The 141,858-nt window shown below is 38.3% G+C and overlaps 11 protein-coding genes, 2 long non-coding RNA genes and 3 pseudogenes across 35 annotated transcripts; 9 read left to right on the top strand and 7 right to left on the bottom strand.

Moving 5' to 3' along the window:
• The first annotated feature begins 6,864 nt into the window (after positions 1–6,864).
• On the top strand, positions 6,865–13,326 carry LOC103703043 (putative trehalose-phosphate phosphatase C). The gene is made up of 10 exons (XM_088722439.2): positions 6,865–6,971; positions 7,964–8,190; positions 8,926–9,066; positions 10,214–10,285; positions 10,416–10,541; positions 10,679–10,735; positions 10,835–10,936; positions 11,725–11,802; positions 12,472–12,612; positions 12,760–13,326. The coding sequence occupies exons 2-10, from the start codon at positions 7,999–8,001 to the stop codon at positions 12,916–12,918; spliced, it is 1,068 nt and encodes a 355-aa protein (XP_088578565.1). The 5' UTR covers positions 6,865–6,971; positions 7,964–7,998; the 3' UTR covers positions 12,919–13,326.
• A 19,149-nt stretch (positions 13,327–32,475) lies between these two features.
• Positions 32,476–36,920, top strand: LOC103702957 (abscisic acid receptor PYL8). Its single transcript, XM_008785615.6, has 3 exons — positions 32,476–32,965; positions 33,511–33,726; positions 34,987–36,920. The coding sequence occupies exons 1-3, from the start codon at positions 32,750–32,752 to the stop codon at positions 35,200–35,202; spliced, it is 648 nt and encodes a 215-aa protein (XP_008783837.1). The 5' UTR covers positions 32,476–32,749; the 3' UTR covers positions 35,203–36,920.
• Positions 36,921–38,714: 1,794 nt separating this feature from the next.
• LOC103702956 (uncharacterized) lies at positions 38,715–42,523 on the top strand. The gene is made up of 2 exons (XM_008785614.6): positions 38,715–39,070; positions 41,833–42,523. The coding sequence occupies exons 1-2, from the start codon at positions 38,888–38,890 to the stop codon at positions 42,088–42,090; spliced, it is 441 nt and encodes a 146-aa protein (XP_008783836.2). The 5' UTR covers positions 38,715–38,887; the 3' UTR covers positions 42,091–42,523.
• A 3,672-nt stretch (positions 42,524–46,195) lies between these two features.
• Positions 46,196–47,769, bottom strand: LOC149753549 (uncharacterized). Its single transcript, XM_089930901.1, has one exon. It carries the CDS (start codon positions 47,547–47,549, stop codon positions 46,635–46,637), a length of 915 nt encoding a protein of 304 aa, XP_089787027.1. The 5' UTR covers positions 47,550–47,769; the 3' UTR covers positions 46,196–46,634.
• A 2,037-nt stretch (positions 47,770–49,806) lies between these two features.
• Positions 49,807–50,683, top strand: LOC103703042 (uncharacterized; annotated as a pseudogene).
• On the top strand, positions 50,639–52,073 carry LOC149753548 (uncharacterized; annotated as a pseudogene).
• Positions 52,074–69,877: 17,804 nt separating this feature from the next.
• LOC103702955 (subtilisin-like protease SBT2.5) lies at positions 69,878–70,979 on the bottom strand. Of its 3 annotated transcripts, none has more exons than XM_039129685.3 (3): positions 70,684–70,979; positions 70,435–70,582; positions 69,878–70,334 (listed from the first exon to the last, which is right to left on the bottom strand). In XM_039129685.3, the coding sequence occupies exons 1-3, from the start codon at positions 70,758–70,760 to the stop codon at positions 70,272–70,274; spliced, it is 288 nt and encodes a 95-aa protein (XP_038985613.1). In that variant the 5' UTR covers positions 70,761–70,979; the 3' UTR covers positions 69,878–70,271. The 3 variants fall into 3 exon arrangements, with proteins under 3 accessions (XP_038985613.1, XP_089779707.1, XP_089779706.1); XM_089923581.1 differs by having other exon boundaries at positions 70,435–70,585; positions 70,708–70,979; XM_089923580.1 differs by having other exon boundaries at positions 70,435–70,585; positions 70,684–70,974.
• Positions 70,980–76,901: 5,922 nt separating this feature from the next.
• LOC103703041 (uncharacterized) lies at positions 76,902–81,014 on the top strand. 15 transcript variants are annotated; one of them, XR_005512936.3, is made up of 5 exons: positions 76,902–77,204; positions 77,346–79,456; positions 79,578–79,695; positions 80,366–80,431; positions 80,550–81,014. XR_005512936.3 is itself a non-coding variant. In XM_088722437.2 (5 exons), the coding sequence occupies exons 2-5, from the start codon at positions 77,766–77,768 to the stop codon at positions 80,694–80,696; spliced, it is 288 nt and encodes a 95-aa protein (XP_088578563.1). In that variant the 5' UTR covers positions 76,994–77,204; positions 77,346–77,765; the 3' UTR covers positions 80,697–81,014. The 15 variants fall into 15 exon arrangements, 3 of the variants coding, with proteins under 3 accessions (XP_088578563.1, XP_038985070.2, XP_088578564.1); XR_005512939.3 differs by having other exon boundaries at positions 76,912–77,204; positions 79,578–79,626; XR_005512934.3 differs by having other exon boundaries at positions 76,915–77,204; positions 79,578–79,666.
• Positions 81,015–81,576: 562 nt separating this feature from the next.
• On the bottom strand, positions 81,577–86,030 carry LOC103702954 (uncharacterized). Its single transcript, XM_008785611.6, has 4 exons — positions 85,349–86,030; positions 82,762–85,250; positions 82,399–82,647; positions 81,577–82,198 (listed from the first exon to the last, which is right to left on the bottom strand). Exons 2-4 carry the CDS (start codon positions 83,125–83,127, stop codon positions 81,794–81,796), a joined length of 1,020 nt encoding a protein of 339 aa, XP_008783833.1. The 5' UTR covers positions 83,128–85,250; positions 85,349–86,030; the 3' UTR covers positions 81,577–81,793.
• Positions 86,031–88,208: 2,178 nt separating this feature from the next.
• On the top strand, positions 88,209–94,168 carry TROL (thylakoid rhodanese-like protein). The gene is made up of 8 exons (XM_008785608.6): positions 88,209–89,066; positions 90,642–90,744; positions 90,845–90,931; positions 91,148–91,222; positions 91,315–91,389; positions 91,483–91,563; positions 93,051–93,302; positions 93,798–94,168. Exons 1-8 carry the CDS (start codon positions 88,417–88,419, stop codon positions 93,843–93,845), a joined length of 1,371 nt encoding a protein of 456 aa, XP_008783830.4. The 5' UTR covers positions 88,209–88,416; the 3' UTR covers positions 93,846–94,168.
• A 3,636-nt stretch (positions 94,169–97,804) lies between these two features.
• Positions 97,805–111,392, bottom strand: SWEET3 (Nodulin MtN3 family protein). 5 transcript variants are annotated; one of them, XM_088722435.2, is made up of 6 exons: positions 111,076–111,392; positions 110,867–110,969; positions 100,225–100,447; positions 99,211–99,372; positions 98,196–98,315; positions 97,805–98,107 (listed from the first exon to the last, which is right to left on the bottom strand). In XM_088722435.2, exons 1-6 carry the CDS (start codon positions 111,125–111,127, stop codon positions 97,937–97,939), a joined length of 831 nt encoding a protein of 276 aa, XP_088578561.1. In that variant the 5' UTR covers positions 111,128–111,392; the 3' UTR covers positions 97,805–97,936. The 5 variants fall into 5 exon arrangements, 3 of the variants coding, with proteins under 3 accessions (XP_088578561.1, XP_088578562.1, XP_026658742.2); XM_088722436.2 differs by having other exon boundaries at positions 110,867–110,954; positions 111,076–111,387; XM_026802941.4 differs by lacking the exons at positions 110,867–110,969; positions 111,076–111,392 and adding exons at positions 100,528–100,564; positions 100,646–100,777.
• LOC113462459 (uncharacterized) lies at positions 98,142–100,655 on the top strand. Its single transcript, XR_005512930.2, has 2 exons — positions 98,142–98,270; positions 100,311–100,655. It is a non-coding gene; the product is annotated as an uncharacterized LOC113462459 (long non-coding RNA).
• An 11,084-nt stretch (positions 111,393–122,476) lies between the features above and the next one.
• On the top strand, positions 122,477–125,638 carry LOC103702950 (putative WRKY transcription factor 41). The gene is made up of 3 exons (XM_008785604.6): positions 122,477–123,341; positions 123,441–123,569; positions 124,709–125,638. The coding sequence occupies exons 1-3, from the start codon at positions 123,019–123,021 to the stop codon at positions 125,337–125,339; spliced, it is 1,083 nt and encodes a 360-aa protein (XP_008783826.4). The 5' UTR covers positions 122,477–123,018; the 3' UTR covers positions 125,340–125,638.
• A 2,791-nt stretch (positions 125,639–128,429) lies between these two features.
• On the bottom strand, positions 128,430–132,850 carry LOC103702949 (NADPH HC-toxin reductase 1-like). Of its 2 annotated transcripts, none has more exons than XM_088722434.2 (5): positions 132,662–132,850; positions 132,384–132,553; positions 129,357–129,569; positions 128,878–129,287; positions 128,430–128,793 (listed from the first exon to the last, which is right to left on the bottom strand). In XM_088722434.2, exons 1-5 carry the CDS (start codon positions 132,774–132,776, stop codon positions 128,649–128,651), a joined length of 1,053 nt encoding a protein of 350 aa, XP_088578560.2. In that variant the 5' UTR covers positions 132,777–132,850; the 3' UTR covers positions 128,430–128,648. The 2 variants fall into 2 exon arrangements, with proteins under 2 accessions (XP_088578560.2, XP_008783825.4); XM_008785603.6 differs by having other exon boundaries at positions 128,878–129,260; positions 132,662–132,840.
• Positions 132,851–135,425: 2,575 nt separating this feature from the next.
• Positions 135,426–138,508, bottom strand: LOC103702948 (NADPH HC-toxin reductase 1-like; annotated as a pseudogene). Its single transcript, XR_016413318.1, has 5 exons — positions 138,275–138,508; positions 138,018–138,187; positions 136,301–136,510; positions 135,824–136,206; positions 135,426–135,733 (listed from the first exon to the last, which is right to left on the bottom strand). The product of XR_016413318.1 is annotated as an NADPH HC-toxin reductase 1-like (transcript).
• Positions 136,561–138,000, bottom strand: LOC148703564 (uncharacterized). Its single transcript, XR_015987382.2, has 2 exons — positions 137,126–138,000; positions 136,561–137,089 (listed from the first exon to the last, which is right to left on the bottom strand). It is a non-coding gene; the product is annotated as an uncharacterized LOC148703564 (long non-coding RNA).
• Positions 138,509–141,858: the final 3,350 nt, after the last annotated feature.

Here is a 141,858-nt window from a genome sequence, read left to right as displayed (position 1 = left end):
CACAAAATGGAACCATGTAAAATTAGCCAATTTATGCAGATGGAGCAAGAAAGGGACGGGAAATATAGCTTGATAATTAAAATTGACATAGCTCACTGTAAAATAATCTGTACCATCTAATCTGTCATGCCCTGAATCCAACATTTGGGTCAGCTATGTGACACGGCTGCATCTTTCCAGGGCAAAGTTCTAAAAAATATGCAAAGACTAAAAATTTATTACAACGTCCATATCATTGAACAATAATGATTTTAATTCATAACAAATAACAAAATTGGTATAATTATAAAATTTAATCATATAACCACTGAAGAGTGATAAATCATACGGTATCTTATAGATCTTCAACAATGTTATCATGCAGCTTTTCATTCCATTCCTGTTTAACTCGATCTGGATCCAAGATTAATTATCTTTTCAACTTTGGACTAAATCTTGGTCACGTTTTTCGCCCGTGATGGGGCAATCAATAGGTGTCACATTTTCCGCCAGTGACGGAGTAATTGATAGTGCCACATTTTCAACCTGTAACGAGACAATCGATGATAACGAGATCAACGCAGAGTTCTTGTTCATTCAATTAAGTTCACATCCACAAATCAATTCTTTTTATCTCCAACATTGGACTAACCACGGTCATGTTTTCCATCCATGGTGGGGTAATCGATAGGTGTCATAATTCTAGCGTGCGACGGGGCAATTCATAAGTGTCATATTTTTCGCCCGTGACAGAAAAATTAATATAACATAATTAGTCTAGAGTACCATATCTATTAGTCAAATTATGCAATTGTAAGTTATTCTCATATATGCATCCATCACGTGCATACATGATCAAAACATGGTTTAATATAGAAACCATCGTAAAGAATTCTTGTATCTTACTTATCTTGATCATTAGCATATTTTATATATATATATATATATATATATATATGTATGTATGTATGTATGTATGTTGTATGTATGTATGTACAAAATATCTATAATTTGTAGGCGGGCGTATAAGGATTCTTATTTCTACATCGACAACTCATACAAAGTAGTCGCTTGTCCATACTGCAATCTACGAATCAGGGTATGCAGAACCCTACTCGACATCGATTGCCCTCCTATATAACTAAATTAATATAAAGAAATCATCCGAGATAATCGACAATCCATAACCTTTTATTGGTCCACTAAAGAGTTCACCATCACGTAGTAACCCAGGACTACCCACCAATCCCTTCCACCCAAACTTTTCAGAATCAACTAGAGAGAGAATACCAAAATAGAGAGAGAAAAGAAGAAGAAGAAAGAGAGAGAAATAAAGAAAGAGAAACTAGAGAGATAAAGAGAGAAAGCAAGAGAAAGAGAATATATGATTCTCTTCTCAAACGAGAAGAAGGAAACGAGGTTCTAGGCCCAGCCACCCCCCATGATGGCGACTCCCGGCAACAACAGCAGCGATGACCCTGGCGACAACATCAACAATGACCCTCGGTGGCGGTGGCCAATCGAACAAGAATAAGAAAAAAAAAGAAAAAAAACAAGGGAAAACCCCTTCTTGAAATTCAGCATTTAGTTAGCTTCAATCGGCCGATTATGGTAGCTAGGGACCAAAAGAGAGAGGAGAAGAAGCTCTAGAGTTCGTTACCTTAGCACCAGTGAGGTATCGATGATAGCTTGATGAAAATCCCCAATGAAAAACCAAGAGTAATCTTAACAAAAATAGACTCAAATTGGCGGCAAACTTGGATGATCAACAATGAAGCTCGAAGGAAGGGTGAGGTTTGCTTAAATAAACTTGGAGGCTAGGGTTTCCTAGCCTTCGACGGAGTCAAAGAGGAACCAGAGTCAGTCCCCTCTTTTGACTCAAACAGAGAAACTTCGTTCCTTCTTTTGTGGCCCGATCTCACATTAAAATTCATGCTGAGCATGGGCTGGTTGATGGACCAGGCCACATAATCTATAGTTGTTTAACTCAAAGTGACAAGATTTAGCAGATGAATAAAAGAGATGCAAAATCCAATCTTAGAATATTGTCCTGGATCTTCCACATAATTGAAAAACCAGTAATGATTCATCAATATATGACAAATAGTAGCAAGAAAATTAGCATATACCATTTTATTTGTCATGTCTCGAGATAATGACTACATGTTCGCATGAAGAGAGCATGGGGGTGCTAAGGAAGCTCGTCTTATCTAGGAAGTAGATAGGGAATAACCCAATGAACACAGCAGGTCCAAGATTTCAATCCGGCAAACAATAGCACGCTCATGCCTTTTATCCTGCCTTTTATCTTGTGACTTAGCTTTAACATGTTTGTATAGGTCCTGTTTATCATTAAATCCAATATTGCGACATGACTGATATAGCTCGGATTCACTATTTCTAAAATCTCGCTTGATAGCTCAACCTGCCCACGAGATGATGATACATGTCCAGTAAAATCAACGGCCAATCAAATCTCTGAATTATCAGCATGATTGGTTACAACTCGATGTGATCTCAATGAACTTGAAAAAGAATATCGTGACCAAAAGTAGATAAGAAAAATGGCAAATCACAGCGCATCTAAAAAGGAATATCCTAACTACCATGATCAGCGAATATGAAAAGAGCTCAACTGTTCAACCGCGAATCACGCGATCTTAATCATGCAGATTCCTACACTCTTCTTTATAAATATCAAGCATAGGACCATATCTTACTTGCAGCTTTATTTGAGAGATAATCCTATTTTCAGAACATTTGGCATAATTACTGTAAATGCTGTAAATAAGAAAAGCTTATAATTAATGGACACTGAAGTCACATTCCACAAGGCATTACTCAAGCTGCTCGATCCATCAGGTTTAAGAAGCCTGCTTCAAGGATTGCAAGACATATGAAGTCCCTAGGCTTGCACTATATGAAGTCATACAATTGTTCATGAAAGTTTGTCGCATGGTCTCTTTCCATCAAGCCTTAAGCATTCTAGCGTTTCCTTCAGGGTATGATCGTAGAAGGATAGAACTGGGCCCATCGTATCAGCTCCATGGCCCATAAGTTAGAATAAACAAATCGGTGCTTTTTTGAAGAATATGATCGCTCTTAAATATGTGGCCAGATATCCTATACTACATGCTCAGAATCGTTATGATAGGATCAAGATAGAGAGCTTAGAAAAAGCAATTAGGAGAAGCAACGAAATACCCAAGTTCCTATTAAATAAAACAGGATTACATTAAGACTGAGTTTGGAACACCACATATATTCTTGCCCATTTTCAAAATGACTGATTATAAGGGTTTATATAGATACAGTATGACTCTTTTTATATCCTTACATAAATTTTTCATTACAATTCAAAAGGCATTAACTATTAAATGAATACATAGAACACTAAGAGACATCAGTTACAGTTATAAATACTACAAGGGATACACTCATGCCATCAATATTGATAATTAATACTTCGTTAGCTTTGATTTCCTTTTGTACAGTTTTCGAGTTGGTCAAAATAGATCCTTAATGGTTTTGAAACAGAAATCATTATTCCCGACCCACCTCTTTTCTTTTCATTTTACTGGAACGCTGTCCCACGGGACGGATGCTTGAGAAGCCAAAGCCCGTTCTGCCTATGCCTCTACTGAGCAACGATGCTATTTGGAATGAACTCAGAGCGGGAGTCTGAATTTGGCGGCTGTCATGATAGCTTTTTTTTTTTTCTTCTGATAAATCTAAATTTGAATAAATTTAAAATTTAAATTTAAATAAATTTGAAATTCAAATTTACAGTTATTATGGAAGCTATGAATTTCTGGAATTGGGCATCTTCTTTACTTGTACAGAAGATTCGAACTTTTCTGGTGAGTTTGTTCCAATAAGGACTTACCACGCCCGATTTGAGTTGGGCGTAGGCCCATTGCCCGTGACGCAAAGCACGGCCGTGCTTATAATGGGCATTAGTTTTATAGATCCAGCGGCCAAGACTTTATGACCCATGTCCATATGTTAGTCAAATAACATGCATGAGAATGCATGCATGCCTCCTGGTGTGGACGATCAGATCCACAGACGCTTGTGAGCTCCATCCGAGCCGTTGCAATCGGTCCATAGTGAATACGGTGCCCACCATTTGGTGTTGCCCTTGTGATTAGGGATCACGAGTCTAGAATGATTACAGCGGGAGGGTGGCGCACTTTTGAGTCATCAATTCTAGAGACGGAACTCAGGGACGCTTGGGAGGGTGTCTCCCATGCGAGACGAAATCTGGAGGCCCGGAACATCATCCTCAAAGGAGACTCAGCGGAGGTGATTGAGTAGATTCTATAAGAAGGGCTGGGGCGTTCGACCACCCCTTTCTAAAGGATATCCGGCGGCTATTGCGAGAATGTGATATCTTTCAAGTTGTGCATGTTTTTCGGAAGGCGAACAAAGCTATTGATTGGGTCATCTTCTTTATTGCTCATCATTCTGAAGAGATGGACTAGTGTGAGCCGCCAATGTATCAAAAAAAAAAAAAAAAAAAAACACGGTGCCCACTGCCCACCACTTGGTGCGTCGGGGGCACTCGAACTAGACCTGGTGCACTCTCAAGTCGCGAGTGTGGTTCAAGAAGCCTTGATTTGTCTTGGGCTTCAATTTCTCTTGCCCTACTCGGGACCCCAAGCCCGTTATTATCTACCAGTGCGTTCAAATGGTGTCTTGCCATGTCGATCAAGATTTTGTTAATAGATAATACGCATTGTCAGCTGTAAAATGACTTCATCACTGGATTTAAATAAAATCCAGACCTAGGTTGGATTCGGGTCAGCTACGATCTGTTCCAACCACCTCTACGCAAATTTACTAACGCTTACAGTAGCCTATACTGACTAGATCGAGTATGAGCTAGCATATTTCCTTGTACATCTAGTGGGATTTTTTTTCTTCTTCTTCTTCCTCTTTTTGAAAGAGAGATATAACCTAGTGGAGTTATTGATCCCATGTTAAAGTTGAAGTCAGCTGTAATTTGAGTCAGGCATAGTGCAGGTATGGGTACATGGTTTCCAATTGCGGAGTGGGAGTGGAAAGCGGGCGATCCAACTTGTTGCCATTCTCGAGCATGTGGGTCAAAAACTTTATAATAATGGACTGATTGTACTTAATGGTACCTTGCAAGGGAAAATAAAAGATTATGAGACGGGGCCAATTAGCTTACCATATATGAAGAGGCTAAGAGCCTATATTACTTCGACACAGTTTTAGTTACAACTCCTTTCTGTTTATAGTAGTAGTTTTTTTAAGTCTTGCGAGTCTGAAACTTCATAACAATGGACTCATTGAACTTAATAAGACCTTCTAATGGAAAGTAACATAAAGGATTACGAGACGGGGTCCGATTTACTTGAACAAGCTAATAGACACAATTTTAGTTACTACGGCATTTGTCTAATAATCTACCAGTGCTCTTTTAGGGTTTGAGAGCTCTAAAAAAAGCTGATGTCATATCAATCATTCAATTCATTTCTACCAGTCACGGGTGGAAGTTTCTTTACCACTTTGTAAGATGAACGATCCTTGTGATCGTGATATATTTTTTTCATTGAGCATGTGAGTCAGCATAAATATACGTATATCAGTCCTTATCGCATTGATCTCAAGCTGATCGACTTCTTTTTTTTTATTTATTTTTTGGTGATAGATCTCAAGTTGGCTTTACAGATCCTGGTTCATAATTGCTTCTCACTTCTTCTTTTAGTTTGCGAGTATCCCTCCCCATGGTTCTCTGCCACCTGCTTAGGAACATATGATTACCCATCAAGTCATCTGACAATCCGTGTATTTTGGTATTTTGTGCTGCTTCTTGGATTATATGTACACATGCATATAATAAGCCTAGATTCATATTATGTACTCAACCCAAGCACTGACAAATCCACATTAGTAAAGGGAGCTAATCTTGGACAGAAGGCTTGAACAAAAAAACAAAAAAATCCTTTCCCTCAGGCGCAGTTGATTTAATAATACCGAGTGAATTCGTGAGGCTAATGCACAATACTATGGATTGAAAAAGTTATACATATTAAGGGCCGCCCTGCCACCTTCTCTTCCTTAGTTATACGGACTATACTCATGCTAGAGTAATATGAGCGGCCTTTGTATCAAAAAAAATAAAAAAATAAAGCAATGCCGACTGAATCCAGATTCTTTCCTCTCCTCCCAAATAAGTGGTTCAAAGGGGAGACAGTATTTGCATGGCAGAAAAAATCTGCATGCAAATGAGCATAGATTTTCTAGCTTGCATTACATCCACGTTGCATACCAAGGTAATTATGTTGCTAACTGTGAAAACCTCTACTGAATGAAAATTATATAAACTGATAAGGACATCCTAAGCTTGTGATGCTTGCTAACGGTCACAATTACTATCAGGATATCCCTGTTCATGAAAGGACTAAGGATATCCATCCTAAGCTTGTGATGCTCAGTTGATGCTGGTAGTACAAGCCACAACAAAAGAAATTGGCATTTTGCACAGTCAAATCAACATTAATTAATCATGAAACGAATACGATATACAAGAAAACAGCGGGTATAATTTTTCTCAATCGACCAGCATATAATTTTTCTTCTTATCTACCGTTATCTTCATGGTAAGCTAGATAGTGTATGAAAATAGTAAAAAGTTTTCTTTTTTGAAAAAAAAAAAAAGCAAAAACCGACGCAGAAAAAGTAAGGGAAAGAGGAGTAATTTTGGTAAGAATTAAAGGCTTTCCTTAAGACTAGTTCAGCCTAGAAAGTCTTGTGTTATAATAGGCAGGTTTCCCGTGAGAAGAGACAGATTGCAGGTCCCTAAACCTTCCTTTCTTTTCTATAAATACCCTCTCCGAATACGTCACCCTCCTCTCCTCTTTTCCTCAACCTCTCTTCCCCCACCCCCTCCTTACCTTCTCCCTTTGTCTTGGTATCCCTGAGAAGAAAAGAAGCAACGCTCTTCTTCCCCAGAACCCCCCAAGGTAAGTTCCCTTTAACTTCTCCTCTTAACGTAGGTTTTCTTATTTATGGTGCTTACGATTAAATTGCTTTGTTTATTTAATTAATTATTTTATCATGCACGCATGAGTTCATCTTGGAGATTTTTCTGGAGAAACCCAACTTTGATTTCCTTTTTCTTTTTTTCTTGGGTTTTTTCTTCCCTCTCCCATATATATATATATATATATATATATATATATATATATATATATATATATATATATATATATGTTTCGATTTTAATAAAATTAAAAAGGTCGACTCGTTACGAGAGGGACGAGTCTCGGTCCGAGCACGGAAGTTCGGTCGCCATCGTCCCAACGGAAAAACTGACCTTTCCCTTCCGTTGGATTTGTCTAATAATACATCTGGGTCCGTTGATTCCTTGAGTTGTAGACCGGGGCCCGCTTCTACCAGACTAAACCAATCGGAAGACTTTAATACGACTGACTCCGTGGGCCTTCTTAAGGATGGTGGGCCCACGATGATCTATGGGCGTGAGGTTTATCATATGGCAAGGATTGCTCGATCAAACTATCTTTTCAAGTCCATGGTTCTCATCCTTCTTTTGCTTTTACTTTTTTTTTTTTGTTCCCCTCACCTGGTTAGCCTCCCAAGCTTACAAATTTGTTTTTGTTGTATTTTATATTTTCAGGAAAATCTTCTCAAACATTAGAATCAAGGATTACTGGATTTTAGAGGACTTTAGTTATGTATTTTTTTTGTCTTTGATCATTATCTCAATAAAAATTAGGTACAATTGTTTTGCCTAACTATTAATTTTACATCTTTTAGAATGAAATGATAAAATTTGGTCATGACTTGCTTAATTTTCTTGTAATTTATATTCTTTCTCACTATATATGTTAATATATTGACTTCTAATGCTGGAATCATGCTTAATTATGGATTAGTATTAAGATCCTCAGCATTTTTCTGTGGCTTACGGTTAACCATATTGAGTTTCATGCAGGAAGAGCTATTAAGTTGTTCAATTTCCACTTGGAGATGGGTCTTGAGCGCTTGCAAGTAGAGCACCAAGATATGGAGGCCATCTCTGAAGAAATAAATGATCATGAGAATGAAGCGCAGGGAGTATCAGGGAGCTTGCAAGATCCTTCTCATATCGAGCGAACACGAGGGCATGAGTCTAGAGACAGCAAAGAAAATAGCATTGAGGCTGCATATGCCGCATGGATGGCAAGCTTCAATACTTGCCTTAGTTTGTGGCTAGATCTAGTTAAAATTAAAAATAACAAAACTTTCAAATCAAAATGGATTTCAACAAAAATAAATGAAACTTTACTCAGCTTAGATGATAATTTTCTCTTCTCGAACGCTTTGGACAATTAAAATCATGGCTACTCCTTTCCAGCAGGCTTCTGTTTTTTCTTTTTTGCGTAGCCTTATTGCTAATGATGTAGCTGGTTGTGTTCATGCGAGATTAATGTGAGCAGCCGATGTACCAAAAAAAAAAAAAAATCAGGGTTGCTCATCTTGTTTTATATATATATATATATATATATATATATATATATATTGAAGGGAATATTGCTAATATAATTATTGCTAGACTTAGATTATCACAGGGAAACTGAGCATGAGACTGAGGTCTATATAGTATTCCCTCTATAGCTATAGTTTTGATACTGTTGTCCTAATTTATTCATCTAGTGACTCCGTTTATAAATAAATAAGGAGGAAACTCTTATATAGAGAGGGATGGAAACAAGTAGAGCTCCTTGTAAATAGCTCAGGTTCAACTCAGCAAAAAATGATCTAAGCTCTAGAATTTTGAGGGGATATAATTAGAATTGAGACATTTAACTTTTCTTTTTCGACATGACCCTATGTAGTTTCAGTTGCTTGTTACTTTTTCTCTTCATATTTTTATTTTTATATTTCAATTACTTTGTCTTTTTTACGGACATGCAGATGAAGCATCCTTCAGCTCTCAATAGATTTGACCAAATAATGAGCACAGTAACAAAGAAAAAAACTGTAGTTTTTCTCGATTATGACGGGACTCTGTCACCAATAGTCGATGATCCCAATCGTGCCTTCATGTCTGATTCAGTAAGTATAATATCACATTTTATTTTTGAACTTAATTGAGTAGCGATAATTATAAGCATAGTGTAACATTCCAATAAGATTTCAGAAATATTTGTTCTTTATATTTCAATTATCCCTCTTAACTTAGTTGGAGAGCATTATTTTGGTAACCGACAACCCATGACTCCATATATTTGATTGCATTTCTGATTCCTTCAACTACTTTGTACTAGATTGTACCAATCTAAGTATTTTTTTAGCAACACGATCTAAGTGAAATTGAACCTGAAACAGAATTGGTGATGACACAAGTTTAGGATACACAATTAAATAGTGAAAGGTTACAGCATATTCCATACCAAAAAAGAAAAAATATATTAGAATATGTTTGCACCAATGGTTCGAAATAAAAGTTTATACAATTGTCTCAATAGCTTCATCCAAGACACGATAGGAATCTTGAGTGAGGGGCGAAGCCTTTGGTTTCAAACACAAGTGGTTTTTTTTTAATGTTCTTGGAACTATTATATGGTTTAAGTCATGATGCACCTTGGGTCATGTTTGTAGAAGGCCAAATTACATCTTTTCACTTTCAAATTTGTCTCACCTAAGAATGGCATGATCCATCTTTAAATTTTGATAAAAAAAAATATCTTAGACTTGTCCTATTAAACAAACACATGGTCATTTGCTTAATGTGGTTAGAATTGAGTCTTTTAGTCCCACATCAAGTTGCATTATAGATCCCACTAACAACTACACAAGAAACAAAACAAGTGCAGCATGATCTCTAACTCAGTTTTATAAGAGCAAAGTAAATTTTAATTATTTATTAAGTCATATTATTAGTTAGTAATGCAACTAAAACTTTGGTCTAAAGAGTTTAACCGTTACCAATATTTAGACCAAGTATATGTTTTCTTTCAAAAAATAGTTCATTAAAAGTGATTGCATAAGTGAAAATGCTTAACACCACATGACTATTGTTTGTTTAACTAGATATATATTTGTTTATCTAGAGGGGCTGCTATGTGTAGTGCATAAGTGAAAATGTTTAGGACCACATGATTAATTGAATTCGTTCGCTTTTCTCCTTTTTGTTCCCAAAGAACAGAGGTTTTTATATTTTATTATACAAAAATAAGTTGTATATATGTTTGATAACCAGATGCGCTCTATACTAAATGAAGTTGCACAATATTTTCCAACTTGCATCATCAGCGGACGACGTAGAGATAAGGTATTACAAATCTAAATAATTAAATCATCATATATATATATATATATATATATATCACTAATTTAATTATGTGATATTTATATTGTCTTAACAAAAGTTTTTATCTTATAATTTGCTTTTCATTTTATAGGTTTATCAATTTGTACGCTTGAGTAATGTCTACTATGTGGGGAGTCATGGAATGGATATAATGGCACCAAACAAATCCTTGAATGATGTGAATATTACTTTTCATGAGAAAGCTATCGATGAAAAGGTAAAACAAATGCCATTGTTTTAGTATACACCATAATGACTCTTTGCAAATTACACAAAAAATTGTTAATCTCGTATATTGCTACATGAGTTATAAGATCGTACAATTTTTAACTTGAATTCACTTTTTTGTTGCAGGGAAATGAAGTAATTCTCTACCAACCAGCTCAAAAGTATTTGCCCAAAATTGAAAAGGTGAGATAGTTAATAAAAACTTATCTTCAAATTAAATTTAGTTCTTTCCTATCTATTTTACTGTATTTTTAATATATTCAATTATTTGTATGATTACAGATATTTAAAGAGTTGGAGGAGAAAACAAAGAAAATACAGGGTGCCATGATAGAGAATAATAAATTTTGTATCAGCGTACACTTTCGACGAGTTAATAAAGAGGTGTGTATAATTATTCTTTTATATAATTAGATTCAACATCTTTTTTGTTATTATATATATGTGTTTGTGTGTACGTATGTGTCTATGGATGTATTGTCACAACTCATGACTTCACCCAAAATAGCTAGTCGAAAGGTATTATTTGGGTTCTTTGATCTTATATAACTACCCAAGATCTATCCAGCAAATAACCGATGTGGGACTAAACACACGTCCGCACGTGTCCTCACATACTCCCTCTGTTCAAGCCCTAACGTCCTCGTCAGGCTAAGGGTTAAAATCTATTCAAATCTATTCAAAAACATCGCGATCAACCCGTGGTTAGCCCCAATAGATTCATGCTGCAGTGTCTCCTAGTTCACATAGGTTTTGGGCCACGTCCGCTCTTATACCATTTATAGCAATCCAGGATCTCATCCAAAATGACTAGCCGGAAGGTATTATTTGGGTTCCTTGATCATGTATAAGTACCCAATATCTACCCAGCAAATAACCGATGTAGGACTAAATACACGCCCGCACAGGTCCTCACATGTATGTATATGTGTGTATGTTTAATGTTTAGTTTGTCTTTCACATATCCTAAGATTTTTATTAATTTGTGGTAATAAAATTGTTTTTAGATTTTCTATTTTTTTAAGTGACTTTTAGTTTTTATTAATTATGAAGGAGTTGTCAATGATCTGTTTTATCTACCAAACATATGACATATCTAATATTATTAATCCAACAAGATCTGTATTATAATTATTCTAGTCAAATAACAAGATTTTATACGTATGGTGCAGAATTGGAGTGTGCTTGAGGAGCAAGTCAAGGCAATAACCAAGAAATATCCAGACTTTCACATTACAAGAGGTAGAAAGGTGAGCAAAACTAGTCTTTGAAATCAAAATATAGATAAAGTAATTTGTTACTTTGTCTATATTTAGTATTTTTCTAGTATACTTATGTCTTAAGTCATCCACTATTATAAAAATTGAAATCTAAATTCTATCTCTCCATAATTAGTGTTATATGTATTGTAGAAAGTATACAGAGCCATATAACTTTTATGATATAAAAAATTTAAAGCATTGCAGAAATCTAGAAAAAAATCTAAAAAAAAAACTTAAATACTAAACCAAAATCTCAAAGAATCATAAGTTGGTGAAGTTAAACCTACACTCCAACCTCCATCAAGTTATCTAGAGAATTGAATTATTGCATATGTTCAAAGTTATTGTATATTGTTGGTAAGTACTCATACAATGCAAATTCTTGGAACTTGTTAAAAAGTTAGCTTATCAAAAATATGAAATATTAAATTATAAGTAAGGTGGTTGAGTAAATTCTTTTTGAATCGTCTTATTTTGAGTTGGCTACATAAGCAATTTCCTGGTCAGAAGGATAGTCGTAGAAGAATTAGTCTAGGTCCATTGTATGAGGTCACTGGGGCTATTTAACAACCGAATTTTAGCAAAACTACTTAATGAATTATGTGGTTCTTATCTTATAACATGAATGATTTTCTCTAATTTATATTATATGCTTAGGTTGTTGAGATACGTCCGTGTATAGAATGGGATAAAGGCAAAGCTCTCGAATATTTACTTGATAATCTAGGATTTGGATGTAATGGCACCGCTTTTCCATTGTATTTGGGAGATGATCAAACCGATGAAGATGCTTTTAAGGTATTGAAGTAAACAAATATTTTATAATTTATTTTAAATTTTAATCTAAATTTATTTTTACCAAATCTTTATAATAGAAATTTTTACTTTTATTGCTTTTGTATGGCTAATTTTCTTTTCTTTATTTTTTTTCTTACATGACTGCAGGTATTACAAAGTAGGGGTCAAGGGTATTCCATTATAGTATCTTCCATTCCTAAAGATACAAAGGCATCCTACTCCTTACGTGATCCATCTGATGTAATGTCCTTTCTATTACGTCTTTCGAGATGGAAGAACAACTCTTTAGATAGGTTGGTTTCATAGATCAATGAGATTTTTTTTTTTAAATTTTTTCCTCTTTGATGATATCTTATTTTGATTCATATAGAAGGATTGGAACGTGCAAGATGGTGAAAATTAGATTTTTTTTTTAATTTCTAATGCATTTTAAGATATCCACTTGTGGTTTCCAACATATAGAACAATTTTGGAACTTTTTTTGCCGGATTGTAATGTTAATTTGATAAAGTCACATACCTAGTACTTGGTGCATCGCAAACTAATGCAAACTTGCCTATAAAATTGCTTTAAAATCATGCAATTATTCCAACCAAATCGGTCAAAAATAACAAAAAAATGGGGCCCTCCCTTAGCATCTCCCATTTGTCAAAAAAGATATGTAAGAATAGGCTATTGATCCCTATGCGAATCAAACATGCAACCTTGTGGTGTGGAGTTGGAAGTTCTACCGTTCCATGGTGGAAGAAATGCTTCATATTTTTCCTAAGGCTAAAATGAGTCGGTTTGACCTGTGGCCCAACTCAACCCGACCTGCTTAGACTCGACCCAACCCATTTTGGAGGACCCGTGGGGCTAGGTCGGGTCCTAATTTTTTTTTTCATAAAGTCAATATGGTTTCGAAGATAATGAAGAGGCTAGCTCAGCTCAAAAGTGTCCCCAAGGCATTCCTAGATTCTTTTATGTTCGTGCATGTATCACAACAATGATTTTCCTCTAATGCAAGCACATGTTGCTATATGACTTGGACAAGGGAATAGAAATGCATGAATTCTCCACGCAAAACTTTTTGGCAATTCAATCCCTCCATGCAACAACCCAATGCTGAAAGAACCCTTGCTAAAAGCTGTCAGGCATCAAATATTTCTATTATTGGATATTTGAATATGGTTAAATTATGAAGACCTCGCATAGAATCTGCTATGATACCAAATTACCGGTCGAAGTTACTCATTTAGGTTCAACTTCGTTAAGGCCCACATAAAGAAATTGAGTAGGTCCATGCCAAATGGTTGTCGATTTTTAAAGAAGCAATTCGAGATAATTCCGGCGCCATTAACATGTAAGGGTGGAGATGAACCAGGTAGGGCAAGATTCATTGACTCAATTCAGGCTTGATGTGTAGATAAAGTTTAAATCCATCCACCAAATCTCTATCCAAACCAGGAATCAAGAATTGAAAGTTTATTATTCATAAAACAAGATCTAAGATATCACAAGGATGGGTTGCATCTGCTTTGATTTCAAACTTAGAATCTATTTTAGTGTGACCATGATCAAACTAGTTTCATCCAATCCAAAAACTGATTTGTATGAACAACAAAATTTTACAACATATTTTATATAAATTTAAAATTAAAAAAATGAAGCTATAATTTTAGGCCCATGGACCACTGCACCGTTTTTTAATCTTTTCTTGTTTCAACACCGTCCATTCACTAATGGACGACGATGCGATCACTTGGATGAACCTCCTTTCCTCGCAGACTTTCCCTGACTCCAACTGCTAGAAGCCCTCACAGATGATTTGGATCGAGTAAAATTATAGACCGTCCAATCACCCCGCTTCAGTATTCAGATACATCCCATCCGTACACCACAGTGTCCCGTGTAGGGATCTTATGCCCTGTTTGGGGGAGCTTTTGGAGGGCCAGAAAGCACTTTCTGGCCCTCCAAAAGTACTTTTAGATGAAAAACTGTGTTTAGTAAATTTTTCAAAAAGCTGTTTCAGCTTTTGCGGGAAGCTGAAAACAGCTTTTGGGAGTAAGCTCCAATTTGGAGCTTTTGGGAGGAAGCTGTTTCAGCTTTTTCGGAAAGCTGTATTTTTGACAAAAATGCCCATATTAAAATAACATAATTACATAGTTTGTCCCTTTATAAACCTAAAAATCTGCTGGAGCCAAGAACCCTAGTCGTCAGACTCCCTTCCATAAGAAAAGGTATTTTTCTTTTCAATTTTGTATGCATCTCTTGAACCACATTTTAGAAGAAAAATTTTTTAATCCTTTTCCATACCTTCCAAAATCAATCTATTGTTTTTTTTTATCATCAACCTCGCGGCCCACGCTGAGGTCCTCCTCGAGCGTGGATCACGAAGAAGAGCCCCTGGACCGCGGAAAATTATTTTATGAAAAATTATGAAAAATTATTTTATACTAATAATTATAATATTTTATACCTTTATTTTTGTGTTATACTATAAATATAATATCATATTATATTATATCATAATACATTAATATATTATGTTAAATAATTTAATATTATGTTATATTATGCAAAATTAATTTATACTAATAATTATAATATTTTATATCTTTATTTTTGTATTATACTATAAATATAATATCATATTATATTATATCATAATACATTAATATGTTATGTTAAATAATTTAATATTATGTTATATTATGGAAAATTAATTTATACTAATAATTATAATATTTTATAACTTTATTATTGTATTATACTATAAATATATATTATATTACATTACATTATAATACATTAATATGTTATTTTAAATAATTTAATATTATGTTATATTATGGAAAATTAATTTATAATAATAATTATAATATTTTATACCTTTATTATTGTATTATACTATAAATATTGTATTATATTACATTACATTATAATACATTAATATGTTATTTTAAATAATTTAATATTATGTTATATTATGAGAAATTAATTTATACTAATAATTATAATATTTTATACTTTTATTATTGTATTATACTATAAATATAATATATATTATATTATATCATAATACATTAATATGTTATGTTAAATAATTTAATATTATGTTATATTACCAAATATTAATTTACTCTAATAATTATATTACTATTATGCTATATTAACATAATATTATTTTATATTACAATAATATTATACTATATCGTATATTTATGTATTAATTTATGTTATGTTTTATTATGTTCTGTTGTATAATACTATGCAATGTCCTTTATGGTAATTTTGTCATATAAAAGTACTTTCCCAGTTCGTTTACCAAACACAAAACAAAGTACCACAGCACTTTACGAATGTAGTTACCAAACAGCAAACAGCTTTTTATAACAGCTCTACTTCAGACAGCTCTACTTCCAACAGCTCTACTTTTAACAGCTCTACTGTCAACAGCTCCCTCAAACAGGGCCTTAGTTGATGCCTTGTATTAACGGATGGGATGGACACGCGTCGTCAACGCGGACGGTGGATCCTTTTGTAGCGTTCTTGTACTACACGATACGCGTCAAATCTACTCACGCGTTTATTCTACGCTCGCGAATAATCTACGCACGGAGACCGTATACACCTTATAAAAGGGCGGCCTCTCCCAATAATCTGAGCGGTAAAAGATCTCCAAGTCTCAAGGGAAGGGGTTCGAGAAACCGACGACGGAGGAGACGAGAGCGGCGGTGGCGACCGTTGCTTGGTCCTCTGCGAGCGGCACTCAGTTAGGAGGACCTCGCCAGCCATTGCCGGCCTCGACCTTGGCCTCGGAATTCAGTTCCTCTCCTTCCACCACGGTATTCTCCCTTCCTTCCATTCCTAACTCTCACTTGTATCTCTTTCTCCGTATGTCTCTCTCTCGTTTTTGGTTTCTTGTAGATTTCTGATCCCTTTTCTAAGACCTCGCCATGAATCTTACGTTATCCTTGGGTCTTCTAAGTTTCTTGATCGGTCTATTTTTTTATTTTTTGTATTTTACCTGTTTTATCATTCTTTTGTCATTCTTTTATTAGTTGTTGTCGTCTTAATTTCAATATAATGTTGTATTTCTTGCTTCTTGAATTTTTTTGGGTGTCTCTGATTTTTCCTATCAGTTTATTTTTCTTATCATATCTTCTATTTGGTACTCTTTTGGGATTCTTCTTTTTTCCCATTATTTTGATGTGAGCTTAATTTCATTGTCTGAGGTCTTTTATTGTTTGAGTTGGATCTAGGGTTTTGTTTCTTGCCTCTTGATATTTCTTTTTTTTTTTTTTTTTTTTTGTTTTGGGAAATTAAGCCTTGGGTTTTCTTGCGTAGTTGATCATTTTGTTTTCCTTATCTTTGTAGTTTCTCCATTTGGTATTCTTCTTTTATTTATTAATATGTAGATGCGGTTTTTTGTTTTGACATTTTTGATGTATTTGTTACTTGATTGAGATTTGGTGTGATGTTTCCTTGCCTCTAAATTTTGTGAATTTTAAGTCAGCCCTGAGTCTTCTTTGCTTTTTCAATTGGACTGCCTTCGAGAGAGTATCATGGGTACATGCATTAAAGGTAATTGCTAAATTGGCATATAAATATTCATATTTTATTATTTTTCTTGAATTTCTTGAATTTGTCGATTTTTTAGTTGGTTTGAAAATATTTCAAATGTTTTTCTGCCCCGTCGTGGATATGCTAAAAGCCCATGACAGTATCTTGGGCCAGAAAAATTCTGAAATATCACGTATTCCTCTCTTGGTTATTTTGACCCTCACAAAGATGCAATGAAGTAAAAATGAGAAGATCTTTAAGGGCATTATTTAAGCCTATTCTGCACCTTTTGGCCATTAGATATACGCGCAACAGACTTTAAGGCCATTTTTCATTGTGAAAGTTCAATTGTTTTTTGTCCATCAATTATTGTTGTGCCTTGGAAGAATGTGCCATGATATAATTAGTTGGCTTTTTTTTTGGTACAAGTAAGGGCTTAAAGCTAACAACAAGGTCAGGATACAATAGGAATCAGAACAAGGATTACAGAAATACAAAAACCTCAGCATACATACTAGCTATATTATAGTAAGAAGAGGTAAAAATAACACATCTGGCTCCCGTTGAAACCATAAGGATGTGCCAATCATCACTGAACCTGAAGGTTGAAACAGCTTCCTTCTCTGAAATGCTACTCCTATTGCATCAGCCTGCAAAATAGCTGTAAATTCTGGCATTAGATTGATGCAGAACAACTGCAGGGAGAAGAGGGAAGAAGAAAGAAGTAGAGAAGAGGAGGGAAAGAAAGAGAACCAGGCTTCTCACCTGGCTCTGGCCATGGCTTCACGCAAGAGTTTCAGAGAAAAAAAGAGGCTAATTCATTCAATTAATCCTAACAAGTACATGAACCCATATATATATATATAGGGTCACAAGATAACAAAAAGACTCCTACAAAAAAAAAAAACAATCCCATAAAGGTCTTCAAATGACAATATGCAAACAAGCCCAATCAACCTCACATAAAATCAATCCAAAACTAGCTGAAATGGCTGAACCCGCTGAATTGACTGAACCCGTTGAACTGGCTGGATCCTGTGGCGACCGGCTGACCTGGCACTGTTGTCCGCACCAACTCTCTCCGGATGGAAAGAAGTCGACCGTGACGAAAGTGGCTCGGTGTAGCCCCGGTAGTACTCGAACAAGTCCGGGTCAATCTGCTGCAGCTCCTCGCGTGGGATTCAAGTATAGCCAAAATTTGGTCGTCCTCGCCAACGAACCAGAAAACGCCGGATGCCTCCATCACTGGCAAAAACTATTTGTTCGGCTAAAATAAAATCAATATACTCTTTTCATGCTCGATGAAGGAGAAAAGGAGACGAAGATGGCATGGAATCAGTAATAGGATAAGCAATTGGCTCAGGAGAGGGTTCAGCAAAAAGGTCATCAGGGATTGCAACCAAATCTTTGATATTAAAAGTAAGGATATTACCAAAATCAAATGAGAAGTCAATGGCATAGGCATCAGTGCCATCCTTGTGCAACACCCTGAATGGTCCAACATTAAGAGATCGCACTTCCTTAATTTGGATCATTATGTAACCCTAAGTTTCAAATTCAACGGGATGCAGGATGTGGACTACACTTAGAGTGGACGAGTTAGACTCTCTCTCTAAAGATGCAATGGATATAGGTGTAGCGCGGATGCATCCTAGGGTATTAGGTTTGTTATCACGCGCTTTCTCATTAATGTCTTGAATGTCATCGATGTTTGGTTCATAGACTTGTTCCTCGAAGTCATCTGTGTTATTTTCTAAGTCTTGTTGATCAATAACTAGAGGCGTATTGGCACATTGAGAGGCAACGTGATCGAAACCTTGACATTTATAGCACTGAATTCTAGGGTTGGCTTTGGGGGTTCACCGAGAATTTTCCTACCTTTAGTGTTTCGGCTTGGGATAGGAGCTGTAGAAGGGGTTTTAGGGGCAGAGGACCCTACAGAAGGTTTGGACCCTGAAGAATGGGGACTAGTGGAAGTGCCCTGATTGTCAGAGCGTCTCACAAACATGGACTTGGAGACCTGCTCATAGTTTTGCACGAATGTATATGCCTGGTCTAAAGTGGACACCTTTCGGAGGACAAGTTCTTTCCTAAGTTCATCATTCAATCAATCATTTATCAATCCTAACAAGTGTATGGACCCATATATATATGATCACAAAATAATAAAAAGACTCCTACAAAGAAAACAATCACATAAATGTCCTCAAATGACAATATGCTAACAGAGTAGACAATAGAGTAATGTTCCATTCTCTGTTTGAGTCAATCAAATTCTGGACCCACATTTGTGTGCAGTCCATATCCATGTTAATAAAAGTGGGCCACTTATTAAGAGGAATAGTGTCCACCCAAGGGTCATTCAAAAGTGCAATAGATATCATTACATACATTCCACTGAAACTGATAATGGACCTTTGATCCATATGAGGTAATTTTAGTCCAGATTGAAGAGCATCTATTCGGCCTCTTGTAGTTGCGCCATGATCGTGTGAACCGGTACTTGGCACTGACCACCTGTGCCCACAGAGAGGAAGGGTTAAGCACCAGATGAGCAGCCAGCTTACATAAATAAGCCTGTCTTCTAACTAGCAGGGAACATATGCCAAGATCTCCACTCTCCCAAGGTAAACAAGTGTAGTGCCATGAAATGAGATGTGGACCCCTTCTCTCTGATGAAGGTCCTCATAAAAAAGCTTGGAGTTCTTTCTCCATTCTATGCAACACTGCTAATGGAATATGTAGGCATGACATGCAGTATAGAGGGATGGATGAGAGCACTGATTGGAGCAGAGTTGCACGTTCGGCTAGAGATAAGGCCCTCCATTTCCAGATCGCAATCTTTCCTAGCATTTTCTCCATTAGAAAATTAAATTCAGATGATCCCAGAGGCATACCTGAAATGGGAACTCCTAAATATTTCCAAACTCCTTGCTTCTCGACTATCTGTGACACAGTGCGAATCCTTCTTTTTGTTGTTCTTGGGGTTGAGGGACTAAATATGATATGTGATTTTTCAGTGTTAACCGCCTGACCTGACATTGGGCAATATAGATTTAGGATGACTTGAAGACATAAGCTATCTCTGATGGTTGCTCTAGCTAATAATAAGCAGTCGTCTGCAAAAAAAGCATGTGATAATTTTGGACCTTGTCTTCCTGGCTTGAAAACTCTTAATTCTTCATATTGTACAGCAAGGTGCAGAAGCCTGGAAAAAATTTCAGTACATAGGATAAATAAGTAGGGGGATAACAGGCATCCTTGCCGAAGTCCCCTGGATGCGTGAAACCAATCTGTAGGTGTGCCATTGATCAATAAGGCAAACTGGAAATTTGTTGCACACTCTTGTACCCACTGAATAAATTTATGATGGAAGCCGGAAGTAGCTAGGACCTTCATAAGAAAAGGCCAATGAATCCTGTCATAAGCCTTTTCCATATCAAGTTTAATTGCCATTAGACTTTTGGAAAGCGGAGCTCTCATCAGAGAATGCATAATTTCTTGGCCGAGTAAAATGTTATCAGGGATGCCATGGCCTGGGATGAAGGCTCCTTGCTCTTCAAAAATTAATGAAGTGATAATAGGTCGTAGTCTACTAACAAGGATTTTTATAGCTACTTTGTATATAGTATTACAGAGGCTAATAGGCCTATAATCATTTAGGCTTTTTGGGTTGCTTGTTTTAGGAATTAGCACAATACAGGTCTTCTTCCATGAAGTCGGCATTCTACCAGTGTTGAAGAAATATTTAACTGCACTGATAACCTCCTTCCTGATAATATGCCAAAATTCATGGAAAAACAATGCTTGAAACCCATCTAGACCGGGAGCTTTATCAGGTGCCATGCTTCTAATTGCCTCTTCCACTTCATCTTCAGCCACCACCCTGATCAATATCTCATTTTGTTCCTGAGTGACAGTATTAGCTGGATTTCCAATGTTTTTTCTTTTAGAGATTGTCCTCTTTTGAAGATATTCCCAATTCTCGTCCTCCACTTAATCAAGGCTTCCTTTGTTTTGTTGAGAAGGATGGTGAGTTTGATACCGGGTGAGTGGTGGTGTCCCTTGCACTGCCATGCTTCTCTGATCATTTGTTGAATACCTTCATAGTGGATCCATATCTTCTCAAATCAGAATGAGTGGGGCCTCCAATTAATTCTATCTGAACTTGATACTAATAGTGGGCAGTGGTCTGAAGCAAACCTGGTTAAATACCTGATGTGTGTGCACCATCTTCTAAAGCATCTAAATGCCTTTCAGTTATATAATATACATATGTGCACATGTTTTATGTGCTTCTTCACTCTGTATGGCTGAATTCTTTTTAACAAGAAGGTGAAATTGTTGAACTCTGGTCGACTTTTGCTGATGGTAGATGCTTCAAGAGATTATTTGGTCATTGAATTTGCCATTGAAAAAGCAACTCAGAAAGTACACTTTTCTTTTTTGTTTGAAGTAGTGATCAATTCTTCAGCACATAACATAGATCAACATTGATTGTCATCCTAACTCTGTAACTTAGAAACCCTTCAACTTTTTTCTTAAAATAATTGCTTTTAAAGATCACAGCTAGCAGAATGCTTCATCTCTTTCTCCCTTTCGAAGATCTTCAGCAATTATCTTGAAAATTTTTGATGTTAAGATGTTCTCTGAATTTTTTTATTAAACAGGGGCCATCATGAGCGCACAAGGTTATCCATTATTTTATACAATCACCTTTAATAGTATTTGTCTATGATCCTTTAGTAAGCACTTAAAACGAATGATCAGGAACAGTTGGGGCATGCAGTGAGGCTTGATTTGGCCCATCAAACCTTTGTAGCGAGTGTTGGTCTTCACTTTTCTTTTTTCTATTATTTTAAAAATATAATCATTTCTAATTCAAAAAAAATATTATCATTTTTGTATTGCTGATATTGTGTTGTTCATGAAAAGGAAAACTTTTTTGTCTATACAAAAAAGATAATTCTACCTTGTAAATAAATAGATAATGAAACAATATCTTTATCTGCTGCATGTTTTGAAACATGGATGCAGATTGGTGGACCCTGCTTACTCTAATTAATCTATTCAAACATGTTCTTGGTTTTAGTTTTCCTTTGCATGCTAGATGATGATGAGGATCTTCCAAATCAATTGGCATTCATTCAGATGATATAATACTCATATCTGCATCATATATATTAGTTTGATAGAAAAGGTAAAACATATCCATATTTTTATTTATGCCTATGCTAATGCATTATGTATGCATATGGACTCTTTGATCATTTAATAATTGTTTGGTTTACCAGTATTTTTCAAAGCATGGTATAGAAGTTCATGCTTTTCTTCCAATTCTGCTTATAGCTCAGGGCCTAGAAATGGACTTCAAGGGAAATGATTGCACAGTATTAGCTCTTATTGTATAGCATTGTTGATGCCAACTTGTTCCATTTTTGTGCATATTGCAGGTAGGATAGTAATTCTTACCAAAAGGGTGGGAAAGACCCAAAGCATACATATTTACAAAAGGTTTTGATAAATCCCTGAAGTGGGTCAGATATTATTTTGATAAGATCAATTTGATCTCCACTATCTTGATGCTGGATCTTTTTTCTTTAATTAATTTTAACTTATTGCAGATTTGATTCCCCCTTTAAGAGCATTTTGGGTCTTGCCATGGAGGTTTTCCTTATGGTTACTTGGGTTTATTTTTGAAATCTGGCACCTTCGTTTGCTTTGCTGGGTGCAAGTTCCTTTTGTTCAACCATGGTATTCACCTTCCTTAAATCCCTAACCTCCTGTTCTACTTTGTGTCTCTTGATTGATTTCTGATGTCTTTTTAAACCCTTGCAGCCTCTGAAAACTGAGAAGTCTCTAAAATTGATGAATCATGCCCATTTGAAGGATAAGTCCATTGAGATTATGCAATGCTTGACCCCCCCCCCCCCCCCCCCCCCCCCCCAAAAAAAAAAAAAACACCATGACTCCCACCACTTTTAGCAATTTATCTCATCTACAATTTTTTCATCTGTAGATATTTATTTTGTCAACACTTGTTCCTGTTCTTGACATTGTCATCTTTTGGAAAGAATCAATCCATACCCTAAAATATTTGGAGGTTTGGTCTCAATGCTTCAGTTGGTCACTTAAGCTCTGAATTGTATCGTCGTACCCGTTTAAGCAAGCAACGATGTGTTTCTTTGGTTACCTGGTTCACTCTTTGGTTTCTTTGGTTCTTTTGTGGCTTCGGTTCTTTCTTTTATGTTCTGTCAACATTGGTGTGTCGCTTCTCATCTCTCCTAGCAAGAAAGTAGAACTTTTTGTTGGTTTTCTGTGTCTATATGTTATATATGTGGGTTTTTCTGCAGGGCTGGATTGAGTGTTATGTATGATCAAGTCTTCATGTACTCTACTTTGATCACAGTTTGGTATTCTCTCTCTTATGTTTTCTTGATGTAGTCTTAATTTCATAATTTGAAATCGTTACTATATGAGTTGGATCTAGCATTATTGATCTTGCATCTTGAATGCTGTGAATATACTGTTAGCATTTTTCTCTGTCTTTCATTAGTATATTTTCTTACTTTTGTGTCTAATCTGTTTTGATATTCTTTTGCTATATTTGTGTGGGCTTAACTTGGGTTTAGATTTCTACATCCAGTATCTGAGACAAGCAACAAGTGCTATCAAACATCTATGTGCATCCATCCTTCTCTGTACAAGGTTTAGATTTTTAAATTAGCTTGCTTTATGTTTATGTGGGAATAAATATTTTCTAAAATCTTGACCAGTTTTAAACTATGGCTGTCAATCATGTTCTGATCTGAAGCAATCAAAATAAACTTAATTTAGAAATTATTATCATTCTCTTAATTGGATTCTGATGGACTCATCGCTCTTCTTGGGTGTGATGTTCAGTTGTATAAAGAGTTTGCATCAAAACTCAATTCTATACCTATCAGGTATACCTAGAGATTCGAGTAGTAAAGCTAAGCTTGTCACTACTGGATAATTCTCAGATCCCTTTGCACGTCCAATGCTAGATACTGTGCAAATAAATTTTCTTATGGTTTCTTGTTAGTTCAACATTTATATCAATGCATAACTATCAGTTGCTAGTACTCATTTGGCTTTGCTGTCCTTGGCTTGTCGATGTTGATGGTTGGTTAAACTTTATTTTTATATTGTGGATATTATTCCATCCTTTTTGGCTATGCAATCCACAATCTAATTTTCTTGCTTAAATCTATGGATGCCAATTTTCGTATTGAACAGTTAGCTGTCCAACCTTGGAAACAGTTTTCATTCTGGGCGTGAATGGAAGACATAAAGTATTTGGACAATCTCAATGCAGTGAAATAGTTATGCAAGCAGGGTGTAGCTCCCGTTACTTTGGCATCCCAACTTCTGATAATTGTTTTTCAGCATGTCATTTTTTCGTGGAGTGAAAATATTAGTTGGGAGAGATCCGTTCGTATCTTCTTTTCCCCTCTCTGTATACATGTATTTGTAATTAACTTGACAAACTATTTTCTTGATTGTTCCAATGGATATGGACCTTGATTTAGAGTTTGATGAATTGCTAGATTTATAATCATTAAATCTCTTTCTAAAAATTTGGGTTCGGCATTATTGTATCTTGCATTGCATGATTTTAAATTATTTTGTTTTTAATAATTTATTATTCTGATTGTGTTTCTTCATTGATTTCTGATCCTTTCTTTGAACCTCAGCAATTCTCTGAAGCCAAGAAGGCTGTCAGGTCAATGAGTCACACTTCTTCGAAGAGAAAATCTGTTAGAATTGTATGATCCCATAGATATCCTCTTTTAGGAAAGACTGGAATATGCAATTTCCTCATCAAGGTGAGCAACTCTCGTCTTCCCGTTTCTTCTGACTTTTACCAGTTTATTTCATCTAGGATTTCTCCTTCTCTTCTTCATCTTAGTGACTTATGTTGTCAAAATTTGTTCTTGTTCTTGACATTCTGCTACTTTTGCAAGGAACCAACCAAAACCCTTAAATATTTGGATGCATGTCTCAATTTTTTAGTGGCCATTAAACTCTCGGTTTTCTCGTCTTACCTGGTTCAAGCAGGAAGCAGTTAGAGTTTCTCTTCACTCTTTGGTTTCTTTGGTTCTTTGTGGGTTTGGTTCTTTCTTTCATGTTTTCTTGACATTGGGTTGTTTCTTCTCTTCTTTACTGGCAAAAGAGTAGAAGATTTTGTTGGTTTTCTGTCTCTATATATGATATCTGTGATTTTTGCAGGGTGAATCCAAGTGTTGTATATGGTCGAGTCTTCATGTTATATCCTGTGAATTACTTTTTCCTCTTTCGTATTCTTTTTATTTTTCTTCAAAGTATTTGGCATAGGATTAATTTCAATGTTGTAGGTCCCTCATTATGCAAATCAGGCATAGTGTCATCTATCTTGCCTCCTGAATGCTGTGAATCTTAAGACATAAATTACTCTTGGGTTTTCTCTGTTTCTTGTATCAGTTTTTTTTTCTGTTGTATTTTTATTTTTTTAACATAATATGGATGCCATCTTAATTTTAGTATCTGAGATCTGCATTATGTGAGTTGCATTTGGTGTTACATTTCTTGCTTCTTGAATTTATTTGTTGAGGTCTATCTGTTTTTCTTCTCATTTTTCTCATTTCATAGTTTTTCTCTACTCTTTATTATTTATAATAGTTGATTTTAGTGTTTGATGTCTTTATTGTTTTAGTTGCATCTAGTTTTTTTGTTTGTTTCCCTGTTTGGTCGATCAGTTTATTTTTCCCCCACCTTCCATTGGTATTTTCTATGTTAATTTTCACTATATTGATGCAGGTTTAATTTTGACATTTTTGATGTATTGATTTATATAATTTTTCTTTGCCTCTTAATTTAATGGATCTTAAGTTAACCCTCTGTCTGCTTTACTTTTTCCTTCAATTTACTTATTTTTGTGTTTCCTCTTTGGTTTATTTTATTTTATTCCTGAAGTTGGCCTCAGTGTTTCATTGTTTCTTTGTCAGTTTATTTCCTTGTTTTCATGTTTCCATTAATAGTTATTCATTTATTTTGTTTTTTTTAATTTTTGATCTTTATCTTGTACAAATGTCTTCATTATCTGATATCTGTTTAGTGTTATATTTCTTGTGTTTTGAACTTCAGTGAATCTTTAATGAAACTTTAGTTTTCTCTGTTTCTCTAATGAGATTATTTTCTTAATTCATGCTCTTCTTTAATATTTTTGATGTTATAGATTTGTTTTTTTTTTAGCATCTTCTTTAGTTGGAAGTAGTATTTTCTTTCTAGCCACTTGAATGTGTGTCTATATTAAGTCAGTCTTGGGTTTTCTCTTTTTCTTTTTTATTGTATTTTTATGTTTTCTTTCCTTGCTATTCTTCTATTTTACTTTTTTATATGAAAATATTGATTTGAACTGAATTTTGGTACATAAGGTCTTCTCTATTGAGTTTTATGTGTTTTATTTCTTGCCTCTTTATTCTTTGAGAGTCTCAAAGCAGCCTTTAAGTTTTTCTCTTTTTGATCAGTTTTTTTGTTTGATTTGTATGCAATCCATTTAATATCCTTTTGTTTTATAATTTTAATATTCTAATGATTTTGGCAGAGTTCTTATTGAGTTGGATCTATTGTTATACTTCTCGCCTTTTCCCCCCCAGTGTTAGCTTTGCATTCTCTCTCTCTCTCTCTCTCTCTCTCTCTCTCTCTGTGTGTCTCTCTCTCTTTTCAATCAATTTGTTTTCTCGTTTTCATGTTTTATATGTTTGAGGTTCTTTTCTTTTATTTTTTAGGCATGGGCTTAATTTGTATCCGAAATCTTTGTATTTGATTCATCAACTTTTGGCTTCTTGAATTCTTCTTAGTCTTAATTGGCCTTGGATTTTATCTGTTTCTTCAATGAGTTCATTTTTAGTTTTATGCACTATCTATTTTGTACTCATTTTTGTTATTTTTTCTAGTTCATTTGATGTGGGCTTGATTTTAGTACCTTAGGTCCATTGTTTTAAGAAGTGGGTTGGGCACCGGCCTATGCAGCCGCCTAAGGCGGATCAGGCCCCACATGCCTTGCTTGGGCTTGGGCAAGCCAAATAAATGGCGTGTCGCTGTGGCATGCATCTATGCTTAGGCGGCTGCTCAAATTGGTGGCTTGAGGGCCTAAAACCTAAGATGTGGGAGGGCGAAAGATATGATTCCAGCACATTGTTGGAGATGGAGTCTATAGCAATCGATGAGCAGAAAGATGTTTTCTTTTTCATCATCACCTTCATCTTCTTCTTCTGCCAATGGTGGTGGTAGTGCTTAACACCGTCATTGCTGCTAGGCATCTGCTACACCAAAAAGAGAAAAAGAAAAAAAAAATGAAAAGGAGAATGAAGATTGGCAATAAACCGGTATAGTTTATCATGTCATAGTTTATCTATGAGTTTGTCATTCTTATTTTTTCATGCTTTTAATGCTATTCTTCGTTCTTATCTTATTTTTTAAAGTGTTCATGATATCATATCATGTGGTAGTTCATTATAATGTTAAATCTAATGACTTTGATGTTTTGGATGTTATCGTACTTTTAAATTTGGTTACTGATATATGAAAACATTTTGTGCGTTATTGTTATCTTCTAAATTTTCATTGAATCACCTCATATTTATAGTTTTTGTAATTTTTAATTCATGAGACCGCTTTGAACTCTAGGCGCCCGCCTAGCACCTAAGTGCTAGGCAGTCGCCCGGCCACTCGTTTCCCACCCACAGTTTTGTAAAACCTTGCTTAGGTCTTCATTAGGGATTTAGAAAAGTAGCTTTCTCATAGGAATAAGGTTTCCACATTTCATGGGAAAGAAAAATTCATGTGTGATATGGAAACGTCTAATTCATATCAACTGGGAATTGGGTTTTTTTCTCCAAAAGTGCCCGATAAGGTATTTTCCTTCATTACGGTTATAACAAGTATTTTACACAACTTTTCTTGAAAAATTGATGCCCAACCAAACATAAGCTATTCTGGTATGTGCCACTTTTTTTATGGTCAACCAAATATGCAAAATACTACTTTCCCAGATATCATATATCTAGGCATTAGCTTTCTAGAAAAAATATTTCAGTAAGAAAATTCTTTCTGCGAACCAAATGAGTCCTATATGAGTTATTGTTTTTGGACTTTTGATTTTTTTTGTAATGTAAAATAGGCTAGTGTTTTGTTGTTTCTTGGATTGATTTATTTTCTTATTTTTGTCTTCTTTATTTTGCCATTATTTTTCTCTTTAATGTCTTTGATGGGAGCTTAATTTTTGTATATTATATCTTTGTTATTGACTTGTTATTTCTTCATTTTTTGAATATTGAGCTAGCCTTTTGTTTTCTCAGCTTCTCTGATCGGTTTGTTTGTTTTTTTCAGATGTACTGTTGTGGTCTTATCGTATCTCATGTCTTCTTTAATTGTGTTATTCTTTCTTGCCTCTTGAACTTTTGAGCATCTCAAGTTAAGCTAGCCTTTTTACTCACCCCATTGCCTCCCATGCGACAGTGAATTCTGCTGACTTCATTTAAGATTTCATCACTGAGGTACAAGCATACTTATTTATTTCTTTTTTAATAGAACTATCTTGATTTATTTGTTCAAAACAATGGACTGAAATATGTGGAAACTGCTCAATTGAGTTGCCAAAATAATGGTTTAGACCTCAAGTAAGGCTTTAAACCCTCCTTCGGGCTATTCTATTGGAGTTTGTTTTATCTTTATGATTTTGTAACTGGTCAATTTGGCAGCCTGCTTCTTTTATGCCCATCAAGTGCTTACATTCATTTTTATGCGTAGTTTTAATCTAGCTTTTTTTTTTTTTAAAGAAAAAAGATAACTATAGCTGAAAGGTTTATATGATCTGTATTTTTCATTAAAATATGTTTCTCTTGCAGGATATTGGAATATGTCCTGATAGACAATTGCTACTGTAGATTAAGTGAATAAGTGGCTATAAAGTTAATGATACAAAAGTGCAAAAACAATTTGATATTGCAAATAACAACTGACAGGGCCAGAGTTGTTGCATAATTGGTAACTCTAAGTCATTAGATCTTGAAAATGTTTATATTTCTGTTACAAAAACATGTTGGATTCCATAAAGCAGCTATAACTTTCGTACTGTGTAAACTATCTATTATTTAATCTAATTTATATGTCAAAGCAAAGAAAACAATGCAAATACATTCTTAGAAATTACAAGAGTATTAATATTTGAGTCGTATGTAAAAGAAGCTCGAGCTCTTATGTCCCTTTACACCAGTCTTAAGTTGAAAAACATTTCTTTTAAAGCTCTAAAGCCTGTGACGCTGAAGCATAATACAGAGTTTGGTAAATAAAGCCTCATAATTGATAGACTTTAGAAACTATGACGCTCAATTGCCGGTGTTTGTAAAATTCAATAAAGCTGCTGGACATGTATAGCTTACTTGGTCTTAATGTTTTCTGCTTTATTAATTTCATACTAAATGCAACTATAATTTATTTTAGTCCACTCCGCTTACTAGTTACTTAGGTTCTGTAGAATTCTCTATCTAGTTTTCCTCCAGATCAAATATAGAAAGGAATTGATACGTGAATTGACTCTGCAGCCGAGTGCTTCAGACAGGGAGCATCATTAAAAGCTTAAGAAATTAACACTTTTGAGGATATTTTGTTGATCAGCTCTTTCTGTGGCGAGTTCTACTTGGTCACGTAGGGACAATAAAGGAGAGATAAGATGGTTGGCATCCCATAAAAGAATGCTGTCAATGTTAGCATGAAAGGTTGCAGGTGCTAGGTTGCAATCTTTTGAAAATATTAAAAACCAAACACGAAGTTTCTTAATGGAGGCAGGACAAGAATGACTCTTTACGTATGGGAATTTAAATCCCACTTTAATGTGGCAACTCAAATCATTGGTGGTAGCCTGCTACTACATCTATGGGTAGTTCCGTTTGTAACTTGCATTAACAAACGGAGTAATACACTCATAAAGCTTTGTTTCAATCATTGAAATAGCTGTGGATTTATATGCTTTGAGAGTCAAGTTCTTCCAATTCAGGTAATACCTTTTCTTTTTCTTTTTTGAAATAACTTCTCAAATACTGCTCTAGCCGTACGGTTTTCTTTCTGCAGCTTCTTCGGTTCATTTTTCTCCGTTGATCTATTTATTTTTATTGGTTCGTTCATTCGGCATGGATGAACTTCTTTTGTGCTTGGCCCCATGCTATGCTGGTGTTTTCTAATGTCAGACACTCGACAAACTTAGCCTCCTTTTGCACACGCTGCACTTTTTTTGGTTCGCACCCAACTTTCGGTGGTGGAATCAACAGTGGGCCGCGATTTTGGTGCAACGTGCCATGCTTATGATTTTGGTGGATTCAACATCTACTTTGAGCTTGCACTAAAATTTGGGACCGCCGCTTGTGGCTCGGTCAGGCCATAAAAGGCGACGCTAAGTTTACCGTGGGAGCATGATCCAGGCTACACCGAGTTCTGCGTCAACGTTTCCATTATGCTTAGCGCGACCTTCTAACAGAGCTTGAGCCGCCCCTAAGACCCACCGTCCAAAAAGATAAAGAAAGTGTATCCTAATCCGTTCTTTTATCCTGAAAACGTTAACCAACCGACCTAATACTGATTCACGCGGCATTAGGTGTATCGATTAAGACTCGAGCAATAGAAAATTAGTAATCTTACACAATTGGATCGCTTTCTAATGTCTATTTTATATGGAATTAGCATTTTATTTCATTCTTAGCCGTTTTGGATCAGGAACTTATCCAGTTAATCTATGAATATTAAGAAGTCACCTATCTAGTCACTTGCTCAATTGGACCTTCGATCTGCGATTGCCTGGCAGATGAGAGATAGAGATGATACAAACAAATCGTTTTCATGTGAGACCCTAAAAGCTAGTTCCAAGCGTCGGATAACATTTTTCGGATCTAGTGCATTGCATTTACATCTATCTACTTTTAGATGGAAAAAAGTCTTTTCGACCTAACACATCTTTATCTGCTTCAACTATGTTATTTTAATGAAAAATCCTTTTATACCTGGGCTGGGTAATGGAATGGCTTTATAGTCGCATTACCCATAGAATTCTACTCACAATGGAGGAGTTTGTTATTGCGTGGAGAACCATACTACCGTTTGCTGTTGGACTCTTGAGCAGCGAACATAGAAAAAGTCAATCTCAATCAATTCCTTTCACTAGCTACATTCTAGTTTAAACTAGTTGTCACGGGGTGGTGCGTGTTTATAGATATACTAAGTCTGTTGCGAGTTAAATGCCTTGGGATTTTGAGATTTACGCATGGCTCCATGGTCACCTCTTAAAATGTTCGACACACTCTAATGAGAGGGGACTTTGACCTTCTAGGGATAGAAATAGACTACCGTTCGATTCTTTCCTGTATCCCATACTTTTCGATTTATTACATGGTTTGTCTCCCCATGCGCCCGGTGAAGTCAAAGAGAAGCGCACGGAAATATATATTTATGAAATTATTAAATTTCATAAGATGTTTTCCTTCAAGAAATCACATGCATTCTCCTCTAGTCAATCATAATTGGAATCCCATCTCGTGCTTCGAAAGTTCGCACGAGAGCGGACGAACAACTGTCCATCGCAACCGTAGCCATCCGCCCTCTTTCGGCGGACAACCCGAATGCATTACTTCGAGAGGGCACCGGACCCGAAGCATTCCTCTTTCTCGAAAAAAATAAAAAAGTTATAGTAGCACGTGGGATCGTGGACCAGAATTTTCTACCCATCTATGTAAAATAAATAAATAAAGCCTTCTCGGGCTATTACTTAAAACACGGTCGATTGGCACTTTAACATTGTATAATCCATGATCAGACGGTTGTGATGGAAAATAAGTTGCTCTCCTTTTTTTTTTTTTTTTTTTTAAGTGATAGCGCACATCGGCAAGAGGTAATAAAAAACAAAATTATAAAAAAAAAATTACGATCTGCCATCGCCGACATCGCGTATCCGGACACCACGTCCGAGATATACCGTACCAACCTCCACTAGGCGGTGGAGTCACCTCCCCGCGTTCGGACAGCGATCGCGGCAGATTTCACAAAGTGTAGTGGTGGACTCCGAGCAGCGACGGAGAAAAAGCCAAGTGGACTTCTGGCAGAGACGGAGAAAAGCGCACCGCGAGTGCGTGCATCCTGGACCATCGAAGGCGGCAGGTGGTGGTGATATTTCGGTAGATAACGCGGAGAAGCGAGGGCATAGCCGATGTAAATCGGGTGAGGATAACACGGGGTTCGCGAGCGGTGGGGCACCCCGCGGTTTTTATATCGTTTCGGAGGGCGGACGGTGGAGGCGAGCGCGAAGGATCAGAGAGGTTCGGAGCTGAGGCTTGGTCCATTGGGATATCTCTCTTTCTTTCTTGCGTTATTCAGAAGCGAATCGCTGGAGATAAGAAAGGAAGAGGAGAAGCTTCGTTAAGAGGGCGGATATCGAGGATAAGGAAGCGAGGACCAGACTATCCTGGGGGCGGGAATTGAGGGGAGAGAGCGGTTTCTCTTCCCCTGTGGGGGTTTGAGGGGTCTTCAAAGCTGGATCGTTGAGATGAACGACGGAGGGCGGGGGAGGGCCGGCGATCGGGCGGCGGGTGCCGGCGGCGGCGTCGGCGGTGGCGCGGTGTGGAGGCTGGCTGACGAGATGAACAGCAACGGATGCCGAGGGGTGGAGTCGGAGTATGTGCGGAGGCTCCACCGGCACGAGCCCAGGGAGAATCAGTGCAGCTCCACTCTCTTCAAGCACATCAGAGCTCCTGTTCACCTCGTAAGTCATCGATTCTTTGGGTATCCTTGGTTTCGAGAAGAAAAGCTATGATCGCTGAAGTTTTTGAATGGTTTCTTGATGGATATTTATATGTGGCGTGGATATGTTAGAATAGATCTGAAGGTGTTCGGATAAAGAAATTATTCGATTTTCTCCAAGAAAAATTATATGTTGTACTAATTAAGCTATATTTTAGGGGATTTCTGCGGTTTCTTCGATTGGTTTGGATTGGCATGGATTTTGATCTCGTTGGTAGCCCGAGTATTCTCAGGTTTCCTTTTATAGATAAAAGAAAAGAATAGTTCTCTTCTGAAATAGGTGGTGGGTAATACGACGAATTCTGATTCCAGAAATCTTTAATGGATTAAATAACAAGAATAAGAAATCATCTTGGTCAACAAGAATATATAGGATGATCTGATCGTACCTATTTTTATTTTAACAGAGTTTTGATGGCGAAGATTTTACATTTTCTTCTACTACTTCAATCAAATCATATTAATGTTCATATAGGTTCCCTCTTATTAGAAATTCATTGATTGCAGGTGTGGTCTTTGGTGAGGAGATTTGATCAGCCCCAGAAGTACAAGCCCTTTGTAAGCAGATGTGTCATGCAAGGGGATCTGGGGATTGGGAGCGTGAGGGAAGTGAATGTCAAATCTGGGCTCCCTGCCACCACCAGCACCGAAAGGTTGGAGTTTCTTGATGACAATGAGCACATACTCAGCATTAAGATTGTGGGAGGAGACCATAGACTCAAGGTCTGGTGCTCTTATCTCCTGTCTTCTGTTTTCCCTTTTCTTCTTCCTCAGTATGTCTCATGCCTGGTTCTTGATCAATCAGGTTATCATCGGTGAAGAAATTAGCCATTCGAATGGTAAATTTGGTTGTTCTATTTGTAGGCTCTTAGAATTGCAAACTGTCTTGAACGATCAGGTTTCCATATCTTCGATACCAGTTGCATAGGGTTGTCTTTGATAGATGTTTTTTTTAGTTCTGGATCAATTATGGCTATAAGAGTGACTGCTGCTTTCTGAGCGATTTGCTCGATTGACGTACATTTACTGAAGTTGCATGCCTTTATTCTTTTTTTTTTTTTTTTTGCTTGATTCTTGCAGCTGTTCTTTCTTGTTTTTTTTTTTTTATTTGGACTCTTCCAGAGGTATTTAATTTTTGTTTCTAAAAAGAAAGGTGCATTGGGTTCTACCAAAACATAGCATATTTAACTGCAGCACATTTTGATTGTTTGTGCTTGTTTATAGCGTGTCAATCAGTAGGAGAATCATTGGATCAAAGTTTGCCATACCAGTCTTTACGGTATCGTACCGGACTTATCATACGGGTACCGAATCGGTACATGATATCGTATCATACCGGCACTCGATATATTAAATCTTATCGTACTATACTATGTACTGATATTGTAATAGAACTATATCAGTACCGAGACGGCAAATCTTGCATTGGATATTCTGAAGTTTCTCCACCGAACCTTTTCCACTCTAAAACTTTTTGCCCTACGTGTCAACTAAACGGTCAAACTATCGGCTAGCATATAGATCTCAGGCATTCGTCATTCTTTTTCATTTCATCTTGCATATATTTTCAGATTTTCGAATGTCGCTATGTAGCACAACTTTTGTCATCCAGAATGTAACTTATTTCTTTTTAATGTAAAATATATGACAACTGTGTTGGGTTTTTTTAGTTTTCTCCTAACTAGAGCTGCATACTTCTGTATCTATAGAACTGCATAGTTGTTTTTGAATAGGAGAGTTTATTTGCTAGGGGCGGTCCTCTGATCTGGGGATCGCGCATCTACCATGCAATGCAAGTGTTTATTCTTTTGTCGTAGTTTAGAGCATCAGCAGATGCTTAGTGACATCTGATGCAAGTGTTTATTCTTTTGTATATAGGTAGTGTATTTTGTAGAGTAACATCTGATGCTTAGTAAACTTTGGTCAAGATTGAAGTCATTTTAAATCGTATGGAGACTCATTCACCACCGTGTCACTTGGCAGAACTACTCCTCCATCATTACCCTCCATCCGGAGAGCATTGATGGGAGACCAGGGACACTGGTGATAGAATCCTTCGTGGTGGATGTGCCCGATGGGAACACCAAGGACGAGACATGCTTTTTCGTGGAGGCGGTGATCAAGTGCAATCTCAAATCTTTGGCTGACGTGGCAGAGCGCTTGGCGGCGCAAGACCGGACGGAGCCCATCGATCGATGATTCCGCTGAGTCATCTGCTGGAAATTCTCCTGATAAAGCTCTCAAGCCATTCAGTACTTGGAAGCTTTTGGGAGATACTGGTAGTTTCTCCTCCTTGGATCCTTCTCTCACCCTTCTCCTCCTATCCTTCTGTAGTTCTGTGTCATTCCCATGCTCTTTCCGAATGAAGGCAATGTTTTTAATTGTCTGGGTAGAGCAGGAACCTCTATTCTCTCATAGGACTCACACATTCAGAACTTGCGCATAGGTAGTTGGGTTTCCTCGCTCGGGTTTTCCTGAACTATGGCTTTTGAGCGGTGGTGTGTGTAAATATCTATGTTTAAATTGATGTTTGTATGATGTTAGCGATGAAGGCCTATCTATCTGATGCTGCCGTGGAGATGGGAATTTAGAGGACGTTCGGCTGTCTTGTTGGGTGCTTTCGTGCGGGTTGGAGGCATTGTGTATATTTGGACATTGAGATAGAGAAATTCTGGATGGACGTAGATTTAGTAATAGATTTCATCTCAGGACGTGTAATATTCTCTCCTGTTTGACATTATATCTTAGCAGTTCAGAGTTAACATGCCTGTTTGGAAAACTCGTTTGTTCAAATCTTTTAGCTGATTTATTTTCCTTCCCAATTACGTGCCCTAAATCATGGGGCGTCAGTTTAGAGTTTTGCATGCTTTGTTTTGAAATTTCTTGATAGTCCAAATCAAATCTATTCCTTCAATTTGGTCTCTGGCGTGCCCCAAATTATGGGCATGGTTGATTTAGTCCTGAAATGTGGAGGAGGGATGAAGGATATGGTAGAAGAGTCTGGTTGTCTCTAATTGGCTGTGTGGGACAGTGGGATGCTATCATAAGGTTTATTAAAGCACACGTGGGTCTATGATTTGCCGGTGGAGACGTTGGTTTGGGCCGTCCGGGGGCGATGCATCGAGACCAAATGCTTCGGCCGTCGTCATCTGGATGGTGCCCTGCTTCACGCTTCCTCTGGACGGTAAAAGAAAAATGAAAGAGACAACCCCCTTAACAAGTGGGGTGCAATATCGCGAAGTTAATAGAATCAATCACTCGCTGTCGCTCATGGGTTTCTTCTTGTGATCTCCTTTTAACAAGTGTCCTCGAGTCCACTCTTCTGTGAGAGGGCCGGATTGGACTCAGGAGATATGGATGACTGACTGAGATGGCAAGGCTTTGGTTCAACGAGTCATTGCAAGTTCCTAATTCAAGTGGTTCACGAGTGGCCATGCGGCCTTTCTTAAAGCCACAGGTCAGGCGTCTATGTTATTATAGAAATCATCATTGGAGCTCAACATGTTGGCTGATTCGCTTGGGCATATTCGGAGCTTGGGAAAGAGATGCCGTGCAAGAAAGCAGCCAGTGCAGTGGGGTCCACTGATCGAACTTATTTTGTCTGTATAAAGAACATCCGCACAGAATAAGTTTCCAAGTTTTTCGGCTGAGTGATGATTGGCATTGATATTCCAGGGTATGACCCTGCCTTATATTCCCAAGTTGGACATTGGATGTTGCTTTTCCTGTCCATATCTGTGGCCTGTGCCTTTGCGATTGGCTAATGTTGCAGCGCCGATACTTACTACCGCAAAAAGCTTTCTCAGAGGAGAGGTTTGTGGTGTAAAGCATCGATCCTCTCATAGTCTCATGTTGCATGGCCAGCCAGTTGTATAGTAAAATAATTGTTAATAAATTTAGGACTTTTATTTTCGGGCGATTGTGATCGTTCATGCTTAGCTTTTTATCTTTTCAGTTTCTGTATCTGATGGGCAGTATTTTGGGCACCCAAAAGGATAAACTGCAGTGCGACGCCACTTGCTCCATCTTTCTCAAGTTGGGTTGCCATTTGCGGGCTAGTTTGGTCACCAATTATGTCACCACCACGGTTTGGGTGGCTGCCCTTGAGCTGAATACAGAAACAGGACAGTGTGATGATTACTCATTATGCACGAGGATTCCATTTGTTAAACCATGCTATTCTTCCATGAAGCAATCTAACGTACGCACACAGTTTGCTCGAAGAATGAAGCTTGTAGGAGTAATTTTATTTGAAACACAGAATATGAAACCCTACGTGTTTCTGTTAGAGTGGTAAAAAGTCACTAAATATGTGCGGATCTGTGTTTTTTTTTCTTCCCCGTTAAAAGTCACATTTTTTTCCATAAAAAAAAAGGTGCAAATCTATGTTGCATAAACCTTTTGGATACCTGTTAGAAAATGCCTGTCAAGAAAAGAAAAACTCCTGGAAAAATATAGACCCGTTGAACAGTAAATAACAAAACTGAAAAAAGATAGAGATTCTCGAAGTGTTTCATCCGCTGGTGAGATCACTATCATCTATTAGATACCATGCATACATGTGCAAGTGGGCCATGCGCCAATACTTATTTTTAACTTGTAACCTTTAAACTTAATATTTCTCTCAGTGATATTTCTTCCAGATGAAGAAAAGAAATGAAAGTGGCTTTATTTTTGGCTAAAAGTATATTCTTAGATTACTTTGGAGACTTTCTTCTCTTTCTCCCTGGCAAACATGCACTCAGCTTGGCAAGCTCCATCTGTACCATGCATACGACTAACAATTTTGAAATCATGAAATATTCTATCTCAATTCCATCTATTATTTTTATGCCAAAAATACACTTCCATATTGTCTATAATATATAATTTTCTCTCTCTTAATTTTAACCATTAAAAAGAAAGAATATTAAAAAATTTTAGTTTGCTTTTGAAATCCAACCTTAGACAGATAAAAATATTTTTCCAAATCAAATCATATCTGGGAATAACTGCTTATTAAACCTGATCTGAAAACAAAAACAATGTGACAAAAGTATGAAAAGGTTTTACATTATTTTGAAAATACATTGAAATAAAAATACAAAAATATTTCTTCTAAATCCATTCCTATTTACTAATAATTGTTTTTTTAACTTATAGCCCCCAAAATAACTGTGTTTTAACATTTAATATTATTTTTAAAAATGTTTCTCTATTGTGTATATACAGCTAGAATATTATTTCTATTATTTCTCAAGATGAGCTGGCTGAGAAGGACACGAGGAGAGTAGCAACTATAAACACCTAACACATAGCATAATAAATTCAAAATGATCTTTGACATGTGATGTGAAGTTTAAGGATCATAATTTATGATCCAACCTATTAACCTGATTGGCGAATGACCTACTTAAAGCAGATTTGAATTTGATATAAATATATTTGAATCGGGTCAATTCATCTAGACCTGTTTCTTAAATAGGTAGGATTTAAGTTTAAACCTTTAGTCCATTTAATCTATTTTAACCTATTTAATAATTAGATTGGATCAGATCCATTTAACTTGTTTAAAATTTATTTAATCTATTTAATCTGTTTAATCCGACTCATTTAATTTGTTTAAACTATTTAATTCGTTTAATAATTGGGTCGGAACATAAGCAGGCCCAATTCTATGGCACGGCCCAAAAAGCATGGAGCGGTGCTTAGGGCGGCAGCTGCAACGGATTGGAGCGACATTTGCACTACCAACTCCAAGTCTATTGCGGCTCCGGACTCGAGGGGGGTCGAAGGGTTTTCTTTGTGGGGGGGGGGGGGGGGGATTTAGGGCAAAAGAGACGAGCGGCAACGAAGAATTAAGTGGAGCAGAGACAGGAGAGAGGAGGGAAGAGAAGAGAGGGGGATGCCTCTGTACGATTGCCTCCTGCTGGCGAAGCCCCGTGTGAAGAAGGAGGCCGTGATGGATCTGGTGGCCCGCGTTGGGCGCCGCGTCTACCAGCGCAACGGCGTCATCACTGACATCAAGTCCTTCGGCACTGTCCAGCTCGGCTATGGCATCAAGAAGCTCGACGGCCGTCACTACCAGGTTCCCCAAAATAACCTCCTCAATCTTTTTATTTTCATGCCCATTTTTCTTCCTGTCGTCTTCTTTCTTGATTTTTTTGTCTCGTTTTTTTTTCCTCCTCCCGTTCAGCTCCTGATGTATATAATCATGGTAATTTTATATGCTAAGATGTTTTTGAGTTTGATGTTCTGTTGTATGCGATTATAGCCCCTCCTTAGGATGAGGTGGACGATGTCAAGAATTCAACTATGGATCATTAAAAACATTTGGAACTGTGTTTTGGATAAATAAGACCTCTAGTATGATCATCTCTGCGTTTCTTTGTTTTGTAGCTCCAGGTGTTTGATGAAATGACCGAAAAATTGCAATACATGAAAGGCTTGTATTATGATGTGGGATGGGTTTAACCAAATTTTAGCTTCACTGGCGATGTCAGTTGGCATTCTTGTGTTATGATGTATTTTATTTTCGATTGGTTGTGCTGGAACCTAACAATCAAGTGGCACCGTGTCAGCCTGTCGGATTTTCCTGATTTTTGTTGTCATGCTTTTTCTCGATGGACTGTTTTGTTCACCAACAAAATAAGTTTTTTGATGGATGTACATTTTTAGATTGTTTGACGGATGGACTTCTTTAGTTTTTAGCTTGTCAGCTTATTCACCAAAAATAAGTTCTTTGTTTGGAGGCCACCTATGGAAAGTGGATAAACAATTAAAAGATGTCTGTTAGCCTACGAATCCACAAATAAAATTGCTAGGACAAAATGGAACTAAAGATATAGGGTTTGGATCTCTTGATCTTTCTGTTGTGGATCGGATTAATAGGTTAACAAGCTAATACATGGAACAGTAAGAACAAGTGCATGAAGAATGCATGCATTAGTATAGTTTCTCAATGGGTTCTGTATGCTCATCACTGTATGAAATAAGCAGTTAATGTAAGATGATGGTTTTGTAAAATAAGCATCTTAATGTGGGCTTCTGGTAGAGCTACACATTCCGAAATGTTTGCACTGAAGAAAGATATTGATTGCCCTAATATAGGACAACATAAGTGTATATTGGATAGGGTAGTTTAATCCTGTGTAACATAAGAAAAGGGGGTTGATTTATGTCATAGCATTTGAGAAGGAGAGAGGAGGCCTGAGAAATCTCAGATTGTAGTTGTGTTGAAGGATTTGAAGAAGTTTCTGTAAGAAAATGAAAACTTTGATTTATGGATTACCTCTCTTCGGCATCAATATTGCTTTTAAATGAAACAACAAACAGAGGTTATGCTAGAGCACTGCGTATAACTTCAAATGATTCCACTTATCTTGCTAATCTTCTTGTCGTTTCTACCTTAGAACAAATTGTTTCCCTTTTCTTCTAATATTGAAGATTGTTGTTGCCAATACATGGTAGGATTCATCCTGAGAACCCTTAAATTATCTACTCTTGGACTTTTGGATTTTTGGAGACTACTTAAAATTTCACAGGAATATCTGAATGTTAGATATTTTCTCTGAGAACTTTAGATATTCTTGTTTAGAAGATGCATTCTAGTGTATAGGTATTGAAGTATAGGAAAAACAACTATTGGGAGGCTTGCAACTCACCTTGAGAAAGTTGCTACTCGATGTTACAAGTGTATAGACCTGTGGACTGCAAGTTCAACTCTGATATTCGGAGTCAGGTGCTACACTCATGTGGTATTTGTTGTAAAATCTTCTGAATGTATTGTTAAATAGTTACTAAGAATGGGATAGTGGATTATCAAAAGACATTAGAAGGGTGTTCAAAATAATCCCTTGCCATGCTAGAGCATGGGTAATCTGGAAAGAAATAAATAGGATCAAGGGATGAGATGTGAACTCGACTTAGAAGTACAACGGCGTGTGGCTGACAAAAAGTAGACACATGGAGATTAATTACCATTTTAGTCATTCAATTTTAATGAATAACATTACTATTGTGACATCACTTTTTTTTCAAATGAAAGAAAAAAAAGGAGAAACGAAAGGAGAGAAGGGTGAGAAACTGTTATTTTGCAGATATACGGCTGTGATGACAGATGTTGGTTTCAATTTACAAAAAGACCGTTTAATGAAGTTTACAGAATCTATGCCAAAAAAAAGTACATATATATGGAATCAAGATTACCTTCCATGTGCTCAGTTCTTCTTTCTCAATCCATTCTTTTATTGCATAAACCTCATTTTATATAGTGAACCAACAGACAGGTTTGTATAAGGATGTCATGTAAATTTCACTCATGGGAAATCAAAATTCCTGATAGACCACAGTCAACATGCAGAATTTTAAAGAGCATTACTTTGAATACAAATGAATGATAGTACTCACACACATTTTTATTTCCTATGTATGAGAGCACGAGGCTTTAACATGAGTACAGGGGTTTCCTTGGGGCTTAAGAGCTATGAGCAGAGACTATCCCTGTTTGATGTTTTTTGAACTTACCTGACATGCATGATGTGGCAAAATATCCCACCCTCATGTGTACATATGGACAGATGTTGAGAGACTGGCTTGGTTTAAGTACTTTCGCATCAACGCACACATGAACATCTTCACTTGTTACATAAATGTTGCTAAATATGCAATATGCGATTTGCCTATCATATCCAGTGATGTTTTTCTTCATCCATATGTATAATTATGTTCTTGTTATGGATTGCCAGTAGTGTTGTAAAATGGTAACCACTAATCATTGTGTTCTGTGGAACATATTTTTCAACAGTTCTGTTTATACTTATATGCTTGATGCGTGTTATATATGTGCAGGGCCAACTCATGCAGATGACTATGATGGTTCCACCTACTTTTAATCAGGAACTTCAGTATTTGAATAAGGAAGATCGACTGCTTCGCTGGCTTGTGGTAAAACACAGGAATGCTGTATATGGACTAGAGTTCATTAATGAGGATGATGGGAAGGATGAGCTAAGCATGTTCCGCAGTGGTAGCTTGATAAATAAGGGAGATGACGAAGATGATGATGAGGATGAGGATGAAGATGACGGTGAATATGAAGTGGAGTAGACTGTTTAACGAGTTGTGCACTTCAGTATTCAATTCTCCCGTAGTCGTTGAACATAGTAAACTATGATTGCAAGTTTCACAGAAAATGGGTCGAGGAAACATCTTTATGATTTGGATGCCGTTGCAACATTGAAGAACTGGAAGTTTGTTCTCTGGTCCTCTGATTTAGTTTGTGGCTGGCTGCTTTATTATACTGGGTGCATGGCAGCCTAATTTAGGCCAAATTGTACTTCTGCAGTAAGCATGAATTGCTGTAAATCATTTATTTCAATTTGTTGGCCCTTTGTTTCCAAGTTTTCAATCCTCTCTAGTTTCCTCCTGCCGTAGCTGCTATCTTTTGTCTTATTATGATGATAGAGGGAGCAAACTCTAAAATATACAGACTCTCTAAGAATTTGATAAGTCGCCCTTTATGAATCGCTTAAAGTTAAAACTGTGTAAGAGCATGCCTAGATCTTTCACTCATGCTGTCTTCAAGTATATATTGTCACTTGGTCACCGGAATGCATATTTTGTAGAGATCAGGAAGAAACCTCTGCTCATCCATTCTTCGAGTGTATTTTGGTCAAAGGCCTCTGGACTGAGATATTGCAAAGGTTCTGACTCGCCAGTCCTGTTGTTTTGGATAACCGGTGCTGGTTAAGTTGGCTAACAGTGCATATCAACAGGGGCGACAGGACAGCATGGAATGAACCACAGGAATTTTAGAAATGAGAACAGTAGGGGCTTGGTCTCTTTATCTCTTACTGGATTTCTCATCCTATGCCACTTGATGTACGTATGTATGTATCTTTTTGTCATCTCGATGAAGCTGATGGGAAACCAACTTTTCTGAAAAAAAATAAGAATCTACGCGGGGCTTTGTGTGAATTACTTTAAGAATGATGCCGTGGCTCTTGAATCGTAGAACAAGCCTGTGCGATCGCCACGCCAAACCCATTCTTGTCCCCGACGGTCTTCTCATGAGAATGTTTGGAAGCAAATTACCTCAGCGTCCCAATTAGCATCATAAGCCGCTCTTGTATTATGACGAACAAACGGGCTAGTGAACTGAGCTTATATAGCTCAGTGGTGGCACCCTCTTGCCTTCAATTCAAGCAAGAGGTCTAGGGATTAACCCCATCTCTCAAGATGGTCGCTGTGGGCTGTGGAGCGGTACTGCGTAGTGGGTGCTCTTAAATTAATATAGGTCGCTGCAAACTACAAATTTTCACAAACATTAAGCTACATAGGCCCAGTCAGATCATGATATATGCCTGTAATTGTTGTCGGGTCATGAGACGCTCATGCATGCACATGAGAGAGGGATTTTTTTTTTTTTTGGTTGTTTTCGAAAGAAGAATGAGGGAGAGAATCTCGATCGTGCATGATGGGTGTATAAATATAATCCTTGGAGCTCACTCGATCTTTTTGTTGTGTGTCCTCACTCATGCTCATGCATACAGGGTGCGTATTTAGCTAACCACAGCATGGGAACGGGCTCGTGCTACGGTTTCGTCGTATTGGTGACCCAACAACGATGCATTCCATAGAAATGGAGGAGCAGATCGTTTGGGCTCTGTTCGCCAGACATTTCTCCAGCTCTCCTCCTCCAGAAGGTGGCGGCAGCGGTCTGCTCCTCCAATGTTGGAAGAGAGCAACATAAGAAGCGCAACAGTCAACGATGCGAGCAAGAACAACGTCGCATTGCAGGGGATGTTGGGGGCCACCCCGAAAATAGGTTCAATCCATATGCAATCCCCACCATCGATGGAGCTGATAATAAAAATTCTATGGGGTGCGAGTGTCCAGCTCTCTGGATCCTTCGAAGGCATCAAGAACTCACCCCTAACTCGGATATGTCTCTTTAATGTCGAGCTCTGGGGGTGTTTGGCCACAGAGCATGCCATGGAAGTGCATTGCTGTGAGTGAGGGTGCCCTTGGGGTGCAGTCATGGCCCGCTAAGTAGGACCATTGAAACAGGTTGAAAATCTGCTCGAAGCTGTCTAATGATTTCTGATTGTTTCATTGAATGATGCTGTTATGTGGGAGCGGTTTGCATTCACCTTTCTACCGATGGGAGCAAGTTATTTGGAGCTTAGATATGGCTTGGCTTAGATGACAGGATGCTAATGCGAAATGTGGAGGTTTTTGGAAGAATGCCACGAAGCAGTTGAGTTCTTCAGCATCCATTTGTTTAGAGACCCATGAATTGGCCACGCTTTTACTATGAGAAAGCCTGTGCAGATATTTTAAGCCATTGTAATTGTTTCAAATCATACAATGACGGAGGACCGTCCTACAAAAAAATTTTTAGTGCACTTCTATGGACGTAAATATAGAAATTAAAAATTTTTATTTTATTAGAGAATTAACAATATATTTTTATGTGAATTTTAAGGCTAGAATTTTACGAGGATTTCGATATTTTATTTTTATGCAGGCTCTTATTAAGATTTTGAATTATCTAAATAAATCCATTGTTATATAATTGAGAAGATTTCAGAATATTGGGTTGCCCTCTTTTCTGCCTTTTTCTCCTCCTTCTCTCTTTCTGTCCCGCACCATATTATCAATCCTTTCTTTTATTTTTTTTTTTGGTGAAAAAAAAGGAGGGGAGGGGGAGGGACCAGCCCACCCGCGTAGCAGCCCCATTACTGAGCCCCCCTTTCACTAGGGAATGTTCGATACAGGTCGCAGGTTTCGCGTGCCTTCCCCGACCCGTGGGCTCACCCCACTGGGTTCACCGCCTCACGTGTGGGTACGTCACCCCAGTGCCACCTTGGTACAAGTGGAAGGAAAGCATAACCGCCAACAAGCCAGCCGAGTGTGGGGCATCCGGTCCCCTAATTTAATCGACGCCCGTGCGTTTCGAACCCGGACAACTTGGGCGGAATTATCGCCCCCTTACCACCAGGCTACTACCTTGGTGGCAATCCTTTCTTTTATTCTCTGCCAACTCTTGGTTCTCTTGTGGAGTATACCGTCTCAATCATCTTTCTTATTTTCTAACTTGGAGAAATGGTCTTCTTTCCTAGGACAATAAGGTTATCATGATTTTGACGCTGCTGTTCCTGTCTCCTGATCCTTCTTTGGTGTTGGGTATATTAGAACCTTTATCATTTTCAGCTTAGAACTATGAGAGTTGTTCCGCAGGTGTACCGTAGGTGAAGGGAGGCAAATGGGATGGCCCAGAGCCTAGGATACCCAGCCCAAACAGTGTAAAAAAATTGGCCCGTTGGGTGGCCCATTTACATCCGTACTCAGGCCTCAGTCGAGGAGATTATTATGGAACTATCATGCTAGACAATAGCTTGCATATGGCAAATTCAACAAGTTTAACTGATCTAAAGATTGGAAGGCGACTGAGGTCTGCTTGCTTCCATTCTCTTCATTTTGTCATCTATTTGTTTAGTTTCTTCCCTCAAAAACTATGCTCAAGGTGAGCCTCAATGCACTTTGGTCTCTCTCTCTCTCTCTCTCTCAACATAACAAGAGGTAACTCTCCTAAATATTCCTCAACCCTATAAACCCTAGCGAAGGTGGGATTTAATCCAAGATCATTTGGTTCAACTGTCAAGAACTTTATTTGCTTAATAAGTTGGTCTCTTTTTTCTTTTGATAAACAAAGCTGCTATAACCTACATCCTCCTCAGCCTGTTTGAAAAGTCTCTGTCATGTAACAAGTGCTTTTAACCCGGGCCAACAAATCAACAGACAAAAAGCATGCAAATAGAATCATAAAAGCTTATTGTATTAATTTGAATTCTTCAAAATATACAAGTTTCAGGATTTACAAACATTTGAGGTTAGGAATTAAATAAATAACTTAACTATAGAGTTATTTAATCTTCATATAAAGTTCCTAATTAACTAATCTTTCGTGTCACACTAGCGAACCGGGTTAGCCAACATAGGCAAGGAAATGATTTGGATCACCACAACCGGCGATCACAACAAAAAAACCTAAATGATGGATAGGGAGTGAGAATCTAATTCCATGACCCCTCATGTTTGGCGCCCATTCACCATTTTGCATGAGAAACGATGCGACACAGAAATCTTCTTGGATTGCATCTGCATCCCTATATCCATTTTCCATATAGAAATTGTGATTGCCAGAATATCAATCTAAGCTCATATTTATTGTATTATAAATCAATCAATTTTGAAGATAAAACACCAACTCCTTTCTCCGTCAACAACATAAGCCGTTTGAGGCACCTCTTATTTTATCATTTTAAAAATTCTTTACTCTCTTATCTTGACGAAAATAAACCATCCATGCGTTGGGCATCAATGACCATACACCGTAGTCCCGCTGTAAAGCATGCCGACAATAACTACATGGCCACGCCAATATACCACGCATGCCAAACTTTAAATATAACTTAAATACAGCTAAGCATAGTGTTTACGTGATACAATCAATATATAAGAGCATATAATAAAGTAGGAAAAATAAGACAGAGACCGAAATAAATACTCAAGCTCAACAATATCGTATAATAAGACTATGCCAAACGTCGCCGAGTTCTGCTAATCCTACCAAACCCGGAACTCAGTCAAAAGCGGTTCAGAATCGCCCAGAACCGCCTCGCGAAGTCCCCGTGTTCTCTCCGCTCCTCCTCCTCCTCGTGCTTCACAACCCGCGGGCGCCTCTCGGCCTCCCTCATCCCGTGAGCCATCGCCGCCCTCTCCTTCCAGAACCTGCGCTCGAATTCCGTCCTCCCCGTCGGCGTCGGCTGCTTCTCGTTGGGAAATCCCCTCGGGACTCGCGGCCCCATCGTCAGGATCGACCGCATCTCGCCCGGAAAACCCCTCGGAATATTCTTGCGGCCCCTCGGGAACGCTATCATGTGGTCTCCGTAGGGGAAGCGACCGTGCCGGGGGCCATGGCAGCCGTGGCGGAGGCGGAGCAAGAAGTGGGGGCCGATCGGGCGGCGGATGGGGCGGCCGATCGGGTGGCGGAGGGAGGTGTCGACATAGTGGAATGGCTCGACGGCGGCGGAGATGGATCCGTCGGGGGATTTCTCCAGCGGGAGTACGATGGCCGTCCGATCGGTGTCCTCCAGTGGGTCCTGCTTGGAGAGGGCGGTGGTGAACGGGAAGATGTCGTCGGGGACGAAGCGGGCATGGGAGACAAGGAGGAGCGAGGATATGACGGAGAAGACGATGATGATCTTGGCCGGCGTCATGGCTTCAGACGGAGAGGATGACGTGCTTGTGTGGGGGAAGAGAGAGGTATACTTGTAGAGAGAGAGAGGGTGGTGCTCTGTCGCGGTCAATGCGGGTAGCAGGTATCGGGGTTGGGCAGGCGTGGATGGAAAGTTGGATCCCCGGTTCGCTTCGGCTTGAGCGCGGTCAAGGCCTCGTTGCTTTCCAGCGACCAACGAGCAATACTGGATGAACCAGACCGAGTCGAGCCGAATGGACGGGGATTGAGAAGCTTCGGCAATCTTGCACCAAGCCCAGATCATCCTCCAGGTAGCGCATGCTCTCTCGTCTTTAGCCACTCGCAGTCCCTGACCCTCGACGACAAGCGGTTCCGTGACAACCGCTCATCGCAACATATCAACCACCGATCCGTCCCACGTCGTAATCGGCATCGGTTCGCCTGCCTTTCCGACTATGGCGTTGCGCAGCTCGCCGAGCCGGCCCCGGTGGCAGCCGGTCGAAGAGGCCGACTATGCCTCCGCCGACACAAGCTTTCCGCGCACCGATACAATATTTATTTTATATTGCTAACCAATTATTTTCTTATTATTTATATTGTAGCGGTTTGGAGTTTTTATTGGGTTATAAAGCCCACATTCTCTTTTTTTTTTTTTTTTTTCCTCTCTTTCGAAGTTGCAGGTTGCATGGTACTTGACTATGGTTGAGATCACAAGTGGAAGGAATGAATAGATAGAGCATTACTAATACTGGTTGGGTAATTAAATTGTTAGATCAATTTTATTATTTGTTATGAATTGAGATCATTACTCTTCACACATATTGAGGTTGTGATAAATTTTTAGGTTTAGTATATTTTTTAGAGCTCTGTCCTAAGAAATGTGTAGCGTGACATATGATTGGCACATTACTGGAGACATATGGTGCCATTAAAAGTCGAGTATTGTCCAACTAGGGGTGCAAATGGGTCAGATCAGATCGAATCTTGAGTGACCCCGATCCGACACGGTTTCTCGTTCGGGTTCTAATTTTAGACCCAGACCCGACCCGTCCACAACTATAATTTTGGGCCCAACGAGTCATTCGAGTCGGATCCATATATAACCCAGACCCGACCCGAATAATTCAGGTCTGGGTCGGGTCCGGATCGGATAAGGCTGTCTGTGCTTTGGCCCTCTCCCATGGCAAAACCCCAAAAGCCACCATCCCTCCATGGATTCCACCACCAGCCCCTCCTGTTTCCACGCCCATGGCTCCCAAAAAAAGGAAAAAGAAAAAAAGAGAAGAAAATATAAAAAAGAAGAAAAAGACACTCTTATCCACCGACACAAAACCCCATTCTCAGCCTATTTCTTCTCAAACGACGACTACTGGCTCTGCCGTCGATCACCCAAGAGAAGCCCTACATAGCGGGTAGCTCAAATGAGCCTTCAACCCTTCATCGATGCACTCCGGATGGAATGGATGGCTACAACTTGGCAGCACCTTAACCTTTTCTCCCTCTATCAAGCAGCTGAGGCATATGGAGCACTGGGCTTCGTTGCTCGATGACGATCGCTGGTGCAAGTGCACCGAGAAGCTACCTATGGATAACTCCCCCATGCTAGTTGCCGTTGTCCATCGTTGGTAGTCGTAGGCCCACTTGATGTATAAGCAGAGAAGGGTGAGGAAAACTAGGACGGAGAAGGGACATACCTTGGGAGAAGGGGCGAAGCATGCCAAAGTCGCCGGACGATGAAGAGACTTGGGGGCGCGCAGAAGGAGGAGATCGATTCGGAAAGGAAGGGTCTTCTCGACTTCTCAAGTTCTAGAGTTCCTCCATCGGACAAGGGACTTGGATTCTCCCCTTTCGAAAGTGAATCGAGACTTATATCTTCTGGGCTATGGAGCTGGCTAGTGGGCTGAAAGCCTGTGGGTCAGAGGATTCACGATTTCCTTGCGAGCTATGGGTCTAAACGGGTAATCCAGGTTCAAATCGGGTCGGATTGGGTTTTTTGGTAAACAATCCAAAATTGACCAAAAAAAAGGGTCGGGTCGAGTATGGGTTGACCCAAACCTGATTCGAAAAATAGAAAAGGTCCAAATTTAGGACCCAACTCATCCTTGCGAGTCGTAAAATTTAGGTTGGATCGGGTCTACACGGGTTGGATCGGGTGGGGTCATGGGCCAACCCAACCTATTTGCAGCCTTATGTCCAACTAGTCACAAACTTTAATATAGAATAAATGAATTGATCAACGAGTTCGCTCATTGAAAAATTCTGAGAAATAGGCAAGAAGCCTTTTCTCAAAAACACATGCTTGGACGCCAAACCAGAAAAAAAATCCTCTATCATCTAATAATTGGTCAACCGACTTGATTGGCTACCCTCGTCTGGGAGCACGCCACCTCAATAGTCGGCAAATGAAGTCCCGGTTATATCCTTCGCGCCAAAGAAGGAAATACTTCCTTTGATCCCGTCGACCGTCGGATCATCCACAGTTCATATGTTTAAATTTCTCCCGCGTTCGATTCAGCGCTCCGAACTCCGTCAGTTACCCTCTCAACACATCTCAAAGCGAAATGGGATCTGACGGTTGGTGAGCGCGAAGGATACAACCGGGTCCTCGGCCCCTAAAATCCCGACGCCCATCCCGGCGCTGAAACCCTTGTCTTTTTCTCCAAGCGTTCCCCAACACCATTGCCGATAACATGGCGAAGAACATGGATTCTTGAAGGTCTTGCCACTAGCCTTTCCCCCGGACGTCCTCACCCTTAACATCCTCATCAACTGTTACTGCGAGTCGGGCCTTGGACGCCAGGTGTTCGACGAAATAAGATTCTGGTCTTACTCTCCGAATGTGATATTGCAATACTCTGATCAAGGGCTACTGCATAAAAGGCAGGGTCTTCGATGCGTTTGGCCTTCTGCGTGGCCTGACGGAGAACAGGCCGAGCCCTAATAGCAGAACCTATTCAATCTTGATTGATTTTGTTTGCAGTAATTCGATTTCAGAATTGGGCTTGCGTTTGATTTCTTAAATGCTGAGAGTTGGATTGGTTCCGAGTGTCGTTGCTTACAATTGTGTCTCAGCTGGTCTCTGCAGTGACCGGAAGATGAAGTTGGCGAAGATGCTTTACACTAGGATGGTTAACTTGGGAGTTAAGGGAAATGTGGTAACATATACTGGCTTTATAAATGGATTGTGTCAGGAGAGGCAATTAGTTGAAGCAAAATTGCTTTTCTAATGAAATATCAGAGAAGGGCTTCTCTCCAAATGTCATACTTATTGTAATAACCCAGAACCTCACCCAAAAAGGCTAGTCAGAAGGCATTTTTTGGATTTCTTAGTTTTGTATAAGTGTCCAAAATCTCCTCACCGAATAACCGATGTGGGACTAAACACATGCCCGCATGGATCCTCACACTTACAATGCTCTAATTCATGGACTATAAGAGGATGGGCAACTGGAAGAGGCCATGGGAATGATCCAAGAGATGCTCTGTCGTGGTCTCAATCCGAATGTCGTCACATACACAGGAGTCATAGGGAGACTCTGTAAAGAGGGGAGAGTAGATGAGGCATTGAGGCTTTTTGACATGATGATTCAAAAAGGGGCAGGCCCTAATGAGTTCACTTATTGTACCCTGCTAAATTGGTTATGTAAAGGAGGGCGACTTGAGGAAGCAATCGGGCTCTTTTGCCAGATGGAAGAGAGAGGATTCCGTAATAATCTTGTTGCTTATAATATTTTGATCTGTGGATTTTGCAAAATGGGTAACATGGACAAAGCAAGGAAGCTTCTCCAGGAGATTAGAAGGAAAGGAACCAAACCTGTTGTGATCACTTATTACACCTTGATGGATGGGTACTGTAAGATTGGGAACATTGAGGCTGCACAGGATTTATTATGTGATATGGAAAGGCAGGGTCTAAGACCAAATGTGGTGAGTTACAATACTTTAATATCTGGTTTTTGTAAGGTAGGTGATCTCAAGCATGTGCAAATTTGGTGGAAGAAATGGCCCATAAAGGAGTGGAGCTTGATGTTGTAAGTCATAGCATACTTTCAGATGGCATGTGTAAGGCTGGCAGCTGCCAATATACAGAGGATTTGCTGCATCATATGGTAGAGAATGAGATGGTACCCAATGTTATGATGTATTCTTGTATACTTAATGCATAATGTAAAAATATTCGCTTACAGGAAGCTAAGAGTACTATTAGAATGTTCAAAGAAAAGGGACTTCAGATAAATATAGAAATATGCAATGCTATTCTGCAGTGCTTTTTGCGCCAAAGGTGAGATTAAGGAAGCAATTAAGGTGCTCAATGAAATTATTTTGAATGGCATTGCTCCATCTACGGTTATGGTTTCTCTTTTCTTAGAGTATGTTTATAGGTTTAGCCAGCTAGATAAGCATTTAGACTTGCTGCCACTCATCTCCAATAAGGATGTTGATTGATGTTGTGATAAGTCGGCGAGTGTTTTACAATCCAAATTCTTGTAGCAGCTACCAGTTTGGAATATAACACCCAGTTGCTACGAGCACACCCACCACTTTGTGCTCTGCTGTGTCAGAAGTAATGTAGTAAAGCAGAGGTAGTATGTTGAGAATCTGATTTCTTCAGCATCCTCTAGCTGCTTCACAGTTTGCAAGATGAAAGGCCTTATTATCTCAAGAAGCAATTATATTGCCAAAGCATTATTTGCATGCCTCTCACCATCCTTCGACTAACTAGGGTAAACCATTTAGGTACCCAAGAAATGAGGAGATGCTATATTTGCTGGTCATCCAATTAAAAAAAGAACTGATGCTGTTTTGCTTGGTACGAATGCCATGCCTTACCATGAGTTTGAAATGCATTGCATGTCAATAGTTAGTTTTCAATTCTCTCAATAAGGTATGACAGCAGGACAGAAGTTTTTGTACAGTTTCTAACCATCTTTTTCGATGCATTGTCAGGTCTTGGTTAGGATTGTGGAAGAGAAACAAAGATGTTAACATGCACTTGCTGCTTATATGATTTTCGTGATGGCAGCAATTTGGTATGAGCATAACATGAATTCTATATTGGTGCTCTGGCTATTACTTCTTAGGTGTCTAGTCCCTTTAAGATCTTTCCATTACATGTGAAAGGGCTCCTGTTGTGACTGAAACAACGTTGATTACCCCTTTCTAGAGAGACTTAATAGCACAGCATAGAAAAATAAAGGAAAAATGGAGGAACTTAAAAGATTTGGATTTCCATGCAACCTTGTGTATATAAGATATACAAGAAACTTGTTAAAACTAGTCTTAAGACTTTCTGTATCAACTTATATATAGATTAGGATTCTTGGACACTAATTCTACTTTAAACAGGACCTCAAAAGAACCTTAATTTAGCCCAAGAGATCAACTAGAGTTAAAATAAGAATCCATAAGCTATTCCTGATACTAAAAAAGGAGAGATATGAAAACCCAGAGAGGAAAACTTGGCAAATCAAATAGCTTATGCAATTTAATTAAAAAGTGGAGGAAAAATATCATTTATTAAAACAACTAGTGTTCTCACAATTTTCTTCTCTGTTTGCCTATGCCTATGTGATGACCCAAAGATTGATTCATAGATTGATTTTGATGATCACAAAACCTTGAAGTATAGATACTAATGTTTATGTTGCAAGGAGAAAGATATTTATGTTGCAAGGAACATAGCAAGTTGGAAGAACACAAGAAGGCCTCTAAAAGCACTCAAGAAAAGTTGGAAGAAAGCTACAAGTTATTGGCCCAAGTCTCAAGTTCAAAAGATTCAAATTGGAGGAGCAAATTCAAGGAAAATTTAAAAGAATAGTCTTCGAGTCGACTCCTGAGGAATTCGAGTCGACTCCAATGCTTGGCGAGTCAACTCGAGAGTAGAACGAGTCGACTCCAGGGTGTAAAAGGCAGAAAAGTCAGAGAGGGATTTTCGACCCTGAGATTCGAGTCGACTCCTAAGGAATTCGAGTCGACTCCAATGGTTGCCGAGTCGACTCCAAAGAAAGCGAGAGTCGACTCTCAGTGGTACACAAGGGAAAACTCAGAGAAGCAGTTTTTGGACACTGAGATTCGAGTCGACTCCCACAAAGTCCGAGTCGACTCCAAAGACAGCGCAACCCCAAGACAGAAGACGGTATTTTCGTCTCTGAGAGGCGAGTCGACTCCAAGACAAGTCGAGTCGACTCCAAGGCAGCGCGGCTCCAAAATACAGAGGATCAGTTTTCCGACTCTGAGATTCGAGTCGACTCCCAGACAGCTCGAGTCGACTCCAAGGCAGCACTACACTAAGATGGCAGAAGACCAACTTTCGAAAACTGAGAGCCGAGTCGACTCCAAGGAAGTTCGAGTCGACTCCAAGACTGGACGAGCCAAAAGACAGAGGATCGGGAGTTCGGACTCTGGGATTCGAGTCGACTCCCAGGATAGTCGAGTCGACTCGAGTGGACAAAATTCAAATTTGGAACAGTTGCCGAGTCGACTCCGGAAAAGCTTGAGTCGACTCCCGCTACAGCCGAGTCGACTCCTGATCGCGCGAGTCGACTCCGATCCCAACGGTAATATTGTCAGGAGGTGCAGACTGGTTCCAACGGCTATATTTTTGTCTCTAACGGCTATATTCTTGTTTCCACTCCATCTAAAGCTATAAAAACAAGAAGAGAGCTAGGGGAGAACTCATGGAAGTGGGAGAGAACTTTTAGGGAAGAGATTCCAAACAGATTACAAGGGAAATCTCCCAAAAGCACAAAAGGGCCATTCAAAGTGAAATAGAGGGAAGAAGAGCATCCAAGTGAATCCCAAAGCTTCCTCTCCATCCGTGTGCTGCCTCAGTGATCCTCCACTTCGTGCCAAATCAGAAGAGGGTCAAGTAAAGAAGAAGTCGAGCTCCTTCATCTTCCAAACTCGTTTGAGGACTTCACTTTACTCTATTTGCTTATAGTGTTATATTTGCTTGTTTAAGAAGCTTTGATTTATCTTAAACTTTGTTATAATATCTTGTAACTTGATTCAATCACGGGATTGAATCAAGGGGTAAAGGTTTGTTGGTGAGCCAAAGGGAAAACCAACGGTGTAAGGTTTGTTGGTGAGCCAAAGGGAAAACCAACGGGGTTTAGGTTTGTTGGTGAGCCGAGGGTAAAACCAACGTGTAAGGGTTTGATTGTGAGCCCGGGAAAACAATCGGAGTGGTTCTAGTCGGTGAGCCTGGGAAAACCGACCGAGTTCGTTGTGCGCTCGTAAAACAACAAGTTGGGTTGTGAGCTTGTAAAACAACCGGCTGTAATCTGTAGGATTATAGTGGAATTCCCAAGAGGTCTTGGGGAGTGGATGTAGGTGCTGGGGTGCACCGAACCACTATATGTTTATTGTGTTTGTGATGCTTTTTGTCATTGTCTAACTTGCTTACTTAGATATATTGCTTGCTTAACTCGTATCTACGCATCCCTTAGTTGCAAGCATACTCAATTTACTTAATCAAGTCCCATTTAATAAATCATACTGTTGCTAAGGTTAAATTCCACTGTGCATCTATATAACTTAGCATAGTTAATCAAAAAGTCTTAGAAGTAGTTTAAAAGTTTTAAAAGACCCAATTCACCCCCTCCTCTTGGGTTGTATCTACTGGGCAACAAGTGGTATCAGAGCAGGTGCTCAAATATTATTTGTAGTCTTAACCGACTAGAGCCAAAGATCATGACAACTCAAATAGATAGTTTTCTAGGAGAAGGACAATCAATTGATACACCTCCACTGTTTAATGGTATAAACTACCCACATTGGAAAATACGCATGCGCATTTTCATTCAATCACAAAACTATTATCTATGGAAAATCATAATAAATGACCTTCACACACTCTCTCATATTAATGAGAAGGACTTAGCACAATTAAATGCTAATGCTATGAACATATTATATTGTGCTATTCAAGAAACAAAGTTTAATGAAATTTCTGCATGCTTATCTGCTAAGGAGATCTGGGATACTTTAGAAAATATTTATGATAAATCTCAGATTAGCTCTCATATGCTTCAATTATATACTAACAATGAGACTGCAGAAAAGGGTGATGAATCTCCCTCAGTCGAGTCGACTCCAAGAAGCTCAGAGTCGACTCCCAAGTTAGTCGAGTCGACTCCAATAAGGTCCGAGTCGACTCCGAGGCAAATCAGCTTCCTAAAGACAAAGAAGAAGAGGAAGCAAGAAGAAAGGAAGAAAGAGGTAAAGCGCAAGAAAGCCTTGACCAAGAGAAAGTCAGACAAGGAATTGAAAGTTAGGAGCAACAATGAACTACAAGAGGTAACTAACTTATGTCTTATGGTACAAGAAGATAAAGTAGAATCTGAATCTAATCTTACACCAAATGACTTTCATGAAAAATATTCTTATGATGAACTTTTAAATGCTTTTCATGATTTGTATAGTGAATGTAGAAAATTAGCTAGGAAAAATAAAAATCTTAAAAAGCTAAATTTGGAAATTTCAAAAGAAAGAAATTCTATTACTGAAATACAAGACAAACTAAATTCTGAAAATAAAAGTTTAAGGTCATTTTCAGAAGAATTGATTCAGAAAAATCATAGCTTAATTAAAGAAAATCAAAACTTAAGTAAAGAAATTAATCAATTAAAATCTTTTATTAACAAATTCACCGTAAGTTCAGAACGATTAAAAATGATGTTTGAAAGCCAATATGTTGCTTGTGATAAATCAAAACTTGGCTTGATTCCTTTACTTAACAATAAATCTCTAGAGAAAAAGGTTATCAATTCATCAAGCAAACCATTAAATAAGATAAGTTATTTCAAAAATGAAAAGGATGGGAATAACAACTTTACCTATCGTTCTAGTATAATTAAATCAAATGGTAAAGTTATTACTATTAAACAGATATGGGTTCCAAAAGGAACCATATGTCCTAACTCTCAAGGACTCAAGCAAGCTTGGGTACCCAAAATGAGAAAATGAGGATGTACACATAGGTGTACCAAGATACCCATGGAACAAAAGAAACTTAAAATATACTTATGAAAAGTTATTAACAAAAATCAGTAATCCTTGCATCTCATCATTATTTTTGCTTAGTATTTGATATGAATTGCTAATAGTGATCAATTTTGTGATATAGAAAATACTTTTGGAAATATGATCAAATCACTTCATAGTGTACTTTACTCACTATTGGATAAGTTGCAAAATGATTAATTTATTAAGAATAATTCTATGAATTCTCTATATGCTTGATTGAGAGTTTTTATCCATGGCATTATTGTTTATTGATCATAGATATGATAATGTGTACTTGGTATGTTTTTAAATATATGCACTATGAATACCAAGATTAAAGAAACCATCTTTAGCATACAAAATCAACTCATGCTAGTATATACTTAATCTCAAAAGACCTTGCCATTGGCTTACTTAAATTATCTTCTTAAAGGTCAAAGTTTTGCTATGCATGCTAACTAAGGAAACAACCAAAAATCATTTCTAAATCTAAAGATGTTGTTTCCATCTCTAAGTTTTCAAAAGCTTACATTGGATTTGTTCTTGGAAAATAAACTTGAAAATATTTTCTGTATTTGCTGAATCTTGTAAAAGTGTTTCAAATGATAAAGGTTTCCTAACTGTGAAGATAAAGAGTATCATGGCACAGTGTTGAAAACCAAAATCCTGATAAAGTTTATGCAGAAATTAACTATTTCAGCACCAAGGACATCTTAAGTAAAATAGGGGTAATAGAATTCTTGAAGAAATGAAAAAGACAACTGTGTATGATAGTCATCTACTTAAATGATTTTTAAAAAGCTATCATCACTGCTTGTCATACATATGATTTCTATTAGATCTATTTTTGATGAAAACTCCTTTTGATCTTCTGAAAAATGGAAAATGAACCATTGCATATCTTTCATATTTTTCAGTCGTACATGTTATGCTTGATATGTTCTTATGAAAAATAATGCCAAATCTGATAGAGATATGTCTATCCTTGGATATCATTCATCAAGCAATGTATATAGAATATTCAATGAAAAGTTTTTAGGTGCAAAAATATCAAGGTATCTTATTCTTTATGAGACTACTGATTTATTATCAAAATACTAAAATTAAATTATGTATGTATATGGTTAATCTCTTACATATAACAATCTGAAAAACTTGTTAACAATTAGAACCAAATTGGATTTTTCAGATATGCTCTTAATGAAGGAAAAAGTGATGACTATTAAAAGACTAAATCAAGAAAAGATAAGATAGATCTTGATAAGATTCTTGCATGATTAAAAGTAAAGATCACCATTATCATTTGCTTGCTTTATGAGCTTTATATTATATCAAATGAGTGTATAAGGACTCCTATGTGTTTACTAAAGAAGATATATGTTAAATTACCACCATACTTGAAAACACTCATTACAAATATGATAAAGCAATATATGATTTGAAACAAGCATCAAAAGCACGATATAAAAGCTTAAGCAACCTCTTTGATATAAGGTAATAGTGATAATTCTTTGCATCAAAAAATGTGTGATATCTTACTTGCTTAAAGTATACATTAATGACATCATTTCTGGTTCTACTAATAAAGAGTTATATGAAGATTTTACTAAGCTCATGCAAAGTGAGTTTGAAATATGTATAATGAACGAGTTAACATTTTCTTTCTCAAACTCCAAATTAAGACAAACAAGAAAGGGGATCTTCATTGACCAAAGTTAGTCCACAAGAAAACACTTATAGAAGATTGGCATGAAGAGGGTATATCTATGATCCCATCTTGAAGAATTTGAAAAGAATGAGCAAAGTAGGTCTATTGTTTTAAAGTTGTATTGAAGCATGATAGAATAATTATTTTATCATACAGCTAGTAGACCAGATTATATGCTCATTATGTGCACTTGTGCAAACCTTCAATCTAAGTTTAATGAATCATAGTTTATTGATAACAAATAAATCATAATATGAATTTTGATAGAAACAACTGTTTAAGATAAGTTGATTAAAACTTAGCTAGCATGTCTTATTAATAATTATCTTAAGCAAATAAAATCTAAACTAAATCGTTTTTGAGAAATTGATTTGACCTTGATAAAACTTCCTATTGCCTCACATACTTGTCCTTGAACCATCTTGGTTAATGAAACTATCTCTTTAGTTCAAGTGATATGTGCTTGCTTATATTTAGGCAATCTCTTGCGTAAAGTGACTCAATATTCAACTAGTGTCATATCTTATATTGAGTCATCTAGTTAAAAAAAATATGTTGGATGAATGTTTTGTATCTTGAAGAAACCAATGACTTTCTTTCAAGAAAGAAAAGGAGTTTGTTAATAATGCAGGATCCTTGAGCAAGAAAATGAGAGATCTCAACTTGAAGGATATCTCCATGTAAGATACAATAAACATTCACTTGCAAACAAGAGAGAGGACCTTCTTCAGCCAAAGGTTCATACATAAGAAATCTAGTAGGTATTTGACTGAAGAATGCAGAATGGATTGGTAATTCTAGATACTTCTTGAGCAAAGTCAACAACTTAAGTCTTATTATGGCATGATTAAGTTCTTTAATTATTAACTTTTGATATCATGGCTCTATACATATTGATTGACTTATGCTCTTAGAAATTGTTTCATGGTTTGCCTAAACTAAATGATTTCTTTGCCTATATCATAACCATGAAATACACAAGTTTATGCTTAAAATTTTGATTTAAAATAACTTGTAAGAAATTATGAATCATTGAGCACAATGAAAATGTTGTTTGCATGATATACATCTATATGATACATAAGATTATTTCTTTATTCTGCTCTTTCATGTAAATTACTTGAGAATAACAAAAAGAGAGAGAGATAAAGAAAAGAAAATGAATATTATTCAAGAGGTGTAGAATCTAAGCAAAGGCAAATACTCCAATCTTAAGGAAAAGTAAAACAAGCATAATATATTTGGCACATTTGGAAGGGATAAAATCCATAATTAATTACACTTAAACAGGGAGAATTCGAAGCAAACATTTTAATCCCTCTATATTGCTCATCATAGGGATGGTGCCAATGGGGAGGCTAGTGGTAGTACCCGGCACTATTTGACCCAACTATTCGGTGTAGGGCATATTAGGGACGGCACAAGAGGGAGGCTAGTGGTAGTACCTCGTGCCCCTTCCCAACTCCACCGGATAGGGAGCAAATAGAATATAAAGCATAAGAAAGTTAAAAATGAAAGACAAAGTTAATAAAAGTATATAAGAAGAATCAAGTCAATTTTTTAAACACTTGAAAACATACTTTAAGGATGAACTCAGTGCAAGATTATATATAAATAGGGGGAGTTTATTTGAAAAGAATTGATTTTGATCCTTGACATTCTTGTACTTAGTATTTTAATGCATGACTTAACACATGGTATATTTTGCATATGGTATGATGTCTTGATTTATTGATTCTCAATGTTTTGTAATGCTTCATCCTTGGACAATTTGTTTGAATGTTTGAATTGCTACATAACATCTTTTGTTTGGTTCTATTGAAAAGAAATTTCAGATTTGTCATTCATAATCATCTCTAAAATCTGAAAGTCGAATAAAATTGTAGAAAGGAGAAGAGAAGAACATCTCTATTTAGGAAAAATAAATTGATATTGATCTATCTTTCTACTTGCCTAACTTTGATACATAATGTCCTAATACTTGTTAAAATATCCTTTATTTTGTATCGAAACTCAAAATTAAACACAAAGATTCTGAAAGTGCTTTAATGTTATTGAAATATGTATTTTTCAATCGTAACAATTTAAGATGAGCTACATTGTGAAAGATACATATCTCATATTATGACTTAGAAAGCTTCTATTGAAAATTCTATGTAATTCAGAATCCGATTTTGTATAAAAGGTTAAACTCCATATGATTACTAAATAAAATGTTAATGTAAGAAAAACAGAATTTATTTTGATTGCTCCGATACGCATCCGAAACATATCATTTCTTACCTTCAAAGTATACTAATTTTGATTCAAATGATGTGTCTTACGATGATCTTGATTGCAAGTAAATATTTTTAAAATATATGACTTTATTTTGATATTAAAAAGATTTATTATGCTTCATGTATCCATTGCAGATAAACTATAATTAAGAAATTGAGTTCTATAAATAGATATACTTCAATGATCATCTATATGTTTTTCTCTCCTATATTATTAAAGACTTCCATCAATAGAGTGAATGATCTTAAAACTAGAAATATTTCAGTTCACTCAAATGACTCTAAAAGAAAGAAAATGTAAATGCTTTTGAAAGAAATTGAGCTTCAAATGAATCATTTTCTGATTAATATTTCTATACATTTTCTCTAAGATTAAGAGAAAGCATAACTTGTTCGTAAAGGATTAGAAAGAGTAATTACTACAAATTTTGGAATAATACTAGATTACTCTACATTCTCGATATTACAGAATTTCAGTGTTATTCACGTTTATCACTAAAATCTGAAATTCAACAATTTAAAATGATTAAAGAAGAATGCATCTTTTGAGGGGGAGCTTTAGATATTCAGTATCCTATCCCAAAGACACTTTATTTTGATGCATACTTTGAATTTTATGGATTGATTTTGATGAACCTCCTTATATTGCAAGACATGCTTTAATCACCTTGAGATGAGTTCTATAAAGGTTGTCTTATCTCAAACCTTGAGTCTTATGAAAATAAGCTGAAACTTATAGAAAATATATTTTTGAGATTGACAATTTTGTTGAACATTATCTTAGGATTCTAAACTCTTAAATGGAATGATCAATTGAGGGGGAGAAAGAAAATTTCAGAAGGAGAGGTCTTATGGAACTTAATTACATGAATCTATAGGAGAGGGAAAGAATACTAAATGAAAAGTGATCCTAATACTCTCCAATATGTATCATCTGAAATTTAAATCTGAAAATCTTTATGATACACCTTGAGGCGTGTTATTTGGTTAGTATATCTTATGCATCACTCATGAACCAAATTACAAATCTTGAGAGCCTCTAACTTAATGAAAAAGGGGGAGAATAACGTGTAATTGACTTGAACTTTAGAACTTAAATTGTGTGCCAATTCATATTGTTATGTATCAAATTGTGCTTACTTTCTACAGAGATAAAAGAAAGTCTCTAAAGAAATCATGTTGCATGATTTCATATTTTGGTGTTTGTGCCCCAATGATCTTATTATCATTAAAGAACTTTGAAGTTATTAAGACTTAATGATCCAACATGATGATGTGTCTTTTACATATATAGGTTTTGACCTGTTACTCTGAAAATTAATTAAATTGCTCTCCTGTTGATAAAACACTTAATAGATTGGGCAAAAGATCTTAAATGAACAAGCTTTCATACTTATTATTGAAGAGATGTTAGACTTCCATTCGTGCTTTTCATTGAATATCATTTGTGGTACTTCTTGAATTAACCTAAGAGAGATTCCACCCACACTTGATTAGAAAACTATCTGTGGTATCAAATTAGAAAACTTCTTGAAATCACATTCAATGTGTTCTGCTCTGAAATTATCTTAATTGGCTCTGATCTGTGCTCACTAATCTGATTCCAATATTATTGCCTTGAGTTATATGATTCATATTCTTGCAATAATTCAACATTCAAATCAGAGTACAATAAGGAAAAGAAATATTTGTGCTTAATGTTTCCCTATTTTTTTTTTTTTTTTTGATGTTGTCAAAAAGGGGGAGAAATATTTAAGTATATGCTTATAATGCTTTTTGTATTGAGTACAAATCAGCTTAAATTGATTGTGTTAAGCTGATTGAATCTAAAGCAGTATCATGAAGTATGTTTCAAATATATATGTTTTCTACTTCATGCAACTTAGCTATGTATTACTTCTAGAAAACAATATCTTTTATATTGCATATACTCCAAGTTTTGTCATCATCAAAAAGGGGGAGATTGATGACCCAAAGATTGATTCATAGATTGATTTTGATGATCACAAAACCTTGAAGTATAGATACTAATGTTTATGTTGCAAGGAGAAAGATATTTATGTTGCAAGGAACATAGCAAGTTGGAAGAACACAAGAAGGCCTCTAAAAGCACTCAAGAAAAGTTGGAAGAAAGCTACAAGTTATTGGCCCAAGTCTCAAGTTCAAAAGATTCAAATTGGAGGAGCAAATTCAAGGAAAATTTAAAAGAATAGTCTTCGAGTCGACTCCTGAGGAATTCGAGTCGACTCCAATGCTTGGCGAGTCAACTCGAGAGTAGAACGAGTCGACTCCAGGGTGTAAAAGGCAGAAAAGTCAGAGAGGGATTTTCGACCCTGAGATTCGAGTCGACTCCTAAGGAATTCGAGTCGACTCCAATGGTTGCCGAGTCGACTCCAAAGAAAGCGAGAGTCGACTCTCAGTGGTACACAAGGGAAAACTCAGAGAAGCAGTTTTTGGACACTGAGATTCGAGTCGACTCCCACAAAGTCCGAGTCGACTCCAAAGACAGCGCAACCCCAAGACAGAAGACGGTATTTTCGTCTCTGAGAGGCGAGTCGACTCCAAGACAAGTCGAGTCGACTCCAAGGCAGCGCGGCTCCAAAATACAGAGGATCAGTTTTCCGACTCTGAGATTCGAGTCGACTCCCAGACAGCTCGAGTCGACTCCAAGGCAGCACTACACTAAGATGGCAGAAGACCAACTTTCGAAAACTGAGAGCCGAGTCGACTCCAAGGAAGTTCGAGTCGACTCCAAGACTGGACGAGCCAAAAGACAGAGGATCGGGAGTTCGGACTCTGGGATTCGAGTCGACTCCCAGGATAGTCGAGTCGACTCGAGTGGACAAAATTCAAATTTGGAACAGTTGCCGAGTCGACTCCGGAAAAGCTTGAGTCGACTCCCGCTACAGCCGAGTCGACTCCTGATCGCGCGAGTCGACTCCGATCCCAACGGTAATATTGTCAGGAGGTGCAGACTGGTTCCAACGGCTATATTTTTGTCTCTAACGGCTATATTCTTGTTTCCACTCCATCTAAAGCTATAAAAACAAGAAGAGAGCTAGGGGAGAACTCATGGAAGTGGGAGAGAACTTTTAGGGAAGAGATTCCAAACAGATTACAAGGGAAATCTCCCAAAAGCACAAAAGGGCCATTCAAAGTGAAATAGAGGGAAGAAGAGCATCCAAGTGAATCCCAAAGCTTCCTCTCCATCCGTGTGCTGCCTCAGTGATCCTCCACTTCGTGCCAAATCAGAAGAGGGTCAAGTAAAGAAGAAGTCGAGCTCCTTCATCTTCCAAACTCGTTTGAGGACTTCACTTTACTCTATTTGCTTATAGTGTTATATTTGCTTGTTTAAGAAGCTTTGATTTATCTTAAACTTTGTTATAATATCTTGTAACTTGATTCAATCACGGGATTGAATCAAGGGGTAAAGGTTTGTTGGTGAGCCAAAGGGAAAACCAACGGTGTAAGGTTTGTTGGTGAGCCAAAGGGAAAACCAACGGGGTTTAGGTTTGTTGGTGAGCCGAGGGTAAAACCAACGTGTAAGGGTTTGATTGTGAGCCCGGGAAAACAATCGGAGTGGTTCTAGTCGGTGAGCCTGGGAAAACCGACCGAGTTCGTTGTGCGCTCGTAAAACAACAAGTTGGGTTGTGAGCTTGTAAAACAACCGGCTGTAATCTGTAGGATTATAGTGGAATTCCCAAGAGGTCTTGGGGAGTGGATGTAGGTGCTGGGGTGCACCGAACCACTATATGTTTATTGTGTTTGTGATGCTTTTTGTCATTGTCTAACTTGCTTACTTAGATATATTGCTTGCTTAACTCGTATCTACGCATCCCTTAGTTGCAAGCATACTCAATTTACTTAATCAAGTCCCATTTAATAAATCATACTGTTGCTAAGGTTAAATTCCACTGTGCATCTATATAACTTAGCATAGTTAATCAAAAAGTCTTAGAAGTAGTTTAAAAGTTTTAAAAGACCCAATTCACCCCCCCCTCTTGGGTTGTATCTACTGGGCAACACTATGGTTGACGATCGCCCAAAACCAGCACCGAAATTGGCTCAAGGCCTGCAAAAGAGAAAGTTTGCATTGGAAGTTAATACCATGATGCAAATTGATATTGGAAGAACATAATACATGGCATTCTCCAGAATCTGGGAATTTTGTTCAATTGATGCGTGGCCTTTGAAATTTTTTTCGCGAAACCAATTGCACAAGCCCATGTCAAGCTTACTTTGTCCAGTGAATCCTTTTACACTGTTTGGCATAAGTTTGATAATATCTTCCTGAATTTGTGAAATTTCATACAAGTTTTATAAGCTAGATCTGTTTGTTATTTATTTTCCCCATTAAAACCCGAAAACATGAATATATGTGTCTGCGTGTGCAGAGAGAAACAAAGAAAGCTAGTTTTGCAAGGTTTTAAAATTTAAATTATCCTCTTAAGTGTTCTCCTGAAGGTATGGAGGCTGGAGGTTTGGACTTTAACATGGATTCAGGGTTCATTCATAGGAGATAAGAAGGGCAAAGGGTGAAAAAGTGAAAAAATAATGATTCTTTTTAATATCTCAAAGAGGAATTTTTGCGTTTCTTTTAAATCTCAAAGAGCATTGTGTGTACCTTTTATCTAGGGGGGGTAATTGGATTTTCTATGTTTAGGTGGCAAGGGGGGTAAGTGGCTGGGGGTTGTGGAGGTTGATATCCGTATGCAAGTCATATGAGAAAGACCCTTACAAAATTTTTCTTGCTCTAGCATGGATAGGTTTGCGAATAATGTATAGCTTTCTTGTTATGTCTTTTCAAATTATTTCATTCATTATTGCTCGCATAAAAAACTTCCAAGTGGCTTATGTTCCTGTTTTTGTCTCTTGTTCTTTGATTATTTCAAACTTCATAAAAGAAATTAAATGTGGGATCTTGGCATACCATGTGTGATGATATCTTCACTGCCAAAATCTGGTAGTACTTCTTTAATACTTGCCCTGTGGAGCTATCACTTATAGAGTAGAAATTTCATCTGTAGAGTGGACATTTTGTCTGTATACAAAATATGATAAGACTCGTCTTATTCAAGAGTTTTTTTATGCCGTTAATAAAAATATCCAATGAGGCCAAACAATACTTCAAATGGAACAGAGACAATTTGTTTCGACTGGAGTCTGATATTTCTTGAGGAATACAGTGGGAGCCCCACCTTCAGGGTTCAAACCTGGATTGGAGTATGATTTTAACAATGATTCTCGCAAATAAATATTCATTATCCTTTCTACAGAATTGCTACATATTGCATTCAATTATGTTCTTCCATGGTGTTTTAATATGTCATTATATTGGTATGCAGTCTGTTCAAGTTGAAAAACTAGATGGTGCAAGTGTTTTGTGCAAGTTCCTTGTTAGATTTTACACAATTGGAACTCTCGTGCTTTAGCATTACTGTTTCCACAACCTTCAGGTCAGATGATCATTTTGCTTATGTTTGACAGCTATGTGAATTGCGAGTCGACCTAACGAGATGTCTCTCAAGGGCATAATTTTTGCAGTAAACTGTTGGCACTATATGCAAGAGAATTGAATCTACAACCATTTACTTTCTTATTTTTGTATCACTTGTTTTTATCATCATATTGTCTAGGGTTCAAGATTTTCTTACTTTCCTTTGTCAAGATTCATAGTGGGCTTGGTTGCTGTTCCGGTGTCGCTTCATTTTGAAATGAATATTTCATACTATCAGAGGTTGCAACAGGCAATTACGGTCTTTTCCACTAGCATCCACTGCCACCACCCGATATTTGTCCTCTTGTTGAGAGGGCATCAGCTATGAAGTGAAACTCTATAAGAATGCTCCAGAAAGGAACGAGCAATTTATTATAGCTGGCTGTCGGGCAAATCATCTACCAGAATCATGTAAACATTTTTATCCATTTCTTTTTTTTTCTTGCACTTAACTATTTCATTGTACATATTGGATAATTAAAGCTAGTAGGCATAGGCTAAGTCTAGCACTAAAAGGTCAAGAGCCATTTTTTTCTATTGTTTGAGAGAAAGGAATTCTAATATTTGTACTATGATTTGTGTATTCAGTCATATCTCAAGGAATATTTTTGTGCTCAATCAATTTGATTTATGCTAAAGCCTAAAGTCATTGCAAAATTTTCCATGTCTACTGTCTTGATGAAATTTAGTACTAGGTTCTCTGATTTTTCCTTTTAAGGTTAAGAATCAGATATCTGAATTCACTGTTGAATGGCTACTCATACCTATATGCTAAAAATCCTATTTAAGTGTGGGGGGCAATTGCCAAGTTCAATTCATTTCTACATGTTGCTATTGCTGCTGTTGTCATCATCAATACAATCACCTTCGCTTCGAAGTTGTTGTCAAATGTTTCATTTTGGGGTTTGGGATGACAAACAACAGAAAATGTAGATCGTGCATTTTTTTGATTCGTTAGCATCTTTGCTTTGTAGTTGTCACTAATGTTTCATTCTCGGGGAAAAACAGATAAATGCATGCATTGCATTCTAAAGTTCATACTCAATGAAGTTATTAAAGGCCCTTCTTTGTTCGCCACATTGATAGTCTGCAATTTTAGGGCCTCACAGTTAAATCATTAAGATGTCTAGCCTCGCCTTTTCTGATCATGTATCAAAGTCGCAATGAAAACCATTAAGATGTCTAGCTTCACTTTTTCTGATCTTGTATCAAGACTATTTTCGTATATATAGCAACTACTTGACAGTGAACATCAGAAAGTTCATACTATTTCTCAAATCAAAAGTTGTTGATTGCGGCCATTTCTGTATTTTTGAATTATTTTCTTTAATCCTTCTTTTGAGGGTGAGTCTTGGCACAATGATAATAGTGCTCCATTGTGATATGAAGGTCATGGGTTTGGAATGTGTTTATAGTCTCTCTATAAAACAAGGATAAGGCTAAGATATCTGACTCTCTCTGGACCTCAGAGAGCTGCTCTTTCTTTAATCCTTCTTTTAATGACTCCTTTCTGAGTTGGTCTTATAGGATTTCCTCTCAAGAGTTTTCCCATTGGATCAAGCTTCCATGTTTCCTGGACTTTTGAAAGCTCCTCGGATCTATATCAATAAATAAATATATAAATAAAAGCTCCTCGGACGTTGAGAGATGCTATGTTGCTTTTGAGCACCTCCTAGAGCCAAGACATCCCATGTATGAGAGACTACGACATGGGTTTCCCATCAGTCTTTTCTGTGTCTTGAATACCTCCTGGCTGTCTAATCTCTAAAGCTATGACCTGAGTTTCCCACCCATCTTTTCTACAGCTCAAGCAATCTTCGGCTATGGTCTTTGTGGTCTCCTATGGAGTTTTCCCTGTCCATCAACCGGCTCCTTGAATTCCTTCGCAATGTTCCCCTGCACAGATTCTGTCGGCGCTGCATTATTTCTCTGAATTATATGTCTGGTCTCTTATTGCTAGTAACCTTCTCTTTTTATTTTGCATTTTCTCACTCCATTGCAGGAGTATGCTAAGTTACTCTAACCAGGAGCAGATTCAAGTCTACAGCGCACAAGTGGAACTATGAAACGAATCAAAATGAGAATGTCGTGGGTGCAAGATTAAGATCTCAGAAAGATCTATTGTGGAGCTGTAGTTCAAAAGTTGTGTCTGTAAGAGAGTATTTCCAGTCTAGGCTATATATGCTTGTGCTCATTTGTGAACTAATTCGACAAGATCAGGAACTCGTACCAAGAAAGGGGCACCACAGATCCTGACAAGTGGAGGCTTTCCCTATCGAATTACATTCGTCATGCGCTTCATCCGAAAACAAGAAACTCTGGACATAAGTCTGTTCTTAGTTTTGTGGGGCTCTTCTGGACCACTCCTGCATTATATCATGCTACTGTTATGCGACATGCTCAGAACTGAGGTGACAGCATTTCCTTGGAGTTTATTAGCACAAAAGAAATGCATCTCCCCCTCCAACAATCCACCGGAGTTGTCTGCATTCGTACCCAATTATTGCACGAGAGCTTTCAACTCACTGCAAAAAATCAGACTGCTAATCTTTTTTTCATTCAGATTCATAGCAGAGAACCCATATTTTAACCACTTATGCCACTGCTGTCAGCAATGTAGATAGAGCATCATGTGCAGTTGTGCTTTGTGGTTGGCTGCCATGGCGCTGCCTAAAGTGGAAATTCTTGTCTTTCTATCACAGCCTTCTTAATGGTTTGCGTTTCAGTACTCAAATCAAATCTCAATTTGGCTATCATCCACTGTGCAACTCATTTTGACTTTGCGTCACAAAGATGACTATGATTCCTTGAATGAAATATCTTCCTGATTTCCTCTGCATCTATACTTTTCCAGAAATTTTCACTCTCTCTGGTTTATGAGCTTAAATTGAACCAAGCTTTTCTATTTTTCTGGTCTTCTAGGGTTTATCGGTAACATCGTTTTTGTTTCAGTTATCTTGCATTAATTCAGTGTGTATCAAAAAAAAAAAAAAGGTCGAGTGCCAGTGAAGAGCTTCTGATTTCAATCTCATAATTTAATTTCAGGCAGTGTAGATGAGATGATGCTTGCTGACAATGGGTGGGATAACCATTATCGTTTTTGGTAGCCATGCAGTTTAGACTTGAAAAAAAAAAAATGATGGTCACATGAGGAGCAAGTAGAAAAATTAGGTCTTGAATTAATGGAGAATTATATGTTCGACGCGAGCTAGGACACTGCATGATCTTGGAGAAGAGCAAAGCCCAGCTTAGTCCACGCACACTCATTAATTATTAACTGGACGCGTGGCACATGTAAACACGCAAACCAGCCGAGGTTCGAAACCAAACGCCAAAGGAAGCGCTGTTTGCTTGTTGAGGGACGTGGATTCATGTCTCCTGCGAATGCGAGGACTGGATGATGGAGGGAAATTGGAGTGGCAACTAATTGGTGTTTCTTATTTCTCATCACCATGTGTGCCGGTGGATATGCGGCGGTGACCTTCGTCTCCAGATTGCTGCACCAAGGTCGGACCGATTCGGCTTCCATGTTAGAGATCGTACAAACTAATGAAGATCAGGGTCAAACTATTTTGGTAGGATTGTTTTGTATAGAGGAAATACTAAAACTTGAATTGAATATGGGAGACATTGATTTCTCTTATTTTGGAAAAGGCCGACCCACTTAAGGATACAGAGCTTCTACAGCTGCACATTAAAGCTAGGGAGATCCTTCAAACTGCTTCTGCCATTGTTCAGTTTGTTGTTGAATAATTTAAAAAATCTATTTACAAACCACTATTTTTGTGAAAGACTTATGTTGCTTTTTTGCATTTTTATTTCTTGCAGACTTTTTGTAAATACTTTCTGTAAACTCTCTTTTGCGATAAAGACCTCCCTCTTGAAATAATAATAATAATAATAAAAACTTGAATGTGGGCCTCACATCAAACATGCATTAATTAGTTTGGGTTTTTTCATCTCATTTGTATCTTTGATATCAGCACCATCAGTAGAACTAGCAGATGAATAGCTATGATCAGGTGAACACCAATTTGCTCTTCTCAACTTCAAAATGAGCATGCTGCCATGCTGGATTGAGGTTTTGCTTTGCATATTTAACACAATACACGGCCAGACACTCCCACATACACCGATCAACGTTCTAGTGTTATGGTTAGATACTTGGTTTATACATTTAATTAGATTTCGGATTCAAACATCAATAGAAACTCGAGCTTTACAGAAGAAAAAGTAACAACAACAAACAAATTCAGGCCTTCAGAGTCTTCAAGAACCAATTTCCTTGAAAGGAAAGTCAATGAAGCCTTTGAAAACTCTACCTAGGTCCTGCTCTAGGAGGTTGACAGTTATCTAAATCTTGACTTAACCCATGGCTCGAGAGCCAAAAAGCCACACTACTAGAAATAGGTATTATAAGTTTCTCGCTGCAAGACCAAGCCAACTACCAAGATGATTATTCTAATACATAACCATATTATGTCACCTACTTCTCAACTTGCTAACATTGAGTACATACATCTAGCATCTCATGGTTCAAGCGAGCTCTTGGTTCTTCTCGACCACCCTCACTTCCTTGGCCGATCTCAGTATAGCTGCCTGATGCCATCATAGCATAGTCATCAGCAACATATACATACTTCGCTGTTAATGACACAGAAACAGGAAAAGGTGCGCTTTAAACCCAAGAGAAAAATACCTGGTTTTCAGTTATTTCCACGGCGAAACCATCAACAATGGCCAAAGAAGATTTCTTCTTGTAGCTGTTTGGTCGAAGCAGCTTTGCTAGCAGCTGGTCGTGCTTGTTACTCAGATAAGCGTCAAGCTCCGCTGAACATTTTGTCGACCTGCTGAGATTTCATCACAAGAAAGGACCACAAAATGTGAGAAGTTCTATTGATAAGAGTTCAAGAAAAGAATCTGAGAGCGTTGGTTGGGTATGCCAAACTGATTCGCTCGCAGGCGCTCGTACTCAGGATCAAAGTTCATGAAGACAAAATACACTTCGGCTTCTGGGTTCCCCATGGCCACCAGCAACTTCCCTGCTCCTCTCACTCACTTCCTGATGATCTCCCAATATCTACACTCAGGAACTTGGCTTTGATCTCTCATTGCAAGGTTACCATATATATATACTACGAGGAGAGTGGTGGTGATGGCATGAAGTCCACAAGTAGCTGGTCAGGGGGCCCTACCTCCTTTAATTTGTTCTCCTAGATTCTCTCGCTAATCGACTCCCTGACCCGGTAGCTGCATTCGTTCACATTACCACAAATACTTAGTAATCTTTTTTACAGGTGGTCGAGGGATCTTCTGATATTTAGCTCGTTTTGCTCGTACACAGTTGTTTCAATGGGTGGTGAGTGGTAAGTGCTGCTGGTTGTACGGCTCTTTTAAAAATAGGGTAACATGGTCATCCGTTTTTGCGTGTGGGGTATACGATTGAAGCCCTTGGAGAAAAATTTCATGCAAATGGTCAAGGTTTTCACCAGTTTCGAAGCTGAGATCCAAGTGGGATGACATCAGAGGTGGAGGGACCGGATCCGGCTGGTTGGAAGGACGCGGACGAACGCGACACGCGGCTCAGCTCATATTTTGAGCCTGCTACGGGCTTCACATGCCTACAATCCACATGCAACCATCTGGAAAGAGAGGAGAGAGAGGCGAGGGACCCGGGGATTGAAATAAGATCGGATAAGAACTGAATATTAATATATAAATATAAATATTTATTAAATACAAAATTTATATCTATAAATAGATATAAATATTTAGATCAGTTAGTTAACTAAATTTTATGGCCACATAATTAATGACAGATGCTTCAATTTTTATTTATATTTAGATAAATTTAGATACAAGAATGAATTTTGACGGATATTATGTGATTTACAATCATCCCAAAGAGGACTGCTTTCCTCTTGTGGGCTTCACTAGGCTCGCATGCTCACAACTTGGACCGGGCCAGGATCTGGGTTTGGTGGAGGTGCAAGCCGTAAAGTTACCACGCCCTCCTCTCCTAACGACTTGTGCATTGCTGGTCTCCGATTTCATGATAGCTACTAGATAAAAATTTATGCCACGGCGTCCCGTTTCTTGCACATGAAAAGAGCCCAACCGTAACTCGTAGGAATCAGCATAAAACAAAGGGGATGATAAAATACTATTATACTAAGCTGCCAAGCTACCCATTATGTGGTTTCATATAATTTTTCTTGCGCACTAATAGGCACCCCAAAGCATTTTCCTGTACCTTTCTTAGGCTTTTTTGAATCCCTATGATTCTTATGTGGTTAATAGAGAGAATATATTGGGATATTGCTATCATCATTGTCATCACATCATTACAATGACTATCGTCATCATTACTGATTCATTCATTCATTAATTAATTATATAACTTATGCTTATACTTGATGGGAAATAGAAAGTGATTGGCTCGCTCTACTTCTAACTGGTCGAAAGGGATGAGGCCATGCCGTTGGAATCACATCACTAATGATGGATTGCTGTTGCTTTCAAATATGGCTACTGGATGCATAAATTGTCCCCATGTCAGAAAGCAAATACTACAGCAAACTGACCCAACGATGGCAGATCCATGCTCTTAGATTTCACTTGCAAAACTTCGTTTCCTCATGATCCAATGATTGTGATAAATTCCTTTTTTGATTGTGATAAATTTTATTAAAGATCTTTCGTCTGCAAGTTATTACTCCTCAATTATTTTTATTCTTTTTGTAATTCTCATTTTATTAGAAATTGTGAAATTTTGCTTTCTAACACAAAGAGCGAACCATGTCTCTTGAGTTAATCAAACTCCTTGATCGACCTGCTCGATCTGGCATGCCTACAATCTGATCGGTCATAGTTTAGTTTTTCAAGAAACAGGATCATACAAATTTCATTCCTTCGATGAGGGTTAACATCGAAGCTCTTCCTTTTCTTCATTTATCTAGGTGAAAAGCTCAGCAAGCAGGTGGCAAGGTTAGTTATAAAAACTTCTCCAGATAAAGCAGTCTGACTGCTCGGCTATTGCCTTTGCTTGCTGATGTTTCTTTCTCAGAATTTTTTGGCTTAATTGATGAGTTGTTTGTTAATACAGTAAAGAGATGTTGGGAAAAGAAAGACTTATCAAACAGATCCCTTTGGATAGCTAGCTTGTTAGGATAGGACATGCTGGTCCTCGTTTTAAATTGTGCATTTAAACTGTCAACGGTCAAAAAGAACATCTTGTTGTCCTTGGAGTGTTATCAGAGCGAATAATAGAAGTTAGTCATGTTGCAGTTAGATATTTGTTCTGTGCCTCTGCAATAATTGTTGAGAGTGGAATTTGAACGCTTGCACTTTTGTAAAATCTATATTTACAATTCAATTAAATTAACATATTAGTGAAACTATTTATCTAATGTAAAAAATCAAAATTACCCTCAAGTAGAGAAAAGAATATACATATTTATTTATATTTTTGCATAGCTATTTATATCACTTAAGGTTATTTTGATTATTTGTAAAATTTTTCTGATGTGGCATTTGGCTTCTACTTAAGGTTAACAGTTTGGCTAATATTTGGCTAAGTTATGGTTTAAACTAAATGATAGAAATAAACTTCAAAAGGATAAATATAGATTTTTCAAACTATTGGATGCAACTGTAGTTACCTCCGAGGATATTCGTAATTTTTTTTAAATTTAAGTCACAAACTTTTGGCCCGGGCATCTTCAAGCATATAATAGATTGCTATACTTTCTCAATTGGATTATTTGACAAAGAATCCACACTATTTTATCCATGATAGCTATTATGAGTTTTTGATGCCTTACTGCCTGAAATGCTGATAAGTTTTTTTAATTTAAGATCGGTATAGAGGAAGAGCGTGCTTGATATAAAAATCCACCTCCAAATCTTATCAATCATCAAAATCAACATGAACTTGCCATCGAACTTACCAAGAAAGTGTACAAAATACTGGCACATGGGGTCCATTTAAATCAGGTCAACAAAATCAGACCATGCGCTTGAGATAAGGGAAAAGATTCAAGTGCATAGAAGAACAGAGCAATCATAGGCTCCATAATAGGCTCAATCATTGAGGCAACGAGTGCTGCACGGCCTAACGCAGCCGAACGAATCATTGGCCTGAGGACTCTGAAATACTCAAGTATTTTAGTTGGGCTGGCGGGCCTACAGCTCGTCAAAATCTTAGAAACTGCCCTTCGCCAGAACTCCAGCATGTCATGCATGCATCATAAGTAAAGCTTGAGATATGGGTAAAAAAGGTGGAAAGTTTGAAGTCTGCAACTCCTATGGATGCATCCATTTGGTCATGACCGACTGGTCCGTGTCATCTACAAGCAAGACTTATCTAAAGGACATGGAAGGCTTTGGTCTGAAGATGGAATGGCATTCCTGAATAATGTTAAAAAACCGACCTATAATTGCTCTGAGTACTCCTGTGTTTGGCCAATGCTAAGATAACAAATGTCATACTAATATAGGGCTGCAAATGGGTCGAGTCGGATCGGATCGGGTCGGATCCTGAGTGACCCCAATCCGATCCAGTTTCGGGTTCTAATTTTGGACCCAGATCCGACCCGGTTGAAAATCAAATTGGATTGGGTTGGATCTATGCCTACAAATTTTGACCCGACGGATTATTCGGGTCAGGTCGAATCGGGTCGGATTCATGCCTACAAATTTTGACCATGATTATATCTCAAGAAAATATGCAAACTAGGTTAACCCCCCCCCCCCCCCCCCCCCCCCAAAAAAAGGGTCTGGTCAAGTCCAGAACCGAGTCGAGATTGGGTGGATCCGACCCGACCCGAAAAATAGAACGGATCCAAATTTAGGACCCGGCCCGGCTCCGCGGGTCCTAAAATTCGGGTCGGGTCGGGCCTTATGCGGGTTGGGTTAGGTCGGGTCACGGGTCGACTCGACCCATTTGCAGCTCTATACTAATATCTTCAATTCTTTGGTCATTTAGAAGGAAACGGTATGCCAATTTTTTAATATTTTATTATTTTGTTTTTTTTGACTTCCATGGATATATCTATCTATACTCGAATGATTTAAATCATCCGATTTACCAAAAAAATATATATTTTTTCCGGATACCGAGAGATGCTGCAGAGATGCAAATGGGCCAGCCTTGGGTTGAGAGCGATACAACGTAGGCTTATGGCTAGCCCATTTTAATGCCAGGGCATTTATCCATTGATATTTTTTGGAAGCAATTAGGACATGGGTTAGGACTCTGCGTGGTGGAAACTTTGTGACTGCTTGGGGATGAGAGCGATACAACGTAGGCTTTGAGGTTCGTTTTCTGAGCATGATTGCTTTTAAATGCCCTGTTGATTTATGCTGGTGTCACGGCAAGAGAACACCTGACTTGGTGCAAGTGACCTTGTGATGGAAATGGATTAGAGTGAAGTGAGGGCCATAATTATTTATATTGCTACCAGTGCAGGAAAACATTCAAACAAGCAAAAATTTCCAACTAGAGATGATCAATGGATATGAGGATCACTGGGTACTGGGAAAATTAGTAGAATCCTCTTCTTTATTTATGTTCTTGAAAATAAGATTGGCAAAGAAAAACAAAAACAATTCAGGTATCAGTAGTTCATTCTTAGATTAGCACATCAAAACCCTTTCACTTCAGTTGGAAAATTTAAAGCATGAGATATTATATATCGCAGAAGTAGGATCGGTAACTCACTCGAAGTAGTGAAAGATCCATTAGGTAGGAAATGAACTCGAGAAATTTAATTGAAAGGATGATTTCATGGTGCGGATGATGAGAGGAGGTAAAGAACATACGATCAAATGAATGACATGCATCGTCCGCTCTCCTCCAAGAGCTTCCAGCTAGCCTTAAACAATGCCGGAAGCCCTTGGGGGAGAGTGAGCCATGGATGCCATTGCACTACTTTCCAATGTAAGAAAGGCTAGAATTCTTCAACCTGTGGAAGAGCTTGTAATCCTCTCCATAGTGGAATGCACTTCACTGTAAGGGTATTGCTCACTCTTTGGCTTAGCTTTCTGAAAATTTGGATTCAAGTCCCTTTCTTATATATAGGACAAATGGATGAACCAATGAAGGAAAATGGCCATCTAGTGGGACCTTCATATCTTAATTATTGGACATTGGTGGCAATATCAGAATCAGATTTTGAGGATTCTCAGTAGAGTGGCTCACTCTGGACCTTTGGAGGCATGGCAAAGCCACGAGAACAATAACAAGTATAAGCATCTGAGCTTTATCTCCTAACTAATAGCTCAAGTTGTAGTGGAAATTCCTTTTGACATTCCCAAAAACCCATTGTCTTCCATGATCAGTCATTATCTTACAAGAGGTTCTCAGTCTGGATATGGACACTTCAGCCTTATCTGATCCTGGCCCTGGGTGTTTGTTCACTTTTTCTTGAGAATTTTCCATTTAAACATGGCATTGGAATCCATCATGTTAAGAGAAGTTGGCCTTACAAGTGAGCATGGGGGCCTTGTTACCACACAGGTTTAGCTGTGACATAAGGGTGATCTTTTAAGCACAAGAGAAGAAGGGAAGTTGTGCCAGCTGAACTTGCCAATTGTCCAACTACATGCAGCTAAACAAATAATAATTCGCATGGACCTGTAAGAAAATATCATACCAGCACTTTTAAAATGGTAATAATACCCAAAAAAAAGAGAAAAAAGAATGTGACTCTATATGATTTTCTCGACATGGCCTTGTTTGGTCTTATGTATATCCTGTTGATGTTTAGCTAATAGTTCATAAACCTGAATTATGTTGTCTAAATAATAGAAAAATCTTTGAACTATTCTTGATGTTTTTGCCAAATGATTCTATCAACTACTCTTGGAAAAACAATTCAATCAAGAACAATATTTATTATTTTCGAATTATACATAAATTTTACAACCTGCAAACAAAATATTCATGATCAATCTATGGAAGACCAACACTATATATATATAATATATATATTGTTCTAGATGATGATTTTGCTTTCATCATCATCATCATCTAGGGGTCAAAATGAGATGGGGATATAAGCTGAGGCCTTGGCGAAACTGGATCCAACTAGACTGAGGCTTTGCTGTATCTGGACCCATTTACTAAACCTGTGACTTAAAAGCCGTTAACTACATCGGTCCAAGCCCAATTGGATCACGTCAAAGGCCCATCTCAGAGGGCAGAGACGAGCGGAGTCGTGGGCTTCATATGACGCATTGGGGTGGTAGTTTCAGTTCCCGCGCTCATATACCTGTACCAAGATTAGGGATTTTGTTTTTTTGCCTCCTTCGTTACTCCCTTGCCCGCTTCAGTTCACATGGTTTCCGAGCGTCCCTTTAAGCGTCGAAGGACCGGAGCGAGGAGAAGGCGACCGAGGGGGGTGGTCCGAGGACGGATTCATCGCCTCTCGTGTTGTCGCTGGGGCACCTTCCACTTCCGAATGGATGGTGAGGCGAATCCCAATTTGTTCTGCCCATTCCAAAACAACCCCAAGTTCGCTTCTTTATTTGATTTCTTCGACCACTTTTAGCTTTTACGACTTCAATTTCTTTAGGAACCTAAAAGAATCTTTCTTTATGAATTTTTAGGGTTTTTATAAGGGGTTTCTTTCTGGGAAAGAGGGTTCTCTTGGTTTTTGACTGCAAGCATGAATTCCGTATTTCGGACTAATTGTGTTGGACTTTGAGGCGTCTAAAGACTGGGAATCTGTGGCATGTGAGGCTGAAAAAGTTTACCTTATTTTTCTGAATTGGATATCAGGATTCTGAGATGGTGCTAATCGTGGTATTCAGATTGACATGCTTCTTGATCGCATTTCCATCAAGCTAGAGTCTAAATTCAGTGATATGAAGATTGTAGGTCATGCATCCGGGCTATATATTTGGTTGGAGATTGGGGAAAATTGATCTCCAAACTTGTCGTCTGGGTCTGGGGGAGCTAGGGTTATTTTGAATGCTTCCACTTATCTTGATGGTGGGCAAAGTTGAGATCACTGCTTTGGTGGTTCTATGGAATGCAAATTCTGCACTTCAGTGTAAGTTAGTCTAGCCATCTAACTGAAAATGTGCACTTCCAGCCAATTCACACTTTACACTCTTCATTTTTTATGAATTAAATATGCCCTAAGTGACATTTAACCTCCGTTGGTGAGATAAATGGATTTGCGTGCAATTTCTTTATCCCTTTTCGCAAATCAAAGTTATACTTTAACCCTCTTTGGATGAGCTGCCTCCATTCTTAGCAACTAGTTCCTGGGGTATCCTTTAAGGTTCGAGATAGGTACCATGTGATAACCATTGGCCGTTGTATTGTCAAAAATTAATAACTAACATGGCAGGTTCTCTTACAAATATTTTAAACTGCTACATATTTACAATGCTATAGGTTATTATCTTCAGACATAAATGGCTTTCTTTGTTTTGCATAAAATTGTCTCCTCCCATTTGTGTAGAAAACCATAACAGTGAACCATATGCAAGTTCATTTTAGTGCTTTCCATGTACGAGTGCATTCTTCAAGTTACCTGAAGTAGAGCCCATCCTCTATTGATCATGACATTGAGGGTAACCACAAGGATGGGAAATGATTTATGTCCGTACTTTGAATCATTCAAATCTGTGATTACGGATACCTTGATAGGGACCTTATGTAAATATTAGGAAGATTTTGCCATAGTAAGATCTTCAGAAGATTGCTTGCATCTCTGAACTTGATTTCTGTATCTGGGATATATTGTTACATTTGTAAGCTTTGGTTTCATTGGCACGCACATTATGATCTTCAGAACTAGTGAGACATAGGTCAGTTTACTTTTCTGACCATATCTCACTGATTATGTTAATGAATAATGGCTTTCTTTTGTTACAAGGCCTCCCTTTTTGGAGCACTCTTAAATACAAGCATGACGATTAAGGATTATATATTCCATAGGAAATCTCTTTGTTATAGATGTGAATGGAAAATGTGTTCTTCTAGAACTATCCTGTTTGAAGGCATATGCTGGTTATATTTTTATGCCTGGTTTGTAAGCTATATAATGCTTCTCTAAACTGGAAAAGGTTTCTGCACCTTTGCAAATGGAAGGAAATGCTAGGTTAAGCATTGGATGTTGTCCAAGTAGTCACCTTTGACTATCCATTGAGTTGAATTATAGCAGAATTATTTGTTGTTCATTGTAGCACTGCAGACTTGTATTTTGGATAATGAGTTAAACTGCTAATTGGTTAGTTAACTCTTAACTCTTAAAACTTTTTTCTTTTGGATCAATGATTTTTTTTTTTGGTTTGAAGTGGGGGGGGGGGGTGCGAAGATTTATTTTCTTGATTGATTTGATGAATAAATAATGACTGCTCCTACAGAACTTTAGTCACAGCAAGATAATCAATTGGTTAACAAATAGGCACTACGGATTTTCTGAAGACAGGTTCTTTAAAAATATTTGGTAATGCTTTCAACTAAAAAAATATAGGGACCTTGATAGGAGGGAATGATCACATATGATTGGCAATGCCAACATAAGATTAGACAGGGCTTTTTAGCTGTTCATGGCACATTGCATGCTAAATATCTCTGGTGGAAGATGCAAACCTGCCCCTAAAGCAGAAAAGTTAGTTGATCATCACTTGGGTGTTGTAAAGGATGCTGTCGCAAGATATCCAGGGCATCTTCTGATTCTGGTGGGCAAATCAATGGGTTGAAGGTAATATTTGCCCATAATAAACTTGTTTATTGCTCTAAATTTCCCAGAACCATTTTCTTCTTAAGTTCTTTTCTATTTGAAAGCTTTGTGAAGCTTCATGCTTATTTATGTTTTTGTGCAGAGTCAATTGCACGGTGGCTTGTCCAGAAGATATCAATGTTTCAGAAGTCGTATGTTTGGGACTTTGCTTTTCACTTAGAATCAGGAAGAGTAATCTCCAAAACTGCCAGATAACATAAGTTATATATCTCTGACATGTTAATGACCCCCTCCTTAGGTCTTGAAAAGCTACTGCCTGCTGATTTCTCTATTCATACATATGTGAATTGAAGTAGCACATCTCATTCATATTCCTTTATCATGCACATGTATGCCTATACACACTCACACTTCTTGCCAACCAACATTGTAAAATGTCATTAGACAGGGCGCTTTAATCTTTGATACCCCATATCCATATGACTTGGGCAATGTGTTAGATGTCTATGTGAACTACATCTATGCATTCCTTGTCATTAGAATCTTCTATCTAGTTAGAGTTTCTGCTTGCTATAACTGCAAGAGGCTGACTTTGAAGGATCTAAGCCTTTATTTTCTGCATACCAAAATCAGCTTGATCTCCGACTTACTCTTCTCCTAAACCTTGGCTTATCTTGATAGATTGTCAGGCGGCAATGAATGGCCTCAATTGCTTCATCCTGCATTTTTTTTCATTTTAGCTTAAATTGATTTCTGTGATAAGTGATTCTGATTACAAGTAATGCGCAGTATGTGCTCATATTGTTCTTATTTATTCATACAATTTGGTAGATGCGCCTTGAGCATTCATCTTCCCTACTAAAGTTCTAATACATTTCTACTCCAGAACACTTCCTAAATGCTCATACCTTTTGTTTCTCTGCAATTCAGGGCATTAATGTGGCAATATGTGATGAGAATTTGTTGCAGCAAAGGACTCCAACGATTTTTGTACAGGTAACAGTACATGCATTGATGATCCCCTCCTGTTAAGAGTACAGTCATCACCTCCTTATGCTGAAACTTGTTCTGCCTTGTTATTGGATTTTAAACTTCAAGTGCATTACTCTTATAGGGTAGTAAAGCTGATTTGTGTCCCCTGGATAAGCTTGCAACCACCTACAAGAAGATGAAATGCATCAATGAGTTGCATGTGATTGATGGCAGTGATCACTGTTGCAAGATTGGAGAGAAGTACCGAGAATCCACTGAATTGGACTAGGAAGAAGCTCGAAGAAGAGCTGCCACGGCAACTGCAGAGTTTGTCACTAAATGTACCCAGGAAAGGTGATTATTGTTACATCTCTAAACTATAGCTAATAAACCTAGTACCCTGTGTTTTGGTCCTTTTCCTTCTTTAGGCATTAGAGTCCTGTTGCAAGTTACAATACCCAGTACAACCAAAGTATAGCCTATAATTTGTGAATTTGTTATTAAAACTGCCATTTCCAGTTCTGTGAAGCTGGGTGTCAAAGATTGGACATCGTATATGAAGTTTTGGATCAGGGTAAGGATAATGCTTTATGTTGACATGTACCAACACCTTATCCATGGAATGCATGATACGTCATCAATCATAGGCGCATAGCCAACAAAAAGTGTCGGTCTTCACCATTTAAGATAAAAAGAGATCTAGTGTTTATCAATCGCACTGGCCTTACCTTGTGTTCAGTCCTGTGCTGCATTTTTCTTGTTATGAAGAAAAAAGTTCTTTTTTTTTCAGAGTTTCTGCGTGTTCATCTGAGAGGATCTGAGGATTTGTTTTTTCCCCTTATCTTTGGACTGGAGTACAGTTGGTCATTTTTCCAAGAACCTTATAGGGGCTGCTCTTGGCATGTTGCTGTGCAAGGCGGGATATGTCTTGTGTTGATTGGGATGGACTTGGCTTTTCTTTTTTATTTTGTATGCTATATTCCAGGAATTAAACATATAATCGTCAAGCTTCATAAATGGACATAAAATTTCACCATAGCAAAGTTGCATAGGTATTACCTGCCATTTAAATACGACATCTTAGGAGCTAGCCTAATGAATTAGCCCGCTGCTCGGTGGTCATCAAATTAAGTAGTCTAGATTACACAGAGATAAAAAAACTTCATTCAAACTCTACATTGCAACTACCGTCAGTGTCTCAAAGCAGAATATCTCAATTCATCAAAGCCAGATACTCTCATTGAATCTCTTAAAATGAAACAGGAGAGAAAACAAGGTGAGGGGGGGAGAGGGGAAAAAAAACATCCTTCCAACTACACAATCACAAAAACAGAAGAACCAATTGCACCTCATGACAAGCAAAACTGATTAAAACCTAAGAATTCTCTAAGATCGGCTGCCAACCAGAACATCCTTGTATGGTGTGGGACTGGGAGCTGGCACCCTCCTCACTTCCTCACTCGGCGTCCTTCTACTGTCTTCAGAAACTTGCATCCCTTCCTTGCTCTGCTCCCTTCTCCTCCTGTCTTCGAGCACTTGTCTCACTTCCTCTCTCTGCTTCCTTGACACTGCTCGCTCGTCCTCATCAAGCTTCCTTCTCCTACTATTTTCCAAGATGAGGGGAACCTGACCCTCCCTCTCTCTCCCTAACCTCTGCTGTGCCCCACCTCGAAGCTTCTCAAGACCCATCCTATCCATCTGCTGCATCTTGAAAACCTTCAACAAATTCAGTAGCCCCCCAACCAAAAACAGCAAGCTTCCAGATAGAGACAACCAAACCCAACTCCTTCCCTGCATAGAATTATACAAACCGAAGCTAGTATCATGCTGAGAATAATCTTATAGCCCACAGATTTCGACTTTATAAGAACTTCGGCCATCGAGCTTTCTATGAACTTATGCGGCTGGCTGCTCGATAAGCTAATACATTCAATGTAATGGAGATGAGAAAAAAAGGGATCCAATATTACTGAATTCAATGGAGAACTCACCAGAATCTTAAAGTTGGTATGTATTGAGCCGTAGATATCATTCCTATTGACAACACCGCCCACCAAGAAGAGCAAGCTTCCTACGAGGAAGGGAACCTGGACGGTCTTTTGCAGGATCTGGACGTGGCCACCAGATCTCTCGTAGATCTGGCACACATTGTGGATCGAACCGAGGGCCCAGCACGCGGGCCCAGCGATCAATGTGTTCAAAGCATGTTTTTCTAGCCTGTAACTATGTCCTCTCTCTGCCTGCAATACCCATCACATCATAACAACTCTTGGTGAGTTTGCATGACATCATCAGTAGATGTAGATTTCATGACACAAAGTGCTTCCAGCGGTTCAAAAGATCGAACACAGAACCTGAATGAGGAAGAAGAGAACGCCGATGAAGGTGAGGATGGATCCCACAATGTTCACCAGGGGGACGGCGAACTCCACGAGAGCTAACTGGATATCGAACTCCATTAAGGCGAAGCAGTAGTCGATGCCGGCCATGTGGGCGACGAGATCGTGGGCGTTCACCAAGGTGACCAGGACAAGCCCGATGAGGACGACCGCGAGCCCTGACTTGGCGCTGAGTCGGGTCGGGGAGAGCTGCGCCATGAAGCCGCCGACGAGGAGGATGGCGGCGAAGATGTAGAGGCCGGCGTTGATGTACTCCCACCGGTTGCGGGCCGGGCGGGGGCCGTACGTCCGGCTCTCTCGAGCCGTGGCGAGCTTCACCATGCCGGGATTCCACTGGCTGAAACCTTGGGGTTTGGCCGGATATATTACTTTCTTTCTTTTGCTCTGGCGGAATTAGGGGATAGAGATGGAGAAGGTGGCGAGAAGGGAGAGAAATATAGGGGCGGGGGACGTGGCAGATGGAGCGGTTGTTTGCGTAGGGAAGCGGCGGGGTATCGCCGCGTGGCTTCGCGAATGGGGCTCCCGCAGTTGAGCAAATTCGCAGCTTTGCTGTTTGGTTTGTAACAGCATCATCATCTTCAGTGGCCAATGGGAGAACTTCCTCAAGCTACCAGTTCCTGATCTTCTATCTTCTGGAAGATTGGATTAACTTGAGACTTCTTTAAAAAGAGTTACCGGATAAGCGTGGTTTGTTACAAATGCTTATCAGGTAGGCAGTTGGGTTTAAACATGCTTAAACTGACCGTTATTGTGCTACATCAGCGATCACATTGGACGTTCCTTAGCTCCCAAAGTGCAGGAATTTTTCCAGCTCCCAACAATTTAGCGATCACTCGAATTCGTGGCCAGTTAAATTTACAACCAATAAACGAGACTTATAGAATTGCACGTTACTCATGCTAATCCATTCCATGACCAGCCATGTACCATTCACTTGTTCACATTCTACACACGCAAGGCCTAATGTGAGCCATTTCAGGTATTATTTTTTCATTCTCTCAGCTTGGTCTTTCTAGTTGTTTCTTTCCCTCCTCTCTCGCAGGATGTTGGCCGAGATCGAGATGAGTGCAGGACCCATCCCAGATCACTGTCACCTATTTTACCAACTCAGCGGTTGGTAGTTGCATGTTGCATCCCTTAATTTCATTTCTATCTTCTTGTTAACCTTTGAGTAAATAATTTTTTTCAAAGTATCTGTCTTAAGAAATTCCAATTAGCTGGTTTAAGTCATCCATGAACTATTGGAAATTCTCCAAATTATCCAAAGCATGCATGATGCAGGGACGAGCAATCTTCATAATAAGTTTGGGCATGGCTCATGCTATGTTCATTTTAGAGGTGATCTATGATGGCAAAATTAAAGCTTCCCCTTGTCAAAACATAAAAATATATAGGATATGAGAAGATCTTCGCTGGACTTAATTCATGCTAATAAGAATGGAACCCATATCTTTTACCTTCAAGGAATAAACATATTGATTAAAGTCCTAACTCTACGTAGGTTCAGATTAATACGAACATCTTAACCGCCTTTCTTTGGTACATTAACATATTGATTGGCTAAATTTTATCAGATGTCTCCGAAGAATCAGCCGAGTGAGATCTTCTCCTCATCATATTGCTTGTTGTTTCATCTACTTTTTCTCACTCCCTGTTACCTATTCCCCTCCTACCTTCACATTGTACATTCCATATGTCTCATTTTGACTCTTATGTACATATATCTTTCACATATTCAATAAATTGGGTGGCTCGACCTCCCCTTCTCTCTCAGGAAAAAGGCTAAATTTACGCATTATGACTTGATTAGCAAACATCTACCTTCCATCTATTACTCAAGCAGAAATCCATACTTGCATGGGATCTTATGAATAAAAACCACTCCTTTTAGCTTGTGACCAGCTTGCGGTCGCTGTCCCCGCTGGAGTGTCATATTTTTATTTACAAATCCTCTTCCTCACCATCGGTTTTAAAGTCTGCTATTGGTTTGTTTAGGGATTCTGTTCTCTGTAATCCCATATCTAGGAAGAGTTTGATAGAGTCTGGAGAGTGATCTGTAACTATATACGCTCTTTAATCTCTCCTCCCCTCAACTCTCCTTCCTCTTCTACATTATCTGTATCTCTCCTCCATCTTCTTCTCTATCTGAATCTCTCCTTCTCTTGCATTTTTTTATAACCTTTTAATAATCGGTTGGGAGTTTTCACCCTCCCCTTAACCACTTCAAAAGAGGAAAAAAAAAAAAAACACTGTCAAATGGCACACCGTATCATTGGAGATTTTCATATATAGTCGAATGCATGTAGTGAAGATACTATAAGCATGCATATCCTTGGTAAGAGGAGTTGCATATCATGCAGTCCTCTGGCATTGGGCTTTCATTCTCCATACTACAATACTGGACCACTTTATCTCTACTTCCGCTTCTTCTCCTTCCCTCCCTTCTGCAATCCAATAGACAAACAAAAAATCAGAGTCATTGAGAACAGTCACCACATATTACATGAGAAAATATATTTCAGAATCTGCCGAACACTCATACCTTCTTGCTGCAAACATCATCCTCACTTTCACTGCTGCTGCTGCTGCTGGTATCATCCTTGCTCTTGCTCTTCTTCTTCTTCTTCTTCTTCTTCTTCTCCTTCTCGTCCTTAATCTTATGCTCAGCTTTCATGGACTTGATTGGGATGTGTGGCAGTTGTTCTGACTCAAGGGAGACGAACTTATAAGGTCCTGACTCAAGGGAGATGAACGCATCAGTCGGAAGTTTATTGCTCCTCAGCTGCCTGATTGCTTCTTTCTTTCCTTTCTCTTTTGTCTTCCCAGGAGGCGGCAGTGGTTCTGATTCAGGGGAGAAGAACGCATGAGTCAGGTGTTTCTTAGTCTTCGCAGTCGCTACTTGCTTGGCATCTGCCTCCTGGTGTTTTTGAGCAGTTGCGTGCTCATCATGTTGCCAGTTTGCCACTGGAATGGATTCCTGGATAGGCCTCTTTAGTTGTAGGGAAGCCATGCCGATAGAGGCAACAATGGAAAGGCTTCTCTCGCTCCTTGGATTGCCTCAATCTACGTTGGTAGCTTTATAGCAATGGGAGGAGCACTACATCTGGTATTGAATTATTTCACCTTTGCATCTTTGGGGAGTACAACTGGCATTGAATTATTTCACCTTTGCATCTTTGTGGAGTACATCCCGTATTGAATTATTTCAACGTTGCATCTTTGTGGATAGGCCAAGCATCACAATATTCTGCTTCTCTATTCATTAGTGCTCCTTTTCATCGATCAGCCTTTCTATCACATCTTCTTTTTGACTAAATTACAACAATCTTAAGTTCAAAAAACTCTAGTGGCTTGGTAAATGAGACATGATTAGGTGCTGTGAGATTTGCTCATCAAGATGTCCTTTCTTGCGAATGGCTACAATTGCAGCCAACCCTGATCCAAGAGATTTATTTGGCACCTTGTACGATGTGCGACAACCAAGAGATTTGATTCGTTAGCATTGGATTTCCTAGTACAACTCATGATGCATCCATTTTTTACAGTTGTACATATACCTATCCCAAATAACCAACGAATCAAAGTACGAACAAAAAACTCTCACAAAGGTAGACAAGCTATACCACCAAGGTGGTAGCCCAGTTGGAACGGAGCGTTTGCTTCCAACCAAGTGGTTCCAGGTTCGAAACGTGCGGGCGTCGATTAAATTTGGGGACCGGATGCCCCATGCCTGGACACGGGGTCTGGAAGCGCTACTGGTCGGCTGGTAGCCTGGGTGGTGCCAGGTGTGACGTACTCACACGGAGGGTCAGGTCGGGTAACTGAGCCGGCCCACGGGTGGGGAGGGTATGAGTAAAATAGGTCGGGGTGCCCAACACACGACTCGGTCTACCCGTATCGAACATTCTCCTGGCGGGGTGGGGGCCCAGTGGTCGGGGCTGCTACGCGGGGGTGGGCTTGTCCCTTCCTCCCCCCTTCCCCTTTCTTTTTCAGCAAAAAAAAAAAAAAAAGGTAGACAAGCTATAGTTTCTCTCCCCATCGGTCATACAAAAATGACCGAGTGTTTGAGCATTCATGATATTGTGCACAAGCATGAAAGCCTCAATGGAAGAAACAAATATTTCTAATATAACATTTGCTTAGATTTTTTCCTTTCAGTAAAATTCTATTATTTTTTTTAAAATGCATCTTGTGCTCTTAAGACATGGTGCATATTTTTTAGTTTACATAGGTTATCGGTTGGATCAGCTCTGATACCATTTATAATAAGATAAAAAAAAATAGTCGAAAGATTTTTTTACATTTCTTATTTCTGTATAAGTATGCAGGATTTATATAGCGAATAATTGATGTGGAACTAGTTATATGCCTCCAGAGATTCTTAATTCAAGATGTCCTTTCTTGCAAATGGCTACAATTGCAGCCAATCCTGATTTGCGTTAGATTGCGTGTTCCTGAATAATTTATTTGGCACCTTGTACGATGCGCGACAACCAAGGGATTTGATTCGTTGGTATTGGATTCCCTAGTACAATTCATGGTGTATCCATTTTTTACGGTTGTACATATACCTATCCCAAATAACCAACGAATCAAAGTACGAACAAATAACTCTCACGAAGGTAGACAAGCTATAGTTTCTCTTCCCGTTGGTCATGCAAAAATGCACTGAGTGTTTGAGCATTCATTATGTTGTGCACAAGCATGATGCCTTAAATGGAAGAAACAAATATTTCTAGCATAATATTTGCTTAAATTTTTTCTTTTCAGTAACATTAGATTGCTTTTTTTAGAATGCATCTCGTGCTTTTAAGATATGGTGCATATTTTCTAGTCCACATAGGTTATCGGTTAAATCTGCTTTAATACTATTTATAACAAGATCAAAAAAAATTAGTGGAAAGATATTTTTTACGTTTCTTATTTCTGTATAAGTATGTAGGATTTATTCACCGAATAATCGATGTGAAACTAAATATATACCTCCAAAAATTCTTAATTCAACAGTAAAATTATTTTTTTTTTGCCAGAGGCTTCGATTTAGAGCCATTAATAGAATCCAAAAAAAAATCAGTCATGAAAATATTATAATAAAAATTTTAAATAAAAAGTAAAAACCAAGCTATCCATGAGACTTACCCGTGTACTAGCAGGGAGACTGCAGTACGTACCGCTCCACCATCCTAATTCCTAAGCTCAGAGCCTCGGCCAAATTAAAAATCCTGCGCAAAACGCCGCAGCGGAGACTCCACATCAAACCATCCTCAAGCATTTCCATCCGCACGAAAGCCACGCGGAAGAAAGTCCACCACCATCTCATCCTCAAACGTCCACTTGGCGGGCCACCATTGGCAGCCCTCCCATGTCTCTTTCCACGCCATCCCATCCCCTTCTCCCACCCGGAAACCAAGGCGGCTATTCTCCACCATCCAACGCACGATCCTTTCCTCTTCCCGATCTCTCAGGTCTGGAGCTTTCGAAAGAGAGTAAAAAAGGAGTTCTCTCCAAAACATATCAATCTCTATGGAAACCGATGCGTTCCCATCGATTTCCTGAATTCCCTCTTCCAAATCCTCTCCAAAATTCTCGACGCCAGCGAGGAATTATGCCATGGAGGTCCTCAACGCTGCAGGCCTAACACCAGTCTCGCTCCACAAGACCGTCATCTCTTCAGACAGGAAAGCAGAACCCAAAAAGCTCTTCCCGTTTAGACTCGCGAGGCCTTCCACCTCCGATGCCCACCCACCCTTTCCCTCGTCCGAGCTTCTCTCCCGTGGTTTTGCCGGGGGTTTAGCCGCTCTCTCCGCGGCACCGTGCGCCGGCGGCCTGGCCAAGGCCCTGACCTACGAGGAAGCTCTGGGCCAGACCGACTTCTCTTTCGGAGGCTCCGCCAGTTTTGATATCGGCCAGTTTCTTGATGGGATCGTAAAATTTGGGGCGGCGAATCCTCTGGTTGTCGGCGGAGGAGTTGCGGTGCTGGCGGTGCCGCTGGTTCTGTCGTGGATTTTGCAGAAGCCGAAGCCTTGGGGGGTGGAGTCTGCGAGGACTGCTTACGCGAAGCTATCGGATGATGTGGATGCTCAGCTGCTTGATATAAGAGAAGGGAGGGATTTTAAGGAGGTGGGCAGCCCGGATGTCCGGGGTTTGAAGAAGAAGGCGGTTTCGATCACGTATAGAGGAAATGACAAGCCGGGGTTCTTGAAGAAGCTGGCTTTGAAATTTAAGGACCCTGCGAATACCACATTGTTCGTTCTTGACAAGTAAGATCACAAACTTGCTTGCTGTTTGGTCGCAACTGATTCAGTTCCTATTTTATTATCCAAGAATGCTGCCATGGCTCTTCCTTAAGATTCTATACTTGTTAAATTTATTAGTGTTACAGAGATAGAATTGTTTAGAACGATTCTTCATTGTTTCTGTGCGTGTTTGGCATGGTTTTAAGTAAATGGAATTACCGACTTTAGTAGTTTTTTCATTATTTAGACACAGGATTTAGAGTAGTTCCCATAAGCCAGCAGCAGCTGCCTGATAGAATGTAATAAAGTCATCATATCAGATGCCTGCAGAACAAAGACGGAGGATACAATGTTTTATGTATAAAAATCCTTGACATGGTACTCTGCATTAGTTTGAAGCATTCTCAAGACCTCAACCTTATATCCCTAACATTTGAAGAACATGAAACGTGACTAAATAACTTGACTTGATATTTGATATGCATCTATTAGGTAGCCCATGTAGCAAGGGTCAAGGGATTCATATAGCTAATTCACTTAAGGTTCTCGCATAACGTTGGACTGACCTGATTGGGTTATGGGATCCAGAATCTTGATAATATATTACCTGCCTAAAAACTGGATTAGGCCAGAGATGAGGTACAGACATGATGGTTACAGAGTCCATGTTGGATTTTGTTATGGTCCCATTTGGAACTGGGTCAAAACTAACCGGAACTGGGTCCTCCTAATTGCATATCTACTAATGCACAAGTTATTCACCTGAAGGTGAGGAGATATTCATCAAGTTGGGTTGTGCAAAACTGAAAGATGTCATGAACTTTGTTTTAACAATGAGAGGAGAAGTCCTGTACCATTTGACAGAGTAGAAAATTGCCTAGAATCTTGCGGGCAGTCAGTCCCTGGATGTATGTAGTCTAAATGGACCAAAACCAAAAGCAGAAAATTGTATTCTCTGTAGACTCTGCAATCTAAGATGCAGCTATGATGCATAGAATGCATGTACTGTAGCCATGCAAAATCAGGTGACTTTTAACTCTTTTGCCCTTGCTGAAGTTAAGCAGCACACCTCTTACAAAGATATGCACTGCCTCTACATACTTAAAGCATAGATTCATTGAAAACTTTCTTGGCCATTTTAGTAGGGTTCTCTACAGACACAATGCCATTTTCTCATGGAAATAACGGATAAAGGTGTATATTACCAATCTTCCTGTTCCCTGTGAAACAATTCCGTATTAAAGGATAAGATCTTCTTTCTCTGTTGGCGAAATTGTACTAATTTGTAGCGAAGAACTAGACCTTCAGCCTTGGCACCATTAGTTGATTGAACAAAGTTGAAATTAGAAGGTGGATCACCCTTCTAGTCAAAATTTGCAGTGAAATAATCATCTTGTTTGGTGCACTGTCTGCATATCAACAATAGTAAGCTACCCTTTGTTTCCTAGACCATTTGTGCAACTGTCGTTATTACTCAACACTCATGCGATAGTCCAGGTAATACTAAATATACGACAAAAAATCCCTTGCTTCTGTGTACTTTAATTGCTAATGTTTCTAAAACTAAAAATGACCTTATGAATATTTGAACAAGGCCAGGTTTGATGGTAATTCTGAACTGGTTGCGGAACTGGTTACAGCTAATGGGTTCAAGGCTGCTTATGCAATAAGAGATGGTGCAGAGGGAACTCGAGGATGGATGGTCATTGTTTCCTTTTTCTATAATTTCTTTAGTGAATAATTACAACTTTTATCGATATGTTACATTAATAATTTTACTAGTGCAAATTTCTCCATTGCAGAACAGTGGACTTCCATGGTCACCTCCTAAGAAGGCACTGAATGTTGATTTTGGTGATTTAAGGGATACAGTTAGTAGTGCACTTGGGGTAAGTTGGCTAACTTGCACTTTTATAATGGGTATGTTTCCAGTTTGAATAATTTGTCCATGCACCAAATTTCTTTTGTCATCCCTTTTTTCTTTTAATAATATGAATCTTGCCTTTTTCTTCAATATACATTTATACTAGCAGTTGAAACAGAAAGATGCAGAACTTGCAATTTAAAATTCTGAAAAATATGGATGCTTATATTGCAATGTGCAGGAGAGTTCAGACAGTCTGCCTGTTACTCTTGGAATAGCAGCTGCTACCGGGATAGGTCTATTTGCCATTACAGAGGTATGTTGTATTTTCTACTACATTGTGCTTGTTCTTAGGAGAAATCTTCCTATAAGATTGTGCACAGTTATAACATATTTTTTTTGCTGCAGATAGAAACAGTACTCCAGCTTTTAGGGTCTGCTGCTCTTATTCAGTTTGTTACCAAGAAACTCTTGTTTGCAGAAGTTAGTATCTTACAGTTGCCAATCTTTCCTCTTTTAAAAATTAAGAATGAACTCAAGCAGATGGTATTTTATGTTTGTTTGTTCCACTGACAGGACCGAAGGGTAACTCTCCAACAAGCTGATGAGTTCTTGAACACCAAAGTTGCTCCCAAAGAGCTTGTTGATGAGATAAAGGTACATACCATCTTGAATATTAGAAGCATTTTGGATTACATTTAAGCAAACTGCGGGAAAAAAAATTGTGACATGGTTTTCCACATGCAAGGACCGACTCATGCATATGCATAACTTTTTTTGTATGCTACACTGATGAGCTGGAAGTAAAAAAAGGGAAAGTATTTCTATGTCAATCTCAAAAAAGACAAACTTCTTTGTAAGTCTGTATTATTGAAGTCATTATGGAGTCTCAGTAGGTCTTGATTTCTAGCTATGTGCAAACATATATAGATTTGTATTTCCTTTCAGGCCATATAAAAGGTACATACAACATTGATATTTGGGAAAATATAATGAAAAATTACAACAAATATCTAAGGCATATGTATGCTTTGTGCTCTCCTTGATCCCTTACGTCTCTTAATATTATCTGTATCATTCTGTTTACATGGGGGGAAATATACTTATAATAAGATGGTTTTAAATAGATGAAAAAATAATCAAGAAAACAGTTGATTTTCTTGCATTCCATATTCGAAAATAAGAAAAAACTTTAGATTTTTTAATGGTTCGGCGCTCTTTTTTTTCTTAATGAGAAGTTAAAAGACATATATATTGTTAAATTCTTAGAAATTTAAACCTTAACTGAAGCTGCTAAATGCTTGCTTGAGCTAATTTTTCCTCTCTGCATTTTCTAAGAACAACTTTCAAGACCTTGCTGTAACCAAAGAAAAAGTGAGTATATCTGTCAATGTCACAGAGCAAGTACCATCCTCATGGTTCTCTTACGATATGATACATATAATGCTAAGGCATCATTAGCATCGTTGGGAACAGGACAGAATAATTATCAATATGGATGAGTGCAAAATAAAGTTACAGCTTAAAGAACTGAACATTATTGCGATGTTCTTATTGTAATGGATATTTTCCTTAATTTATTTGATATAGTTTCCTTTGTTGTTAGTAATATGGTAAAACAAGTTATGTTTTTATTTGTTATGTTTAGACAACAGAGTTATTGATTTTATCTAAGCAATGGATATGTAATTAGGTTCAAAACATGCATTATCGCCGGCTATCCAAAATAGTCTATAGAAGAAAATATGTACGTTTTCCTGCGTGATAGCCTCAATAAAAAGAAAAATATGTTTTCCAAGCTTGCTAATGGTTTAAATAACTTTACATACAACTGCAGCTAATACTTGGCATAGAATGGTGTTGTAGACCATACTATCTTTTGACTAATATGGGCACAAGGTGTGATTTTAAAAACCTATGTCATTTTCTATGAATCAACAGGAATAAAATGTTCAGAACCCTTCCAGAGTTTTAAATGTAATATCCTAGACATTCTGTAAGAATGATAAACATAAGACTGATTTTGGATTGAGATTGCTGGATGCTTTTCAAGGTTATAAGCTAAAAGGCTCCCTAAATTCAGAAAATGAGAGTTGCTGCTCATATGTGATGGTGAATAATATATGCCTTCTCTTGGATAATAGATGATTGGCAGGGCTCTTCTACCGGTACCTACTACTGTGAAGGCTGGTCTACCAGCACCAGTAGAAGGAAATCCAGATATTTCTACATCTTCCATTCCAGTTCAAAAAGCTGATGCTGTTCCAGGAACAAAAGCCGAGATGAAAGAAGCAGCCTCAACTGAACCTTCGCCAACAGTCAACTCAGTTCCCATAGAAGAAGTTAGGGAAGAATCAGTTCCAGTAATGCCGAGACCTCTTTCGCCTTACCCATATGTAAATCTCAATCGTTACATGTTACTTCATTTCCTTGCACACTTTTAATCATACTCATTTCCACATATTCAACAAAAAGTAAAATGTTTTATGCATCCTCGTGTAAGAGTTAGTTCACAAAATTATATTTGATGGTGTTAAAAAGGAAATTAGATAAACCTAATTCACTCATGGAGGGTGATTAGAAATCTAAATAACCACTCAGAATGTGAAGTTGGAATTTAAAAGAAAAAAAGTATGAAGGAAAGCACTGGGACTGAAAAAATTGCCAGGCATCTTATTTTTGTAATTTCTTAGAAATTTATACAACATAAAGAAAGAAAGAAAGAATAGAATCATGTACTGGTGATTGGAGTTGTTTCGTAAGATGATTGCAGGGTTTGAAAAAAAATGCAGATATGCTGCTAGCTTTCTGATTGTTTAATCAGAAGTAGTTCAGTGATTAATTGGTTGGCATTATGACTTACATTTTCTGCATCTCATTTATGTGTGCAGTATCCAGATTTCAAACCTCCATCTTCACCTTCTCCTTCACCGCCTTAGAGGCTACACTGCATATTGTGGAATTCACGGTCTTCTTTTGTCTTGCATTCCATCGCTGAGCTCGATGACATTCAGCAGCATACCAGAGAAGGATCGCATCGTATGATGTCTCAAACTTTGTAAAATAGAATAAACTGAGGCCCTCCTGCATATTTCTATTGTTTGTCTAGCAGTCTGTGCTGGTACTGTCCGCTTTTCTCCCTTTTTGGTATATGTAGGGACAAGTGGCAAGAAATCTCAAGTATGTGCATGGGATTGCTTTGCTGATTTACTTTGTAATCGACTATTTAATTCATCAGATATATCTACTGAGTATCGATCAAGTGCCGGTCAGAGTGATTACAGTGTATTGCGACTCTGATGGTTTGATATGTATCACTGAATTAGACATAATTTTGAACTTTGAGATAAAAAAGAAGGGGGGTCATGCTCCAACATGTAGCCCAAAAGGCAGATGAAGCATTTTGAGAGCGAGTACTGCAAGAATTAACAAAAGTTGAAAAAGCAGAACATCTCAACTACCAAAAAGAGGTGGCAACATTAATCTGCATTTCATGATTATTTCCTGAACAGATTAAGACTGCCTAACACAAAAACTTAAAAAGAAAAATAAAAACATGGGAAAGAATTTGGTAACTTGAGAATGGAAGAGGAAAAATCCTTGATAATTCAAGTTTCTTTTTCTCCAATTCTTTTAGCATTGCTATTGAACCATGCCTCATTCAATTCTCGCATCTTTAGGTGAACTTTTGCATGAAAAGATTGCACTTTTTTTTGGCAGAGCATTAAATGTTTAAAGTTCTGTAGATACTTCTGTGCTTGGATTTAAATACAGGATGGATGATACATATTTACAGAATGCCAACGCATCTTTGCAGAACATCCAAGATATATATTTTGAATCAGTGAAACATATTTTTTTAAGATATCGCCCCTATTTTTACTTCGATCCAGGATTAAGATTAATCAGAATCTCTTAAATGCATACTGTCATAAAAAAAAAAAAGAATCTGGTCTTTTCTTGCAAAACTGATAATTAATGTTCTTGTTAAATATATAGGGCTTGTTTGGTTCATGAAAAAAGAATGAGAGAAAGTGTGGTCAATAGAAAATTAATGAGATGCCTCTTGTTTGGTTGGAGTTTTCAAATGAGAGAGACGAGAAAGTTGTATTTCCACGAAAATATGATTCCCACATTACATGGAAAAGTTTTTTCCATGAGAAACATGGAAAAAAAAGTTACTTTTCCGTGGCGCGGGAATCACTTCATTTTTATTTTTTCCCAAAAAGGCCCTTCAGCATTAAAGAAGCATTAAAGTGGCATTAAAAACCTAATTTTTATTAAAGGTATAATAGGAATTATACATAATTTTTTCAAGAAAGTGGATGGACAACCAAACATAAGCACTTTGAAAATTTGTTATTTTTTCCTGATCAACTAAATATATCAAAAGTATTTTTTTGGATATTTTCTTGTTAGAAATTTGTTTTGTAGAAATTATATTTTTAGAAAGAAAAATACTTTTTGCGAACCAAGCTCAAAGTTATGGAGCGCGCGGGCCAATTTGCGTGCTTGGGTTCACGGAATCTCTTTTGTCTTAGAAAATGGGTTGCGGAATCTCATCATGCTGCTCCTAGGCGGCCTACCGCTTTGGATATTTGAACGGCGGAAAGACCCGTTACGCCGTCAAGAAAACGGTAATCTCTCTCCGAAACGAAGAGGCGGTCTAAAAATATCCGCAGGGTTTGCAGCTCCCCAAACCCCCCTTCTCTTCTTAAGTATGTACGTTTCTCTTTTATACTTCGACTGACCCGTCCAAGAACTCATCTCGCCTCCCCTCTTATATCATCAGTCCTCTTATCGGTCGCCAAGAACCTAGTTCTCTGCGACAACAAGAGGAGAGAACCCATCTCCGATCAACCATTAATCCCTTGGATGGCGGCGTCATCGGACGCGTATTCCAAGATTGGCGACATCCTTGTAAACCAGCGTATCCTCAAGATCGTGGAGGAGGCAGTCTGCTGTCGGAAGTTCAGGTTAATTCCGGATATGTTGAACAGATTATTTTGGAGGAGATATGGGCAAAGAATGAGATCCAATTGCTGTTCGTGATTTGACAACTTCCTCGATCTTCTTGGTTTGGCTTATAACCTTCTTTTTTAGATTTAACATTGTCATGCTTTCAATTGGGTACGTTGCTTTGCAAGATTCATGGATTGGACTGGTTGCTTGAATCTAAACCGCATTGGTTTTATTCTCCATGCAAGTGTTTATTGTACCTGTGTTACTGATGTACTTTCTGATTTTATTTCAATAAATTATTCCGCTTTAGTTATCTGAGATGATGTGTAGCAATCTATGTGTTGAGGAATGATCCCACGTCGGATAGCTTAGGGACTCTGGTTGGTCTTATATACTCAGGGGCTTTAGTGGTCCTATATACGAGCTTAGGGACTCTGGAGATCTTTCCTTCTGTACATGAGAATACATTTGACAGAAAAATGTACAATGGAAATGCCATTCATAACATCAATTCATGAATAAAATAAGCGATCGGATCATACAAATGATTCCTATGGGTGAAATGATGGTTGAAGCTGATCTCTCAATCTTATTAACAGGAATTTATTAATTCTATTGCACCATTAGTTCTTTTCATTAATATTATAAATAGGTGCACCAGTCATGTTTTTGTAGAATACGCCAAATATGGATCTTCAGATCTGCTTTTGTAATGGAATTGAATTGGTTTTCGAAATGAGATATTATCACTAGTCATTTTGCATTTTTATGCTACATTAATGATTGGTTACAATTTTCATTTGTGGTTTATGTTGCAAATAAGTGAACGCTGCTTTTGAAAGATGAATTTGTTTATTTTTTTAAGCTAAGTGAACGTGAAATGTTATTCTTCTCGTTTAGTTAACCACTCCCATGACATATGGGCTGATGGAGATTTCCAAATTATTTTCCACTTAGAACACTTTAATTTGCAGCACTGTCTCCGTGAATAAAATTGCTATGATCTTGAACTAGTTGATGGCCGCTATATACATACAAGGCATTTATCAAAGGACTTCTTTGGTCTGTTGAAATGCCCATTGAGCTTGGACTTCTAGCTTGGACCTATGTCATTTTGGGGTTAGGAACTGTTTTTTTCAACCTTTTGGCCTATCTATATGTTTCAGGGATGAAGGCAATTTCCAATATCATATTTTATCTAGTTTTCTAAGTGGCTAGTCTTTTTCGAAGTTTAGAGGAACTTTGGATGGTGCACATGCTTAAGTGCAGAATGAATAAGCTATGCCTCCTCGTCAATCACTTGCTCTTTAGGATTTCTCTTGCTTAAGGCTGCTTTTGGTGTGAAATTGAAGACCAGCTCTTTGAGAGCTGATATTTTAATCCGTAAAGCTCCATAGGTATGGGGCAAACCTTTTTAGTTAAGGTCTACTTCTTCTATGTCCTTTACATATGCAGGTTTTTCTCGTCCGCCCTACCAGACAAGCATATCTTCCGATTAAGGTCTGACTACTCTATCCTGTGCCAGTTAAATCTCACAAATGATGCCAATCCACCTTTTCAGGAGAGAGAAAATAGCTCTGGTTTTCTTCTTATTTAGTTCTGATCAATGGCCTAGTCTTGTACTCTGGAATATACTCAATTTGTTTCTCATTTTGACCATTGTGCTTTGGGGTTATTGAGATACTGGTTATTCGGGCCAACAAAAGTAGTAGGTGGGTGCAGTATGTTTTGAAACCAAGTTTGGCTCCTTTTTGGAGAAGACTATCAATTGGCTACTGGATGTGTATTAAATTGATGGCAGGGGCTATAGTATTACTATGTCTTCATCATCAACAAATTTCAGCTTTGCCGTTAGAGCATGGACATCTCTTCTCTATAAAGTATACAAGTTCTCAACTTTGAAAGATTGTGAAATAGTGAAAGAACAGCAAAACACTTGTAAATGTTATTAAGATTTATTTTGAGGTGCCATAGCCATATCCATCTAGCTCATGTTATTTGTTCTAATGTGCTATACGTTACACAGGACCATGCATATTTAGGTGGAAAAAGGATGTAAGTTCTTTTTTCAATTGTCAATTTTTTTTTCATTAACCTCTTGTTGTTGCGTTGTAAATTTTGCTCCATCCTTTTCCAAATCCTTTTTGTTTGCTTCTGTGGGAGCTTTATTGCTTTTTCTGTACATGCCATATAGTACCAGTTGAAGGAGGCCAATCGGGCTGCCCAAGAGATTAGGTGCCTGCAACAAAAATTTCAAAGCTTAGTTGACATGAAAAGCTTGATGCTTGATTTCTTATATCAAGGTATTATGGTTTCAGGTTACCGACCGCAAGTAAAAAATCCTGTCCTAACAATCCATATGTCATCCATAGACAACTGGAAAGGAAGGAGAAGAATGATAGGTAGAAGGGCATGAACTCCACGCTTTTGGTCTTTATGACTTGCTTCTACAATTGAAGATAAGCAAGTTGTTCTTAAATGATTTTGGCATTTCAAGTTAAATAATTGTGCCTGGATCTACATGAATTGGAGCAAAGATAATAATATAAAATAGGAAGTATAAAAGGAAGCATTGGCCTAAATTGTATATCCTTTTTTGATCGCCACAAATGTAGGAAAATATCTCTGTGCAAACATGCAACCTCCTGTGATATCATGTTGATGCATATATCTCCCTAAGTAGTTGCTTCCAATGTTTCTCTGTCATTAGTTTATGCACTTCACCACAATAAATGATAAAAAGTTAGAGATATTTCTAATTTGACTTAATCCATGCTTATTAAGAGACTTTATAGTTAATGCAAGATGATAATCCATTCAGAAAATGGTAAGCAGCTTTGGTCCAGACTCCAGACTGAGTATTTCTTGAGAAGAGTTTAATGATTTCTTGCTTGTCATGTGTGCCTACCATCTTGGCTGAGACAAAACCTATGGTTACCAAGAAACTGAGATGCCATCAGGAAAGGAACTACTCATGTAAAAATAACCAAGATAGACACAAATACTGGACCCTAAAAGATGCTGCCTTTTTTTTTTGAGGAGAGTTCATCATTTCAGCTGGTCATCTGAACAGTAGTGAGCAATCTAGAAGATGAACGGACTTCAGTCAGTAAAGTTTAGCAAAAGCACCTACATGGCTGAACTATATTTTTGATAAAATAAGATCATATTAGACATTTAACATGAATTCTTTATAAATGTTGTTCAAATTGGTTGTACTGACAAAAATAAGGAAAATGTTCATTAAGCATTGGCAAAAACTGTCTACTTAATTTTTAAATGCTCATAGGCTAGTTAAGATGAAGACTAAGCGCATACAAATATATGGGAAAGAAAACACACCATTGCTACTAGTGGAGAACCATACATGAATATGGAGGCCACTAATCCAATGCTTCCAACAAACACTTTTCGATGGTGGTGATTCTGTAACACAAAGCTTGAGACAAGTGCAGTCGTAGTGAATAATACTATCACTGGCATCACCATCAAAGAAACAAATTTCTGCACCATATGACAAAAATTAACAAGCAATCAGTGTCAATAGTGATAAGTAAAAGACATACTGGCCTACAATAGTTTGGGTATACCTTATATCTCATGGTAGCACTAACAAACAGATACTCTGGCATTGGCAGGTACAAACTAAGATGATAAACAATATTACACATGCATGAAAAAGGAAACAAGAAGTAACATTTAATGTAAATATAGCTAGTTCTGAGCAAATGGTTAGTCAAGATGAACATGTGAATACCTATTCTAACACCGCAAGAGAAATTTCTATGAAGGACACTTCGTTAAATTTGCTGGTCATTTTATTGCAGAAGCAATTTTACTCGCATAGGTAAAAATTAATATGGGATGTTTCTTTATTTCTTTTAGAAACATTTTGTACAGTGTAGGCCACTTTTATGAACATGCATTTATGCATATATGCTTTTACATGTACAAATTGTTATCATTATTCACAATTAACTATAGTTTGGTGTAACTATCTTGATACTCTTTGGAAGACAAACTGCAAACATATGTATCTCCTTTTCTCACATTTGATGACAGCTAGATGGTGAATGCCCTGTAAATCATGGATTTATTATATCTGTTAATCTAAAGGTGTATAATTTAAACTGCAAGAAAACAAGCACTAAGTATATTCACACAAACAATAAAATATCTAATACATCAGTTAATTAGGTATCAAATATTTGGCAAAATTGGAGGCGACTATCTTCCTCCATATTTTTCTGGCACCTAAGGTAGAAAAACATGTGGTATGAACATCAAACATCCATGAACAAATTAACTACTTAGAAGAACATAATAGAAGGATACAAAAGAAGCAGTATAACTCGCCTTTTGTTCTGGCACTGCAAACCATCTATATATGAATATGAATGAGGTTTCAAGTAGTATCCCTAATCCATTAATGGTGATGACAGGAAAGTTCTCCCATCCACGGCTTACTATCGGCAGACCATACCAAGTATATAAAAGGCAATTCAGCAAAGCAGTGATGTATGGGATGCATGAAAACTCTTCTGTGCTCCTCTTCCTTATTACCCTCTGAAAAGTTAATCTGAAAACAGAACATGAAAGGTCTTTAGTAGCAGTGTTGAATTGCTATTTTATTTAGGAAAGTGAGATACATCTGAGTACATGGGTGCTGCATAAAGGAGCAGAGAAGCTGCATTCCCTGCAAAACCAATGGGAGGTAAGCCGCTAGAACATGGTGTTGTTAACTCTCTTGATCAAAATAAAATGGAAGAGAAGATACCCATTATTCCTACTACCACATGCATGGTGTCTCCCATTTTTTTTAAAAAAAGAAGAAGAATAGGTTTGGAGGACGCTTGTGTTGGAGATGAAAAGGTTCTGAGAGCCAGCGAGAGAGATGATTCTGCCAATGTCGCATGACATTGGTTTGCATTATGCAAGGACTATTTATAATGGTCACAACTAGAATAATAAACTCCTTTGGAAGTATAATGGACAGGTAAATCATCAGTACATGACTGTATTTGTTGAGACAGGCATCAGATGGTCTGCTTTTACCATTAGCATCTTTTAGTTTAGTTGGAGTTCCACTTACTGGCCTATTCATTTTAAATCGTACAAGGTTAAATAGGCTTTTAGAGCTGACAAAAATATGCTGGAGAACGCACAAAACATAGTGTATTCCTCTTAGTGTTTGGGTTCTGTAGTGATTGGAACCTGTTGCATATGACTTCCACTAATCAACTCCACTTGAGTAACAAGTATCTTTTGGGAGAACCATGCAACCTTTTTATTCCCTGCTAGTGACACTTGGTTCTTGGATGACTGGAGAAGGGACTTTCATTGGTGGAACCTAATCTATTAGAATACTCCTCTTGTGGATCTCAAGAGAGTGAATTATATTCCATACAGTCCATACGGCCCCGTTTTAGTGGTTGTGGGCCTTGGCTGGGTATTGTTAGGCATGCTTATGAGGTAAGCTCTTTAGGTGAGTGATCAAGGTTTTCATATGCAAAGGTGAGACTTTATTTATTTTTGGTTGATGATGGAGAGAACCATTGAAAAAAGGAGTTGATCCCAGAATTGTTCCTATGTTGCCCCTGGTACCCCATCAAATCCATGCGAGCAACCAAACTCTGGTTACTTTATTCTATCATGACTCTTGTGCCTGATGCCCATCGTTCCTAACTTTGATAGTTTTACTTCATCTCACTCCCAAATATCTGAGCTATCATCAACTTTGTGCTGAGATCCTACACGAGACAATTGGTTGGTGGTGACCTAATAAGTTTTTAGATTCGTTATCTCAAAACAAAAGGTGGCCTCTTGGGTGGAGTTGTGGAAGTTGGCAAGCCATGAATTAATAGTCCACCCATCTCATGGATAACTTTTCTTAGAGGACCATTAGGAGAATATGCCTGCTTATTTTCGCACCTTTCAAGGTAAAACTTGATTGAGGATTATCGGTAATAGTTGTCAGAATGTCAAAACTACATATTACACAATACCATATCGACAACATTGTAATCACTACTGAAAACATAGATAAATAAAATGCAATAAAGATATCAATGGTTTTAAAAATCATAAGGTTAATTTTTGCTAAATTCACGTGGAAAAATGAGTTAATGCGGTGAATGTGCTGAATAGCCACAAAATTATGATCCATCTCTTGGCTGATAAAAGTTTCTGCCCCCCCTGATAGGATGCGATTATATCTAAATATTGGTGTTTTAAAGAGATCTTCAAAATTGTAAACTACTCAGTTTTATTATGTCAAAAGTTTATGTATGCTTTTCCCTCGTGATTACTATTTGGTTCCCACTCAGCTTCTGGCCCACCGGTTATTCTATTGCCATGTTTCAGCTCAGGTGTTCAACATCATACAACTAAAGACTTGCAAAATGTGGATAACCAGAGATACTATCTTGTGCATGTCACAAATATCTATGGCAGGCTCGGGTGGGGCCGACGTGACGAAAGGGGTGCCTGCGCCTTTGTGGGGCTCGTAGCATATTGATGGTTTTGTCCATGCACGAGTTGGATTCAGCCAACCTCTTGTGCTTATTTAACTAATCAAACCAGTTTCCATGATGAGCCTTATGAATCAAAACACTCCCATTAATTTTTGTGGTTGTTTGTATGATCTTTATCTTTTCAACATGGAGGTGCGAGACAACACTTCTCAGGCTCTTTAAAGCTCCAGAAAGGAGCCAATAAGCACTTCATTTGGATCCACATCATGCCACTAATTTAAGATAAGTGATTTACAATAAGCTAAGGGGATGGAAACCACTAATGCTTGGTTGGTAGTCATTGTGAGTATGGCAGGACGCATATAATAAAGAATAAGTACTTGATACGCCCACTTCTTGCATCATCCAACTCCACATTCATTAACAGACATATGGATCCCTTGCTGCATGGCCTCCACATACAGTGAGGTGTACGTTTTGGATGTTCCATTCATGGGTTGATCAAGTATTCTCATGTATGTTCAAAACCATAGACCAGTAATCTCATGAAAGAAGGGTAATCATGGCATCAGGGCCTTTCTTTTTTGAAGGAAGACAGGCATCGATTCTTACACTGCATGAGGGATTTGCTCCTTTATGGGCTACTTGTTTTAGCCAACTTGCTATCGATTTGTTGGGTGCAGGAGGGCGGAATTCCGCAATCATTATCCAGTCTTATTCTTAGCTCACAACGAGCAATGAACAGTGATATCTTTGTGCGGAAAACAACTTTCAAATATGTTCCACTCTGCAGGAGACCACTTTCCTGTTGATCACCCATTGCCCAAAGGTGATATTTCTTCCCAAAATAAGTGAATCTTGAGAGCGTTTTTGCAAATTTGGTTATGATAGCATAGCCTCTTTGGATATGCTACTGTTATTCGGTGTTTTCGTTCGCACTGGAGTCACTTGAACTTTGTCTCAATAATGTTAGACAAATAACAAATATGCGTCGTGATCGAGAGGGTAACGATCTTGCAGATTGCTTCATCGAAAGACACATGGAATGATTTGGAAGGGAGATTATCTTTCCGAATTATTGCAACCTTGTCGGTAAAATTATGATATTAATGATTTTTTTTTTAAAAAAAAGAAAAGCATACCTCGTCATCCTAGCTATTTTAATAATCATAATGTGCACGACAATTGAAGAACAGTTACTTTGCAAAGCAAGCATGACGAGCCCTTACCGCTAATGGACTTTTTTGCTCGTTCGGAGGCGCACCACTCCGGCAAAGGCCCGTTTCTCTATTTGTGGATTACCCTGCATGCCATGGTGTGGTTACGTCACTGGATTTGTCGAGCTGTGTCCGCCCAAAACACTAAATATTTTTAACATATATTGATGTAAAACATTATAGTTTTCACGTGGCAGCACCAACAGCGACTGTTATCACTTATCACCATGATGTGATGCTGCTACGAAGTTGATTTCTTGGCAGGGGAGTCTTTCAGCCCGCAAAGAATCGGCCATTTAGCTCGCTAGGAAGTGGTCTACTGCTCCCGGTTGGTTACAGGAGCTATGGGAATCTATATAGTTATGTGTTTAGTTTAATATTAATTATTTATTATAGATCTTAAATATTTATATAGAATAAAAAAATTTAAATAATATATTTCGATTAGCCATTTTGAGTGAGGTCCTGAGTTGTTACAAATAGCATTAGAGCGAATTCAGCCCATAACCTATGTGAACAGAAGATACTGATCCATTGGGATTGACCATGGCCGATGGTAGTACTTATTATTAGATTTGAATGGATTTGAACTTTTAGTCTCTCGAGAATGTCAGAACTTAAATGGAAAAATTATGTGAGGATCTATGGGGGCATGTGTTTAGCCCCACATCAGTTATTTGTTGGATAGATCTTGGATGCTTATACATGATCAAGAAATCCGAATAATACCTTTCGATTAGCCATTTTGAATGAGGTTCTACATTGTTACAGAAACCCTGGCCTTTAATTGTGATTAAATTTTTTTTTAAAAAAATAAAAGCTATTATGTTTGCCATTTAAGAAAAAACTACTAGCAAACTAGCAAACATAGGCTGAAAAATTTTCCTGAGAGGATATCTCGTCCTGTTTCTTCCTTTTTTTTTTTTTTTGGTATTAATCTTTCAGAACAAAGAGATCAGATAAATCTCCTAGGCAATCATCATTTAGAAGTTTGCTGTGAGGACCTTAGGAGTGACTCATATGGAAAGGGGGCATAATATCACAGATAAAATTCTTTTGTTTGTGGAGGCTGATGGAGAGTGGAAGGACCGTGAATTCTAATTTTTGACGTAAGCCGATCACCTACGGCCCAAGTCCTGCAATTATGCATGCGTACGAAAGTTTGATTGGTCGGTAGAGATTTTTTTTGTTTTTGTGAGAAATGGTCAGTAAAGAATATTGATGAAGTCATATGATCATCGTTGGAAACTAATCACAATTCCCAACTTAGTACGAACACTTCAGAAGAATATGCGTGGAATACGAGCATTAGAGTTCGAATTGGCAACCCATTGAGATTAATACCGTAGGCAACACTGAGCATGACACATGTAGCATGGAAAGTATAGCTCGGGTCTTTAATGCATGAAAGGTTCTCAGTCATTATCAGAGCTTGGGCATATGAGGCGGGTGTCTCTAAATCCTGCAGACACATTTTGGATGGAAAACAAAATCGAAGAAGAGTCTGAGCGACGTGCATGCGTGCGTGCGGACCTCGGAACCAGACAATATTTGGCAGGGGAGCCCCGTGTTCCCCCCTCTTGTGGCCCCCACGTGGGCACTGGGTGCCTCACGTGTCCCGCGCAGGCGGGGGCGTAACATTTTGATATCAGAGCCGAGGACGGCTCTAATCCGAAGGTGGGTGAATGAAAAAACTTACATCGGCTAGACTCGTTTCAGAGTCTAGGCATATGAGACGGATGTCTCCAAATCCTGTATACGCATATTAGGTGGAAAACAAAACCGAGAAGAGTTCTGAACAGCGCGTGCGCGTATGTGCGGGCTCCAGAATCATACAATATTTGGCACGGAAGCCCCATGTTCCCCTCTCATATGAGTCCCACATGGGCACTGGGTGCCTTGCGTGCTCCGTGCAGGCGGGGCGTGGCATATTCGAAGTGGAAAATGTTTGGGAAGCTGTCTTCTATGATGTATCGTTAAAACTTCGCTCTGGAGGTATACCAATGGAAGCTTTGATCTACAGCGTTCTAACGTTGAAAGTGTGGGACAAAAAAGGACACTTTCTACATGCGAGATCAACGTCATTCGGACGCATATTTGTCTCCCCAGAGACAAGATCAACATTATTTGATTACAATCTTATCCCAGATATGATATTAACATTATCTGAATTCAAGCTTATCCTCGAGACTCCGGCCATGTCTATCCTTGATCTGTGTCTTGCCTAACAACTGGGTCGCATTTGCTCAGTCCTAGTTGGAGCTCATCTTTTTTGGAACCGTGCATCAAAATGGAATGCAGTAAGTTGGAAAATAGCTGGCCATTTCTCCAACGGTAATGTATAGATTGGTGATGCAATAGCACCACGAAAGCCAACCCTTTTTCTTTGAATAAGCTCAGAGAGGGTAGCAGATACATGCTCTGAGCACCCCGAGTTAGGTGAGAGGGATCCTTTACTTGTACCCACAATTATAAAAAGCGATTTCTCAATTTGTAGGTTAAGTCAATTAGGTGAGCTAGGGGTGGCCAAATAGCATCGTTATTGCATATATTATTGTAAATAATTTATGATTATGAAAATTACATGCTATTATGAAAATGATATATATAGCATGATTATGCATTTTAAAATAAATTATGATATAAAAAATTGCATGTTATTATGAAAATGAAATATATAGCATGATTATGTATTTTAAAATTTTGCAATGCCATTTAGCATTCCTAACCTTTTTATAAAGATATGATTTATAAAAAAAATATGAAATGTTTTACGAGCTCTCAGATAGCTATGACCGTCTCTAGAAATGGAGGCCAATTGACATCCTAGAGCTAGCATCCAACGAAAATGGCTCTCTGCTAATGGGTTAAAGTTGGTGACGAATATGAACCATAAAATTTTGTCGATTACAAAAACGGCCCTGTCATGGGATTATAGTAACCGTAGCATGAAAATCTGTGAGCATTATTTTGATTAAAAGTATGGATAAATAGCAAATAATTGACGAATATGGATATTTTAAATTGCATCATTAGCTTTATGAACTTGCATGATTTGTGCATATATGATTGGTTTGCTATAACAGTTTGTTATTATGATTATGGAATGTTTTACTTTACAGTATAACTCTACTTTCTAAATGATGCATTGAATCATGTAAAAATTCATGTTTGATCTGGTAAGATGGCGCATGGTTACTTACTGAGCCGCAAAGCTCATTTATTTTTTTATATTTTTTTCAGATAATTAAGGTTGCTAGGAGCAGAAAAGAATAAATGAATGAAGGATGAAAGAATAAAACTTGAAGCATAGTTGCAAGCTAGCAATAAATGTTGTCCTAACTTTAAAGTTGGGTTATGCAATTGAAAGAAAATTTAAATATTGGATTTAGATACTCTATGCCTGCTTCTTTCCGTTTAACAAATGACATTGTACATTTCTTTTATCATACTATATGAAGTGTTATTGTGAGCAATACCCTATGGTAGCAAGGCCATGTCATGCTCCGGATCTAGGGCGCGACAAAAATCCTTTTTCAAATTGAATTTTTAAGAAAATCTTATTTTGGAAGCAAAGATTAATTGCTGAAAATTAGAAGTTTTCTTTTGCATCAATCTTCTGATGGGATTTCACTAAGGGGAGCAACAGAAGCAGAGTAGCAACTGTGCCAAACAAGCCCCCAGTAATTGATCTAGAATATTTAGGTATTGGGGTCCTCTTTGCCGCCGGAGAATCAGTGAATCTCGAGAGGAGTCTCTCTCCGTGAAATGAATCGATGGGGTCTTCCAATCTTCCTCTTCGAAAAAAAATAAAATCTTGAGAGATGCCCAATTAGAGGCTAGTGCTAAAAGCAAACTTTATTAACTGGCCATGTCTTCTTTCGGAGTTTCTGGCGAACGGAAGGGATTCCCACAAGTAGCCACTGGCTCTAAGACAGGTGTTAGCTCTAAGACAGGTGTGCGAGGGAACAAATCATATGTGCTTCAAAAACTGCTAAAGACGAACATGGGAATCTTTATAGACCATTACAAAGTATATATTATTCGAGGACAACATCAAATACTTGTACTCAACGAAACTGATTGGTGAATAAAGCAACTGCGAGGTCTAAGTCGAAGTCTGGGGCAAAAGAATTATGCTGCTGCTTACCTTCACATTAGAGACACATACTCATCCCTACAGGCTGAATTAATAGAATTAAAAAATACACACACACACACGCACACTCTTTCACCGAAAAATAACACATGTTCTACCAAAAATGAAAAACAGAAAGAGGGAAAGCTACATTTAAGCCTCGTCCTAATCTCTTAACTTCGCTTCTGCTCGCTGTCCTTTGCTGCTTCTCTTCTCAGCAAATGCTTCCTCATGCCTCATTAGCCAGAACCTCTCTATCTCTTCTGGTTTCCGGCCAACGACCCTGCCTGCTATCAAATCCCACCTAGTAATAGCCCCGCAAAATATTAAAATCAGAATCATAAAAATAGTTGTAAAATTAAAGAAGACCGATATATATATATATATATATATATATATATATATATATATATATATATATTTATATATATATATATTTGGGGGGAAGTTGGGAGTTAGAAAGTGATAGTAAAGCAAAAATATGGGCCCGCGTGAGTAAGAAACTAAAAATATCTGTTCTAGTTCTATCACCAACTATGGGTTCGAATTAAAAAAAAATAGATAATATTTGTTATTCTGAAATTTTTTTGTCCTTACCGAATCATAAGGAGAAAAAAAATTGGAGCACAAGAAAGTGATATATATATATATATATGTATATATGTATATGTATATATACATATATACATATATATATATATATATATATATATATATATATATATATATATATATATATATATATATTGTATATATATATATATATATATATTAATATTCAAATTTAAAAAAAGAACGTGGGATCAATTATTGGCTTAATGTCTGGTGGGGGATTTTTGTCCAGCTAAAGTCAGATGGCAGAGGTCGGTCCACGAATAAACTTGACCTGCTGGTCCTGACCGAAAGTTGGCAGGCTTGGCCACAGTCCGGGTTTAGGCTCCCGAGGACAGCTAGTTGTTCAGTTTGCCGGTGGCATTCACGAGACGCTGCATTATTTCTTCTGCAGTGTCACTGATCTCTCTCAGGTCCCTTGTTTCTTCTGCTCCTCATTCTTCCGGCATGATATCAAATCTATTATCCCAAGCGTGGGCCTTATGAATCGTCGCACCGTGAAATATCTTCGGTTCGGACGACTTTTTTTCTTTTTTTTTCCATGAGATTTAAAATCTAGTTTTCAAGTTTTATACTTTCGTGTTCATCATCAAAAACTTTTCCTATTCTCTAAGATTGAGATGTTTATATGATTATATCCTCAAGAACAAGTTTATCCAACAAACTGAAAAAAAAAAATGTTATCGCCTGCCAGAAAATAGTTCAGTTCACAAGTTCCTGCAGGCTGGCGACAGCACAATGCTTGCATACGGGAAAAAGGAGAGGGGGTTGGAAAAGGTCGCCAAGCACAAAAGTTGAGGAAGGCGACGACGTTCGATGACTCTTATCTAATGCGGAGTCCCATGGCCCACATCCCAGAGACACTGGTTTGGAGATAAAAGTCTTTTCATAATAACCCAGAGGGAGAAGAGAATTTCTACAAGGTTGGAAAACGTTCATGCAATCTTTCAGTGGAATTGGGGCTTACAAAATATCATATCCTCTCTCTTTCAAGCACAGTTGAATGAAAATCGCTTTTTTTATCTTTTGAATATTTATTCCTATTTATTTTCATTAATAAAGTGAGGTCTTCTTTTTCGAGTTCTATGGGTGATGGGTCTCTGTTTGTTTCCTTCAAAAGATATGGATAAGAAGGGCGGCGCCCCGATATATGCTTTAGGAGGACAGGGATATGGATTGGCCCCAACCAAGGGGAAAAAAATAAAAGTAGAAAAAGAGGAGGCTTGATGATTGTTTTAGAGGTTTGGACAGTTCGCCATAAGCAATTTGGCTTCTCATTTGGGATATGCTTATTGAAGGTCGTGCGAGGTTAAGACAAAATAATAATAATAACAATAATAATGTGAGGAAAAAGATTGATATAGAAGGTTGAACTCAAAATACAGTAGTTTGGGTTTCCGGACAAGTTTGTGGCTTACTTCATTTCATCTGTGTCTCTTTGAAATGAAGCTTGATGAGTTTTTACACGTTTGTTATCTGAAAGGAGAAGCTTTTTTCTTGTAGCAGAATGGTGGCAAATCATCAGAACTGGCTCGCGTAAAAGTAACCATGTTTTGCTCATTTTGTTCAAAAAAACTATCTTGGTAGAGTTTTGGTCTTAAGTTTACTTTCAATAGCCTGTATTAAAGCTCTACCATAGATGTACAGTTTAGGATTTTCTTGAGACTGGCTTGTTGGGAGATTCATCATTGACAAATAGGTTGGATTTTGGACTTATTCCTAATAAAAATTGGGTTCACAATTTTAAATGACTCGGTCAAAGTCCTGCATTTAGGGCAACCTTAGAGAATTATATTGGTGTAGCTTTCCAATAGTATTAAAGCTCTACCATAGATGTATAGTTTAGGATTTTCTTGAGCCAGGTTCGTTGGGAGATTCATCATTAACAAATAGGTTGGATTTCGGACCTATTCCTAATAACAACTGTGTCAGCAATTTTAAATGACTCGGTCAAAGTCCTACACTTATGGCAACCTTAGAGGATTATTAACGAGTTTTTGGGATTAGGTGCACTATATGACAAACTTGCTAATCTGTGTTTCAACTAAAAGTCCTACGAGGTTAAGTTCATAACTACTTGTCCAATTAAAAACTAAAATTTCTTAATATATTGCACAGAAACCTATGACAACAATAAACTTTTCGTGACACATCTAACTTAAACCCTCATCCAAATAATTAAGAGCAATATAAATACTATAATAGGCCAATTTGCATGTAGATCCACATGAGCAGTGCTAGGAAATCTCATCTAAAAAAGTTAACGCCATAATTTAAAGCTTGCTAGAATGGGAAGCTAGGAAGCTCATTCGTTAAATTTGCAGCACCCACGGTAATGAAAATTGTGTTAATTAATAAATCTAAAAAAAACAAGGAAAAAAAAAACGATCACAAACTAGTGAAGGATTAATTTCTCGATCGTTTTATGTATTTCTCTTGCATTTTTATGCACCATTTAGAGAAAGAAGTTGTTTTTTGAATTGGAAGCAGCATTTACCCATGCACATACTGTTGCTAATGCTTTGATGAAAGCAATAGTGAAGGAAGGAAAATTTTACCTGTCACCCACGAGCCTATACATTCTGTAGATGAGATCCTCTTCTTGTTCGGTCATGTTGATGAACTCCCACTCTATGCTACTAACTTCTGCCATCAGAACAACTGAGTTAAAACACCAAACAAACAGGCCATATCATTTAAGATATACAAAAGCCAAGTAACCACTAGCCAACGATAAGGAAGAGATAGAGTAGAAACATTTGCAAACCTTCTGACTCATAACCACTAGTCTTGGGGAGCTTCCGAGGGCGTTTATCCATAGCTCCTAGGAAGAAGACAAGATAGCAAGCTAAGAGGGCCAACTGCCTAAGTAGGGAAAGAGGAAGAGCTCTGGGCTCGCAAAGTGTCTCTCGGATTTGAATGAAGGAGAAAGATCCTGGGATTTAAGGTGGGGAGTAACAGCGAGCAAATTGGAACGGCAGGTGGAGAGGCCACCCAACAAGCCAGATGCCCAGTTCTGACGAGTAGTTGCGGGGACCTATAGCTTGGGGCTCTGCACCCAAAAGCCTGGTTCTCCCAACCCTAAAGCCGCAGCCCCCAACATTCCAAAATATGAAAGCATCGTAACTTTCGTCATCTTTATCTGTATGGTCTACCGATACGTTCACGTTCATGGGTTACAAGCAATGTTGTTAGCCACCGGAAATCTTTGCTCATATATTGGTAAACTTGGTTAATGTAGAACCAGTACCGACCCAGGCTATAATGGGGAGATGGTGACGAGAATCATGGGATGGATATGGTGCCCTAGAGGTGGCAACTCGGGTTGTTGGATCAAAGTTTTATCGATCCAAATTTGATTTATTTATTAAACATATCAAATTTCAGATTTGGACTCGATTAGTTTATTAAACAGGCACCACAATCCGATTCATATAACTTATTCATTAAACAGGTCAAGTCAGATTTTATAGGTTTTTTTAACGAATTAAATGGATATAAACAGGTTAAATAAATTAGAAATTGGTTGAATAGATTTTAAATAGATTAAATGTGTGGAATATTTGGCCTGACCTAATTATTAAATGAGTCAAAATGGATTAAACGGATCAAAAGTCTGAAATGGCTGACCCGTTTATGATCCAAATTTATTTATGCCAAACCTAAATGTACTTAGTCGCTCCACGTGATACATTGGCTCCACCATGTCAGGCTATAATCCAATACACGAATGACCATGGTTGTCGAATCAGACTGTCAAATTCTATTTCTATGTTTGAAAGGATCCAAATTTCATCAATGATCCATGCAAGATGTCTTGTATTTAGATGCATATACCATGGTGCTTATTTAATCATCGACAAGAACTAACAAAAAATGTTTGTTTTTTCGAACGTTTTTGACCGGCTGGTGCCTACAATGGAAGTTGGAGGCCTTTTCATTGGAAAGTGCCACTGTTGTCCGCTAGCCCTCTACAGCCCCTTCACAAGCCATCAAGAATAGCAGGAGAATAGCAGGTTCCTTCAGAATGGAATCATTTTATAAATTCATTAACAGCGGAGATTTCTTTGCCTCGGCACTACAATTTTATCCAGAAGGCAGCAGTACCACAAAAGATCAAGATTTTTTTGTAGCTGTCGAAGGAAAAAACTTCAACTGCCTATGAGAAAAAAAAGCCTTCAGCTGCCTATGAGAAAGGCTTGGGGCCAGCTTCTAATTCCCTATTAACATATTTGGTTAGAAAAAATTGTAAGAGTTTTCCTTATGCAGCATTGCTCGATCTTTTCCGTCCTTCAAAAGATTGAAGCATCTATATTCAGAGAAGGAGATCGAAGGTCCTTGCAAATTATGGAGTCATGTTTCATCTTTGGCTTCTTCCAATGCTTTGGCTCAGCCTCTTGCTGCCTTACAGAAAGGGAAGTTCCCTTGTATTTTTTTTTTCAATTTATTTTTCTTTCTTTTCTTTCTTTCTCTATCGCTTCTTTTCTACATTCGTTTTCTGATCTAATAAATTGGAAGAAGTATCTCACCTCCTCCTTATTCCCTCAAAAAAAAAAAAAAGAAGAAGAAGAAAAGATTTAATCAATCTGTTCTGCTAATGCTCATTAGTAAATACAAAGGAGATCTCATACAAATTAGATGAAAAGGCTTTCGTCATGCCACCGACACAAAAACATGTGCACCGGGGGATGCAAGGTGCCAAGGCAACAACTTGTCAAACAACAGATACCACCGTCTTAACAATAATCTAACAATACATACATAATAAAAATTTCTATCTTTAACTTTGTTACTTAGTGGAGCTAGGATTAAATGTGAAGGAAGGAACATGTGAGAATTTTGCGAGAGTGGATACGCAGCAAGAGAATAGTAAGAAAAGAATCAAATTAGTTTGGAAGAATATTAAGATGGAAGTCGTCTGGGATGCCACTTAGCAAGTGGTTCCAAGAACACTGAAGGATGGTGAAGTGTTTTAATCATAGTATACACGTATAATTGAAGATGCTCCTCGGGATGCACTCATGATAAGGAGGTATAAGTTATAGCATGAAAATATCAAGGCATCAAGTGATATCTAGGTTTGGCCCATTTTTATGTTTAGATTTATATCAAGTTCGATTTTGATTGCAAGTACAGGAGTTAGAGGCTAATTAGGCTCATGTGCTACATTTGATCCTTAATCTGAGTAAATTGGGTTAAGAAAGATAAGATAAGCCTAAAGAAGGGTTGGATTAGTTCGGAATAGGTTTAATCGAGTACGATTAAATAGGATTAAATGTGATCAAGATTTATATGTCTAATTGGATGTAATCAAATTGGTTGATTTGACTAGATTTTGGTAGGGTATTATCGATTCGATTGGCTAATGTTGAGATTCAGTTGGTCAAGTGGGTTAGGATTTGGGTCTAATAAATTAGAGTTCAGGTTGAATGGGTTATGATTTAGGCCGAATAGACTATGTTTAGCTTAGGTGGGCTCAGAGTTGGATCGAACAGAATAAGGTCCCAGTCAAATGAGCTAGGATTTGATTCCTATAGACTAAGATTTATTGTCATTTTGATTCCTATAGACTAAGTTATTTCCTACGTAGCTGATAGGTGTCTACAACATGTCGATCATATTAGAGTTAGATTGAGAGGAAGAAAGCCATAATAAAGAGGAAGATAGAGTTAGAAGAGAGATATCTGGCTTGCCAAATAGATCATGAATAGAAAATGAGTGGGTTGGGGAAGGGAGGTGCTAGGGAAGCTAGATAACTATAATTATTCACGCACTTATACAAATCATTTATTAATGGTCAAGCTTAGTCTTACTCTCTCGTAAAATTTATTAACAAGTAATTAATAGTTGTCTATACCAAACGACATAGCATGAGTAATTATCCAATTTTTAAAATAATTTTATAAGTATTCTTAATAATATGCCATTGAATTACCACCTCTCTCTTCCCTAGCACGCATTAGCACCTGCCGTGGATGTGCTTCACTCCATTGTCCACGGGAAAGTATAAAGAAATGTTGAACTACGGACGACATAGGCAATTGGAGTAAATTATTCTAATTTTTAAATCAAAACCGATCTGATGTTAAAAAGAACTAGCTTCACAGAGAAACATCGCAGTTCCCAAGCTAAGTACTCATCTGTATTGGCTTGAAAGAGGCCCGTAAAAGCTGAAAGGAAGGCTGCTCATCCGTAGTAACTGGTCAGCCTTTCCTCTTCTTTTTTTTTTTCCCTTGCTTTGAACGGGGGAAGGACGGCTGAGTAATTTTGAACAAAAAAAAAGGACGGCTGAGTAATCTAAAGCTAAAAAAGAGAAAAAAAAAAAGGACGGCTTGGTAATATATCAACCTGACTAGCTAGCAGGTATTATTGGTTGGATTTTTAATTTAAAAATATAAAATATACTTTTTTTAAATACATATACCGCGCAAATATAAATATATTTAAAAAATAAAAAATAACAAATTTTAGAGTGCACCGGATAACTTCTCTTCCTCACCCAAATTAAGTAATCTCTTCACTGGTTTAAAATTTAATAGGTTTAACAAATATTGAAGGCTAGTCAAAAAAATTTTCTTAAAAAATAAATTATTTTCTCACCTTCTCAATTTTCTCCGTATTGCACATTTACTTTCTTAACTTTAAATTTTTAGTTAAATTTATTAGCAGAAATAAATTAATAAATCTAACTATTTTTTAAAAAAATATATATATGAGGTATATCAAGCCACCTCTCTAACAATAATTTTCCACAAATACGAGAAGGCTTCCTTCAACTTAACCCATAAATAACTGCAACTCATTCGACTTGTGTTTAAGCCTTCAATAAGGAAATACATTGGTCCTTGGACCACATCGCTTAGCTTGTCCTATTGGTAAATCCAACTTATTACATGGCTTTGTCTTTCAAATCTGATTAATTTGGTAGTTTGAGCAATGGCTTGGTCTGTCTCGAAAATCTGGGTTTCAACTCAAGTCGAGAAAAAATAAGAAGGAAAATATCAATACTCTTCGAGAAGGAAATGTTTTGGTCCTCGGACCACATCGCATTGAGCCATGCTCAGCTTATTCTATCGACAAATCTAACTTATTTTGGTTTGTCCAGTGTCAGTCAGCATCCATAATCCAATGACACTGTAGCTTTCAATAGAGGTGACACGGGTTTGAGGTTCCTTTCCTCAGGCTGGAAAGCGACGAGAAAGTACGGCTCAATTGTTTAGAGTAGTTAATTGTGAGAATCCGTGCGGACGTGTGTTTAGTTCCATATTAATTACTCGTTAGATAGATCTTAGATATTTATACAGGATCAAAGAACCTAAATAATATTTTCCAATAAATACTAAATACTAGACCAAAACATGTACGATGAATTAAAAAAAAGAAAAAAGAGATCGTGTCAATGAGAGAAAAAAATAATGTGAGATAAGAACCTGTCGGATTGAAAAATCTTGAGTTCTGGTTACTAAATATGCATCTAATATTTATTAATCTATAATATTTTGCACTCATCTTTGGCAGATATAAATAAAACTGGTTTTTAACAAATATGACACAAATAAAAGAAAGCATAGATGGCAACGATTTCTTATTGGATGCAATTAAGATAATGGATATTGCCGAGATTTTGGATATTGGTGTCAATTTTTAAAAGGGATTATTTATAATTGGGAAAAATAAGGAGAATCACAGTGAGGAGAAAATAAAAAGGGAATCCAATTAGAGCCATAATTTAAGACAAGGAAAATGCTTGAGGATGCTTGTTGATGCAAGAGACAGTTTCACAATCTCACATAATGTTATCTTGGCAACTCAATGTTTGTAGAATTTTATAAATTATAAAATCCACTGATACCATAATTGGCATCCCAATGTATATGGAGGTTCTCGTTATTGTGAAGCCCCCACCTTATTTTCCATAAAAAGAATGGTGACAAAATGACCTGCTGTTAGAAAAATAATTGGGGCTGAGGAAAGGACCTGAAATGAACTTTCGGTAGTGGTAGAAGAGATTTCTATATGGCATACATGCATGTACACACACCAGGGGAAAAAAAAGAGGAAAAATAAATCCTCAAAGATTTAGAGAGGATTCAATTTGTTTTACTTGGCAAGAAAAGATCACAGGATTTTATTTGGATAGATAACATTTACACTTCTAGAACGTTTAGAAAGAGGGATCGATCCCTCGGTCAGCAGTTGAATCTTTGAAAAAGGCTGTTCAACCCCACCTTATTCAAAACTCTCATTTCCGTGCAGGAATCCACCATTAGATTATGCAATGATCGCTTTAAAATATGTCCAAATAAATGAATAAAAAGTTTGGAATATTTTGAGACCTGTAGCGATCCATTATTGTGAAGAAAGTTCAATCCTTCTTCCGAAAGGTACTACTTGAATTCCTGTCAAACCCATGACATGCTGCAACTCTGGTGCCTATGGAACAGATCATAAAAGCTACTGCAACATCATGTTCTCTAAACAGATAAAATTTGAACAATATGAACGATCATAGTGATGTAAAAAATAAGAATTTTTCTATTTTTTGAGAAAAACAAAGGAAAGACCGACTCTATGAAGTAGTTATGTATACTTAGGAGATATATCTCTCAAGCTAGATCCAAACCTCCAATCAAGGTGGAATTCATACATTTACCACTGTAGTTGCTAGACCTGATAGTGATGTCTTGCCCATTTGACAAAAACAAGTGCTTTCCGGTCCACACGAGTTCCTTCGTTGATCTTGCCTTGCAAATAATTGTCTTTTGATCAAGTTCTTGTTGAAGTTGTCACAAAATAGAATTAAAATGTGGTTTGGCAGGACTCACCTGGTCCCCCATAGCCACCATAGTCTTTTTTTTTTTTTTTTTTTTTTGCTATTTTTATTTGGCAGGACTCACCTTGTGCACTTAAGACGTAAAGCCAACCCTTTTTTTTTGCTATATGGTGAAAATTTTGTTTCGCCTATGGCATGCCAACCAATTTTGTGCAAACCTCATTTCAACTTTTTAGTTACCCTTCAATTCTTATACTATTTCGAAGAAAAGAATGAACCCTTCAATTATTATACTATTCCAAAGAAAAGAATGATATTTCTATCTGTAAGCATAAAAAAGGCGGCGCATTTTGATCCTAAATAAGGTTCTTAATCTTGCCCCAAGTAGGCTTTAGAAAGGTGTTTTTCATAAAAGGTAGAAGCCTTTCGGGCTGCATAGTAGCAGCAAGAGGGTGGATTTAAGGAGGTGGGCTTAGAGCCAGTAAGCAAAGGAGGCTAAGCTTTTGCTCAGCATGCAGCTACATGAGCCAATAAGCCGAAATTCAAACAAGGATGACATTATTAGCTTAAATATATAACATCAAGTAAAATATGCTATCAACATCAGCCATTACCAAAGGATTAGGTAGTGTTTATGTTTTAAACCCTCTATCTTTGGGCTACAACTAATGCTAATTGTGACTACGCTTCAGCCATTACCAAAGGATTAGGTTGGTTCACCCATTCTGCGGCCCAAGTTTAGTCCAAACCCCTAAAACTTGTACTCTTGTAGTAATTGGTGCGAAAAGTTCGATCCCCAACAACTACACAATGTTTAGGACCCAGTGTTGGTTGAAGAAAATATGGGTGATACTTTCAAATATTTATAGTGATATGCTTAAATCTACACAAATTTAAAGTTTGTCAGATTATAACGTACATGATATATAAGCAAGTCAAGCCACATGAATTGGTCTTCCATTTATGTCGGCTCAGGCGAGTCCAAATAAAGACCCAGCTTAGCAGTTCAAGCCCATGTTCAGCCCAGTCGACCACCTTCAACAACAGTGACTGTAGACTTGGTCAAGCTAGGATTTGTCTAAACCTGCTATCTTATGTAAAAGAACAGTAAAACTAGTGAGAGTAAGCCAATAAAAAGAAGTGAAAAAAGAAAACGTGTGGCTCTTCACTTGGTGAAGTGGTATCTGATGACATCCTTGAACCTTGATTCAATTGCGAAATGGATAACACGGAAGCTGCTTTTCTCTTAAATTATACATAGTGTTGGGGGGAGGGGGGGCCTTGAATTTAGTCCCACATCGGCTAGTAGCAGAAAGGTTCCGTGCCTTAAATGGGGGGTGGAAATTCTTTCCTCTCGAAGGCCCTTTTGTGGGACAAAACCGTGAGGAGGGCTCTGGGTACGCTCGACCCCCAAAGCGGACAATACCTCGGAAGGAACGCGGTCCTCTTTCTCTGCTAGCTTAATGTGGGCTAGGCTGTTGTGTGAGGCTCCGGCAGAATGTCGTCCCCGCAACAAATAGTATAGTGCATCATACTTATTACCTACTTGTAGGTTCTATATATACATTTCCAGGACTACTTGTTAGAGTTCGTGACGAAGGCATCTTTTGATGAATTCTTTACGTGTCCAAGTTTTATCCAAACTGCAGGCAGGAATTAGATTTCTTTTAATTCAAGATATCTACTTGTTGCCCATGACAAGAACATGTAGGAGAATAGGTTACTTGCATGTTGTTGATGTTAATCTACTTCAAGATGTGTCTGCTTATATATTAATCATACAACCCAAGCTATGAACTTATGTTATTCAATTCGCTGGTTCATTTCCACTTCGTGCAAATGCCTTTGTTAAAGAAACCTTAAGCTTCAATATTGGAGCAGATTTTCCCATGCAAAGTCATGAATTTTCTATCATTCAACGGAAAAGGCCATTGATCTATAATTAGTACTAATAGGGATGTAAAGGAACTGAACTTATACGAGCTCATTCAATTTCAAGCAAAAGCGGAGCAATTCACCGAGCGAAAAACCAAACTATCATGTTAATATGTAAATGATGTTGATATCTGATAGATAAATACTTTAAAATTTTATTTAAAAATATCGAATTTGTTAATTATATAGTATTTGATCTTAGTCAACTCAAAGAAGAATGAGGTAGGACCCAAGTGAAGCTTAAGTATTTTTGAACTTTGCTGTTGTGGAGAAGGGGAGGACACTTCAAAGTGCTGTAATCGAGCTATATTGTTTATAATAAGATAATTAGATTTTTTTTTAAAAAAAAAATCCTTATGAAACTGTATTTAGTATAATGACCCAATACCAATGATGATGCATTTAGTTCATTAGCAACCAGGGCAACGACACCAACCTTTGAAGTGGTCTTCAGAGGACTCCCTCTTCCTCCCCCTGCCAATGTTATGCTACTTTGAATTCAAACTATATTATAGTGGCCTTTCTTCTCTCCTCCAATCAAATCACGAGATATCCTAGATTTCCCATCCTTTTCCATGATTGACACCTTGAAATTAAGATCCTGACCGGGGCCAAATGAACTGAAAGATATGAGAAAGTTACAGTTGCTGTGTTGGACGAGACTGCCCATCTTAGATATGCTCCAAAATATCTTCCACTAGGCTAAATTTGTCAGTTTTGAGTACTTCGTTGAAGTCTCTTTGTTGAACGGATATGGTGGCGAAGTCTCCTTCTTAATTTCACTTAGACGGTCCACACGTTTTGTCTAAAACCGGGTGGTCTCACGGTAATCTGTGGTCTTTGTGTATTTGCTTGCTGCATGGAAGGAGCGAAATCATAGGAAATTAACATGGGCACAGAATTGAATATTTTATAGAGTCTTGTTTGCTCATAAACAGTGATCGTCCCGAGGTCTTGTTTTGAAATAGATTCTCATTTTGCTTCTTGGAGTGCTCGAAGAATTCTTCCTATTTTTTTTTTATTCAAGACTGCAATTACCTGAAATAAGAAAATATTTAATTTTCTGACTGGTAATCATACGAATATTTCTTCATTTAATCATGTGACTGGTTTTATTTCTAGAAACATGCTTATGTCTGTAAACTTGTCCACATAAATTAAATACCCTGATTGTTCCTCTTTGCTTTTTAGTTGAAATCTTCGTTCCTAACAATGAATCATAGCACGACGGTTTATTTTGGTGACTGAAAGCTCTTATTTATTTTTTAAAATATTTACATATTTTTAGTGCAACATACAAGATGTTGAAAGTTAAATAGAAGTCATGCATCTTCAAGATGGACGATGCGGTAGCTATTTCCAACAGTATTATACTCTGCAGTGCAAAAATTAAAATTATAGTTTATTTCATCCATAAATTATAGCCTATAACATACCGCTATAAAGAAAACGTCTTTCTGCTATAAAATTGGAAGCTTATTTACTACATATTATATATGTTACGTGCAACAGCTCCGACAACCCTGTCCCCTCTTGATTCCAACAGAAGAGGAGGAAGAAGCTTTTACTCCCTGACACCTACAAAGGAAGCTGAGAAAGAACAGAGACCAACTCGACTTGTTTAAAACCGGAAAGGGAGAACCATCTCACATACCGATATCTGTGCCGTATGGAAAGTTATAAGCCATATATATTGCATCAATATATATATATATATATATATATATATATATATATATATATATATATATATATATATATATATATATATATATGGGAGGCATCTTCACCCCTGAATTGTGCCTCCACATCATCTTTTGCTGCATTTTCTTTTCTGTTCTTTTTTTATCTTAATTATTCATCAATGTGACAGGACTTCTTGTGCGTCAATATTTTTACCTTTCCAAATTGCTAGCAAAATTTTACATTATCTGCGTTCTCATGTTAAAATAATTACTTTAACTTTAAATAAATATATTCATGCTTAGTTCAATTCTTTTTCGAGGGAAAGAAACAAGAGAGGATCATTTATCAAGAAAGAGATGTGATTACGTGTATTAGAATTTTTTTCAAGTATATTTAATAAATATAGTGTACATATAGAATAAGAAAAGAAAAGGATATACTCCAAGACATTTCTATGAAATTGAAGGTGCGATAGAAAAAAAAAAAGGGAAAAGAAAAGAGTTGCTAGATTCATCGCAAGACTGGATGATTACTTTAATACATTTAGCAAGAACGCGAATATGAATGGACTTGTTTCTCACTCAATCTTAGAGTCCATGATCAGAGGGAAGTTGCGACAACTCCATTTCATCTATTTTCTAATGAATAGATTAGTTTTGCAATGAATAAAATAATTTTTGACTCATATAATTTTTTATAATAGAGTATTGAGATACTCTATTTGTTTGGTTTTTATGGTCACAACGGTCAACAAGATGGAGATGGAAAAAAATTGGAGACCGGTGAGTGCTCCCAATCTCCGATAGTTTGTGATATATATACATATTAATAATAATACAAATAGATTTAACTTAATAATATTAAAGTGGTTGTAAAAATAACGTAATATAAATAATAATGTTCTATATTTATAATAATATATTGATATTCTATTATAGTACCGGTACATCAATATAATACTATATTATAATATGAATATCAGTACTAATTCTAATATGCTACACTGGTTAAAAATAGCAAAAATATAGTATATTAATTAGAATACTGTAATAACTTTAGTTGTATTGGAATAAATAGAGTAAGTATAACAATGTTATCATAACAATATAATTAAATAATGATATTATAATATTGATCAAATATATAAATAATATATTATAATATAATAATTTGATTAATAAATGATTTACATAATATATATTTTTATGATTTTAAATAGATAATATATTATTGTAATATATTTTCAATATATAACTAACATTAGCAATATCATTTCAGGTTTAAAAAATTATCAAATATGAAAATAGACTGGATGAGAAACTAATATCCATTTCCATCTCGGAGTTTCAGCAAACCAGAGGCCTCGATGCTGGCCGGGTGACCGGAATCGGGGTCTCCACAGCAAAATAATTAAAGAGAAGAAGGATTCCTTGTACCTAACGTGGCGGGTCCTACTCTTGGGTCACCGAAGCGTAAGCAGAAAAACGGGTGTGGACGTCACTTCTCTCGCTCTCTCTTCCAACGCGGAAGTAGGTTTGAATATTCTTGGTCCGTTCTTCCACTCTTCTTCTCTGACCTTCCTATTTTAATGACAAAAATATTTTGGAAAACGAAGAAAGAATGGTCAGCACTCAGCTTCGGCTATCAGTAAAGACCGAAGACCGGTCTTGGCATTGGATAGATTAAAGAAAAAAAAAACTCGCTTTTCTCAGTCAAACTTCTTTTTCTCCTCCTTTCTCTGGTACGAACCCGAAACCATTGCCTTAAATCCCAACTCCCCACCCTCCGTCTCCTTCAGGACTAAAACCCCCTTAATCCTCCTTCTGTTATTCATCTCCTCCTTTCTCTATCTCTTGCTTCCATTTAGAAAGAAATAAATGAAACACTTGTAGCTTTTGCTTCCAATTACCCTCGGATCGTGGTCTGTTCGTGCAAGCTCGACCGACTTCTGCATCAGGAGTTGGTTACTGAAGCAACCCATCATTAGAACTCCAGCTTCATCATTTGTGCATCCCCACTTATGCTATACACCCAATTCCAGGAGGAGCTCCTTTTAGGTCCCAGCATCGTTGGTTATTAAGCTTCGACACCACTCCGTTTGGTCGACCCCTAACTTTCACTCCCCACCAAAATACGTACGTCGGCAACACTTGACTTCCACCAGAACTACTGCGGCTTCTATAAACAACAACAGTAACCTTGCAAGCCATGCCGGCCTGATTCCCTTTTCCAATCCAATCTCCTACACATTCTTCATCCGCCTCCCTCGGCGATTCTCATCTTCTAAGAGCCCTTACTTATTCCGTAAGTTGAGAAATGGAGAAGGGAACGAGCAGCTGGGACCTCAGTTTGCTTCTCCAGGTGCTAACTCAAGGCGAAGAGCAAACTGGGCAGCTCGAAGCGCAACTAGACGAGCCTTCCTCCGCTGAACTGCGCAAGTCACTGGCGCAACAGATACGATTCAGCTTCAGCAAAGCCATTTCAATGGCCAAATCGATCAGCTCCGAGGGCTCGCAGCAGCCTCCATGCCCCAACAACACCAGCTCGGGCTCGCTGCGATCCGCCAGCGGGAGCCCCCGGAGCGAGAATTCGGAGAGAGCCTTCAAGGAACACGAGCGAAGGGAGATGTCCAAAAAGAGGTACATACTCAGCTCGAGAAACCTTTCAAGATTTATTAATTAAACATAGCTTTCCTGATGCAGTCTCTTATGAACAAGATTTCGTAACCAAAATTTCAGGAAGACTTTAGCGAGATGGACAAACCAAGTGCGCGTTTCCTCGGCCGCGAACGCTGAAGGGCCATTAGATGATGGTTTTAGCTGGAGGAAGTACGGGCAGAAGGACATCCTCGGTGCCCAGCATCCAAGGTTAGTAGCATGCCGGGCCACAAGAAAGAAAGAAAGCTTCCTTATCCTACCCTGCTCTTTTACCTTTCGCCACAATAATTGGCCTCTTGCCAAGGTGGCTTAAACGAGCCCACTCCTGTTCCATGTGGAAGCACTCGTGTTGCACCTTTTTGGTGGTGAGGTGGCCATTCCCCTCCGAGGGGTCCTGAGACCTCTCTGTTGTGATGTGGCTGGGGTCTTGCGTTGGTTCCCTACCATTCGATATCTGGCTCTGGCTGCGTAGTATTTTCGTAGTTGCTGCATACCTTGTCCACAAGCTGTTTGTTTTTATTATTAGTATTATTATTGTTTTTTCATAACGTTGAAGCCGCAATCTTCCTGAAAGCTTCCTCTCCCATCGCTTCTTATTCTTCGTCTCTGTTAGGCGAGTGTTGGTAGCCTATCATAAGTTCATTTAAATAGCTTGCTTGACTTGACCGATATTTTTTTGATTATTCTACTTCTTGTCCATGTTTAAGAAAGCGCACATTGACCTACGAAACAGCATAATTCTTGAGCAGTTTTCGGATTTTACTTTAGCAGAGAGATGATCATTAGGTTATATGAATATAGAACAAGTCAATGAATAAATAAGTGAAGTCTCGCATTTTTTTTCTCCTTTACAAATTTCAATGGAAGGAATTTTCCATCATGTCCATTTAAGGTAAGTTCTGTTTGGTCAGAACTAAATTTGGTGATTTAGTTAGCTTGGAAATTGTTCTATTGAAAAAAAATGAAAAGTACAATGGAAGAAATTAATCTTTTAAATTAAATTCTAATATAAATTCAACGAGTAAGAAAGTTTTGAACTTTTAATTATGCTTGTTAGGCAAACCCTTCTTCTGTCTATGCCAGTTGCTTTCCGACTCAAAGCACTTGATTGCAGTCATCTCTCCTTTATAAAAAAGTTTCTGCACTATAGAGAAAGAAGTTCTTTTAGTGCTGGATAGGTCTTAAAAGGCATATATTGCCCAATCATGCCCATTAGAATGGAATACTTAGCAGTTACTAAATTAACTACTAATGTAGATATATATTCTTCAGCAATTGGAAAAAATTAGTGGGCATGCTCTCGTTTTTTATCAAAGATCATTAAACCTTTCCCCCCTTTTTCTTTTCAGAGGGTACTATCGGTGCACTTATCGCAAAAGTCAAGGATGTCTTGCAATGAAACAAGTGCAGAGATCGGATGAGGATCCAACCATCTTTGATATCACATACCGAGGGACACACACATGCCTCCAGGGGCTACGAGTGCACTCAGCATTAGCACCCCAGGAACCAGACATGCAGCAAAACCAGCAGAATCCAGCAGCCGATCATGATCTGCAGCATTCTCAACATGATCAGCAGTTGCTCGAAAGCTTCCGGACAGGCCTCAAGGTGAAAACTGAAGGCTTGGAAAAGGAGGATCAAGTACCCACTTCTTCTTCCTTCACTTTCGCTTCCACGCCAGTCAGCAGTTTTAAGTCTGAAAACCAAATCTTCTCCGCGCCTCCGACACTGGAGAACAATTACATGGGCAGTTTCTGCCCTTCCTTTTTCTCACCAACAAGCTCCGAGTCGAACTACTTCTCAGTTCCATGCCAGATGAACTTTGGAGGAAGAACTTCAGAACCTGACCTCACAGAGATAATCTCCGCTGCGACTTCAGTGACCAGCTCCCCTATGGTTGACATTGATTTCATGCTTGAACCACAGATGGATATTGGCGCAAATTTCTCATTCGATAGTTCCAACTTTTTCCAATAAATGATGAAAACAGAACGGATCACGGAAACGAGTGTCAAGATGAGCCTGTTAGAAATCCTATCTAGTAAAGAAACAAATTAAGATGCGGATATGCAAGAAAAGAAGAGCACTGGAGGACAACTTATGTTAAGGCCTCCCCTAGAAAATGTCGAGTTGATCTTGTTGCAGTAGTATTCTACTACTAATGTAGTTAGAACTTCCAATATCTCTTTTTTTTTCTTTCTGTTTTCCTGTCAGCCCCTTCATTGTAGCTGTGATTGCTCATTTTTCGAAACCAATAAACCATGTTTCGTGCTCAATATCTGTAAAATAAGTAGTGAGAATTATAATTGAATTCGGCAAGGACTTATTGTGGGAAGAGGTGACAAAATGAGAAGTATATAATGAACAATTTTAAGGAACATTAAGGCTCTAATCCAGTAGGTTAGAGATGATAATATCTGTCTGAAAGAATAACGTATTTACATAAACAAAGGTATGCTGTTAACAGGGGCCGAGAAGATAAGGCACCATTGAAAGACTTGTAGTTGATGAATCAAGGATGTGAAAAAAAGAACATTAAACTTCAGTTTTGGGTTGCTTGATTCAAATGAGCAACAGAAACTAGCTTTCATATAAAATTTGTACCTATAACGATTTCTTTTAAGGATTTTTATAATGATTGTCATGGCATAAATATATAAACAAATCTGACATAGAAGCACCAATAAGAAGTCAAAAAGGCATGATGGCTGAGATGATCTGCAGTGATTACCATCATTTGACTGAAACCAGTCTGTCTACGAGCTATCAGCACAGAATTTATTAGTTATAAGCTTTCACATTATAGAAAGCAGCTATACGAGTTATCTTTTCATATTCCAAATGCTTGTTGGAATTTTTTTTACGGAAAATACGCGTTCTTATCATTTCTTTTGCTTTGAAAGAGGATATAACAAGATTTCTCTACACTCTAAAATGATTTATACCATAGCCCACCATTTATCCCTAATGCAATGCCAATATCTTTGCTCAAAATACATCTTTCAATCCAGTCTGATACTTCCATCTATATCAACTTATATCTTCCTATCAATTTATTGTTGCCATCTCTGTTTTCCATCGCATCTGAGCAAACCGTGACAGACATGCAACCAATCCAGCTAACCCCATAAATTTAAGTATCTTTTTTTTGTTGTGTCGCATATTCATCTCTACATCTCATCTCCAATAAACTTATTTACATGGAGGATCCTTATCAACTCTAGTTTGTCGAAACAACAATACCGGTCCCTCGACTGTCGCACATTAAATTTTCTTCAGTCTCACAGCATTGTGAGAGTGATCCAATGCAATAAAGCGTATCGTAAATTCACATGAGGAAATTGGACCTATATAGAAAAGACAGTGAAGAGGATCCAGTGACAGAACTAATTATAGTCCAGAATAAACTAAAACATAATCTTTGGAATTCAGACATAACTAACAAAGATAATCCATTCTCAACAACAAAGCTGCAGCAATATAAACTCACCATAATGTCCTTTCCCTCAATAATTGATCGATATTCATCAGAAAGATAAGCAATAACAAGTTTGGAATGAGGGGTTGGACAGGTAAAAAATCAAAGACCAAGGAGCAACCCCCACAACCCTTTAGCATGAAGATCTGCTAACTCATTGGCATTCCTGAATATATGGGTAAGAGATATCACTCAGCGGAGCAACGTCAAGAACCTGACCAGATATATTGACGGCAGCTTTTACTGGCGCAATGATTGCCTGCATCACATTCTATGATTAGAGCTTCATGGGAAGCTTTATGGACATTTTCTTAACAAGAAGGTCTTTGCCTCTGCCTCTGCCTGAAACCAACAAAATTCTAGAGCCAATGACATACCCAACCGTAACATAAGTCCCAAACGGGCTCTGATTCCCTTCTGAAGACTATAAATGAACTCCAGTTGCCTAATAGACAAAATTAGAAGAAAATGCAGTAATGAGGGCTCAGGGTGGCAGCGGCAGTGAGGGCGATGCGGGTGATGGAAGCGGCGGCGGGGTGCACAAAGGGGCAGGCGGCGATATGAGAGGCGGTGGAGAGCGTGGGGGCGGTGGTGACGCGGATGATGAAGGTCGGGAGGGAGGGGGCAGCGGCTGGGGATGGAGGCGGCGTCGGGATGCTCGAATGGGAAGCCAACGATTTGTGAGGCCATGGAGGACAGCGTGGGTGTAGTAGTTGGCGGATGATGAAGGTCGGGAAGGAGGAGGCGGAGGCGGCGGTGACGGTGCTGTGGATGGTCTTCCACCATTGCCGGTCTTTAGCTTGGAGGACTGGGGATTAGGTTTGGGATTGCTTTCTTTTGGAGATATGAGAAGGACTGGAGGAGGAGGGCGTACCGCTGGGCGTCGAAATTGGGTAGGGGTGCGGTGAAGATTTGAGGATGGAAAAGCAGGGGAAGAACCCTAGCGAGTGGAGACGAGAAAGTGGAGATCTAGAGATCAGGTCTAGCGTTTTGTGGCCTGACTTCAGGCTCGATTTGGGGCCTAGTCTGGGCTCAGTCTCGGGCCTGGTCTAGGTCGGGTCATATAACTAACTGAGCCCGGCCCGAAATGTATAGGGGTATGATTTTGAGCCCAAACGTGATCCAAAACTAGCCGGGCCTAGCCCGTAGCCCGACCTGACGACGGCCCGGCCCAATGGCTTGCAGGTCTCCCAGACCGATAGCTTTTTCTTTTTTCCTTCAATTCGGTAGAACACGGACCAATAGCTTTTTTGCTTTATTGGTACATCTACAACTCAATCTCACGAAAGCATAGCCAGTGTTGTCAAGAGAAAGTATACTGCTCAATGGTGAAAAAACATCCGACTCCTTAGTCCAAAGGACCTCTTCGGTGTGCCGAGCGGCGTAAAAGGCGACTATGTTCGTCTCCCGATACACATACACGGCTACAGGCCGATAGCTTGGAACTTTACGTTTACAGCAGTCTTGAACTCAATCATGCGGCCGGTTTCAAACACAAATAATGTGCAGTGAAAACAAGGTAGAATCAAGGCCAAGGATGCTGCAACTCACTGGGGGGTTGGGAATGGATTTAGACTGCTGAGACCACCTGAAACAACTAGCAGTCAATTATATGAATAAGATTAATACTTAAGCCCACAAGCAGTCATCTCCTCAATATTTGTGCTATCATTATACACCATAGATCATAATTGGATAGACCAAATAGTACTACTCTGAACGGTTCATTTTTTGTGAAGGCGCATGATTATGTTGATAGATAATAACCACCATATACGAGACTAGTTCCTTTTTTTTCTTGGCAGGGACTACGGTAGTTCTTCAAGGTGTCCCAATCTCTTGGCAGATTCAACACTCTCATGGAGTGTCTGCTGAGCATTATACCGATACCGGAACCCCATATCAGCCATCTTGGTAGATCTACACCCAATACCATGCCCATCTCCCTCCACCCTGAAATGAGACAAGAAGACCACTATGACACCTATATAGAAACCTTTTTAGTTCTTACTAAGGTAGTGCAAAACCACCACTTACTCTTTGATCACTCTGAGCTGAGGGTAACTTTTCGTGTAGTAGTCCACAAGCTCTTGCATCGTCGGGTATGCGCTTGCCAAGAGGAACCTACCGGCCATTGAAGGCTTCTCCATGCAGAAAGCATGGGCTTCACAAACGTCCTCAATGTGCACCAAGGGTACCGAGCCCAGCAATGCCTGTAGGAACTGGAGCTGTCTGTGACTCGCCTTTTCGCCGGTTAGTGGCGATATCATACATCGTACGCTCAACGATATGGAGGGAAGAAGCGTATCCCCTCCAACTAGGCCGCAGGCTAGGCTTACCACCTCGAATTCTTTCTTCCCTTCTTTAAAGTTATAGCTCAGTGCTGCTTTCTCCGACTCCGTCTTCGAACATACGTATGACTGAAGACATTTAGCATCATAAACACCCTAAATTAGGCCAATATTAAGATTAGCAGCAGAATGATGAGCGATAAAATTGCGCGAGAAAAGCCAGACCTTCTCAAAATCTTCACACCAAGCAAATGAGAGATGGAGTGGCGTCCAGCAGGATTCATCAATGAAATCTTGGAAACCGGTTCCGTCTCCCTTCAATGGTGATGCAGCTGTGACAGAACCTGTGTAGATGACTCGCTTCACAGTCCCAGATCGTTCACATGACTGCAGGATGCTCCGGACTGCAGCTACTGAAGCTTGTGTTGTATCTTCGTACTGTTTCAGTTTCATGAAAGTTTGAAATGTAGATGATTCATTGATCATGAAGTATTGAAAGTGTAACAACCTTACCCAAAAAGCCTAATAAGAATGTATCATTTGAGTTACTTGATCCTCTATAAGTACTCAAGATCTATCTAGCGAATAACCAACGTGGAACTAAACATATGCCCGCACGAGTCATCATATACTTCCTTTGTTTAAGCCCTGGCATCTTCGCCAGGCTACGGATCTAAATCTATTTAAATCCAATCATAAACACCACGATCAGTTTGTGATCAGCTTAAATATACTCTTTCTGCGGTACCCCCTAGTTTACATAGATCATGAGCCGAATCCGCTTTGATACAACTTACAACAATTTCAGAATTTATTCAAAAAGGCTAGCTAGAAGATATTATTTGAATTTTTTAGTCATGTATAAGCACTCAAGATCTATCTTGTGAATAACCGATATGAAACTAAACACATGCCCGCACGGTCAATAAAGAAAGCAAATATACCATAGTTGCCACGTCGATAAATTTGGTCACCTAAAAAGGTTGTTGATCCCTTTTAAGTGCCGCAAGTAATTTGGGTAGACATGCACAAATCATGCCTGCAGATTGGATTTGGGCGGATTTATGTCGAAATTTGGATCCAAAGGTGAGAGTTTTGAATCCTAAAAGGCGACTCTCGTAGAAACAGAGTTAACAAAGATTAGACCCATATTCAAATCAGAGAAAAGTCTCCACCCACCTATTTTTTATTGATAAGGCACAAGTCTAGCATGTTTCAGGGTTGAGCAAGGTCTGAATCTTGGTTCGATGGTTCTCTAGGTTGAAAAAAAAGGCACAACTGAATTCAGATATGAGACAAGCCGATCGAACTCTCATGTCTTTCTCAAGTCGGGGAAATGCAGTCCAACATTGATCCAACATTCCAAAATTTATAGGCTCAATTGCTATGAACATGTCCTTTGATCTGGTCTTTCTCTCTCTTTATTCTGCTTCTTTTTGTGGGATTTTTTATTTTAATGGATTCGGCCTGCCAGTATGAACGAATGCAGACATCTGGATGAGACAAACTTGCGTCCTACTTATCTGCAGTTGTTGTGTCCTGAATGATAAAAAGGAGTAATGTTTTGGCTCTACATTCAGTCACCCAATCCATGTTGTCGCGAGGTGATTGGAGCTATTAGTAATCGCATTTGACTGATGATTAACAATGAGGTGGTCAAATCACTACGTGCCAAAATTAATGCCATGGTAGCAGAAATGGGCCGACAAAGTGAACAAACATATTTGTTATATCAAAAAAATAAATATTTGATAAGGACCAACTATTCTTTTTTATATTTCTTTATTTTTTTCAAGAAAGCGCGGTGGAAATTGGCTGTGGGCAGGCTGCAATGGTATTCAATACTTAATAACTTCATTAACTCATACGGTTGACAATCTTCATGCTGCAAAATTTCAGATTAAGATTTTAGAAGGTGTCCCTAGAGTTTTTCACTTGGATAAAAAATTTATTTTAAATGATCCCCTCTTATATCACTTTGTGTTGATTGGTGGTGCTGCTACAATTTTAGTATGAAAAAAATTATCGTATACCATTCTGCGGACTCTAGAGTACGGGTATTCCCGTTTTCTCCAACAGAACGGATGAGGAAGTGAAGATGACCCGCCACCATCTGATGTGGGATCTATAAACAAGGGATGAGGGAGCCACAAAGAGAGAGGATCTCGGATATGTGAAGCTATTAAGCCCATAGCCCCCAGAAATAAAGTAAGAGTTTTTTTGTGTACATATCCTTCAAAATATTGAAATTTGCATGAATACCCTTCTAAAATTGATATTTGCATATATACTCTCATAAAATACTTATTTTGCGTGTATACTCCCTATTTTTCTTTTTTCTTATATATATGCCCATTCCATCTAACGCCGTTATGAAATTAGCGGTTTAAAATTAAAAATAACTGTAATACCCTTAGTAGGTAGATATGCAAAAAGAAATATTTGATAAGGCTATATATACAAATAATACTTTGTAAGGGTATTTATGCAATTTCATATATTATGAGGGTTTACATGCAAAAAAATCTAATTTTATTTTTTTTTATTTCAATTTGTTTTAGTTTTTAGTGAGATTTGTTAACCTGTTACCCACTTTAGAAATAAAAAGATACTTTCAAAATTTTAATTAATTTTAAATTTAAATAAATATAGTTTTGGCTAATTACATTAGCTGAATCGTTATGTCAAAAGTATTCATACAAAAATAGTGTTTTGTGAGGGCAGGCAAGTAAATATCAATTTGGAGGACATTCGTGCAAATTTTAATATTTAAAAGGGTATTTATGCAAAAAAAACTAAATTTTTTTTACGTGTATACTCTCCTAAATATATAAAATTGTATGAATATCCTTCAAAATTACTATTTTTATGTATATCCTTATAAACGTTTCCTTTTGCATGTTTACCCATTAATAGTATTTTTGTTATTTTAATTTTAAACCATTAACTTCTTAACGGCGTTAGATGGCATGGGTTACGGGGTATACGTATAAAATAAGTCTTTGCTGAAGTTATATATGTAAATATTAATTTTAGAAGAGTATTTATGTAAATTTCAATATTTAAGAGGGTATGTACCAAAAAAAAAAAACTCATAAAGTAACTATGAGCAAGAACATTCTTATTCAGCCACTGTTTTCTGGTTTTCTCAGGGGAGAAAGAAAAAAAAAAAGAAGACTGTTTTCTTGTTCATATGTTCATATTGTAAATAGATGGAAACCAATAGAAGAGACTATATAAATGTCGGCTAACCTGAGAGTTGTTGGTATTATGCTGCATGGGAGTGGCAACGAGGAAGACGAACTCGCACCCTTGGATGGCTGCCTCGAACGTGAGGGGATGGTAAAGTTCAGCCTCAAAGAGATGCAGCCTGGTGTCCGCTCCAGGGAGGCTCTTCAAGAGCTGTGTCTTCCACGTTTCTTCTGCAAATTAAAATTAAGAACTCATCCATTAACGAAATCGCTTTTCTTAGAGAGCAAAAAAAAAAAATATAAGGACAAACAACGTGGAAGTGAGAGCGGGAGAAAGACCCAAGTTCCTTAGAGTAGCATGAACGACATGGCCTTTCCTTAGGAGCTTCTGGACAAGCCAAGACCCTATGAAGCTTGAAGCTCCTGTGACACAAACCTTGCTTCTATTCTCCATTTGGATCCCAGCTCTATCCCTCTATCTCTCTCTCTCTCGCTCGCCCGCCCTTTCCCTATTTTACTTCTATATAAACCTAGCGTTTCGGCGTACCAAGGACGGCTTCGGTGAAAACAACGTGATGGAATTTTTTTTTTTTTTTTTTTGCTGGGTGCGGTAAAAGCGGCAATTCGTATGGCTCTCAATTGGAATAGTCGGCCAAGCCAAAAGAAAGAAAATGACGAAGGTTTCGAGCTCCACATGGTTTGTCACTTACTAAAATGCCGCGGGAGCCCATGTTCCGAGGCTCACAAAAATCTTCACATGGGACCTTTGAATTTAATAAAAAAATAAGAAGGAACCGTCGACTTGGGTGGAAAAAAAAATGCTATCAACATCAGCCAAAGGGTAAAAAAAAAATTAGAAGAAAAAAATTGCAGCTGCATGAACCGATAAGCCTAAATTCAGATGAGGAGGACATTATTAACTTAAATATATAAAATCAAGTAAAAAATGCTACAGCGAATGCTAATTGTGACTAAGCTTCAGCCAGAGCTTGGGCTAACGCGCCCAATCTAGGCCACGCATTCCAGCCGAAGCCATGAAGAAGCGGAGCACGGGTAAAACTTTGGCAGGACCAAAAACAAACTCAGGCTGGTTTTTCCATTCTGCCGCCCAAGTTTAGTCCAAACACCTAAAACTTATAGTGATTGGTGTTAAAAGTTCGATCCCCAGCAGCTACACAATTTTAAGGACTCATTATTGGTTGAAGAAAATATGGCTGGTAGTTTCAAATTGTTAGAATCAATGTAGGGCCATTGTTTGATTGGTTACGTAAAATTTAGTCGGTTTTTCACATTCAATGAGATCCATTCACTGCGAATTTGCATTTCATTTCTCGTTTGCATTTTATTTTCATTTGAATTTCATTTAGCCGGCAAAGGTAGTCCATTCGCGTTTTTTTAGAGCACTAGTTTTTTATTTTAAGACGGATTTTTCATACAATGCATATGCGGATACATCCAATAAAATCAGAATACACTAGTTTGCAGAGTGCTAGTGGCAACTCCCCCTTCTCTGACCAAAAGATATACTCCGAGTGGTAGGCCGTATAGGCAGCCACCAAGTCGGCCGCTCCATTGGTTTCTCTGAATACATGCTTGGCCTGAAAGGCCCCCCATCCATCATCATCTCTATGTCCGGATTAGGGGATGGTCCGTGTTCTCACCCCTCAACCCCCCCAATCCACCTGATAACCGTGGCCGAGTCGCCCTCCAGAATGATTGAACTGGCCTATAGCACCATCCGCGCATGTCGAAAACCAGCCCAGGCAGCTCGCAACTCTGTCACAGGAACCGACGTGTCAAACAACCGGCAGCCACCTGCTGCCACCACCTGGAGTGCGAGCTCCGTAAAACAAAACCTACACCGCCCCGCGCACCTCCATCCAATACCGATCCATCGAAGTTGACCTTGAGGAAGCACGGAGGTGGGGGCTCCCAAGTGAAAAACACCGTCTGAAGAGCTGCCGGAGTAGTGAGGGAACCTCAGGTGTCCCGAGCTATCAAACGTCTATCTGAGAGGGTGGGCCTGATCTCCGTAGTCTGTGCTCGAGCAAACTTTGCAACAAATCTCGGTAACACTCTGTGCTCATCGAAAGTACGAGCATTCTTTGCCAGCCAGATCTGATGTACTGTGCAAGTTGCTCTAATGGCTTCCTGACATGTCCGCAAACTGGCCATCACGTGTAGAAACTATAGCCTCTTCCAGCAGCTTATCCTCTTTTATCTTTTTGCTGGCCACCATTTATGACCCACCGCAAAAGCCAGCGTGGGGCCCACCGTCAGAAAATGGCGGGGCATGTAACTTCGTAATGAATTGACGACCATGATCGAGAGCGCTCTCACCATCTCATCCCGTACTCATTAGCACAAATTATTAGCGATGTGCTTGTTTTAATTTTACATCATGATGAAGAATATTTTGATTTTGAATGCATCACGATCAATCAGCCCTGATGGCCCACGGCAAAAAGCAACTCATCACACTTATATCATAATACGTTGTTACATTATGTTAACTAATTTAATATTATATTAAATTATTATATTATAGTATATAATATTATATTACTATATCATAATAATAATATAATATATTATATATATTTATATATTGATATATATTATATTTTATTACGTTTGTTGTATAATACTATGCAATATTTTTTATGGTGATTTTGCCATACCAAAAATAATTTATTATTTTGTTTACCAAACACACGTTAAAGTGGCACAACACTTTAAAAATATAGTTAACAAACAGCAAATAATTTTTTACAAAAGTTCTACTTCAGACATCTTTACTTCCAAAAACTTCATTTCCAAAAGTTTTACTGCCAACAGCTCTCCAAACGGAGCCTAATCCTCCATATTTAGTGTCGAGCTGCTGCTGCTGTCGCTTTGGAAGGTTAGAATTTTTCTATCGTAATTCTCCTCTATCTCCAGAACTTTGTAATCTTTCTTTATACATCTTTCTGATGTAATTTCTCTCTGATTTAAGGGAAGATGTATGGGTGGCTCATCTTACCTCCCTTTCAATCCAGGAAAAAAAAAATCCTCGAAGGTTTTGAAATCGGGGATTTATCAACTTACAATACCAGCAAGAATCTCCACGCATGTAGGATTTTATAACTTTGAGGAAAAACAAAAACAAAAAATAGCAATGGTGCGCAACAAGCGGATACATCTTTATTTCATTTAACATTTACTGCAGTGCAGGATTACCAAATTCTAAAAATTCATAAACCTCTGCAGTTAACCATCATCATCAGCTAGACTACCAGGTTCGGTTCCCCGAGCCTCTTGGCACATCGAACACTGTCATCTAATATCTGCTCCACACCAAACCCATACTTGAAGCCCATGTCGACCAGCTTTCTTGCCCTGCTCTGGATGCTTTGCCCTTCCCCCTCCACTCTGAAATCAGAAACCAAAACCGCATTTGTCATACCCGTAGGAAAAAGGTTCTCCATGACTAGAAAGCAAGGCAGTGCAGTCTTCACTTACTCCTTAAGCACTTCAAGCTCAGGGTACTTCGTGGCGTAGTAGTCCACAATTTCTTGCATCGATGGGTATGCGCATGCCAAGAGAAACCTGCCGGTCATCGAAGGTTTCTCCATGCAGAAAGCATGGGCTTCACAAACATCTTCGATGTGCACCAAAGGCACTGAGCCCAGCAACGCCTGTAGGAACTTGAGATGTCCTTGAGTCACCTTGTCTCCGGTGAGTGGGGACACAATGTCTCGTACACTCAATGGTACTTAGGGAAGAATTGTATCTCCTCCAACCAGGCCACAAGTTAGGCTGACCACCTCTAATTCTCCCTTCCCTTCTCTGCCGTTGTAGCTCAACAGTTCTTTCTCCGAGAGCGTCTTCAGACATGTGTAAGACTGCATGCATGAACGCCATGAAAGCAGCAGACTTAGGCCTACAGAAATTTAGCATCAGCATGGCAAGTGATAGAATTGCTAGGAAAAGCCTGACCTTCACAGCATCTTCAAAGAGAGCAAATGAGAGATTGAGAGGTGTCCAACAAGTTTCGTCGATGAAATCTTCATAACCGGTGCCGTCTTCCTTCAATGGCGATGCAGCTGTGACAGAACCGGTGAAGATGATTCGCTTCACCGTCCCGGATAATTCGCACAACCGCAAGATGTTCGGGACTGCAGCTAATGTGGCTTTGACAATATCTTGCTTCAATTTCGCAAATATTATCAGAGTAAGATCATGCTTCGATCTCTAAGTTTACAATTAGATTGTTGCTGTTGTTGTCTCTCTCTCTCTCTCTCTTTTTTTTGAAAGAAGATTGTGAAGGTTATGTTGAGAATTGTTGCTCATTGATACTAAAATTTTGTTACTAGTTTTATTCTACTTAGTTATCCTACCCTACCTAAAATTAGTATTTTTGTCTTTTAGTGATTATCAAAGTTTAGTTTCAAGGATAAAATTGATATCAAAATTTAAATGAGAAAGAAGGACTGTCCTCGCGTGATTTGGAACCTCATCTATTAGAGGAATTTAATAGAGGAATTTATTTCGTATTAGGATTCTTGTCCTATAAATAGTAGTAGTAACTTATAGCAAGATGTTTGTATGTGTGAGGCTTCTTTGTGAGAGGAGCCCAATTTATTGTTCCAGCTTTTATTTTCTTCTGAATAATTTTTTTTTCTTCTATGTTTTTTTTCTACTGCTATTACTTAGATTGAATTGGTGTCCGTTCCGGATGATGGGCTGGCACTCATTCTCCAAGTTATAAAGCAAATGATTTTGGACCTCATTCTCCAAGTTATAAAGCAAATGATTTTGGACCCCATTCTCCAAGTTATAGATTCGCCTTCGAGTGCAACGAAAATGAATTTGAGCTAGTCTAACAGTGGATCTTGTGGCAGCACACAGAATCTGATTATACCCGAAGAGATCCAACTAGTCATTTTGACCCATGACTACTCAGCAATCACCAATCACTTGGTTGACAAACTAGATGAAGATTTAAATCTTAAATCTGAACTCAATTAGGGTTTGTTGGAACCAACTCGTTTGGTGCAGGAAGGTCATAACACTGGGTACAACTTTTTTTTTTTATTTTTTTCCCTTCGGCATTTTTGGGCTTAATAAGGGCCGCGTCTCCTATACATAATCCGCGCGCACATGCAAACTTGTTTCCGCACTCGGACCAAACCCAATCCTGATTTGGACCTAATCCTGATCCGTCAATGAGTCGGTTGGATACAAACCAAATCAAACCTATTGAAAATTTCAGATCACGCATCTGTTTAACATTTTCAGACCCAACTCAAGCCGGCCCAATTAAATAGTATTAGTTTTATTTGTATACTTTTCAATTTCTAAATTTTAACATATGATACTTTATCCTCTAACGGAACCGAGCAGAAAGAATAGAGATAAGTCATAAGAGTTTGTATTCGACCTTGAACCAAAGGTATCTTTTAAAATCTCTGTTAATCTTTGTTGTATGACTAACAATCAAATGCTTATCGTTCATGATTTATTTTTTTTAAAAAATATACCAAAATATTTTATTGATAAAGTTTCAAAGTGTAAATACTTTTAGTTTGATTTACTGTTCGAAATATATATAGTTTGATGCCTGAAAGAATTCTATATTTTTGCTAAATCTGAACCCAAATTTATTATCCAAATCCGGTCCCAATCCCACAAAAGAGAAGAAAAGTTCACTGACCTGAGAGAAGTTGGCGTTGAGTGGCGCAGGCGCGGCAAGGAGGAAGACGAACTGACACCCTTGGATGGGCGCCTCGAACGAGTGGGGCTCGAAGAGATCGGCTTCGAAGAGAAGCAGCCGGGTGTCCGCCCCCGGGAGGCTCTTCAGAAGCCTCGTCTTGGATTCATCTCCTGCCGTATCTCAAAGGCCAAATTAGCAAATTTATGATGAGTTCTAGACGAAGAGAATTGAAGAGGAGAATGGACAAGAGAGATCGCCTGAGTTCCTCAAGGTAGCATGAACGGCATGGCCTTTCTCGAGAAGCTTCTTCACAAGCCAGGAACCAAGATAGCCGGAAGCTCCCACAACGCAAACCTCGCTAGCCCTCATCATCAAGATGGAACCCCCACCGCACCTCTCTAAGTCTGCTTTTTGGCAAGTTGTAGCCCAAGCGACAAGGGGCCCTATGTTCTCACTTTGTTGTTTTTTTCGGGTACATTGAACCCAAGTTCTCTCACGGATCGCTTTCTTCTTTGTTTTATAAGTGTAATCAACTACGCAACCTGACTTTCACCCGGAGAAAGTACTTGGGGCTCCTCTTTGGCTCCTCCACTGCATACGTATACGATGATATCGATGGTATTCTGGGAGCCCCCATCCCCTGGTTCTCTCAAGGTGAATTTCGATTGCAGCGTATTGGAAAGCGGTAGCAGATATGGCGTGGATTTTATGATCAGAGACCACGACTCCAGACTGATTGTGGCCGGAGGTCGGCGCACATTTGATAGATCCATTCATGTGGCGGAGTTGCATGCGGCATGGAAGAGTCTTGTATATGTTAGAGTACACCTGGATGCCCGTCGGATATTCCTAGAGGATGACTCGACCACAGTGGTGGGCTGGATCCATTGCCAACAGGCTAGGTCGGACCTGCACCCACTACTCTGGGACTTTTGGAGCATGAGGGAGGAGTTAGATTTACTTCGAGTTTCGCATGTGTTTCGGAAGGCAAACAGTACTGCGGACTGGTCGCCTCCTATGCAGCCCACCATTCTGGATTTGTATTCTGAGGTCTTTCCGATCGTGTGATGCAGGCATTAGATCATATTTTATCTTGTGATAGTTCTGGGCTTTCTCATTATCGTGTGTAGTGAGAAGCCAGTTCAAAAAAAAAAAAAAAACTACGCAATCTGGCACGCTAGCCAGTAATGCTAAACCGAGTGGATTCCATAATATGTGGATAAGCAGATTTCTGGCTGTATACGTGCACCATTCATTGGTGATCAACAGCGGCACACCGGTGGATTTCTTTCATCCACTATTGGTTGCCCTTTTTGGAGTTCAATGATGAGGGACAAGTCGGGACTATTGGTCTTAGTTGCTGACAAACGGGCTAACCGGAGTTGCTCCTTTATCTGGAGAGAAGTTTGTGCCCATGCCTCGGAGGTCTTCTCCAGCATCAAGTAGTTGATTGGGGATGGCCGATCAGTGGACATGATGAAAGATGCTTGGTTCTTCGACCTTCCCTTAAGGCAGTGGCTGACCATGGTCTGCACAAGCACTACGACAAGTTTGAGAATCTGTGATCTACTTCAGCTTGGGAAAAGGGGGTGGAACACTTAGCTGGTGGCCTATCTCTTCGAGGACCAGCTGGCTGAAAGGGTGCTATCCGATGCAATTCCCTCACATGGCATCCTTGATGGCTTGACGTGAGAGTCTAAAGGTCCTCCTATAGCCCAAAAGTGAAAGCAAGGGATCTATATGACCTACATAGGGGTGAGGCGCCCCGAATATTAGATGGTGCATGGATATAGAGGCTCGGAGTTCATCCTAGAATTAGCTTTTTCATCTAGAAAATGGCTTGGGATCGCCTCCCTACCAAGGGTGTGGTGAGAGACCAGGGGATGAACATCCCCCCAACCTACCTTTTCTATGACGTGGAGGTTTAGACTATTCATGATGTAGTTTTTTGATGCTAGAAGGCTTTGCATGTGTAGAGACTCACCAACTAGCCCTCGGATTAACTCCGGTCAGTAATGTTAGTTCTGACCTTCCTCGAGTTCCTGCAAGGCAATATTAGTAGAGAGTTGTCTTGACATTGGGGCATCCGGGCCACTTATATTGCTTGCCATATCTGTCTGGCCAAGAACGCCTACATCTTTGAAGGTAGCAGATAGTCGGCGAGGTTTGTGTTGAAGAGGGCTATGACTCAGGTGATTGAGCTCACTCACTCAGCCTTTATTTGAGTGACTGTGACAGCTCGGGACATTTGGGACTCCTACTCCGCTCTTGCAGCAACTCCTTTAGTTATATTTATCTAGGAGCCCCCACCCTCCAACTTCCTCAAGGTCAACTTTAATGGTGGTGTGACCGATAGTGACAGCAGAGAAGAAGCTAGCTTTGTGATCTGAGGCCCGGATTCGAGGCTGCTGGCAGCTAGCGGAATTACTGTCTTTGATATCTCGGTCCTTGGGGTGGAACCAAGAGCGGCTCGGGCAGGTATCACCTATGCTAGGTGGATTCTGAGAGCTGATCTCATTACAATTAAGGGTGACTCAGCTACAGTGGTCGGATGGATCTAGAGCCAAGTAGAGACGGTGATCCCTCAGCCTCTCCTGCATGATATCAGGAGGAGCACGAGGGAGTGCACATCCTTCACAGTCAGGCACATGTAGCGGAGAATTGTAAAGAGGTTTTGTGGACCGCAATGTCATTTATCCTGACTGTGCTTCGTGATATTTTATTTTTTGATTTACTTGGATATATTCATACCACGATTGTATGATTTGTCTGTCGTATCCAAAAAAAAAAATCATTGAGCCCAAGAAGATGAGGAATAGTTCACATACCGCATGGACGAAGTAGTCCCCATCTCACGAGATAAAAACCTTCGAGCATTTGACGGGCCTTGTGGCACCCGTATCCATCCAATTTTGACATGCGTGAGATAGCTTATGAAATAAAAAGGAAAAATGATAAATTTACAATCTCTTCTATTAAAAAAATTAGGGAAAGATTAGAGCCAGCTAAAGTCTAATTATTTTTTATATGGATATCTCATATGCCTTAGAATCGACCACAACTGGTATAGCAAGCCGAACAAGAGGAGCTAGCCATGTGGCCATAGACCGGCCATTGAAAGCCACTACATAGCCGACCAGAAAGGTGTAGAGAGAGTCTTTTATTTCAAACGCTTCTCTAACCGGTGATAGTTCAGTCCACGATCACGAACATTTTTTTTACGTGTGCAACATGCGAACTAACCACACGAGCAAAACGCGCGGGCATGAATCTCGTGCGAGATGTGTGGGCTGTTTGTATAATAGCTAATGCACATGCTTGATTTTCTTGGCGATAGGCGCTTTCTCTTGCCTTTATAAAGCCCACTCGAGGGCCCTCCAGGTAAATTCTTTTCAATCCTACCACCATGTTGCCACCTCGTTGTCTTAAATCTCCTATGTTCCTTGAGATTAGCATCTGACTTGGGTATTGAAAGATTCCCGACTAAACACTCTTTAGCAAATGAATTTCTATATTTTCTATTTCAAATCGCATTGGGCTCAGAAGTACCAGACCGAGCGTGACCATCACTACCCAACTCTTCTAATGTGGCTTGGAGACCAGCAATGACCCCAAGCCAATCATGCTGACCTGAACGGGCGACCTAGCTAGCTCTCCAGCCTTGCAACATGCTCGATGTTGAGGTCGGGCCGGATTTCAGGGGCATCGATCAATACCGATTATTGATTTTGCTTTTCTTGTAACTTATTTTTTCCATATACAAGAGAAGCGTTTCTAATTCTCCTTGATGCACACACACCAACCGATCCATATACTAACATATATCACCCAACTTCCTTAG

The sequence above is a fragment of the Phoenix dactylifera genome, chromosome 5 (genome assembly GCF_051530095.1).
Source record: "Phoenix dactylifera cultivar Ajwa chromosome 5, Ajwa_hap1_PhDact_Kaust_v1.1, whole genome shotgun sequence".
Taxonomy (NCBI): Eukaryota; Viridiplantae; Streptophyta; class Magnoliopsida; order Arecales; family Arecaceae; genus Phoenix; species Phoenix dactylifera.
This window is presented reverse-complemented; position numbering and strand designations above follow the sequence as displayed.

Bases quoted from the DNA above. Each gene is read 5' to 3' on its own strand.
- LOC103703043 (XM_088722439.2), top strand. From the start codon at position 7,999: ATGGGTCTTGAGCGCTTGCAAGTAGAGCACCAAGATATGGAGGCCATC. The intron at 10,542-10,678 runs GTAAAACAAATG...TTTTTGTTGCAG, and splicing joins AGAAAGCTATCGATGAAAAG to GGAAATGAAGTAATTCTCTA. The intron at 12,613-12,759 runs GTATTGAAGTAA...ACATGACTGCAG, and splicing joins CCGATGAAGATGCTTTTAAG to GTATTACAAAGTAGGGGTCA.
- LOC103702957 (XM_008785615.6), top strand. From the start codon at position 32,750: ATGAACGACGGAGGGCGGGGGAGGGCCGGCGATCGGGCGGCGGGTGCC. The intron at 32,966-33,510 runs GTAAGTCATCGA...CATTGATTGCAG, and splicing joins TCAGAGCTCCTGTTCACCTC to GTGTGGTCTTTGGTGAGGAG. The intron at 33,727-34,986 runs GTCTGGTGCTCT...GTCACTTGGCAG, and splicing joins GAGGAGACCATAGACTCAAG to AACTACTCCTCCATCATTAC.
- LOC103702956 (XM_008785614.6), top strand. From the start codon at position 38,888: ATGCCTCTGTACGATTGCCTCCTGCTGGCGAAGCCCCGTGTGAAGAAG. The intron at 39,071-41,832 runs GTTCCCCAAAAT...ATATATGTGCAG, and splicing joins TCGACGGCCGTCACTACCAG to GGCCAACTCATGCAGATGAC.
- LOC149753549 (XM_089930901.1), bottom strand. From the start codon at position 47,549: ATGATCTGGGCTTGGTGCAAGATTGCCGAAGCTTCTCAATCCCCGTCC.
- LOC103702955 (XM_089923580.1), bottom strand. From the start codon at position 70,760: ATGGGGAACCCAGAAGCCGAAGTGTATTTTGTCTTCATGAACTTTGAT. The intron at 70,586-70,683 runs GTTTGGCATACC...ATGAAATCTCAG, and splicing joins GAGCGCCTGCGAGCGAATCA to CAGGTCGACAAAATGTTCAG. The intron at 70,335-70,434 runs GTATTTTTCTCT...TGATGGCATCAG, and splicing joins TGGAAATAACTGAAAACCAG to GCAGCTATACTGAGATCGGC.
- LOC103703041 (XM_039129142.2), top strand. From the start codon at position 77,075: ATGGTTTCCGAGCGTCCCTTTAAGCGTCGAAGGACCGGAGCGAGGAGA. The intron at 77,205-79,577 runs GTGAGGCGAATC...GTTTTTGTGCAG, and splicing joins CTTCCACTTCCGAATGGATG to AGTCAATTGCACGGTGGCTT. The intron at 80,432-80,549 runs GTAACAGTACAT...TTACTCTTATAG, and splicing joins CTCCAACGATTTTTGTACAG to GGTAGTAAAGCTGATTTGTG.
- LOC103702954 (XM_008785611.6), bottom strand. From the start codon at position 83,127: ATGGTGAAGCTCGCCACGGCTCGAGAGAGCCGGACGTACGGCCCCCGC. The intron at 82,648-82,761 runs GTTCTGTGTTCG...TGGGTATTGCAG, and splicing joins TTCTCTTCTTCCTCATTCAG to GCAGAGAGAGGACATAGTTA. The intron at 82,199-82,398 runs GTGAGTTCTCCA...AATTCTATGCAG, and splicing joins ATACCAACTTTAAGATTCTG to GGAAGGAGTTGGGTTTGGTT.
- TROL (XM_008785608.6), top strand. From the start codon at position 88,417: ATGGAGGTCCTCAACGCTGCAGGCCTAACACCAGTCTCGCTCCACAAG. The intron at 90,932-91,147 runs GTAAGTTGGCTA...TGCAATGTGCAG, and splicing joins CAGTTAGTAGTGCACTTGGG to GAGAGTTCAGACAGTCTGCC. The intron at 91,223-91,314 runs GTATGTTGTATT...TTTTTGCTGCAG, and splicing joins GTCTATTTGCCATTACAGAG to ATAGAAACAGTACTCCAGCT.
- SWEET3 (XM_088722435.2), bottom strand. From the start codon at position 111,127: ATGGATAAACGCCCTCGGAAGCTCCCCAAGACTAGTGGTTATGAGTCA. The intron at 100,448-110,866 runs GTAAAATTTTCC...TTCTGTTTTCAG, and splicing joins TATAGGCTCGTGGGTGACAG to ATTAACTTTTCAGAGGGTAA. The intron at 98,108-98,195 runs GTCGGTAACCTG...TTTTTGTTGCAG, and splicing joins GACAGGATTTTTTACTTGCG to GCACCTAATCTCTTGGGCAG.
- LOC103702950 (XM_008785604.6), top strand. From the start codon at position 123,019: ATGGAGAAGGGAACGAGCAGCTGGGACCTCAGTTTGCTTCTCCAGGTG. The intron at 123,342-123,440 runs GTACATACTCAG...CCAAAATTTCAG, and splicing joins AGGGAGATGTCCAAAAAGAG to GAAGACTTTAGCGAGATGGA. The intron at 123,570-124,708 runs GTTAGTAGCATG...TTTTCTTTTCAG, and splicing joins CTCGGTGCCCAGCATCCAAG to AGGGTACTATCGGTGCACTT.
- LOC103702949 (XM_088722434.2), bottom strand. From the start codon at position 132,776: ATGGAGAATAGAAGCAAGGTTTGTGTCACAGGAGCTTCAAGCTTCATA. The intron at 129,288-129,356 runs GTCTGGCTTTTC...GGCCTAATTTAG, and splicing joins GGTGTGAAGATTTTGAGAAG to GGTGTTTATGATGCTAAATG. The intron at 128,794-128,877 runs GTAAGTGGTGGT...GTCTCATTTCAG, and splicing joins CAGCTCAGAGTGATCAAAGA to GGTGGAGGGAGATGGGCATG.